Consider the following 144,179-nt stretch of genomic DNA (forward strand, 5'->3'; position numbering starts at 1 on the left):
TGAAGTATTTGGTGTGTTTTCAAAATGCAAAAGATTTTGGGCACCCTCTCACTGTCTCACACAGTGTTTGCTGTTCGCGTCGCTGGCTGTGAAGAGAGACATCTTGGCTAGAGAGGCTGACTCTGGCAGTGTTGTCTCAGGGCAGGAGCTGTTAGGTGAGAATCACATCACCCTGACTAGTTTGATACAAGCTTTTTGGGTTGGATGTGCATAAAATGCCTACTTTTAAAATGAACTGGAAGTCAGTTATGAAATCACAAAAAAGCATACAAAAGCTATTAGTAGGAGAAGAGATGCTGCCAAAACATTGTTCTCTGGTTGCTTTCCAGTACTCTTGCCGAGTTTGCATCCCTAAGATAAAATTCCAGGTGCTGCCCTAGTGGAAGGTTGTACACTACGCAACCCCAAAGGCTTGTTTCCATTATTCAAAGCACAGGCCAAGGAACATTTCTGTTGTTTTTCTCTAGGTCTTGAGTGATTTCCAGTGATGACTTGTCTATTCAGTCTGTTGCCAACTTCTCCCTTTGCTCAAAGTGCCCTTTCTGAGCACCTCAGGCAGTTTTGGCATTGTCACACCTGGGTTCCTGCAGAAGGCAATGCTATGTTCAATAGGCTTGTGCTGCTTTTGTACTAGAGCATATATAAGAAATTCTCCTGGTAAGTAAACAGGGCTTTTTGGGCAAGAGGTTCTGTCCTCAGTACTAGGTCTGATTGTTACTTCTAATTTTTGTGTCAAATCTGATTGGTTGATTAGAGCTGTTTCTGATTTGTGATTGAAAGGGTGAAATGAAAATTGGATCTTGTTGATAAAAATTATTCAAATGAACATTTGAACAAATTAATAAAGGCCAAAGAAACTAGAGAAGTAAAACCAGGCACTAATTCTTTATTTGAGCAGTGCTAAAGAAAAAATACACGTAGTGTATGTGTTTTGCATTTGCGTAGGGTTTCACATCTCAGCCTACTGTCTGGAAACTTTTAATATTATTCCACAAGTTTCTTGACAATGAACTGCAGGTAACTGTAGGATGCTTATGATCAAGCTGCTGCTGTGTTATTGTGCTGTTGTATTGTGGGAGAGCAGACTGCTTGCTACACCTGGGTTTTCTGTTCCTTCCCAGCCCTCCCACTCAAAAACTAATGCATAAAACATAGGGTGGCTTTCAAAATTATAAGCTCATCACTAGATCCTCTTTTCACTGTCCTACTCACTTCAACTTTTAAGAACAATATGAAATGTATTTTTAAAGGCTGAGGAAGCTGCAATACATAAGCACAGGTAAATGTAATTATTGATTGGTTTGAGAACTGGAGCCATTGTAAGGTAACAGATACACTGATTTATTTAAGATGAAAAGTTGTTCTTCAAGTAGAAATTGTGTTATGTACTTGGACTATTAAACACACGCTTGATTCAGAAATGCACAAAGCACCATTTGTGCCACTTAAAAGTTCATGTGGAAAAGCTGAATCATCCAAGCCATCTGAATGATGCACACTATTTGGTAGTTGTTTTCTTCAGCAGGCAGCTGGTGATCTCTCTTCCTGTATTCAGGGCTTGGGTGGGGGAGGAAAAGGAAGACAGAAAGGAGTCTCCGGGGTGGGGGGAGAAGCTATTGCTTCATGTGCGCAAACTCTATGGTTTTCCTGAGATCTCTCTAAATTTGTGGTGAGTTAAAACTGTATTAAGAGAATTGAAGAGGCAATATATATTGTGACTAGTTTATAAAGTGTTTTTATTTTAAAGTAATAATGCTTTATGAACATTTTAGGCATGCTTTGTTTATTATAAGTTATATTTCAAACAGTTCTTCAAGGGGGAACACATGGGATATGTGTTCGGGCTGGGGGGTCCTTCAGACTTGGTAGCTTCTGTGTCTCCTGCTCCCCTCTAGAAATAAGGAGGCGAACGGTGAGATTCTTTGCCTCAGTCACCAGCCAAAAAAAGGTAGCTCAATTTCTCTTGTGCTGCTCATGTTGTAAACTTAACACCCCATTTACATGTTTGCCTACTGAAGCTCAGTGGTAGCGCAGTGCTGAAAAACCTCCCAGGTCAGGAGTGGGACAGACATGTGACAGGGTTGGGGGGAGCAGTAATTTTGCAGAAAACTCCACATGTACTCCCTGCAGCTATATCCTTAGTTTTCTATATTTAGGATGTATCTGTTTTTCTGTGGATATTTTGTTTATATTGACATTGGTGAAGAAATTTTTTTCTTCTTTTTTTTTTAACGATCTATCCCTTTATCACAGTCTCTTACCTATTTAGACAGTAAGATTTTCTCTTTTTTTTAGCAAGCCTTGTCTTACCGGTAGCTTTAACTTCCTGAGTGTGCTGGGTTGGGGATTAATTGTTCCCTATTGTACTTATTAGTACAGTTGAAAGGGTCTAAAGAGCAGCAGAATGGAAAAAGCAATGCAGAGAGGCTTTGCTCAGATCTTGTTTGTCTGGCTTTTCTTTGGGTCTTTCTTTTTTCCCAAAGCTGAAGAGGTGCACAACCAGCAGTCATTCAAGTCTTCTATGAGTCTAAACCAAACTGTAAGACTCTGTCAGTGTGAGTAATGAACTGCCTAGGAACCGATGGCAAATTACTTGTATTTCTAACCAACACAGAACAGGAAAAAAAAGGACTGGGGCTCTGGTTCTCAGCAGATTCTTCAAGAGAACCTCTCATTAACTGTTCAAGGGGGGCACTTGGTGTCCTTTTGGTGGCTGTCATTTTAGGGCTGGCAGTGCCTGCAGTAACCTGAAGTACTTACCACAGCAGGTAGTATCAGCAAGGGGGCAACAGTCCCTCTTGCTTAGAAAACATTGACCTTTGAGAATATATTAAATCAAACTATGCTGCATAGTCTTAAGAAAAGATGACTGCATTGGTGTTACAAGAACAAACATTAGAGATTTATGTAAGAAATTTCTAGGCCAAGAGACATTAAGGTTAAATTACAGCACAGATCTTGAATTTGGTTGAAAAACATGATGTCAAGGAGAGTTAAACACTGGTTTAAGGTGCTGAAGGGAACTGTGGAACCTCCATTATTTAATGTCTTAAAGAACGGGTTAGGCAGCCTCTGTCAGAAGCAGCCTGAATATAATTGATCCTGCTGGGAGGGACAGACTTAATGATCTCTTGATGTCTCTACAACCTTATGAATTTGCAGAGATGTGAGTAGCCTGTATGCAATTGCATCCTGGTGGAGTTCATCAAGTGCTTTCAGGCCCTTCTGGCTAAAAGCCACCATGCATGCTTCACCATAACCCTAGTGAAATTTGGAGGTTTAAAGGACCCTGAAGCAATCAACTGAATGCATGAGAAGATGCAGTTCGGGGCCACCACACAGGAAAGAGGGACAGGGAGCAGTAACATTCATAATCAGTAGTTTTGCAGTTTTGTACTTACCTAGAGTAAAATCATCATCGAAAATTACCATTGTCATTCCTTCAGCTGAGGCACTTGCAGAACATTACAAAAACACCACTTTTAGTTTTGAAGAACTACGGGGGTTGTCCTAATTGAAAGAAAGTATTAGGGATGGTGCTACACTTCTGACAAGGGAAAGCATATTGATGGCTCTAAAATATAGTTTGGCCTTTGAAAATCAAGACAATAGACCTACAAAATTGGCTCTTTTATACTGCTTCCTGATTGAGTTTAAAGATACATCCCTGCATCCCGGCCTTTTCTAATGTAATTTTTAATTTTTAAAAAGGAAAAAATAACTTGCAGACAGGTAGGGCAGCTCTCTGCTTACGAAGTAGCTTGTTTCTGAATATAAGTTCCTTGTTATAACGAGCTGTGAAGGAAAAAATACCCATCTCCATCTTCTTTCAACTAATGGGTGGCCCATGGGATATGAACTCCCAGGGGAGACACATGGGTGGCATGATACCAAGAAATTATTTTCTCATGTAGTAGAAATCACCAGTGGCCAGAGTCTCCAGAAAACAGCACCAGATGTCCTGAATATTTTGACATTCAAGTCTGTAGAAAGCTCCAAAGAGGAGGAAGTGAAAGAAGGGTGGCAAGTCTCTTGCAAGCAATTTTAAGGATGTGGGACTTCATTTGCACGAGTGTGACAGCTCTTTTCAGCGAAAAGCGTGGTGGGAAGTGGAATAGACTTTGTCTTTACTACCACTCAAAGGACTGAGCCATCTGCTTTTCCACGTCATCAAGGAACACTGTCTGGTCTGCTGCCTTTATCTCTTCTGCGGAATATTTACTCTTTCCATAAGTAACACGTGCTTCTGCAGACCTGTCAGTATTGCCCTCACTATGATTCAGAGTGCACGTAAAGCCAGTAGTTATTTTAGGAAGCAATAGCTGAGTCCCTGCATCAGATTTCAAGGTACATTTTTGGGCAAGTTTTCAGATATGGTTTTCATATCCATTTATATGCAGTTGAAGTGCTTTGAAGATATAAAAGTGCCATGTTACAGATGATTAGTCATGCAAATAAATGGAGATATTTTAATTAGGGCAATTTCAACATGACTCGTATTGTGGAAAAGAGCCTATCTTTTAAAGAGATAATTTATTAGTGGGAACATCCTGTGATTAAGGGTGTTGTGTTTTAATTTTTTGGGGGAAATAATATACTTTGCAAAGTATCAATGCAAGAGAGTAACAGCCTGATAAGCTAAAGAGTCAATACAAATAACCTCTGTTTTTTAAAGTACTCATAAAATTAAAAATGAGATATTTGTGTCTCTTCCTGTCTGCTTAATCCACAGTAGAACTCCAAGTAAGATGGGCTTGTTTCAGTATGTACTGCCTGAAATGTGGCAGCCTTGCCCGCTGGTCAGTCTGAGACTACTTACATATCCTGTGGCGCTATAGTAGCTTTGTTCTGGGACTTGCCACCACTTTTCTGCCAGGACCCTTCCTTGCAGTAACTTTTTTGTGCGTGTGTGTGATCTGTCAGCATCCTGACTGGGAATGGCAGCAAGTGACTGGGGTTTTTGCCACAAGGCTTTCTGGTGTTATGTAGGAGGTGTGTGAAGTGCTGCTGGGTCATTCTAAATCTACTTCAGAGTCACCTTTGTATGTGTGTGCAATTACATGTAAAGTGAATAGAAATGGGGGTCAGGATCAAGGTACTGTTTTGCTCAGGAAGGCTTCTGAGAGTTAAAACTGTTAAAGCCAGACCTTTCATGTTCTTGGATATGGTTGCTCACTGCGCTGTTGCTTTCCTTGGAATAAGGATTGGGTACCTCTGTGATGAGGAATGGAGCAGAATATCAGACTACTGTTATTGATATGTGTGTGTTTATCACCTTTGACAATATATCTGGGCAATGTAAGTGATGAATATTTGATGAATTACGGGAATACATCCATGAAATGATTCCTTGTCTCTTTGTTTTTAGTGCCAGACCTTGTTTATAGTGGAGTGTGCCAAACTTAACCTCCAATTAAAAATCAGGAGAGGCAATAGTTTACCCCACGGTAAACACCACGTAGTGGCTCAGTTTACTTCTGTCAGTTAGTCACAACACCCACAGTCTTTTTAATTTATGACTAAAATGCAAAGGTGTAATGTAAGTGGATTTTCCAGTCTGGTTTCCTAGTTTCTGTGGAATTTGCCTGAGCTTTATATAAGTATAAAAGTATTTATGTGTGTGTATGCCTGTGGGTGAATGCATATACTCATGCACTGAATTCTGTTTAAACTACTCAGCCATAATATTTGAGATGGAATGGCATGACTTGTCAGCTCTGTCTTTCACCTTTGCTAAAAACCTTCCAAGGAGCTTAGACTTACAAACAATAGTCAAGGAACATGAGTCTGCTGTTGCCATATTTCCCAGTCCACACAGCCCCCTTACCTAGAAAGAGAATAAAACCAGGCTCAGGTGAAAGTTTATATGTAACTTCACACTTCATGCCTATATGAGAGGTGTATTTCTCTCTCTTTTTTTTTTTTTTTTTTTTTTTTTTTTTAAACTGATAATATATAAGAATAATTTTTCACGATCATTGAGGTTGTAATTCCTACTCAGTAAGTATCTGAAGTACCTACAAAAGCTCAATGCAAAACCTATATTTAACCATTGCTAGTCTCCTTCTAGTGTAAGGGTTACACTCCAAGTGTAGCTGGAGTGTCTGTGTCTATCGCTGCCTTTTTAAACAGAAGTCAAATTTCATTTAGAGTTGTGCTCAGACAACTGCTGTGGCTTCATGACCTTTCTAAAATGTGTTCGCTGCCTTTTAAATGGGTACTTTCACTTGAAGGAATTTACAGCAGATTTTCCTCTCAGTCCTTCACACTCGGTCTTGGCTTCATTCCAGAGTGTAGAAACTAGATTTGTAATTGCCGTATTTACAAGGTAGGGTTTCCCCTTCTTGTTTGCTTAACTTGTCAGGTTGTAGACTACCAGGCGCCACTTAACCTTCTTAAAAAATGTTTTATTTCTATTTCTTTTCTGATAAATATCTATTTATTCTCCTGAAAAAACATCATCAGAATAAATAGAAAGAGTGGGTTATTCTAAATTTAATTTGTAATATAAGAGACTGGATTTAACAGAATGGAAGAAACTAGATTAAGTTGTCCTCAATTTGATTAGAAAATATTTTGACTTAAAACTCCTGGTTTTTGTTGTTTTTGTTGTTTTTTGCTGTTGTTGTTGCTGCTTTTCCCAAAACATTACAGATTTAGATAAATTTTGGGTAAAACAGTGGTCTGAAATTCCATTCCAGGCTTTGAACAAGGCTCAAGCACAGTAAATGTTTTGGGGAATGAATCCATTATTCCCAATGGCTTTTGGCTTGAGATTGTGGGTTAATTTTTTTTGCCGTGAGTCTCTGCCTCTTGGATACCTGACTGGCTCTAGGATACACAGGACCTGCACAGGGACACTTGTTGGGAACACTCCGTGGTGTGCCCTTCGGCTTCCTCGCCATCCAAAACAGCTCCTTGTCAGTACTTTATTCTTCCCAATGATCCTATCAGCAGGTTCAGCATTCTCTTTAGAAGAGTATGGGTGAGAGGCAATGTAGTCCAGAGTGTGTTTTGGGGCCAAAAGGCTATAAGAGAGATACAGAATGCGCTGTTTATCTTGTCATTGTCTGTCTTCTCCACTGGACTCCTCCCACTGCAGGAAAGGGTGGCAGCAGCTCCAGGTCATGCTCACAGGGGGGGAGGAGGAGGAATGATGTCTCCTCTTTGCTGGGGTAAGGCTGTACCATGGATCCATGCATTTAAAATTTCTGGATGATGTTTTGCTGCTGTATTATTGTCATAGGTTAGCCCAGTTTAATTTTTAGTTATAGAGAAATGTGGAATGTATTTCTTGGTCAGGACCTGGGAATTACTTTAGAAAGGGCAGGGACCTATCAGAAGGTTAGTTGGGATATTGGCATCTGTTTTAACCACTGAGAATGTCAATTGCAACTTTGGGAAGTACCGATAGAAAACCCTGACTTTCTGCAGGCCAGCCTTTTCCTTTGGCCAGAGAGAGACAGACAGACAGACTCTTCTCCTAAAGAATTTACGAAAGGTTATTTTCAAATGGTGAAACTGACTGAAAATCATGATGTACAACAAAAAGAGATGTGAAACCACTACATTAATATAACCTTTTTTTCAAGTATCATTGTGTGAGCAGCTGGCACTTGCTGTCTGACTGCTGATGCCATTAGGCTTTTATCCATGTGACGCTGTTGTAGGAGAGCACCACAGAAATTACTCAGCTGGTTGGGCTGCTGAGGACTTGTCAGTGGTGACTAACCCTGTTGGATTTTCTAGCCCTCTCTTTCTTTTTATCTCAAATAGATTGTGAAAATATTCTGAATGGTAAAAATTGACTTGTCCATAACGGTGCAACAAACAGATCACAGCTTGGTGTACAAGTACTTTGGAAAATGTTTGCCTACATGATTTCCTATCTGGATTTTATTGTGGCATTTGACTGCTTAGCTGAGCTGTGTGGGTCTCTGCCCCCAAAGTTTTGCAGTGGGAGAAAGACATTTTATTGTTCCCTGTGGATGAATGCTGGCATTCATACAAAACACAGCCTGTCTAGTCATGCACATAAATAAAAATCCATTCAAGATAATAATGACATAAAGGGAACATACATATGTCAGACAGATCATATTCTGTAAATACAGACAATAAGCAGGTTTGTAGAATCTACATAACTTAGGTCTTGGTCCTGCAGGCAGTTATCAGCATGTGAATACATTTATGTACCACTGTTGACTTTTAGGACTGCTCAAGTTTATACCATTAATCCAAAGGCTATGGGACACACATAGTCATTTTGTTAAACTCATTTAGTTTAAAGTGATACTGTCTTCAGGCTGCGGTCATATGTGTTTTGTATTTCCTCACTGGGGGAAGACCACCCCAGAGGTGGCTGTAGCTGTTAACTGGGAACTGACAAGTTGTGAGCACAGGTCCCAGGGCTGCGGCAGTCTGCCTGCCTTCCCTTCTTGCATCTCAGCCTTAGGAAAATGAAGGTCACCATGGAGAGAGTAATATTTAACTCTCATACTCTAAAGTCTTAGAAGAGTGAATAAGAACTTTCAGAAGTGTGGGGCCATCAAGAACTAGCCATGGCTCTTCGTGTTTCCTATTTGGGGCCAATAGGATGGCTGGCTTTTTATACTGCATGTGGCTTATTGCAAGAGTCAGGTGTGAAAATTTTTATAAATGCCTTCATGTTTCACATCCTGAAGGAAACTTAGAATGGCTTGTTGAGCCTCATCTGCAAGATAAAACAACCAAATTTAAAAAAACAACAAAAAAAACCCCAAAACAAACAAAAAAAACCCAAACCAAAACAAAACAAACAAAAAAACCCTTTGGAGCTAAATCAGTGTTTAAAACAATTAAAAAAAACCCTGAATTTATTAGATTTACTTTTTTTCTGTTTAAGAAAAGAGGTTTAAAGCACATATGTGTTCAATATGGTGACAATGAGCACTGGTAGTATTTTGTAACTATGGCTTTTGATAACCTGAAAGCTTATGAGGTGTGGTCTCTTGGCAGACATTGAGCTGATGCTCATTCCCACACCATCACTATTGTTGAATTGACTGAAATGTGAAAGTCCAGAGATCTCCTTAGGGGATAGTCTCATGCTTTATCATGTGCATATGTTTATCAATCAGGTTTGATTGATTTCATACCAGTGAAAAATAATGTCTAGGTGAGTGGTAATGGAAATCTGGATACAATGAATAGCAAAAGAAGAACTTAAAGGGAAAGAATGAGAACAGCAAGCCTAATCTTCAGCTTTTCTATATATAGAAAACACCTCAAGGGTAAGCACATACTGTGTTGTATAAATACATTTAAAATGTGTTTTGTAGACACATATTTTCAATGTGTTGTCATGATCAGAAACACATGTAGACTCTTAAAAGTTATGTGAAGCATGCAGAACCCTTGCCATGCATGTAAGTAAAAGCTATGCACAGTGTATATGTGTGTAAACATTCAACTGGGGGAACAGCCACATAAGAACTACTTCAGAACCATCCCTAAGTCAGGAAGCCACAAATTATAGGTCTGAAATTTACCACACTGGCATGTCTACATAAATAAAACCAACTAGAAAGATAGGAGAGAGAAAAAATACATTTAGAAGTAGTATTAAGTTAGAGAAGAGGAAAAATGCTAAACCCTTGATTCCAGTCAGAAGGCAGAAAGATTATTACAGGCAGGAACTTGCAGACTTTAGCTAAACAACTTCCTGGTGCTGAGTATGAGTCTTGATTTTTATTTACGTATATGCATACAATCAGGGCTTTACACATAATCATTATTTTGATAGAGGCCAAGAGGGGAAACGGTTAGATTTGTTTTTTCCCTTTCCAGGTACTTTGTCATCATCTTATTCCCTTTTTATCTCTGCCAAGTCTTTGGGGTGGGATGATGTCATCTTCTTTATCTACCTAGTATCTACCATGATGAGCCCTTGATCCTGACCAAGGGTGTTGGCTGTTTCATGAATGTTGCATTGAGAAGCAGCCATAGGAAATCTGAATTTCTATTGCAGACAGCAACACTTCAGCTCGAGTAAATACAACTGATACTTGTAAAACCACTGAGGCAACTGCTAGTTTTCACAAAGCCTTATATAGGTCTCGTCATGTCAGTCCTCTTCCCGTCCTCCCAGCCTTAGCCTGTGCCAGAGCCAGCTCCCAGAGCTTCTCTCCCGTCTCTGTTGTCACACTTGCAACTTGGATTCTGCTGCGGCTGGGCTGATGGGGACTTGAAGTAGCTGCTCTGAATGATTGGCTGTTTCTCAGCCCCAGATGTTCCTGGAACTGAAGCAAGCTCGGCAGGTAAAACGCAATTCTCGGAACTGAAGAGTAAGACAAGAGGGTGTCAGTAGGTCTGAAGAAAGAAAACAAAGTCACCATTTGTGTTTGTTTGGAGTTGTCTTTTCTTTCCATCTCTCTGAAGAGACTCACTGAGCAGAAGTGTAATTGACTCTGATGTGGAGCATCCCCACACGGTAGAGGAAGTCTGGTGCTCACTTCATCTCCAGCTTGTGTCTGGGAGGCCTGTAGCACAACTGGTGAGAAGGTAGCAAGGATCACTGCTCTTCCTACTGCAGTCTTCTTGGAGCTCTGCTCACATGTCCTCTGCTTGATCAGCTTGGAAGGATGTAAGGGAAGAGGAACAGAAGGGAAAGCATTATGTAAGTTGAGAAAACTTCCTTACTATCTAGCAATGTCTGAAATTTTTAAATGGTGGGGTAAAAGGAAGAGTTTTCTTGAGATAGAATGTTATGAAACTGGAACTGAACATGCAGTTTCAGCTCCATCATCTGGCTTCTCTGCAAAAAAAGACAATATGAGGAGGTTCCTCTGTAAGTGCCTGGAAGCTGCAGGCTTTCTATAGGAGAAGGATGGGTAGGTTTAAAGAGTTAAGTTTTTTCCTCAGGCTCTGCTGTTGGACATCATAAGCAGATGTTGCACATAACCATAAGGAAAATGACTGTCAAGAATGCATTGGCAATAATGGTCTTATGTGAGGACTGGAGCACTGGTAGACCCTGGACCAGAGTTGTTTCTGTGGGAGAGAGAGTGGCTTCTGCTCCTGTTCCAAGAGCTGACTTCTGTGTCATTGTAGTCATGGCATTGCCACCAGCTTCAGCTTCATTAACTTAAAATCATCAGAGTTCGGTCAGCAATTTTGAGTCTTTGCATGTTTTTATTTCCTGTGTTGAAAAGCTAATTGCTGCTGTTAATGAGGTGGATAGATCTCAACTTGCATTTAATAACAAGTACTTGTTTTGGGTGCTGACTGGGGATGGCAATTCTCACATCTAGGGAGCAAACTTCCCTAGTGTTTCGTGGATTTACATCTACCCTTCACTACACTTCCATCTGCAGGAGAGAGCAGCCGTTGCTTTCCTTGGATGATCTGAGGAACTGAGACAGAGGTAAACCAAGATTGCTAAGCGCCACAAAGCAAATGGGGGAATGGAGAGGCCTTGAACTGTAAACCAGTGCTCTTCTGCAGCTGGACTACCTTCCTCGCTGTCAGTCTCCTAACTATTCCATTGGTGTGGATAATTCAGTAGTGCATGGCAGTGGTCACCACCCGTTACTCAGTCTCTGAAATGACCTGTGCTTGATGAGGTTTCTTTGCTTGCAGAGGATTCAGCTGAACTGTATTTAGTGAAGAACTTGAAAAAATTAAGTCTGAAAATTACCCTAAGAAAAAAATACTGTTGGATATTTCTCTGTCCAGGATGAGTGGTTCCACTTTTTTTTTTTTTTTTAGAATGCACAGTTTTCCCTACTGGAGGAGGGGGAAGGAAATGGTTTGAGCTGTAGAATGGAAAAGTTTTGTCAAGAGAAGCTTAGGTTCGTTCTGTGTTTTGTGGTGTTTTCACTGCCTGCTCCATTGTGTATGTACAGAGCACCGTGTCCTTGGGGACAAGGTGCCCAAACTGCTGTCACCTTCTGCAGCAGAAGGTTGAGCAGAGAGCTGTGGGAGGGGGAGCCTCTGATGGGTATAATCATTGAAATGAACCTGTTATCTCTTACAGATTTTGGTACAGTCAGATCTATATGTGGTATTTCTGCTAAAATATCTTCATACCTAGTTCCTAAAAGCTTTTTAGCTATGTGTAATGCTCCCTTTGAGTTTCTCCAAAAAACGAGATGTATGTAATAAGGCAGGATTGGAAAAGGACACCGAAATATTTAATTTGACTACCATTTTTTGGATTAAAAATTGGTTATAACTAGTGATTTGTTTAATACCTTGTATACCTGTAGTCTCTAACATTTTACACAAATGAATGCAGTTCCACATTACCAACTTCTACCATGCTTTGGTTAGGTGGAGTTCTTGGGGTCATGCACAGGAACTAGGTACCTTTTTAGACTCTCCTTATCTCTTCTCAGAGGATAAGACATCCCAAGGAGCATCCCACTGGATCCTGAGTCCTGCAGGCAAGCCTAGATCCCCGCTTGGCTCTGCTGGAGCAGGGCACTCCACCAGCTGTGGCATTCTGCTCTTTAAACCTGTGCTTCATCCAACCTTAATGCAGTGGCTGGACCAGGAAAAGTGCTGCTGATAGAAATCTGCTGTGATCCAACAAGTAGTTAATGGTTAAGCACTTCATGGTCTAAGAGAGCTGGGTCATACTGGTTCAGGTTTTTAATGTGGGGTTAGTCTGTAGAGAAACCTAGAGCTGAGTGTTTCTGGCAGATTGCCTTAGGGGTGGGAAAGAAAGGCTTTTGTAAATTCACTGCTGTACAAATATATGCTTAATGTGTGCATGCAACCTAGTATTTATTAAACAAGTAGGTTTTCCTAGCAGGACAGACAAGCAGATGTTTTGCATATGGCTGGGTCATGGTGCTGCTTCCCAGCAGAGCCTGACCCCTGTCCTCTCCTGCCAGGTGTCACCAGCCCCAGAGTGTGGGGCAGCACTGTCCTGCTGCCTCCTACAGCCTCCCTGACCCCTGCCTTGGCTTTGGGGTGAAACTGTTATTGTTGCTTTTGTTATTGCTGTTAAGCTTCCAACTCAGGACTTCTGAGAAAACTAACATCAGTACTTAATACGTAGGGATCTTTTCTTGATCACAGAAAACAACTTTTCTGTTATCAAGGTTGTTCAGTAGGCAGTGCTTTTTAAAAAACCCCAAAAAACAACATCCTGGATAAAATTTATATTCCATATGGCAGAGGTTAAGGGGAATGCCAAAGAAAGCATTATATATCTCATCTTTATTAAGTTAAACAAATGTAGGAACCACAGTGACTTCCAATTCAACATCAGTTTGGTAGTTAAGAAATCAAGTAAAGTAACTTTAAAAAGTGGACCTAAATGATGTGACATTGTGTGTTGAGAGAAAAATAAGAGAAACAGTTAAAAGGACAAGCTGTTTGAAATGGCATCAAGTCTCCTTAATTGTGCTATTAGTAGAAATTAAGAGTAAATACGTATACATTGCCAAGGAAGACTTAAAAAAATACCAGTAATAATATGACAAAGGCAGTATGTGCAAACAGCAAATTACAGCAATCTGTTAAAAATAAAAAGGTGTTTTTTGCAAAAATTGGGAGTCACATCCAATAGAATAAAAATGGAAAAGACTGTAAGTTCTAGTAAATATTTTATCTTTTTGGTTTGATCGCTAAAGTTGTAAAAAATGGACTGGGGAGGAAGTCACAGCAAAATCGTTTCAGATCATTAGAAACAGAAACCAGAGAAAGATTTTAATAGTGTTTGAGTTGTAGAAGAAATAGAAAAAGATGATAAGACTAAGAAACAGTATTATGTGAGCCTGTTCTAGATGTTTCTAGGGAAAATCTTTTTTTTGGTAGAGGAAATCTAAGGAGCTATCCCAAAGTGCGCTACTACAAAATGAATTTTAAAACAAGTAAGTAAACAAAGCTTGTAGATCATGAGCACCCATTAGTGTCCATGGAGAATTCTAGAGCAGTTGGGAAAAGGAAGTGCTAAAATAGACACTGTTGCATGTAGTTTATTAGCTGAATTAGTACTAGAGGAATAAGAAGAGGCAAATTAATAAACAGGTGGATTCATATGTATCAAGGGAGACATACTCATTTTGGTTTGTTTTTTTTTTTTTTTTTTGAGGTAAAGATGATTCTCTTCATAAATCCAGCATTCTTTGGCTTTACGAACCAACCTGAATTGAAGGTGCATCCAGTTGATAGGGGACACAGGTGTGTCAATTCAGATAAGGAGTGCACTTCTGAAGCAAATCTCTAGATTATCCCCACTTACCTTGCTCTAGTTCATATGGCAGACAGATCTTGCATTATACAAAATGAGCATCCTTTGAATAAAATTAACCAGATGTGCTCCAGGAGTGCCCTGCTTATCAGCCCATGAGAGTGCACTACCGATACTCATTTATTTGTGTGCATGGCAGATCCTTGGCACTGCACATTTTGCCCAGTAGATTCATTGTTGGTAGCCTACTGTGCTGCTTGCCTACGTGTGTATCACTGCAGCAGACTTGGATTTCCAGACACCTTTTGGCAGGGCTATAGCCAAAGGCTCGTGACAACCAAGGCAGGTACAGTTCTTTTGTCGGCTGACAGCTGATTTAAGTATGGGAAGCAAAGGCTGGAAACAAGGTGTGGAAAAGGGGAACTGGGATTTCAGTGCACTGGGGCTCCTCAGCTTGAAAAAGAGGATAGAGAGGTAAGGTGAGAGGTCTGTCAGTTATGACCGCCATGGAGGCACTTACAAGGTGGCAGTGAACGCTCATTTTTTCCATGGGAAAACTAGTATGCATAATTTATTAAAAAAATACAAACAACAACCCATAACCAATACCTCAAAAAACCTCAAACAAAAAAAACTTAAAAAACTGGCAGTAAATTTAAAGGAGAAAAAGTACTTTTTCACACACAGCAAAATTAAATTGTGGGAGTTAGCACAGATTTCATTTTGCTGAGTGTATAAATATGTTCAAAAAGCAAAGAGAAAAGCTTATGGAAGGACAAGATGTTGAGAAATGAAGCTCTTTATACAATGAAGCTCTGCAAATCTTCTTTCAGGATGTGCCCAGACTGTGGAATGGCAGAATTCCTCATGGAGACCTCACTTGACACTGTCTGTGCTCTTGACTCTTTTCCTGTGCTCTGTTGATTTCCACTTTACCTTTATTCTGACTCAGTTTGAGCACTAAATAAAAATCCCACTCTTATTTCCTCTCAAAGTCTGGCATATAATTAAGTAAATAAGAAAAAGTAATAATCCATGAGATCAAATTTCTTCAGCTTGTTATTGAAGATACAAATACTTCCTCTCTGCATCCCCTTGGGACACCCAGATTACTCATACTTCTTTTTATGTAGCAGTCTTGGGTTGAGCTCTCTAGAAAGAGCTGAAGATTAAATTGGCACACGCACCTTATTCTCTAACAATATTGCACTGTCTTGCAATGCCAAAGGGATCTTGCTTTAGTTCTGGAGATGCTGCTGTGAGGGCTTGCATGGGGCCTCTCATTGAGGTACACCACCTGTGACCTCACTTGCAGAGTCCTGCTGTAATTTCCAGCTTTGGAAAGTGGCTTGCACGTACAGTTTCTGTGTCAGCCACAGGAGCAGTGTTGATGTGGGTATTGGGACAAAGCTCAGCGGTAGCAAGGAGGGGCACAGCGTGCGGGGAGGGATGCTGTGCCAAGGACTAAGACAAGTGAGAACACCCAAAGGGCATTTGGTAGTTTCTGACTCTGAGAAGCACCAGGCAAGTTACAGATGTGGTTACAGATGTTGTAGCAGGCTGTAGTACAGCAAGGGAACTTCTTTTAAGTGGTGACACTGGAGTAAATGTGGAGAGGTGTAATTGTAAGGTGGAGGGGTGTCCTGGTAAGCAGAGGCTGCCTAGGCATCTATGGAGAGCTCCTCAAGCGATGTGGTGCTCTCCTAAGTTTCAAAGGTCCTTTGAACTTTGCAGCCCAGAACTGCTGCAGGCTCTTGGAAGAAACGTGTAGCAAAGTGGGACCATTGGGTACCACTGGCTTTTCTAATCACATCTTTTCTCTTGCATTCTCACTTGTTATTTTTCACTCTTTCTGTAACCACTCACCTTTGTTCCCCTCCATCTTTTCTTTTGAACAGACAGGGAATCCTTCTATAAGGGGAGCTGTTGGAACCTTTAATACAGGAGTGTGATGAGATAGTTGCAGCACTGTTAAGCCCAAAGCCTCACATAACATGACTTTTGGGTTTCAGAAGTTGTTTATAGTGGTGGAACAAATGTGTAGGTGTAGCAGTGGGGTTGGGGAGTTCCAAGCCCTTCTTGAAGTGTCAAAGGACATGTGTGGTAATGTCACTGCGTCATGCTGGCCACAGGGGTAGACGACAGTGGAAGGGCTCTTTATCTGCTTCATTACCAAATAAAATCATTAAGGTTGGAAAAGACCTCCAAGACTGTTGAATCTTGCCTTCAAACAAACAACACCATGTCAACTTGACCGTAGCACTAAGTGCCATGTCCAGTCATTTCTTGAACATTCCCAGGGGTAGCAACTCCACCACCACCCTGGGAAGCCCATTCTAATGCTTAACCACTCTTTCAGTGAAGGAATTCTTTCTGATGTCCAACCTGAACATCCCCAGTGCAGCTTGAGGGTTTTCCTCTTATTCTGTTGCTGGTTCTCTGGGAGAAGAAAACAATCTTCACCTGGCCACACCCTCCCTTCAGGGAGTTGTAGAGGTCTACCCTTAACCTCCCTTTCTCCAGGCTATACACCCCCAGCTCTCTTAGCTGGTCTTCACAAGATTTGTGCTCCAGACCCTTCCCCAGCTCTGTTGTCCTTCTCTGGACTTGCTCCAGCCCCTCAATGTTCTCCCTGTACTGAGGGGCCCAGAACTGATCACAGCACTCGAGGTGTGCCCTCACCAGTGCCGAGCGCAGGGGGACAATCCCTGCCCTGCTCCTGCTGACCACACCATTGCTGATCCAGGATGCCATCGGCCTTCTTGGCCACCTGGGCAGAGCTGCCTCATGTTCAGCTGCTGTTGCCCATCACCTCCAGGCCCTTTTCTGCCAGGCCACTTTCCAGCTGCTGTTCCCCTGCAGCCTGTGGCACTGCCTGGGATTGTTGTGACCCAAGCGCAGAACTTCAAACTTGGCCTTGTTGAATCTCATACCACTGGCCTCAGCCCATTGATCCAGCCTGTCCAGGTCCCTCTGGAGAGCCTTCCTGCCCTCCAGCAGGTCAACACTCCAACCCAGTTTGGTGTCACCTGCAAACTGACTGAGGGTGCACTTGATCCCCTCATCCAGATTATTGATAAAGGTATTAGACAGGACTGGCCCCAGCACTGAGCCCAGAGTAACACCACCCATGACGGGCCTACAGCTGGATGAACTCCATCCACCACCACCCTCTGGGCCCAGCTTTCCAGCCATCTACCCAGGGAAGAGTGCACTTGTCCAAGCCATGGGCTGGCAGTTCCTCCAGGAGAATTCTGTGGGGGAGACTATCAAAGGCTTAAGTCCAGGTGGGCTATATCCAGAGCTTTTCCCTCATTCAGCAGTTGGGTCACTTGGTCATAAAAGGACATCAGGTTGTTCAAACAGGACATGCCTTTCCTAAATGCCTTCTGGCTGGAGCTGATCCCCTGGTTGTCTTGTACTTGCTATGGTTTTTTCACTCAAGTTTATTTGCCCCATGACCTGCCTTTGCACCAAGGTCAGGCTGACAAGCTGTAGTTCCCTGGATCCTCCTTCAAACCTTTCTTGTAGGTGAGCATCACTTTTGCTGATATCCAGTCATCTGGGACCTCCCTGGTTAAACAGGACTGAGGATGAACGTCAGAGAGTGACTGGGCGAGTCCTTCCACCAGCCAGAACCCTTGGGTGAATCCTTCCTCTCCAGCCCTGTAGACTTATGTCTAGGTGGCTCAACTGGTCATTAACTACTTCCTCCTGGGTTGCAGGCTTTTTTCTTTGCTCCCTGCATCTGTCTATCAGCTGGAGGGCCGGGTTGCCCTGAGGGTAATTGGCCTTTCTCTTAAAGGCTGAGGCAAAGAGGTATTAAGTACCTCAGGCTTTTCATCGTCTTTGGTGACAGTGTTCCCCTCTGCATGCAATAAAGGATGGATATTTTCCTTGACCCTCCTTTTGTTGTTCATGTTTTCCTAAAACCCCTTTTTATCCTTTTTATTATCTTTCACAGGGGTGGCCAGACTGAGTTCTAGCTGAGCTTCCTCCTTTCCCTCTACATGAACTAACAACACCCTTGTATTCCTCCTGGGTTGCCTACCCCCTCTTCCAAAGGTCAATAACTCTCTTTTTTTTCTCTTTTTTTCCTCCAAGAGCTCTCTTTTTTTTGCCAAGGTACTTTCAGGGGTGCCAAACATTGGTCAGATCTGGTATAAAAGGAGAACAAATTGTTGCTTCTCGTGATGAGTTTGAAAATTACAGTTGACAATACCGTAGAGAATATTGTCTTCTTAATCAAGGATTGTTTGGAAGACTTTCTGGGAGCTGGTTAAGCAATCACTCTTACTACAAAGGAGAACCAGGTGGGATGTCCTCAGCCTGCATGGGAGGCTTCAGCACCTTTGCACAGAATTGCTGTCATTAGCAGTGTAGAAGTGTTGGTGGATGTGTCACAAGTTCTCAGGTTTTTATGGTTTTATTTAGTCAGGGTGCAATCTAGTCCTAACATTTTCACATTCCTCATGTATACTGTGGGCTTAACACAGAGCTGTTTTCCTTATGCTATTTGGAGCTTTCCACCACTTGAGTGTTTACCAAGGCAAAATTCCCTGTTAAGGAACATGTGAATTTAGGGAAAAAAAAAAAAAAAAAAAAAAGGGCTTGGTAAAAAAGTAGCAGTGAGTCCCAAATGAATTCCTTTAAGCCTTGTGCTTAGTGTTAACATAGGAGCCTATTCAAAATAGAGGGAGATTTTAACCTCTAGACCACGGTGACTCAAACATTTACAAAGATGTATTGCAAAATGCTTTTAGTCCCTTCTCTTGCCTTATTATTGTGACTGCTGAGCATGAAAAATGCAAATAACCTGGGGGAGTGGAGTAAGGGCAAAAATGATAGCTGGGCAGAAAGGATGACTGGAGAGAAGCCTTCACTCATCTGCTAAGTTTGTTGCTGGGCCTGGGACGAATTCTGTGGGGGAGGAAGAGAGAAAAAGAGGAAGCAGCAATTGTGAATGCTTCGCAACCTCAGCAGAAAATACTGATGAGAAATGGCAAATATGCAGCTGAGGTTGTTGCTCTTCCTGGAGAATGTGTTGGCGTTGCTGTGTGACCTCTTTTGTCCCTCCAGAGGTGTGAGAGCGCAGCAGACAGCTCAGCCCAGAGGGAATGCCTCTAGGGAAAATGAGGGAGAGAATTTGTTTGGGCAAATTCAGTTAACCCAAATGAATTTAGATGATGTGCATATACCTAATGATAGTATAATTTGAAAAGCCATTATTTGATAAATAGACATGCAAACAGCATAAAACCCAAACAACCGAAACATAGTATGACAGATTTTTCTTACCAATGTCTCAAAAATTGGCCTTCTGCATGTTACAAATTTTTGAAGAGTCTGAATTTCAGATGGGTGTATCATGGCAATATTTGAATTTAGGTGTAACTCACGTGAGCCTATACTATAACTGAATTCCATGCACTGCCAATGACATATATAAAGTAATTAAAGTTTACTGATGAATTGTTGACTTTAATAACATAAATCAATGGCTGTATTGGGTTTTTATCTATTTATTTTGCAACTGGAATGGGACATCCTTCTTTTGGGTTCTGTACAAGAAAGTAGATGGGCTAGCCTTAGTAATCTTAGAGCACAACCCTAGAACTATTTGAAAAAATAGATTTAAGATATGTGAAAATAATATGGGGTGTTTATAGAAGATTTTCAAGCACTTTAAGATTCATTTTCAAGAAATAAAATTGATTTTTCCTTCTAATTTTTGCTTTTTCTAAATGAACTTGCAATTGGAATAGAAATGGTTGAGCGAGAATGCAAAAAATGTGCATGTTGTTCATAAGTTTTCCATTTTAACCTTTCTCTTCTCAAGTAAAATGTTACGTCCAAAAACTCTTTTTTCCTGAGTAATTTTTAAAATACCAAATAGTTTGATAAAGGTCTTATATTTTTGTGTGTGTGTGTGAAAAAATATACTTTAAAAACTTTAGATGACTTGGCAGAAGAGATGAAATATATGAATTAAGGAGAAAAGGAGCGTATTTGTTGAAATTGCATAGTCAGTTCATTATCATATTCCTAACAGTCATATTTTATGGCTGGATTTTAACAGAGATTTTTACACATATGTACAAGTCACATACGTGTCAAGTCCTAAACTCATGTTTGTATTCATACATATCCTCCTTTTTGAAAATATATGTGTTCTTCTTCTGGGAAAATTTTAATATTTTCTCTACAGGTTTCTGGGTGATTTGCTGGTCAGATGAAGGTTTGGTGCTAACAAAGCATGACAGGCTTCTTGCATCACCCAGGCAGGCAGCCTCAGTCCAACCTCCAGCTCTCAACAGGCTCAGCTATGAGCTCAAACCAACTCCCTCAGGGCTTTTTCCCATCAGGGCTTGAAAACTTCCAAGGACAGAGCCTGCACAACTTCTCTGGGTGACTGGTCCCACTGTCTTCATAGAGAAGGAGGTTTTCTTTTTATTCTGTCTGTAGGTCTCCTGTTTTGGTCTCCTGTTTCACCTTCTGCTTCTTGTGTCTCAGCCTTTCGCTGTGTACCACCAGTAAGAGCCCATCTCCACAATCTTACTGATGGCCTCATAAGTGGTGGAGGACTGCTGTTGGAGGGCCCCTGAAGCTGTCCCTGCTCCAAGCTGGAAATGTCATAGTCCCTCAATTTCGCACAGAAGACCCAAACATCCAGCTCCAACCATCTCGGTGTCCCCTGCTGAGCTAGTTTCAGTTTGTCACCATCTCTCCTGTACTGGGGTGTTGTGCCCCAAACTGGATACAGCATTTAGGTGTGGTTCAAACCAAGCAGAGGGGTATAATCACGTCCCTCAATCCCCTGGCTGTGCTTCCACCTCTATAGAGCCTGCTGGCCATCTTGCAAGCCCACCACATTCCCAGCGCACTTGGAACACCCAGTTTCTGTCACTGGGTTAGTAATAAAAGTGTCCATGTCAACATTTATAATGGGAAGCTTTTGCAGGCTCTCTTGCAGATATTTTAAACATATACAGCCGCAACAAGCAGCAGTAGTGCTAACGTGACTAGAACTGCTGAGGGCTTTTTATCAAAGATGAAAGGAGAACAGTGGTGTAGAGGTTGTGCAAGAAACAACTTTGAAGCAAAGAGTGGGATTTAAGATTCTGTACAGATGCTGAAGTCCTTGTTTAGTATAGTGCTGCAATAAAACCAGTGTCTGATGCTTAACTTCGGTAACTATTTGTTTTCAAGATGTTAAAGCTATTTTCTGGACACTTAAAGGTGTTTTTTTGCTTCTGATAGCGCTGTCCTTACAAAAGCAGCTCATATGCTTTCTGCCTGTGAAGCAGTTTATCTGGGAGGCTCCAAACACTTTAGAGGAATTAATTACTAAATTTTAATAAAATTCCTCTGATGTAGTTATTTATTGTGTACCTCCTTTAGAAACGTGGAGGTAAAGCTGTGGAAGAAGTGGGTTCAAAGTCAAGTGGTAAGTCAGTGCCAGAATCGAGCCTGGAGCCTCTGAGTACTGATTCCCTGCTCAAAGGCTTTCAGTTTCAAGTTGTCCATCAGCACTTTATTTTCAAACTCTTACACTGGGATTTAGCCAAGTGGTAAAGGCAGCAGATTTCCTCCCCTTAGACTTTGGCAGTAATGCTCCCACAAGGGTGACTTGATCTGGGGTAGAGAGAAATACAAAAGTAAGGTGTATATACCACCACTCATACTTTTTCTCAACACTGGAGCATTCATAGACTGATTAAAGCTCTCTGATTCAAATTAACTTCATTAACTGAAACAAATTAAAATAGAAAAGAAAGCCCACAGAGGAAGCTGGAACATCTTTACGGCTTAGAAGGAAAAGTTTATGGTTGTGAGAGTCAGTAGCTTGCAATCATAAATGTTAAGTGCCAATAACACATGGTTTGCCTGCAACAGGTGCATTTGGTAGATATGAATCATATTGGTTGACAGAGTCTCATCTCATCCCACTTGTGGTCTCTACAGCCTGTGACAGGAATCATGCAAACAAGAGGTTTGTTGGTAAGAGATATGTTTCAGTGGCTTTCCCATGCCTTTTGGTACATTCATTGGTTATTTAGTCATCTGAGTAGGCAAAGGAAAGTTCAGACGATACCTGTCTGGTAAGAAACAAACACTCACAGAGCATTTTGAATAAAAAAATACAGTGCCTAATGGGATTTTATTGCAAATAAACTGCAAATTGGGGGACTTTTTTTTCCTTTTTCTGTGACAACAAGGAAAAAATAAAGATGCTATGTCTTAAATTTTTAACTGGACAGATGTTTTCTACTGTGCAATTCCCAACTCCAATGAAATCTGCTGTCGGAGCACAATGGAAAAGTTTGACCAGCCTGCTTTTACCAAGTGTCACTCATCTCTGTGAGCTGCCCTCATGTTCACATGTGCCCCAGTACATGTGACTCTGACTTTTCTGCTTACAACAATCTTTTGTTTCCTCACAGACAGCTTGCCACGGGAACAGGAATTGGAAATTCCTAAATATTTTTGGTTCCCCCCAGCAAATGCTCCTGTTTCCTTGTAGCCATGTTGGCAGGAAGTCCCTTCAGAAATTCTTTTTATGCTCCAGCCTTCCATAACTACCTGTGTGGAAATCTAGTGATTTCTACAGCCTGTAGAACTGCACAACAATATAAATAATTTCTTTTAACTCTCTGCATCACTTACCCTACTGCAATTTCTATTGCTGAGTTGTGCATCTACCTCAAACGTTAGTGACATTTTCTGACTCTTTGCCACTCCTGTGGCCATAAGAAGCTAGTAAAACTACGAGAATAATGTTTTTATGCTGTGAAATTTGTCGTGAATATTTTGACCTAATGTTCCTGGACACTACTTAATTTACTGATCTCTGTGCATATTGAATCACTGATCTCTGTGCATATTGACCCTGTTTCACATAGTAATATTTTCAATTCTGTACCAAAGTTCCAAACACTGTGCTTGAATCCTCTTCTTTCTCTTTATCACATTTCATTGTTTGTTCTTTCCCTTTTTGTTTTACATGACTGAGAAAGAAATGTGTTTTCCTTATATAAATCATAATCTAAGCTATTTGTGTTGAATCCCTAATCAGTCAAGCCACGCTACAAAGCATTGTTTGTACTAAAATCCATGTTTGTGTTAATATCCATCTTCCTATAAGACCTTTTTTCACCCCGGCAATTCTTGACCATTCTTTTCACTATTTTCTCTTTAGTCTCGCAAATTCTTTCTGTTGTTTGTTGGTGATGGCTATGTTTTGTAATATTCCTCACAAAACTGCCATTGATCCAAACAAAAGCATTCCTAAATCCATTATATTATTCAACATTCCCTCCCTCATCTGTCAAACTATTGTGTTCTGTTTGTGACCACAGCTGAACATTAAGCATAAACTGCCCTTGAACATGTTGTACATCTCCTTTTTTTGAGTTCATTTGCAGCAACAGAGGTATTAAGTAAATCAGTTGACTACTTTCCATTTCCAATATTATTAATGGAAATTTAGCTGCAAAGATGCATCTACTTACTCTTGTCTTACCTCATGTCTTGAAATGATACATTAGAGAGAAGACTTTACAGACATTTGTCTTAGCTATGGGTTAGAAAAGTGGAAAATTACTCTCTTAGTAAAAAAGGGAAAAAAAGAAAATGGAAAACAACATAAAATAAGTTTTTTGGTATATTTTGAAGGATATACGAGTGCTTTTCAATGCTGGTGCAAAATAACATGGGAATGTAATGCAAATATTTGTCAATGAAAATGGTCCATAATTTAAAACTAAATTGAGAGCAGAAAAGTTCAAAACAAGTGAACAATCAAACAAAAAGTGTGCAGCCACAATGGAAACTTTCCTTAGATTCAAGGGTAATGTCCCTCTTGGCTGGAAGTGGTTGAGGATGTGGTAGATCTCTCCTGCCCACACTGGCACAGGTTCTGAAGTGGATGGACTATGAATGCATTGTGCTGGCACATCCTCCTTCCACAAAAGATTCATCTTTGTAGCAAAATATCCTCTTCTGGATGTGCTGATGCATGTTGCTCTACATGAACAAAGCTTTCAAGTATCTCCCTGTAGACTGACATGACTCATCCATTTTTGGTTTCTACACTTCTACCAAGACTACTAGAGAGCCCTATAATTATAACTGGCGTTCGTGGCACCAGCAAGGCCCAAATTAATTTTTTTAATGGATGTCCTACAGGTGGCACTGTAATTTCAGTGTCATGAATAGTAAAGCATGGAGACCTCGGTATATCTCCTCTACCTGACTCTGGGCCCTGGAATTTTGCTGTGACAGAGAAAGAGATCTTTGAAAATGCAGGAGAATCCCTAAGCAGCAGTGTCTGTCCATCCTGCTTCAAGGAAACTGGTCTGTAATATTCCAGTGAGTCAAAAAGGAAAAAAGAATTTCAAAGTATGTGATGGCCTGCCTTATTTTTAGCAACGCCTATCACTTTGAAAAAGGATGAAATTTAACAGAGTGCATGCTTTGTCTTTATAGACTAATGTGATATGTGAAATAAGTAAAGAGCTGTATAAATAAAGCAATGAAAAGTTACTTGGATATTTGTGCTAGATGTTTATTCATTCTTGAAGTCCACATACTTTTAGCTAACCAAAACTGTTGAATACACAAGCCAGAAAAGTACCCAAAAATACAAGGTCCTGAATTTTCATTTCCCTTTTTCCACAAGCCTAGTGAATATGTAACTTACAGAAGCGTCTGTCTCCTATTTTTAACAGGGTTATTAATTTTGGCTTACCACTCTGAAAGTTCGCTAAAAAGGAAATGTGGTAACCAAAGATGGTTGATTTGAAACTATTAGATCCATGTGCTTGTCTGCAGATCTTGCTGTCATCACTGCTTGGATGAGGTTTCCTGGGACACACCTTGCAGATAACCCAGAAAATCCAAACCGACAGCACTCCACGTCCCGTCTTTCCTTCTGTCCCAAGGGCTCCCTGGCCTTGATGTGGCTGGCTTCAGGCTCTACCACACCTTGGGGTTCAGGAGCGAACGCTGGGGCCCCCAGGAGACTGGGACTGGAGAGGTGTTCTGAGGAATGTATTAGCAAGGGAGGCTATGCTGATGCTTGGAGAGTGCCATTTGTCACGGAGACTGTTGTATACTTTCTTCTGTCTCCTACAAGCCTCTGCTCAGGAATGTATGACAGTACATTTTTAAAACAAATTTCCATTTGGGAAACAAACAAAAAATATTAAAATTTAGCTATCTGGGAATACTTCTAATATTTTATTCACATATCCTACCCCTTTCCAGATGTCTGGGTTCTAGCATTAACACTTCTGGCAGGCAAGGCTTTTAGCACTTGCTTTGATGCCTGACTTGTGGTTTGTGTATTCATGGATTGTAAAAGAGATATGAGTTTCCTCTTGGGCAATTTCAGCATTGCAACTGATTTCTGTAAGAGTTTCCTCTCTGCTTTGCGAGGTGTGTGGAGCTGATGGGACAACTGTGGCTATTCGTCAGAGTTCCTTGCTGGTAAGGTTGTGGCTTCTTTCTTTTTGCTTAAGTGACAAATGTTAGTTATTTCTGTCTAGTCACATCTATTTCTTTTTCTTTTTAAAAGACAGTATAATTTTAGCTGATAAGAAACAATGTTCACTTGGTACGATAAAGGAAGTTCACAGGGTAAAGTAAATGCCTGTTTTTAAAGGCCTGTGTGAAAGATCTAATGTTCTCCCTTCCCCCTCTCTACTTTGGTTAAAAATGCAAATGGATCAGTAAAAAATAATGAAATAATTAGAAAAAAAAATTTGTTGAGTGAGGACAAGGGACAACATGTATATGAATTATTCTCTTCTGGACAAGTTTAATTCAGTTATATTTTAAGATCCATCAAGGGACCTAATGATACTCTATTCATGACTGTTTCACGTACATGTGATATTCATGAAGACAAATGTGTAATATGGAAATTGAAGCAATTCCCTTATTGATTTTGGGTTCCTAAAGAAAAAGCATGCAAATATAGTGTTGTGTGAAGAGAATTTAGAGTGCAATATGGGAGTACATTTTATTGTGCTGTAGTGAGCACAATAATGTACGACACTGAGCAGAATTATATCTGTTTTTAATGAAAAGGATATGTGTATTTTTGTGAAAAGAATTTTAGAGTCCATTAATTTTAATGTTTCTCTCATGCACATTAAATTGAATGAGTAAAAGCATGGCTAAAGTACTGTGTGAATGAGCTTACCCATAAAAAAGGACAGCTGGAATTAGAATCTCCTGTCCTTTGTGCTGAAACAGAAAACTCAAGCCCCTGTCTGCATCTCTGGATTCGAGTTTTCCTTGACAAAATGTGCCTCTGGAGAAAGTGGAGATTAGCATCTAGTTTAATTATTCACTTTCCTACTTTCTTTCAACAAGTTCTTTTTGAAGTGTAGGGCTCCGGAGTATTCATTTGGTTTCTTGAAAGGTTTATTGTCCCCGTGGAGGAACTGCAGTTCAGTTTGGCAGGATTTTCCCATCTGCCAGTTATGCCAATGTTCAATGATTTGCAAAAATTCCAAAAGAAGAGAGAAATTCTTTTGTGACTTCTCATGGAATGGCCTTTCTGTACCCTCCCCCGTGGTGAAACTTTCTAGATGCAAAAACCGGTGGAAAGGAGATTCCCACAGTGCCCCTCTCGGTGTTGACTCTGGTGGCAGAGCTGCACACAGTGTGACCAGGTGTGAGTCCTGTGGCATGTGGAGGCCGTGTGCCTGAGGTCAGGCATGCTGGAGCTGTCTGCTTTCAAATGCTGCATCACCTTCGCTTTGCCCAGCTGGGTGCCTCACTGCTGCCCCTTTTCCATCACAGGGTGGTGGAGGCTCTGTTTTACTCTACAAATGGCAAGAGCTATTAACACCAGGCTGCTAATGTTCATGTGAACTTTGGGTTCTAGCTGTTTGCTTCTTGCCCTGATGCATACTGGGAGACCTGATTTCTTGCAGGGCTGTCTAGTTGCCAGAACACAACATTTGCTTCTCACGTCTTTGGGTGTGTTTCCTTGTGCAGGTGCAGCAGCTGTGTGCTGCCTGCTCAGTATGGCAGGCTCTCCACCAGCCCTGTGCAGTCCCTGCAAGGTGATGGGGGAGGGCATCAAGCCTATATAGGCTGAAGGACTTTCTCATTTTTTAAGATGCTCTGTTTTGTCCTTGTTGATTCCAGATGTTTCCCCTTGTCCCAGAAATCCGTCCTTTACACCCTCCCCCATGATCTCTCTGAAGTAATAGTGACTTGATTGTGGGTTAGTGGGACAAGGTCTGCTGTGGATAAGGACAGGGCTGCAGGGCACTGTACAGACAGCAGTATTGTGCGCTCGCTTGATTAAATAGCATGGATTTGCTGCCTGCTGCTCAGCAGCTTGTCATGGGAGGTCCTAGGACATTCTCAGTGGCTGTTGGATCCTGTGGTATGAGCAGTAACCAAGGAAAGGGCTGTGATGTGCTGAATAGTTTCACTGTTTTGTGCCCTCCTTGAAGAACTCTCTTCAAGGAGTCACTCGGCCCCCTGTTAACTCAGGAGTGCTGTTTACAGGCCAGTGGAGCTAGTACTGGTTTCATGCCTGGAGAAGGTGTCCTTCCTGATGCGTCACTTAATGCTGATAAAATCATGCTGGGTGTTGCACAATCACTAGACAGGGAGATGGGCACAGAGGTAATGTTGCATGGGAAACTATGCCTATTACCCCTTTCTGCCTCTCAGTTCCTTCTTGCCTGAAGGAGAGCCGCATTTTTTTCTCTTAAGAATTTCTCTGGAAAGCAGTATATGCAGTTAAAGACACAGCTCATCAAAGTGTGTGCACTGCGTTTATGCCTTAGCGACATGGGTTTCTAAAAATATTTCCCTTTTGCAGCCTCCTCCACTCTTTAATTGCTCACTTCTCTTTCCTATCATCAAGTTAGTCTGGCTGTCCTCCAGTGTCTGTTTCTTTTGCTTTTGCTGTGGGGCATCTCTGGCATAAATCTTGTGAATAGGCTGCGTCTGTCCTCCTCCAGCTGTATCCCCTGCATCTGGCTTAGCTGAGTCATGCTTTCCCTGAGCTTATCCTTTCAATTGTCTCCATATTTTTGTGTCCTTTCTCTCCAAACAGCTCTTGTGGGTTCCTTCTGGGGGGAAGAAAAAATCAGCATGATGACATGGCCTTGACTCACCTGCTACTTCTTCAACTGCTTCCTCTGCAGATACGGCTTCCTCATCAGGGCAGAGCTCATCTTCCTTTGACTTCTCTACCTTGCTTTTCTCCAAAACCTCCTCTAGTCTTTCTCTTATCTGCCTTCATTTCATCCTGGCATTTACCTTCAATTTTGTCTGAAAATCTCTTCTTAAAACCTTCTGTCTGTGATTCTATCTGCCAATGGTTCTCCATCTGTTTTCTGAAAATGTGTAAAATGTCTTTCAGAAGGTCCTGGTATACCTCAACATGCTGTTTTATGATCTAATAAATGGTACTGTACACTGATCCATTCCGCTGCACATTTTGCCCAAGCAATTTTATTCACAAACATCCTCCTATGAAGTACAGATCTAATCCTAAACATAGAATTGCTTGGTTTTTTTTTTTTTTGGTTTTTTTTTGGGTTTTTTTTTTGTTTTTTTTTTTTTTTTTTGGTTTTGTTTTGTTTTGTTTTCCTTTCTTTTTTTTTCTTTTTTTTTTCCCCCTAAATGTAGAGTTTGGCCTGTCTCTCTGGAACGTCATGGTGCAGCCTCTAGCTGAATCCAGCCAGCATGATCAACTTCTACCTTTCCTAAGTTATACTTCCTCATTACTGACAATGATATCATATTGATAATGCTAAACACTTTCATAGTCTAAGCACTTTCTTTAGTTCTCTGCCCTCATTTCCAAGCTATTCGTTAAATTTCAACCATAAACTTTCAAATGCCTTCACCTTCCATACACAGAAATATGTTGTTATCCAAGTGTTACTATCTAACATCACTTTTACTGAAATTTCCTGTTATCTGGCCTTGACAAAAGTAATTTAATCACCTCATATCAGTTCAGAAAACTCACAGCAAGGATAGTTTTCCTAGTCTGGTTCATTGATTAATCTCCTATCTTATTTATTTATACTTCTGAGTAGCATTAAACATACTGAGCCTGAAATCTCTTTTTGAACTCCCTGGGATCCTTCGCTCCCCGGGATCCCTCTCTTAGTTTTACAAGCATTTGAATGTATACTATCTCATTATTTTTCAACGCCCTTGCTCTGGTGCTAACAGACCTTCGACATCGCCTGTCCCTAGGCTTCCTGAGACCCAAAATATGATCCTGATGGTTGTTGTCCCACTGTTATCTTGGAGTCTGTCTGATTCCTGCCTACATCCTCCTGCTGTATCTTGTCTTGAACCAGCCAAGAGCGGTTGTCTTTTCTTCTCTGTTCCTGCAGTACACATGGTCCATTGTAATGGAAGCAAGCATACTGCAATCCCTGTAGCTAAAACTTCAGAGAAGTTTCTTCAAAAGTATTTTGTGTGGTGCTGCTGTGAATCACTTTACGTATTCCCCTGCTTTGTTACATTGTGTAGCTGTTTTGTTATCCTTGTTCCTTCTTGCAAGGTCTCAAGAGATCTCATGTCCTTATTCCGTGGTGCATCCAAGTCTACCAGGCTCTTCTGTGAGCAGCTTCTGGGTACAAATACCATCAAAACACTGTACCAGCTGAGTCATATTAATTGTGCTTATTTCTCTTAATCTAAAGCAAAAAACAACTGCTAGGTAATTCCGTTTGCCTTAAAGCTCTCTCATAGTTAATGTGTCTCAGCTAATACACAGTAATTTGCTTATTGCCTGGGCTTTCTGCAACTCCCTAATAGAGTCTTTAGATGATTTGTGTGGATCTCAGAAAGGGCAAGGAGAAAGGAGATGATGTCAAATCATCAAGTTTTCTCAGAAAGCAACAATGTGAAGATGTTTTTATTTAGTAAGATGCAGCATTTCCCAAATTGGTTGTTTAACATCTCTACAGATAAGAGCAAAATAGGGAATTTTGGGAGGGAAAGAAAGAGAGCTGAAATGGAGAACCAGGAAGTATCATTATTTATTTAGTTATTTACTAGGAATTTAGTGCACAGGATTTTTTTTTTTTTTTCCTTCAGTTGTGATTTTTGTATTTTGTCTCTGCCTGGGGTCTTGTGGGTTTTGCCCAGGTGCTACCAGCACACTTAAAGCAATGCTGAGATGAAGATTAAATCTATATTCTAAATTTCCATGTAATACACACCATTGCAGGGGTATGCAAGACCCTCCAGCAGTTTTCTGTGTTCTGGATGTGCTGTCTATGCCTGGCATACATTTAATTTCCAAATGAAGTACAAATTAAATGCAAGAATACATTGTGAAGATAAAATCCTAAAAACAGTGAATCAGAACAATTTCACTTTGGTCTTGGGTTCCTAAATCCACAGAAAAGACTTGATCTTGTACTGGTTAATTGCTGAGTCCATAAGACTTTTTCCCGTTCCTCCACTTTAGTGATTTCTGATCAGATAGACTTTCAGGTGGTGGTTGTGTTCTGGCCTGTTGGTCTCCTGATGGATGCCTTGGTATAGCTTCAGAGACAGCTGCCCAGTGTGTGGAGATAGTTGCTCCTATTTTTGGGCCATATATGTCTTTATACTATGTCAGATGATACTATATTTAGGTTCTATACTACTGCCTGTGGATGTGCAAGGACCATGGCTGCTTAGTTGGAGTCCATAGCTTTCCTCTGCTGCTGCTTCCTCTTCTTTCATTTTTAAGGACATGACAAAGTAGGAACATATTGGTTGCACGTGCAAGACGTTGTGAAATGTGCTGAAAACTTGACTGACATCCAGTTTAAGCAGCTGTTCAGCATTCCAACCTCACTCTGTGGAGTTTTAGCCTTGCTTACCTTGAATTCAACATTTTCAACATTCTTTCATCCTATCCCTGTGGTCAGGTCTTCTTTTCCTGCTGAGAACTGGGCCTTAAATTCTGGAGTGGCAGACATTTAATAAAAAAAACAATGTAAGCATACTGTGAAAGTGAGTCCTCTGAAGTGGTTTGGAATAGCTTGCATTCTTTTTCATCCTCATTGATCTCAATCACAGAATGATGGTCAAAAGTCTGTCTAATTTATGAGAAGTAGGTTTCTTGTGCCAACCTTCTCACGAATTTGGATTAATTTTATATTATTACTTAATTGAATGTAAGCTATAAAACTGAAATTTAAGGACTGTACTATAATTCAAAAAATAAGTGTTTTCAATCAGAATATGCTCAACTTTAGAAATTATATTGTTATTGGTATAAATTAGAGCTCTGCTGCAATGGGAAAAGTGGGGTTGCTTTTCTTCAAGCATTTACCTCTCATTTATTACTTTTACTACCATGGGGATTCTCTTGCCAATGAGAGGAAAAAATGAAGTAACAAGTTAAAATATTTAAAGAAGCTCATAGAAATAGGAGTAACTATTGAGGCTGCAATTACTGTGAGATATACAGATGATCATACTAAGATTATATCACCTCTAAATAGGTGATCATATGAATTTTATATTGTCTTGATTATCATTTTTTATGACTCAGAAGTCAAGAATTTATTTTGATTATCTGCTTTTCCTCTATAAATCTTCAAAATATGTGTATAAGAATTAAGAAAAAAAATGGATATGCCCTATATTGAAATACAATATAAGTCCTTTTTAAATATAAAAGGACATAATGAGCTGGGAACATTTTAGAAGAAAAACAGAGAAGAGAGGAAGTCTCTTCTTAGAAGAAAAATAAGACATACAGATTAACTTTGTGTAGACTGTCGTGAGAACCATAGGATGGTGGAATGTAAGTACAAAAGTTTGGTGAAAAACAACTTATGACATAAAAGAAAATTCAGGTCAGCTGGGAAAACCTTGAAATTGTTCCTGTGAAAGAAAAAGTTCCGTTTCCAGTTCTGTGTAAGTAATTTTAATGTACGGGCTTCTCCTTTAGAAAAAAGCTCACTGCATTGCTTTCAGATTTTACTACAGTGAGGGCAACGCTAAAGAAAAGGAGTACAGAAAAGTGTTCATTTCTGTAAGATTCAGGAAAAAAATGTCTGATGCAGTCAGATCTGCATTTTCAGGAGCAGCAAATAGTTATCTCTAATGACTTATTTCTTTGTGCAGATGTTCTGGCAAAGGCTATGGTCTTTAAAAAAAACAAGAATCAGTAAATCCTGAATTCACTGAAGGCTGAAGAAAAGTACTGCAACAATCATTCGCATGCAGCCATCATATGCAACCAGTCATAGGGGTTTATATAAGTTTTATTGCAGCTCTCATGGCCAACCAGCTTGTTATGCTACCCATCTTAGACAAGACCCCTTTTTCACACTGGTAAGCGTGTGTACTCCAGCAGATGTTACATACTGTGCTCTTTTTGTGTGGTGAAGGGGCTTTTTTCTCTTGCTTGTTGCAAATGTAAGTCAAAGTATATGTGGCTGGTAGCAACTGAAGATGAGAATTAATCTGACACAAACCTACTGCTGAAACAGTTTAGAAGCAGGCAAGCTGCTTGATAATTAAACTTGATTTCAGGGCAAAATGATTCTAAGAGTATGTTCTCATCATGTCTTTGAGCTTTCATCCTAGAGGTGATTTTTTCTGCCTCTTAGCAGTCCATATCTGGTGTAACTCAGACATACTGAGAACAGCCTTTGGCTCCCAGTTACCTGCCCAGCTCACTGTCCCGCCCTATCCTAGACCTCGGAGAAATTCTGTGCTATATATTAGCACATGGATCTTAAATGGAGGAACGAGTTCTGCCTAAATTTCTCTGGAGAAGCTGTGGTGTCAGCAGTCCAGTTTTCTCCATTCTCCTGTTCCTGGGGAAATGTCTTTCGGCCACGGGAAAAAGAAGGCCACTTGCTGGTCTGCATGGCTCAGCAGATGACATTGTGAGCAGAAGCAGTTCCACCCTCCTCTGGCAAAACTTGCCAGGGCAGTTGATCCTTGCTGTGCCTCTCTCCACTGGGATTGCCCTATTGCAGAGGTGATGCTTGAGTGCAGCACATGTATTTGCTGTGCTCTGATGTGTGGGAGGAAGATAAACTCTTCACTGCTCCTGACCTTTTAATGAAGAACCAGACAGGACTCTCGAGACTTTAGTTTCTTGAGAACTTTATTAATGTGGAGTGGAATTCTTTGATGGAAGAAGCAGCAAGCCCCTCCTGATATTTCTTACCCACTTCATCCTCATAATCATCAACATAATGATTTTGCTTTATTTTTTAAAATCTGTTCTTTTGAGATTCCCCTGGAAGTGTCAATGCTGGCCTTTTGTATAGTGCTGTTGATTCAACGAATATTTCCTTAGCAGAAGAAAGAAGACTTTCATCTAAGCTTCAGAGAGTACAAACTAACAATTTTTGCTGGCCTTTTGTTCTCAAATGCAGGAGTTGAAAGCGTGGTCCTGCAATTTTTATCTTCCATTGGATGCAAAAACCTCCTGCAATGCCATGACAGCAAAGGTTATTCAGAGCTGCCTTCCAATGAGGAGGTCTCAGGCTCTTGTCAGTGCAATAATCCAAATTTGCAAGTAGAGCAGCAGTTCTGTACCTCTGTGCTAGGGTGAATCATGCTATTGTTTTCTCTTTATGTACTGGACCTTGCAGAGTTCCCTCAAAACTGTCTTTGCTAAACAACTGATCTGAAAAAATATAGGAGGGAATGATGGTCCCTCTCTCCTCATTGTATCTTTTCACAAGGGACTTACTTCAAGAGACACCCCTTAGATTGTTGTCTCAGGATGGTCTATAGGCTTTTAACCTTTTTTTCCCCCTTCCTTGCTCCTGTGTTTCATCTTCTGGGCTAGCAGAAACCTGTGCATCTTTAAAAGAAAACAGAACATCAGGGAAGTTCTTTATCCCTGGAGTGTTTCCTCATCCCTTCAGTGCACTAACTCTTCATCCAGTTTTGCAGCCAGCTTAACTTTGCCTGCTTTCGTTGCCTGCCACAGCAAAGCAAAAGGCCACCTAGGAGGCAGTAGGAATTGAAGCATTGCACTCAATGTTTCTGCAAACTCTTCCTTGGCCTTCAAGCACAGCAGCACTAGGAGTCAGTTCAACACTAGAAGGAATTTGGGGCAGACACACTTCATTAAGCATGCCATTTTTTGGTTTTTTTCTTCTCATTTTAGTCTGTGAGGTCATAGAGGCAGCTGGAGCACGTCTTCCTTTTGTTGAACCTCCTCCTTCTTTCCAGCTTCTCTCCTCCTGAAGGCAGAGAATGCTGACTCCTGCAACTGCTTGCTCAGAGCTGTCAGCACATATAACCTGCTGCCCTTGGGCTTCCCAGCTGGGCTGACAGGACCTGGCCTTGATCCAACCAGGGTGATGCCTCCAGACCCTTTCTGTCTCCAACACAGGAGCAGTGAACTTTGTTCCAGTTTTTCCTGGCCTTCTCCCAAACAGAGTCAGAAGTCAACTTTTTGAATTGCTTTCACATGAGGGGATTGAGTAATTCCAAATGCGCTTGAAAACAATGTTATAACCAATGGTGTTATAAAATATAAGTGCATTAGATACAAAAAAATGCAGTTTCTTGCCACTAAGCCTGGGAAAAGAGGCTTTTGGTCTTTTCAAAGTGTAATACTTATTCAAAAGGTTAAAGTTATTGTGGCAAAAGCTGAAGTTATATTCTGACAATTATGTCTTGTGACTATATTTCTATAGACCTGCTCTTTCTGATGCCCATTGCGAATCTGTAGTTTCATCTGCAACTGGAAACATGAAGTCATGGGGACCAAGGTGGGTGGGGCAACCTTACCCAGGATGGGACGGGTCCACAAACTTTTGTGAAAATTAGCTTAGTGTGTATTTGTCACTGCCCCGAGGCAAAGTACCACCTTAATATCCATCTTCCCTGGTGAGCCTGTATGTGAGAGAAAATCTGTAGGCCAAGAAACTCCTTGTACAAGTTAGACAGTCAATTTAGACAGCTGATTAACCAGTTAAGTACCTGACTAGAGCTGACTAATTAGTGGTTAATGGTAAGGTTCTGTCAGATTAAACGGATATCTAGTAAGCCTGTGGACAACTAAGAGTTTGCATGATCACTGTGATCATTTTTCCCGTGCATTGTTGCAAGAACCCCAGTTAGAGGTAATGTGATAATTTAGGACTATTACGTAAGGCTGTCTCCTTGCCACTGGACAGTGCTTCAAGCGCTGCTGTAAATTGGGGCAATGTTATTCCTAATGTCTGGTGAAATATGTGATTAAGTAATCATTGATTTTTTGGGGGGAAACTTTTGTAGCACTCTCACTAGTTTCATATTGCCTGTCAATTCATTACCCATTGAGGTGCAGATTCGTGCAGGCAGCCAAATGAACAGAAAACAAGCACAGGAGTTAAAGCTGTGAGAGAAATGTAAACAGAAGGCTCAGAGCTTATTTTCCACGTTGTCTACAGCCCTGTCTTGGTGCTTGGTAAAACAGAAATTTTCTTTTGGAGTAGTCTGCGTCAATGCCACCTGAACAGGAGCTTAGCTATGCACATTTTGGGTGCTTCTGTGATACAAATAGTCTGAGTCATGTTGCATATATCAAATATTTACTCAATAGCAGGAAGGCATATGTCCACTCTGGATTGTCATCTGGGAAATGCCTGGAAGGCATGTCTGGCAGGCTCATGCCATGATCATTGCAGATTGACATACTCACTCTAGCTTGTAATTGGCAAGAGACAGCATAAGGCCTTGTGGATTTTGATTTTCCCAAGAGGAATATTACTAATGAATTAAGATTGATTTTTGTAATTAGAGTCATTGGATCATCAGTGTTTTCTCGGTTTTTTTTTTTTCTTTTTTCCACCCTTTCAAATTACGTTTCATCTTTATAGAGATATTTCTATATATTTTAGGAGAGATGATGAGTAAAATAATTACCTCTATCTGTTATTGTAAGATATTTCTGGTAAGTCACCTGTCACATTTCCATGTTTGTTGCATCAGCTTATTGCTCATACCTACTTGTTTATTACTCTTCTTGAAAAAGCAAGGGTGAAGTGAGATTAATAAAAGGGTTAATTTTTTAAAAAAATTAATTTTATTTTATTTTATTTATAAAATAAATACACACCAATATTTATAGTTCAGTTGTTAAATCAAAATTTTAAAAGCCCTTGAGAACTTGATCTAGAAATCTCTTAACTGAAACTGTATTTGACATTGCATTCAATTCAGACTGAAATGAAATCAGGTGGTTCAGAAAACTGCTAGAAAAGCCAAAGAAATACAGATATAGTTTACAAACTGGTAATGTAAATCCAACCCCTTTGCTTTTATTGAGTACATCCATTGTAGTTTAGCCTCCAGAAAATGAGAGATTCAAGGTTTCTTTACTGTTTCTGAGGCCATCTGAAGTGGGAGAGGGTTTACCATGTTTAATTTTCTCTCTCTGGTTTATTCCACATTTCAATTTTAGCAAATTGAGCATCCGTTACAGCAGACTGCAATCCTGTTGCACGTCTTCCATGTGGGTACCTAAATCTGTAGGCTGAAGGGTTTTCCTCTCCTTCTGTTCCTAGAATTTATCTTGTTGCAAGTGGTAAGTTTTAGGAAGAGGGCTATAATCCCACACCCACCTTTTGGGGTGACATCCCTCTTCAAATTCAATGTCCACCTAAGTCAGGACAAGGATGCACACAGGTCTTCAGGCTGTAACATAGCACTGTGTGTGCTGTGAAATGGGCTGAGTCTTCTCCTGCTGCAGATATTCCAGCTTGGAGTTAGGACACCTTCCTGAGGATATGAACTGAAGGGGTGTCTCTTACTAACCTCTCTTACTATCCTCTCACTGACTTGCAAAGCTCCTGAGCTCAGGTGTAGCTTTTGTGGGCTGGGAAGCCCTCCTGTTGGCCAAGCTGCCAGCCCTGAGCACGCCTCTGGGCTGCTATGGTGTGACCACTACAACCTCACAGGGGGAAATATGAGGGCACTGCCCATCATGAGATCCCAGCTGCAGTCTGTGTGATGGGCTTATCGAGGGGAGGGGGCTGTGGTTCCCAGGGACAGCCCCTGAAGAGTCATGCTGGGGCATCCAGTAAGGTGCATATTTACTGGCTCTATCTGAGTGCCCACATTTATCCAGCTCCTTCTCCTAATTCACCCGACTGTTTAGAAAGGAGAGTTAGTTTTGCCAAGTGCACCTGCACAAAATTGAAAAGGAATCTCTTGTTTCGCTCTAGTGCAGAGATAAGCAGGTTATGCCCTTCTGCAATGTTAGTTTTGAAACAGTTGAGTACACTTGAATGGATATGAAAATCCTAATGCTTTTTCACAGAGTAACTAATCTCACTCGAGTTGGGCTTTCTTAGGAGCAACAAACTCAGATTAAGTGTCTAAGAATTATTTCTGCAGTGACTGTGATTTTTTACGTATCTTTCATTACACAGGGACCAATAAATTATATTCTTTAACTAGAATGGGACAGAAGTCAATGCTGCTTTTGAACACTGGGTGCTGGCTCAAAACTGCTTATTCGGTTTCTGGAAACGAAACAGATGTTTGAGTTAAAGTCACTGAGAAAGGTTAGCTGAAATCCATTTCAGCTCCTTTGGCACAAAGCACACAGGAGGAAACGTTGCCTTGCCGGTTAACTAATGCTTCTCCTCTTGCTCCTGGTACTGTGTCTGATTCAAAGCTGGGCAGTTCCTCCCCAAACCCAAGGCACACATGAAATTAAGAAAGGACAGGAAAAAGGCCACGTCACAGTACTTACTGTGATATGGTCTGTTATTCCCTTTCTTGCTTGCTCTGTATTTGAGGCTCAGTGTTAATTTAATTGTATAACTCAAGGTGTTTCCTCTGCTTGTTTGTACTAGCTATGATTTCTAAACATCCTTGAAATTATTGGCCATAACATCTCTCCACATCATGATATTACTTCAACTTGAGCTACTTATAGAAAGTGCTTCTTTCTACTTTTGAAGAGAAATGGCTGGGAGCCAGAAAAATATGGATTTGTTTGCCTTTCTATTTTTGGTTTGAAATTGCTGGAAGCCAGTAGGTGGGTTTTTATTTTCTTCTTTAAGATTTTATTTTCAAACTAAATATTATGTATGAGGAGTGGCACATATCTTAAATAACTGGTTCTAGTAACAGGAAAATGTTCTTGTTAGAAATTCTTCTGAAGTGGGGCTCTATTTCTGGAAATCCTTTCTGGCTTGCTTCAGCAGAGTTTTGTATCCTCTCCCATTTTCCTCCATGATTCTTTCGCATGCAGAGGGGTGAGTTTTGTAGGAACTTTGCTGGCACCAAAAACATTGGTTCACTGCGCCAATTAATCATCTGCCCATTCTACCAACCAAAGGAAATCACTCAGGGAGCTGACAAGTGCTTGTGTTAACCAAATGAAATCACCTAATCTGACACCTAAATGGATACCTACTAACCTGGTGTGTCTCTGGAAAATAGAACCCTACATCTGCTGTTGGACTGCACAGATTTTGATGTCCAGAAAGGAAAATTTCAATTCATTATAGAATAAGTAGTGCAGTATGAGGTCTCATCCCATACAGGAGAACCAGTTACTTAATTTTTACTCCCAGAAAATGCTGGGAATTACTTTACCAAATCAGGAATCCAAATCCTATAGATTTCTTTCAGACTAAAGACCAAAATGAACGAAAATATCCACTCCCAATTTTATTTATTTATCCTCTCTCTTGCATTTCCTCTTAAAACCCCAAAAACCTCCAATCCCACCCAACTCCAAAACCTATCACAACCAAGTAAAAAGCAACCCTCTGGCCACATCCATGAGCTTTGTTCTGTTTATCTCATAAAAATAAGCTTGGATAGTTTTGAGTCAATGTTACTTACTGCTTGTTGATTTCTAAATCAATAAAATCAGTTCACATAACATAGGATTGTCTTTGGAAAAAAAAAATAAATTCTTTAGAGCCTGCAAGAAGTTGGAGGGTAGAGTTAGAAGGACAAAATGTAAGTATTTTTTTACTCTACTGCCAAGACTTATTCTATATGAAAATATAATACAGAGCTTAAGTACACAATTTTTTCTCTTTTCACAGCTTTTCCATTGAGCTTTGAAACCATTCATGGAAGCTGATGGCAATATTCTTGTAAGTATAATTGTAGTTATGTCAGAGTTACTGATCATCTGAAGAGGTCATATGTTACATCCTTGTCACAAAGACCACAAACAGCATAAAAGAATAGCACATGTGAACAGCTTCAGTATCTTTCTTATAGACCAGACCAAGTAGAGAGGTTGCCTCGGTTCTGCTAAAAGGATAAAACGAAATCTACTGCATGTGCCTGATGCTAGGGGTGCCCTCACTTTCAAGTCCTACCCCTCAATGGATGAGACAGCTGAAACCTATGATACATGAGCTTAGCAAAGGATTTTCTTAGCCACACAGTCTAATCCTTGGGAAGCTTAAAGAAAACACAGCTCTGTAGAATATAACTGTTGATCATAGCTGCCTTTGGTGCCTTCATGCATTGTGAGTAGAAATTTGAGGCATGAATCCTGTTTTTTCAGTATTTCAGCCCAATACCCCTGCTTTTCCATGCAGACTTTTTTTCCTTTCCCTTGAAATAACCTCATATACCTATTTCATCCCATTTTTATTCCTGTGGAGTTTGCAGGCTGCCCCTGACACAGGACTCCTGGAGCCTTTCATCCAGCTCCCTCTGATTAGGAGGAGTCAAAAGTCCTTTAACTGGTGTTTGGGAGGGACCTACCCTGAGACCAGCCAACAGAGCCACCAGTTTGTGCAGCAGAGTATGAAGAAGGAGTGAAATAAGGGGGCCTGTGTTGAAACTGTGGGGCTGTAGGAGTCTTAGACACAGTGGTAAGAGGGCAGTTTCCCCAGAAGGTGCAGAAACAGCTGTCCCTGCTAGGACAGAGGCTTCCACACAGAGTGGCTGCAGCCCTTTGAGTCACAGACTTCAGGGGGTGTCAGGGACCTCTTCTTGAGGCCAAGGACAATGTCTCTCAGCCCTGCAGGCCATCTTGAAGGAGATGTGCTGGCATGTGGAGGAGGTTCTGGAGGAAGTGTGAAAACTGTGCAGCATCAGAGAAAGTGGAAGGGAGAGAGAGATAGGGTCGTTGAGGCACAACAGCGTGAAGAGCATCAGTCCCCAGCTGCAATGGAGAAGCAGACAGTGTCTATGCTTGCTATCAAAGTAAGCAGAACCTCCGGAGAATTGGAAGGATGGAAGTTGATGACCTCTTGCATCAAGAGGAAGCTCCCGCCTCATCTCGGAACAGGTTGACTGTCCTCATAATTGAAGAGGAGCCAGATGTGTCCCCTGGTAGAGGAAGTGTTTCACTTAACTGTAAACCATGCAGGTCTACTGGGAAGAAATGGTGAGAGCCTGCTCTGGGTACTCCCTGCTGTGAGGGACAAAGGACACTCCTTTAGGCCTGATCACAAGTTCTTTCTTGACAGATATTTGCTGCCTGGGAGGGTCCAGGACCCAGGATGTTGTGCAGACTGCCAAAGCCTGTCCAGCCCTCTGACTTCCATCCCGTTGTCATTCCATCTGAGTGCAAATGATGCTTCTAGGGGTAACCAGTCCACACTGAGGGCCATGGAGCTGGAAAAGAGCTTTTCAGAGAGGGACCTGGGAATCTTAGTGGACACCATGGGCCAGCAATGTGCCCATGTTGCAAAGAAGGTAAATGCTATCTTTGGCTACATTAGACAGCAGGTCAAGGGAGGTCATAAATCATTCAGTGCTGCTGAGGCCACCCCTGGAATGACTTCTCAGTATAAGAGACATATGATATACTGAAGGGGCCAATGAAGGGCCAGAAGAATAATTAAGGGACTGTAGCATCTAAGACATTAGGAAAGACTAGTTGAACTGGGATTGTTTAGCTTGGACAACAGGCTCAGGGGAGCTCTTACCCATGTGCATAAATATCTGAAGGGAGGATGCAAAGAAGAGGACATGGTTTAGTGGCCAACATGAGGGTAGTGCTAAGTTGATGGTTGGACTTGGTGACTTTAAAGGCCTTTTCCAACTTTAAGGATTCTATGATTCTTAGGCATGACTTAGGATGACTGGGCACTGTCACAGGTTACCCAGAGAGAGTGGGGTGTCTCCATGCTTGGTGAAATGCAAAAACCATCTGGAAATAGTCCTGGAAAACCAGGTGCAGGTGGGGAGTGGACCTCGATGACTTCTTGAAGTCCCTTCAGTCTTAACCATACTGTGATTCTGTAGAAAAATAGAACATCTAAACTGACAGAACTTCTGCTGAAGTTGTCACTTCTCTCACATGATTTTGCTTATCACTGCAGCCTGCCTGGCACAAAAGAGGCTATGAACAACGTGCAGTTGAACAGGTTCCTTTGCAACTCAGTCATGGTGTGTTTGCCAAGTGGAGGAGTAATAGATAGCAAGTTTGAAGTCTGTGTTGTTCTGCAGGCTCGCCATTCCATCCTGTTCAGTCCTTCGCAAACCAAGGCCTACCAAAATAATTAAAATTATAACTCTCAGTTACCAGTCATGCACAAAAGTGTATGTTTTGCCGTTATCCCAGAGCTTTATTAGAGCTACTGCTCTCAGATTTCCCTTGGTAAGAAGAAATAGAAATACATCTGTTGTTCTTGGTTTGTATTTCAGTTGATAATGAAATAAATCACTTCCCATTAGGAAACTGAAAATTATAAAAAAACATCCACCATTGTTAAAAGCAAAATCCTGGCATTTGGTTTAGTTTCAGATTGTTTTAGTGTCTATATCTGCTAGTTACAGTACATTCACATCTGAAACTGCTGTTATATCCCAGGTTTTATTGGTAACAACACTGCCTTCGACAGTTTCCTCTTTGTTCTGCACTGGTAAGAATCACTAGAAGAGTGAAACTTGAAAGTATCTCTTAATCAATGTTTTCCCAGGTCCACTGACAAAACCCGCTTTTTTATAAGAATTTTCAGAGAAGGAAACTTTAATTTACTTCTTGAAAAAAGGTTTGCCCCTGGAGACTTGCTAATGTGTTGTATTCTCACGGAAAATTGAATACAAACTGTGCTGGTGAGGCATTTTATGAATTTTGTGGTAGATTAATTTAAATATAGGTTTTCTATTGGTTTGAGATGAAAACAGTTTTACTGAGAACAGCTTGTTTATTTCATAAAGTATCTATCTGACTCCAAACACTGTGCTTTGGAGAAAGAGATTGTTTTTATTTGTTTATAGACCAACAAAATTTGAGAAGGCAATTTTGTGAATCATGCCACATTTTATTGTTGCAGTTGGGGATAAGAGCTTTCTCTTGTGTGGAGCAGAACACATATTTTTTAATAGGATAAAGCTGGGTTTCTGAACAGCACTAAAACACAAACAGAAGTTGCAGAACTCCAGACTTAGTGCTAATTTGTTGAAAATTTACCTCAATTTTCAGGAACACTAGGAAAAATAATGAGAAATGCACCTTAATTAAAAAAAAAAAAAAAAAAAATCATTCAACACTTATTTTGTTAGAGATTTACCGCTGATTTTATCCAGGCAAACTAATTACAGTTCTGGCTGGAGAAACTGCTCCTACTTCCACCGTTAATTTCCCAACTCCTCCCACAATATATGAAGAAAAGAGGTTTGGTTCATCACCCCTATCAACTTGCAGCAGGATGCCATTGCTGCCACAGAATAATGCACATAAATTTGTAAATTCTTTTAGCTTGCCCAAGCTCTTACTAGGTGATCCGTTTTTGCCTCAGTCTGATATAAAGTGAGCCCCAATGGATGACTTGCACAACATGGGTATTAGTTCTTTCTTGACAGATGAGCAATAGACCATGTTATTTCTCTTTCGGTCATCAACAAGCTTAGTGGAAAGATTGCTTCCTCCTCAGCTGTGTAGGGAGAACCACATCCTGTCTCAGTATCACTCTTCTTTTTGTATGACTTTATACTAGTTACAGATGAAATGACCCCAGTATAATGCCATGGCAAATGTGTTTTGCTTTACTACATAGTTTTTGGGCCAGGAGACCTGATTAATATTTGTTTTTCTTAATATCATTTTTGATAGCTCAGAAGGAAAGTAATTAGTTTGTGTGACCCATTGATTCTCTGAGGCCATATATTATTTCCAGTGTGCTAAATAGGGTGCTGAGTTTCTTTGGAACGAAGACATGAAGGGTGGCCTATAAAAGATAGGGAAATAGCAGTCTCTAATAGAGCTGATGTGTTTTCTTATTGCTTTTCTTTGTGTGTTGTCATGGAGAATAGTCTGAGAGAGAGAGGCAGTGGTAGAATTAAACAAAAAAAAGGGAAAAAGGAAAAGAGAATACTCAGTGAATAAGTAGGAGTCTGGGATTATTCATGCCTGGCAAAGCCTCCCACAAGAGTGTTGCTCAGGTCACGTCAAATAGGCACCAGATAAGCACAGGGCTGCGATACATGGCTCTGTGCTCTGTGGTACATGCTGCAGAGATCCCCTCTTCAGAAAGTTGTAGCTCTTGTAAATGCTGACGGCAGTGGTCTCTTCTATCATTGTTTGCAGACAGTCTAGCTTTACTCATCTTTAACTTGCCTATGAGAAGAGCCAAATAAATTTTTCAAGAGTGATGTGAAATGGGGTTTTGTTTTCCTGGGAAGCTGTCTGGCGATGCGGAGGGGCTACATTAGGGATGTTCATAGCGTAGCTCTGCAGCGGATCAGGTAGCTACCGGCTTTGCATAGCAACGTTGTGGCCAGCATATTAAATCATATGTCACTTTACCCAGCATTTGTCATCCGGAGGCTTCAAACCCTTCCTAAAAATAGAAAAATTGCATGCTTTATTTCCCACACTAGAGAAGGAAAGGTTGAGGTAAACAGAAGTCAAGTATGTTGTCCATAACCACACAACCAACCAGCCTGTCTGGGGAGAATTTACTCCAAAAGCCATAGCTTCCATTTTCAATAACCTCTTTTTTTGTTCTGTGGTCTTCTCTTTTAGTTTCATTTTCTATATGTTTATGCAGGATTAACTATGTAGACTGCAAATGCATAAATTATTTCAATTGTGTTATTTTCGCAATGACTAAAATTTCCATATATTTTGTGTAATTTTTTTTTCTTAAGAAATATTATGAAACTATTTCTTAGGGAAAAAATACATGTTCTGCATGAAATAAAATGCAAAGGTGAAGATCAAGTTTTTTTTCTTTTTCAGGATTTCTTAGAATGAGCTAAATGACCCTCAGTCATCTGGCATGTATTTTAATCTCCCCATGTTTGTAATTTGTCCTTGTGGGACCTAGTGAAGCTTTAAAATGCTGGAGTCTTTACTTCTATTTTTTAACTTCAAAACACAAAATACAATTCAGGCAAACACAGCGAAGTAGAAGCTGCCTGTGGATGTGAGACAGGAAGCAGTAGTAGATAGACACATGTGTAATAGGGTTGTGCTTGCTCTTGCTCAACTAGATATACATCAATTTTAATTAGCACGTTTTTTGCTTCAGCTGGTAACATCCCCTCAGCAGTGAGTGGGTTATGTGTTTCCATCCTGCATATACCACCAGCATCACCACCACGTCCTTCTCTAGCTTCCCCCTCCCCTTTCTACACAAATGTTGCAACACAATCTGAAATTTCCTCTTTTCTTTCCTTCCTGCATTTCTTACAGGTTCCTTTGCGTCAGAAGGCAAAAAAGAAAAGTCAAGGTAATGAGAGATTGTTTTTTCTTTTCTCTCCTGGATTTCTCTTCTGTTATTTTCTTAGTATGTCTTATTCTTGGGAGGGTGAGGATTTTGTACTGCTACTCATCTGGTGAAAAGCTGCTTTTTAACTCCACTGATTCTTACACTGATTCTGAGAAAAATGACAACGGGCTGTTCCTTTGGACTAAATCCTTGTGGTATGTTAATTGAATTAAAGCTGGAAATCAGTGAGGAATCAGCTGCCTGCACAAACATACACACTAGTGGTTTTCATGTACTTGGCATAATAGTTTTCTCTAGCTGACTTAAATAGATGTATTCTTTTCAGTGCAGCTGTGTGAAGAAAAATATATGCATGCTTCTCTTAAAAGGGTCAAGGGCTGTATTTTTAATTTACAAAAACTCGTGTATTGTTATCTTACCATTAATTAGCATCTGCATTACCTATAGCTTACTGTTTTATTTCTGAACATCAGCAATCCTTTCAAATGAATGTGTGTTACTGTCACAGCCATTATAAAACTGAATGACTTCTAAGTATATTTTAAGATATGCTTGGATGACTTGCTAAGATTCCTAATTAAGGATGATGTCCTTAATTAGCAGCAACATCTTTCCTGGTAATGCAGATTTAAGCAAGCACAACACTGTATTTTTAATGGCACAGGGTTCTTTATAATGAGCCGACGGAGGATATCGTGCAAAGAGCTGGGGCAAGCCGATTGCCAAGGATGGCTCTACAAAAAGAAGGAAAAAGGAGCTTTCATTGGCAACAAATGGAAGAAGTTCTGGTGTGTGCTAAAGGAGTCCTCGCTGTATTGGTACAGCAGTCAGCTGGTGAGTACAGCAAACAGCCAGCTCTGGGTGCCAGACAAACAGCATCTGCTGGGACTGAGGGAACGGAAGCTGGGGTCACAATTTAGGTTCACCTTGGAGGAGTACAATCAATTGGGTTTATTTCTCAGCCCTGACACTTCTTGTGATCTGTGAAGTGTCTATATGAATTTGAAATATGCAGAAAACTAAGTGTTTTCTAGTTCAGCAGGCACTTGTGCAATGCTAACTTGCTGTCTGTGCAGTTCTGTAAAGAGCTGTTCTTTAAAGGCTCTGGTGGTATTTGAATTTGAGAATGTTTTCTTGGGTATAGGCAATTTGCAAACACTTGTTGTCAAGACTCAAAACAGGAATGCTTCTTCACTTATTAATTTAGTTTTCAGAAATGTCTCTCCTGTCTCTCTTTTCAGCCCCTTCCACACTGAGATTATTCTGTTTGTGCACTTGTGCACTTTGTTACTTTTTCTTTTTTACTTCTATTTCTTTCCAATTTATTTATTTTCATTTCTTAATGTTTTTAAATTTTTTGTCCTCCTTTCCTTTGTTGTTGTTGTAGTTGTTGTTTTTTCCTTTTCAAGTGCAGAGGGCAGCTGGCTTTACTCTGGGCTTATTTGATTGGGTAGAGAGGGTGTCTTGCCCATCCTAGGAAGATTCAGATATATATTTCCTTCATTTTGCTGCCTGGCACTGCTACCTCTAAAAAGCTCTTATCACATTCAAATGATGGAGTGACAGAGCTAAGAATTAGCGTGCAAAGAGAATTAGGGAATGCCAGCAAAAACCTAGGTTGAAACTCAGCAACTTCAGTGTCAAATTGTGGATGGACATGAGGTTCCCCAAATGCAAAGTAGCTGCTCTGGAAATCAGCATGTTGCAGGCACAGCTAAGGATAAAAGATTAAAGGAACCCTTATTAATTCTTAGAGCAATTAAAAAAAAATCAAAGGGAATCTGGATGATTTCCACTTGTTTATTTCCACTGCAGTAATCCCCATCAAAAATTTTGCTAACTGTTTCAGGAAAAAAAAAAGTTGAATCCATTAAAAACATCCTCATACCTCAGACAAAGCTTTACTGATGTAGACTATTACACATTCTCCCTTCCTTTGTGGGTATAGTGTTAGTGGTGGTTTTTTTGTTTGTTTGTTGGTTTTGTTTTTTTTTTTTTTTTGCTTGTGTGTGTGAGAGAGAGATATTTTTTTTGTTGTTTCCTTTTTTAAAATCCAAATAAAATCTTTGATGGGTACTTCAAGATGATATTAACTATTTCTTTTTAGGGTAAAGGAAAGCAACCCATCTGGTCTTGGGCTGTTGTTTTTCATGATGTTGTGGTAGTCTGATATGGAATCCTTTCAAAATTATGTCAAATACATGCATATTGGGGAGAAAAGAAATCGAAAAACTGGGAAAAAAGTTTTTAAAATGTACTTTTTTTCCTAGTGCTTACAATATCTCTGCTTGAAAGACAGGGCAAGGCAGTAATACTAATAAGCAGCATTAATACCTTGCAAAACCTTATTAATATTGGCTTTTATAAATATATGTTTGCATTTGTACTTCTGAAGTTTTAAGAAAGGTGAGCTGGCTGGCTGGCTGATACATCTTTTTAGACACAGAAAATATCAGAAAGGAATGATCCTGAGGAGTAATCAACATAGGAACAAATGAAAAAGGCAAGACTAGGAAAAGTTTGCCTCTGGGAAGAGAAGAGTGATGGGGGAGAGGTGCAAATTCCTTCACTTCCTTCAGTTGTTCTGGCCTGGTTAAATTCGACTCCTGAGATCAGGAGAAACCATGATCATGCTGATTCCAGTGCTCCTAGACAGCACTCATCCTTTTAGTCCATGCCTACTTCCTGGCTGTCACTGACTGCCCCCAAATGAGCAAGGCTGAAAAATAAATGTCAGCCTCATTCCAATTCATTTCATTTCCTCTGAAGAGCTCATATGGCTTCGAAATACTGTTGTCTTGTGTCAGCCCCGAGTTCTCACCTATCACACTTGTGCTGTAAGCATGTTAGCTGGTAGTACCTCTTTGCTTTCAACTCTGCCAACTCTCACACACCATTTTATGTTAAAAACCTCAAGGTTTCTCTTGGCAGTTTAAAGTGCAGCCTCTCTGTAACTATAGATTCAATCAGCATTTGCAGAATATCCGTAAGTGAGGGTTTTGGAAAGGAGAGGAGGTGTTCTTTGTTAAGGCCGACTTTCTTAAAATCCTGTGACCAGAGGCATGCTCAGAGTTGTATATGAGATCAATTAGACCCAGATATTCTCACTTCTAGATTGATGAAGGAGAAATAGCAGACACACATTTGCTTGCTTGACAAGTCTCTGGCCTGGCGTTAGGACTGCCTGCACTTCCACTGTCTTCAGTAAAGTTAATCCTTGGTCCCAAGGGCATGAGCAAGGTGACAGTCTGCAGTTCTGTTGAAACAGGAGTCCTGCTTCTCACGTGTCTGACGCTTCCCGTGCCCAGCCCTTTTACGGAGGCTGATGCCAAAGGTGGTGATGAAAGAGCGGGGCTGACGTCAAAGGGACTGGGGCACTCTGGTTGCCTGTACCTCTGCTTGACCAGTTTGGTTTTCTGGTGAGAAATGAGCATGGTTTGTTTGTGGCTGTGTGAAAACCAGACACTGGCAACTGTAGCATAGCAACAGGGCGCTGGACCTTTTTTCTGATGGAGATGGAGAAAATAGAGAGTGGGTGGAATTTGTATGGGAACATGTGTTATCCTGGATTTGGGTAGATAACCTCATCTGAATATCATCTTCTTGGTCAAGTTTGCCTTCATGTGCCTCTGAAGCTCTGAATGTTTCTATCGCTCTGGTTTAATTTTTCTTCAAACCTCTCTGGTTTTGGGTCTCTCATGAGAGGCAGATTTGGGTACATGATATAGGACACTTGTGACATTTGCAGCTGATATTTCCTTCAATTTAGCATAAAATATTTTGTGAAGGCCACAGCTCAAAAGAGTAAGAATAATAAACGTGTCAGCAATAGCAGATCAGACACCCCGAGAGTCAAGCTTCTCCTTTACTGAAAGAAAGCTAGAGAACACAGGCAAATCTGAATAAATATTCAGTGAGCTAGCTGAGGTCAGGGCCCAGTGGTCTCAGCAGGCTTGGGTAGGCTGCCCTGGAACCTCTTCCCACACAACCTTCTTCTTCCTATAAAATGTGAGGCAAGTAAACCTCTCTTTGCAGCATGGAAGCACTCCCAGTCTGGGGAGGGGAAGCTGTTTGAACTAGGAGGAAGCACAGAAAGGCTGGTTTTGCAATGAAAACACAGGAAATGTTGTAAAATATGTCTGGCAGTCAGACTTTCTGGTTGCATTCAAGAACCAGACTCCTTGGACAATGGCTCTTCATTAGTGTTGGTTTCTATTTTTTTGCTTAGTACTGCTCTCTGTAGACAGCTGCCTTGAAGACAAGTGTTTAAATAGTACAGTTTGTGATCCTGCCTGACCCTTTAGCTGTTTCAATTCTCATACTGAAACCCCAGAGGGAATTAGTGCTCCTACATAGGAAGAGGGGTGGTAGGGGAGGATTGTCACATGTAATCCCAGGCTCCTGGCTCTTTGTGCTTGTTTCGACTATGTTGGATAATGTTGGCTGGAATGGGACAAAGGACTAAATGCCTCTGTCTGGTGGGTCTTTGGGGTAGCTTGACTGGTTTTCCAAATAGAGTTGAAATAGATTTTTGCAGAATGTGTTAACGGTGGTTGTCATGGGGATTCAGCTGAAAAGAAATATACATATAAAATAAAAGAGTTGCAGGCTGTGATCTACTGTCACTATTTATCTTTGTACTTTTTTTCCTCATTCACTGCATTTAAATTGGTCATCACTCCAACAGCTTTTCTGGAAGCTGTATAATTACAGTCTTTTAAAAGAAAAACCTTTCACCTTTGAATTATAATAGCTGCTTACGTGGATGAGAAAAAGTCATTGATGTCAACTGATAGAGCTGAGAGGCTTGGGGACTTATGGCCCAGCATCTTACACAAATTATTCACAGTTCTATAGGATGCCTCATTGATGCACTTGGCAGAGAGAAAAAAAGACCCAAATTCTGAACTGCTCCTCCAGCATCCATAGAGTCTTCTGGGGGCAGTGCTGAAACACTGATGAGTCCATGAGGATTTACCCAACTTGCAGATTGGAGCTGTTACACAAACCCAAGATATTTCATTTCCTAGCACTATTCTTTAAAACCTTCCTGCAACATTACACTCACTTTAAACGACTTACTAAATCTCCTAAACCCACAACATCTAGATAACATATTGAGGCAAGCTCAAAAGGACATTAGCCTCTTTCACTGAATTCATGCACTGTGTTTCATAAATAATTTCTTTATTTTTGAGTGCTGTCATACTTTTAAGCTTTAAAGCTTTTTCTGTGAAAAATGGCTATTTTTTTGCCACAATAATTTGCAGAGACTGTTATTATTAATGAAATTATTTTTCTGCAACTTGGAATAGCAAAAGCACAGATTTATGTTAGGCTAACCTCTATAAAACCCGCAAGAGATAACAGCTTATTCTTTTAAACATCCTGATTAAGTAGAAAACAGGTCAAAGTTATTTTTATCTGAGTTTTTTAGGGCTATATTACAGCTTCACATCAAAATCTGAAGGAATTTTGAATGAAATGTGAGTTAAATAATAGCATGCTAAAGTCATGTTAGAGGTAACATTTTGGAAGAAAGAAAGCACTTGGGATTTCTATAAGCTTTGAATGTTTAAAATGTAATTTTTATCCCAAGAATGACTGAAAAGATGACTTCCACATGTCCTGTTCCTAGGATTTATTTGGAATTCTGTTTGCTGACTGAAATAACACTCTTAAAATTTTAAGTGACTTCTTTTCCTTTTTTCCTTTCTTTTTTCCTGATAATTATGAAGCTATATACCCATCAAACCTCTATTTTCTGTTACATAGTTGGCACATTTTAGATGTATAAAAATAGCTTATTTCACCCATACATAAAATGAAACATGATTTTTTCTTTAACAAACATGAAAACACAGACAGAATTAGTATAAAATATGAATGCATTGAGAGAGAATGTGTATGTGAGAACATAATCTTTTACCAACTGGAAGAGGCCAAATACTGCATAGGAAGTTGGGGGTTTCCCTGTTGTACAACTTTTAAAATTAAAGTGCTGAAATCAAAGCCTACAGACCTATATTCATTAGTAATTTAGAGGGAGCTCCCCTAATTTAGATAGGGGAATCTATCTAAATTACTAATGGATTAAGTCAGTAGTTCAAGCCGGAATTCTGTTTCTGGGTGGGTGGGAGTACTCCAGGTGAGTGTCTTCACACTGGCTTACAGAGTGCTGGTAAGTCACCAGTCCAATACAAAATGCAAACACTCAAATACTTTTATAAAGTGACAGTAGAGACAGTGGCATTTCATGTACCTATCTAATGGCATTTCATGGACTTAATCCCCTCAGAAGTGCTTTTGCAGCACCGTAAATTGTTTATAGGGTGCAGTTTAGACCAGTGGTTACTGCACTGATAGACAGAACTGGTTGAGCTGTAATTGCATTCGGAGCATGGAAGAAAGGCCAAACCTGTCCCAGATCCGAGTCACCCACTCACCCCCCTGATGGCTTACCCAGCTCAGGCCACGGATTTATTGCTGCATGGGTACCGGGGCAGCAAGATACTTCACCCAGGGTCTCATGGATAACTTGTTCTTAAACTGGGAGTATTGAGTGATACTGCAGAGAAGCAACTTGCATTGTATGCATTGCTCATCCAGCAATGTGTGCAATACTGATTGTTGTACCTCATAGACAGCTTTTTTGAGATTGGTCTCTGATATTCTCAGGCTGGTCTGGGAACTACACAGGAAATTCGGTGTTCCAGATCCAGTAAGTAATCATATTTTTGGAACAGAAATGCTGGATAAAACAATCTCTACCTTAACTACAGTGCAGCCCAAGAATAGTCCTTTTTCATTACTCACCAGTATTTATTTGCTCATCCCTATATAATTAATATACTATGGATCTGGGATGGTAATGCTAGGTTTAGCTAGTTGCTATTTTATCTCAAGGACTTTAGTCTCATGAAATTCCAACCTATGGAAGGGAAACAAAAGCTCCCCAAGCTAGTCACTAAACAAGTTTTACAGATACAAATACAATCAGAGGGTGCTAAAAGCCCACAGTAGTAAATAAGCACTTTTTCATACAAGTATTACAAAAGGAAAGGTTTTCAGCCTAGATGTAAATTTTTTTTTTCTCCTATACTGAAAGAAAATAAGAAAAACCCTTTTCACTGATGCTGTGTGTCTGTGTGTGTGTGTGTGTCTTGGAGCAGCAAAACCTTTTACTGGTGATGATGTAAAATATAAACTTCTCCCATGAATGTTTAATACATGTAAATGACAGGAAAGATGGTTAGGCCATGATTCATTGTATACCAAAGAACAGATATGCAGATGTGAGGGGAAGCCACCCATTGAAGAATCCATTCTATATCCATATTTCAGTTCCTGGAGATTCATACTTCCAAGCATTAAAGCTCAAAGACTCATCTTGATCAATGTTTTTTATAGTCTCGTCATATTCATGCATAATGAGACTTGAGATACTGTCAGTCATCTTCATTTATCCTCTGCCTTTGTAACTGTTGTGTGTATTTTACCTGCTTTAACTCAGTGCACATTTTCAGAATTTTAATGTGTCTATGAGCAATGGCTGGGAGCAGCAAAAATATAATTCAGGAATAAGCACTCTGTATTTTGGAAAGCACTTTTCTTCCTGACAGTATGTCCTACAGACTTTTGTCTACATTATATATTGCTCATCTGGGGAGGACTCCTAATCTTACTGCAGATGACCATCTCTGTAGATAGATGTAGTAAGGAAGATGTTTCTGCTTCAGATGTTTCAGTTTCAGACAGCACAAACAGGGATTTGAGGTTTGTCTGCTTTGCTGGAGCAGTGCTCTGACTCAGAGTCCTGCTGACTGAGAACAGAGATGTCAATGCTCAGGAAACCTCTTTGCATGCAGAAAGGGCAGGCTGGATGTAAACAGGGTACTGTAAATGTAAATATCTGCCTGGATTTTTCTACCTCTTGTACCATACCTGCAAATTTCTGGGGGGAGTGACAGGTGGGTGACCAAAGCCCTCTGAGGCAGGTTTGCAGTGTTGAACCACAGAACTCAGATGTGTGGGATGATCCCCTCGCACCTTGTGCAATGGGAGCAGCCTGCATTGCCTCTGCCTTGCTTGTTTATAGGTAACTGCAAAATGCTCCATGCTGCAATTCCTCAGGGACACCCTCCTCCATTTCTACTTGGAATCATCTTGGGGCACTTTTGATTTGTATTTTTATCTATACATAAGTCATTTTATGAGCTGCTGTTACATGTCTAAGATGCACACATGCTGTATGATGGCATAAACCCACCTTTGAGATTGTAGGTACCATCCAGACCGGAACAGATGATATAACCCTTGTTCATCCTTATTAGTCAGCACAGTCTATGCTTACACTCTGCCACTTGCACCCACAGGAGTGGTGGCTTTCCAGCAACCCAGATTTGCACAAATATAGCTGGTATAGAAATATTTCATCAGGCATTAATGTGTCCCCATGGTGATGAGCATATATTTTCACAGTATAAAAAGCTGTCAAAAACAAGCACTTGCATGTTAAATAATATTCAGCATTAGAGTCTACTCGCTTACCAGGTTGATGTGGTGATATTTCAATTTTTTTCTTTTATGGAAGGCTGAAAAAGCAGAAGGATTCATAAGACTTCCAGACTTCAGTGTGGATCGTGCAACTGAATGCAAAAAAAAGCAGTAAGTTTGTCTCTTTTTCCCAGTTTTGCATGATTTTTACAATGCTGCAAGCAATGAATCTCAGTAGTCTTTGGCAGTGAAGCTGTGGGGAGTTCTTTTGTGTTGTATAAATAATGAGATATTAATTGAGCTACTGAAAGAAAACCATATTGCAAAAATATTTTTGAAAAACCTCTGCCAGATGTGCTTTGCTAAAACCACAAACAAAAAACCTCCAAACCCAGATGAGTATGCTGAATGCTTTTTCTTCTCCTTTTTTTTCATTCACTGATTATGAGTAGACTGTAGTTCTCAGATACCCCCTCTTAGTTGAGGAGGTCAGCAGTGGTGCAAATAATGCTGCATCCTTCCAAGCCTGGACTATTCTTTAGGCTGCAGTGGTGCAACTGAGCTTGGGCTGTACTTGAAGCCTTTGGTAATGCAGGGAATAAATACTTTCTTTAGCAGGGTGCACATTTAAAAATACTCCCTGCAAGCCCCATATGCAACACTGACTTCCAGCTGTTTCTGGACACACTTCAAAGCTTTGGAGGGGTGTTGCTGTTGTTCAAAGTTGTAAAGGGCAGCATGGTTTGAATTGGGTCTCTCAAGAGAAACCCTTCGTTCTTCTGATGGAGAAGTCAGAAGAAGAGTCAGTCACTGTTCACCCACTGTGTGCTGCTTGTGCTTTTGCTGTGTCACATGTCCCTGTCCTCAGCCATCATTTTCCATGCTTGGGGGTCTTAGCCTGATTGACCACAGAAGATGTTCCATGTCTTGAATCACTACTGGAGCTTTCTTCCAAGATTTTTAAATTTTGCTTTACATCTCAGAGCAGGAGGAAGCAGAACAGTATTTGAGGCATGGGAATGCAACAGAATTATGTAATGAAATAATGGAAGACTTTGTTTTATTCTTTATTCCATCCTTTTTAGTTTCTGTAGTTTATACTCTCTGAATAATGTATGGCCTAGGAAATGAGCTAAAAATAGACTAGAGTTTTAAAGAAAGAGCTGGTTTGATGGACAAACTAATCCGGATTAATACAGTGGAGCGAATAAATATTTTAAATAATTCATTCAGCTATTATTTTTTTCTTTCTTATGGAAACTAGTTTTCTTCATATCTCTTCTTTTTTTCTTTTCCTAAAGTGCTATTAAGATCAGCCACCCACAGATCAAGACATTTTACTTTGCGGCAGAAAATGTTCTGGAAATGAACACGTAAGTAGGAGCGACTGGTCATGTTTCATCCTGTCTCATGCATGAGAACACCCTTTGAAAGTTCATTCTTTCACTGTCAAGCCGTCGTTGACGAAATTATTTGGGGAATTACCGAGTCTAATTTTTCTGGTCACTAAATGGAAGAAAACTACTGGCCTTTTTTCACTAATTATGATTGAAATTAGAATTGCACAATTAGCCCAGTTTTGATACTAATCTTCCCAATATTTGCTGGTATAAATCCCTGTTAGAGCGGTGCTAAGATTTGATAGCAAGTACAGCACCTGGGAAGAAGTGAGGGAGAAAGGAAAGAAGGGGAAAGGTCCCAGAAGTGATCTAGGACTAGAAAATAATAGCTTCTGATTTCAGCGTATCATATCAGCTAACAAGGAGGGTTAGAGGGATAGAAAGGTCTGTTTCTTAAATGCAAATTAGCATTAACTTCAGCATCAAACTATGTTGTAGTTGAATGATCCTCACGACAGGTCAGAAATTTTCTTCCCACAAATGTCCAGAAGATTAACAATTAAATAGTTCTCAGTGGAAGAAATAAAAATGAATATGAATGCTGACATTTTAGAAACCAGTGAGCTATCAGAAAGACATTATTTACTACTGATCCAATTGTGGCTGATTTAGACATATCTCATATCTTTGCCATTTTACTTCAGATTGCAATTTGTTGTCTAAGATATTGCATTAAATGGCCAAATACTGTATCCAAAGCAGTACAATTTAGATGAGAGGAGACCTCCTACAACAGTCATGTCAGGATTTTAATCATGGCTCTACTGGTGATCTTTGTGCGATTTTTCACAGGGCAATGACTACTCATTCCCTCTATAAATGGAAGACCTCATACATATTTACCACAACAGAAAAAGAGAGAGGTTGAGGGAATGTGTGTAACCTTCTGAAAGATCTATAAATACAGAAATGTACAATATTACAGTAGTGGACGTACACAGATATGTATTAGTAAATCTGTACTCTACAGATGCCTGTAGATATAGATGGAAAGAATCTGTTGCCCTTTGCAAGCTGGAGCACCATGGAGCATTCTAGTGGGGAGATAACCATCCGTTTCAGTGTTCCTGCATTTCCCACCAGAACTCTGAATGGAGTGACAAGTTCCTGAGACAGACAGGATGAGGTTGGCTGAGAATCAGGGACAGCTGGACAGGAGTATTTCAGCAGAGAGGGTAACCCTGGTTAAGAAAGAAGAGATGAAAGGGGGTATGGAGAAGGAAAATTAGAGCTGATGGAGGACATTAGTAAGTGCTAACAGCCAGTTTGGAGCCCAGCTGGAAATTCTCATGTGAAAAATGTTTAGTCTCCTGTGAGTGAGTGATTAAAATCTATGCAGGTGTCTTAGCTCTTATGCCCCCAGAATGATTTTGTTCAAACTCCACATCTTGAGTAAATTTCATTTTGGCTTAAAGCTAGGTAGCCTAGTGTTAGAGCAGCCTGCACTATGCTGTACTAACTCCCCACTGTTGCAACTGATGATGTTTTCCTTGGCACAGTATAAAATACATGCATTTAATACATAAAGTACGCACATACTCACGCATATGTCGAAACAGACTAAAAGACATGTGTTCTCTTGGCTCCAGTCCTGCAAATACTCATGTGAATGGTTCCACTGAGCTCACTGGAGCATTTGTGTGTGTCGAGTTCCTGGTGTGCATAAACGCTTGATGGATTATGACCTTTTGTAACTCTTCATGCGTATATCGATGCATGCATATACCTGTACATATATATATATATATATATACACACATATATACATATATACATATATACATATATACATATATACATATATACATATATATATATATATATATATATATATATATATAGTAAATCAACAGTGGATTTATTAACACAGTCATTTGTTTCACTAATTTATCAGGTATTTGCTATTGTCATGCACACATGAAAAGTAAAGGCATGCTGACTAGCTGCATGCATTTAGCTGGCCAGCTGTACATAGTTATTGGTGACCTGTCTGCCCTCATCATTAACGAAGTCCTAGAATTTTTAGCAAATCTTTTCCTTGTTAAGGTGGATTTTCATATTAAAAAAATCATTGTGTTAGGAATAGCTGTCAGAAAAAAGTCCACCCTTGGACCACTCTTATAGAAATGACACTTTGAATTCTCTGAATTGTTTGTGGCTCTATTGCTCACGCTGCAGTCTGAGTATAGTTACTTTGATACTGATCTTACTAGCAAATTCTCTATTGCTTAAGTAGAACCAAAATCAAACAAAATGATTTTTTTTTCAGTAATGAATTCCCACCCTTCATACTTTCTCCATATATGCCTTGAGTTGAGCTTTTTCTGTTGTTAGTTACTTAATATGTGTATAGATCTGAATGATCTACAAGCAAATATAATATACAAAAAAGTATAACTAGGGAATGTTTCTAGCACTGGAAAAATACAGCCACCTAGGAAGATAAGTGAAAAACACCCTGGTTAATAGCTTAAAACAACACAGGAAGTGAGACTTACTAAAGCCAAAAGTTGAAAAATGTGTTATGTTATGATCAGAAATTTGGTTTCAAGTGGTGCACACTGTGCTGCGATAGTTCTGGCCAGGGCAGCTGACATAATCTTCTATGGCTCCCATGCCTTTTTCTTCACCTCAGGTGAAAGATGACACCTCAACAGCTGGACTAATTCACGGACATGGTGTTACAGCACAAAGACTTTTTCTTTAGCTTACACAAATGTGACTCCTGGGTCATCAGTAGTACCTTTTTTTTCCGTATCAGGGAAAGATGTCCCAGGCAACTAATCCTGTTCACTACAGGGAATATTAATATAGAGGTAACTTTCTAGAATATGATCTATGAAACAGACACTGACATTTAGTCTTCAGGCGAATGAAAACAGATGTGGTGATGTAGAACACAACTGAAAGAAGCAAAACTCAGTGTGAAGAGCATGTGAGCATCCCTGACTCTGTTCCCTCTGTTTCAAACACAGGTGGCTAAGTAAGCTGGGAATGGCTGTAGACCCTCTGGCACCAAACAGAAAGAATGAGGAAGGTATGCTCCTAACAGGTTTCAGTGTGTAACTACATTGTGTGTTTCACAGTTTTAGCTTGGCCAGATTTCTGTCAGCTATTTTCTTTCTATTGAACTGTCATCTTGGGTCTGTCTACCATCTGAGCTCAGAGAAACCACATTGTCACAGTGCAGAGTAATCACAGGAAAAGAAAAAATGGTGAGAAACACTGTGAGTGAGAGACACTAGGTGATTTTGTGAGAGGTGTGTAACTTCTGTCAGTTTGCTGACTTGCCAAGCCTACCAAGCGTGAAGAGAAACAGCTGTGCTGCTCTGGGTTTTGAGCTGGTGAGTTATATTACAGGAGTTGTGCTGCAACATGGCAGCTTGCAGGCCTGGGAACACCCTGTGCTCTGCAGACCCATCCCTACTGTGTCCTCCAGCCCTGGGGTTTCAACAACTGCAAGGTTCGGGGATGAGGAGGTGGTGCCCCTATTCTGGAGCCTAAAATTTGTTTTCAAGCCAAGCCTGAGTTCATTATGGAATGAGAAACTTAAAAAGTTCTAAAAATTTATTTATTGTCTTAATTTGTACACTGACCAAGTATAACTCTTTGGTGGGAGAATACCAACGCTGAAATCACAAATCTGGGCAGAGGAGCTGGTGTAGAATGAGATGTGCTCTGGCTAATAAGTTACCAAAGGAGGAACAGACTCTAACCTGAGGAATATGTGTCATCACCTGGGCTTTTAAGTCTTCATTTTTAGAGTACTGGTACCCAGTGCCCTTTTTAGAACTGCTGAGCTGGTGAAGGAGCTGTCATCATGAGATAGAAACTGGTATTTGCAGAAGTATGAACACTTAGGTGATGCAGCCGGTTTTGTCAAAGCAATGAAGTGTTCCTTTCTGCATTCCTTCTGCCTTATCACAAAATTCAAGATTGCTGTTTATGTCCAGGCTTGGGACATATAATTACATTATTGATTAATTTGATCTGGTTCCATTTATGCTCTACCATTAAAAGCAGCTTTGGGTTGGTAAACACAGATAATACTGATTCCTGGAGAATTCAGCAAGTCTCATCAGTTTCTTTGTTTTCTGTTCACAATTGTTTCTCATCAGGAAACTTGTTAATTTGCACAAAATCTAATTCCTTCTGCCTGTATCCCATTTGAAGCCAACTTTATCAAAACTCTTTAGGATAAAGGGCTATATTGAATATTAGGTTATCTTAGCAAGAACGGCAAGATACTTGTGCTCAGGGAGGAAGTATGCAATTATTTTGTCCATCTTTTTATGAAGGAAGGAGCTCGATGGAAAATGGGAATGCCAAAATTTCATACATTAAACCAATTTTTTTAAACCTCAACAAATGTGATACTGCTTGAATCGAGAATTATAAAGCAATAAAAAATGAGTCATTCTGCCAATCTTAATCTAAAAAAAGAAGTCCAAAAGAGATAAATAATCCACTCAATAACCTCTGCAACAGATTATCTAATAACTTTGCAGTAGCATAACATAGCCAATATTTCTTCAGTTTTAAAGATAGTCACCCATTTCCCCCCTCAGGAAAAGACCTTCTGATTCTGGTGTCAAACACCTCCTTGTCTTTTCATGCATGTTTTGTCACAGGTGATCCAGCAGCTGCCTTCAGCGTGGGTGCAGCATCCACTGGTACCTGGGTGGACATGTCATTACAGAAACGTTGCTATGTTTCATAAAAACAGTCACTACCCACAGTCGTTTCTGTTCCTGCTGACTAGTTCTTCCTCTTTGTATCACACATCATAATTCTTCAGAAGTCTGGGCTCTTTTCATGGCATTTCTCGTGTACTCAGGTACCTTCTGTGCATTTTAACATCCCCCATGACACCATTTGACTGTTTAGAGTATCAGAAACAGCGGTTGATTCTTTTTTGTTTCTTCCATGCGCCTAAAAGGGGAGCTGTAGAAAGCATAAGCTTTTTACTGAGATACTCAAAAAGGCAATAACAGAGTCTTAAAATTTGATATAGGCCTTCATGCAGCCAGTTTTAGTTCTTTATGCTTAGATGTGCCACCAAATACTTCCAGTAAACAGAATAGCATCTAAGCTACTCAAAACCCTGCCGTTCTGCAAAGAGTAGAGGGAGAAAAAATTATGAACCTCTTTAAGTTTCTCTTTGTTAACATGTTAGAAAATTCTCTCTCACACACAAAATTCTTCTCTCTTATAACTTTATTCCCCTCACTCTGTGCTTATTAACACCCACCCTCCCCCCACAATGACATGCAGAAAAATAAAGTGTGTTAATTAAATGAGTTAATTTCAGATGAAATAATCTCAGGTGACTGTCCAGAGACCATGCTAACACATGGTGGTTCCATTCCAGTGGTGTGAGCCCCTGAAGTCCAGCTCTGCTGAGGAATTAAAGCTGGACTTAAGCAACCCCTGCTCTCTGGGGCAGAGCTGGACAGAGACTCTTGGACAGCAGAGGCTGCTGAGCACATGTGGCCGGCAAAGGGCAGTGCTGGATACCACGGACACCACATGGGCAGCCTCTGTTCTGTGACCCTTTGCACTCAAGTTGTCCTCATCAAGCTCCAACTTTGCCTCTGCAAACTCTCCCATCCCCAGCTCAGTGTGGTGGGGCTGTCACTCTGCACATGTGGTGCAGGGCAAGATGCAAGCTCCTGTAAAGGTTGCATTTGTGTTGGGAAATTTAGCAAGAGTGATCTTTGTGGCCTTCCAGTGCACAAAGAGGTGGGGCAAACATTTTTAGCAGGGTATACTGGAAAAGGGGTGATGGTTTTACACTAAGAAAGGGCCAGTTTAGACGAGATATAAAGACCTAATGTTTTACAGTGAGGTTGGCAAACTCTGAAACAGGTGGTCTAGAGAGGTGGCAGAAGCTCCATCCCTGGAAACATTCAAGGTCAAGCAGCTTGGTCTAGCTGAAGTTGCACATTGCAGAGAAGTTGGACTATATGGCCTTTTACGGTCCCTCAAAGACTAAAGTATTCTATGATTCTATGATCTTGTCCACTGCTTACTATTGCCAGGTCCTGGGCATAGGAACCGGCAACATTCTGCCTCCCTTTATCTGTGTCTAATTTTATCAATGATTATCACTTCATTTAATCCAAATTTGTGGAAAATATTTTTCCCTGCTGCACAGATAGTTGAAAGAAATTACAGCATGACTGCTTCTGCCACATGTCAAGACATATTGAGGCTCCTATGAGTTTGATTTCATTAAAAAAAAAAAAAAAAAAAAAAAAGGGGAGACAAGTAGGGTAGTCCTGAAGTACAGTGTTTACTTCTGGTATTACCTCTTCATATGTACTGTCATGCTGTATGGTGTGCCTATATAAGATACCATGTGTGACAAAAGGCTCTCACAAGGCTGCTCTACAGTTTCCAAAGCACGATATGAATAATCTGTTTACTCCAAAATTGCAGCCAAACCCCCAATGCCTGCTGCCAGCTCCAGGAAAACTTACTAATTAAGGGGATTAAGGGATTTCCCCTGCTACTTGCAACAGTTCTCCAGCATTGCCTCAATTGGATCAGGAGACACTGGTTAAAGTGTAGTCCTGAGTCCAGAACAACCTATTTGGTGATCTTTGGTTGCCACATTGCTGCAAAGAATAATGTGTCAGTCTAACTCTTTATTTTTGCTCATTTTCCATGTCTACCTCAGAATGCTACAGTGAAAGTGAACACGACGATCCAGAAATAACAGACACGCCACCTCCACCCTACAGAGTCCAGACACCACCTCCTCCTTCAGTAAGTGTTCCAGTTATTATCTTGCTTCTTGTTGCAAGCAGGTTGAAACATAACTCTCCTGAGGTGGTGGACCGCTAGGAATAACCTAAAACATTGGCTGGAAATGACCACGTTGTGCTCCTGTGAAACCTTCATGCACAGACTGCCCGCCCTGTTGGGAGGCACAGTTGGCACATTCTGCACTACGGGGAGATTTGCACTGTAAAAGATCAGCTCCTTCCCTTTTATCTTGCTGGAGAAAGGAAGGTGTTGTTCTACCTCATACACGAACCGTGCCTTTCCTTAACAAGATTTTTAACACACTGCTATAAACTGTTTTTTTCATACTATTCTCTCTTTTTTTTAAAAAATCCATCCTGAAAGCTCTCTCTTTTTGTGACCTTGGTAGCATATCTAACAGCTTTGTATTTATTTATTTTAGTGAGCTGTTTTTAAGATTGCTGGATTTGAAGCTGCTTTTGTGTCAGTGAACAGAAGTGAAGGGAAAGAGGCCTCTTTGTACAGAGATAAAAATCTGCTTTTTTTCCTCTACCTCTGAAAAACAGACTATGAAAAAAGAAAATAGGCATTCTTCCAAAATTTATGTAGTATATTGCCCCAGAATATTCCTTCCTGTCTCACTTCATTTCATAAATTAAAATAAGCACTATGAACCCCCATGAGTCTAATCAAATTGGCTTGCCTAATTATTATCTACTTCTTGCCCTAATTATCTTGTTTCTGTATCATTGTTTTTCCCAGTGATCTCATTGTTCTCATGTGATTTAAATGGATTTTTTTTAAAAAATTAATTTTTAAAATTTTTCCTTTTTTGAATAAAGAAAGAAAAGTCGTTAATTTGCTATGAGGTAGCTTCACTAGTAGGTTCGGGGTGGGTTTTTTTCTTCTCTTTGCAGTCTTTAAAAGAAAAGTTTCATTTGTAGTAGAAGTCAGGGAGAGCTGTTGCAAGAAGCAGAGGTAACCCCTTAATCTCTGTCACCAGTAAGTTTTCTTGGAGCTAGCAACAGGCATGGGGGATTTGGTTGCAATTTTGGAGTAAAGAGATTGTTCATATCATGCTTTGGAAATTATTGAGTTGCCTTGTGAGAGTTTTTTGTCACCACATTTTTAATTTTTAGAATTTTTCTATTGAAATAGAAAGTCAAATTTACTTAATTCTGTGTTTAGAAATGAGTGATCTGGTTTGGGCTGGTAATGAGGAATCCTGATTCAAGCCTTTCCCTTCACTACCTGGAAGTTAACACTGAGAGGTGTGCAGTAAATCTGAAATATACAGATGAGCCAGAAAAGCTTGTGCAATCACAGGCATTAATAAAGGAGATGTCATGGACAGGGTTGCCTGTCTGGCATCTCTAATTAGCTCACATAAAGTTAGGAGTGCATATCACACAGCCACCCATTTGCCCCCCTCATTTTCAGTCAGATAAATCAGTCTTCACTTCCTCTCCTGAAACGTGTAGCGTTTATCACTAGAACAATCCGCCTGGCACCCGGGGGTGTGAGGCATTCACTGCTGTAGAACGTGATTCTTTAGTGCCTGTATCAACTGGAAGTTAAATGTGACTAAAAAAAAAAAAAGAGAGGAGAGGAGAGGAGAGGAGAGGAGAGGAGAGGAGAGGAGAGGAGAGGAGAGGGGAGGAGAGGAGAGGAGAGGAGAGGAGAGGAGAGGAGAGGAGAGGAGAGGAGAGGAGAGGAGAGGAGAGGAGAGGAGAGGAGAGGAGAGGAGGAGAGGAGAGGAGAGGAGAGGAGAGGAGAGGAGAGGAGAGATGCCTCCTGCAGTTATTCAGGGCTGTGGGTCAGTTAATGAAGTGTCTTGAATTTTATACTCCAGTGTGTTGCCTTTAGGAGGCTGTAGATGTGTTTTCCATCTGCTCACCTCTGAGTGAATGCCTGTGTTTTTCCAGATGATGAGTTTTAAACAGGTGCTGTTTTTAGCTTTCTGTTTTCCTAGTTTCCTGCTGCTTGTTGGACTGTTGCTGCAGAGGCAATCTCCGGTTGTCTCCTTCCCATATGCTCCTCTTGAGTGCTGGCCTCCACGTTTTAGCAGGGAACACATGGGCGGCAGGCAGTGGTGCAGATGCTGAGGGATCCTGCTTTCTCAAGCTTTCCCTCATAGGGTACCTTCTCTTCAGCCTTTACCTTCGTCAGCTGATTTCCCTTCTTATTCCTTAAAATCCCTTCCCTTGTGGACAAAGGCTATTGCCTTCTGAGCAAAGGCATCATCTTCTCACCCCAGAACTGGCCGCTGGAATAAACTTCATTTGCTGTGGATCTGCCCCATGCTCAGCTTGCTTACATAGTGAGTAGGAACAGCTCTGTTTGACTGCAAGTCAGATTCTTCTTTTAAGTAATGTATTTAATATCCATTTTGCTTCTGGACAAGTGTTGAAACAAGAAAACCACTGGAAGGATTGGGAAAGTGCAGCTTCTACTAAAAACTCAATTCTAGGTTTGGAACCTGTGGTTATCTCAGGGAGGGTTGGTTAACCATGGCTCTCTACCTATTTATTTGTTGCAGAGTTCTTGAACCAAGCTGTGAAGTCTCAAAAATGTGGTGGATTTGGGTTCATATTCTGTGGGTGCAGCACTTGGCATACTTAAATTTTGTCAAATTGTTACTGGAAGTGACACTTACCCTGTCAACTCAGCTCAGTGTCAAGAATGCCACGGGCATGGACTGGAGTTAATTTCTTCTTATTTTACGCAGAAAGTCCTTCAAACTTCTTGTCATCAAACCAAAAACTATTAGTCTGGAAAGTAATAGAAACCCAGATGCAGGCTCTGTTACATTTTAGAGCAGCAAACACTTTGCTGTACATCTAGAACAACGTTTGTACTTGCTGTTCTATTCTCTGCTGACTCAAACCATTTTGAAATTTGCAGAAGAAAAAAGTAGTGACCATGAAGTTCCATGTGTATGCATGGGTTTGGGTATTGTGGAGTAAAAAAAAGCAAGTGAGGAACAAGTAAATTATAACATCTGTAGGATAAAAGTTAAACTGACCACCTGCATTAATTTGTCCACATGTGAATGGATATACAGTTAAAAAAGTCAGCAGATATGTTGAGACAATAGATTGCCGCAGTGGCCAAAAAAGCAGTTGAAGAGTTTCATGGTCATAATTTTTGTCTAAAAAAATATCTAGAGACTCATTAATTTCCAGTAAGATCCTTATGGTGTGCTTTTTAAAACATCCCCAAATGGATATTTATCATCATATGGATGATTGCAAAATTTCCAAAGGAGTCACTCAAATAATTTAGGTAAACATTTGTCATTCCAAAGAAAAAGCAAAACACAACACATATGCGGAGAAAAAGAAACACCTTCTGGCAGTCATATTCTCACTCATATTTTTAAATTAACACACAATGAAAATGAAAACAAAAATATATACCCCTCAGTGAGGCACAGTCTCCATTGCGCTAACACTTTTTTTTTTTTTTCTGTAAGGACAAATGCCAGAAAAATAGAGGTGAGATCTGATATCTTCCCTTTTCAGCTTTGAACAACTGAAATTAGACCATCTACAACATGTGGGCAAGAGCTGTTACTGTTGGGTGATTCTGCTTGACTTTAGAAATTCTTCAACAATTTGTCTTTGTGATAGGAGCTCTTAGATGAAATGTTTCATACCACCTGTGTTCCCAAGGGCATTTTTAGCACTCGTGGTTTACTACAGCATCTCCTTGTCCTTTGCTTGAGAATGCGTATGTGAAGGTTTCTATTTTAGAAACAAAAGCACATCTGAAACACGGTGCTGTACGGTCGTGGTGTCCCTCGTGCGCTTGGAGGCGCTGGCCCATGGGCTAGCTCAGAACCTTCACCGCGGCTCACGCGCTCTGGGTCGGGGTTGCTAGCCGCACCAGCTCCCTCCTCCCCGTGGGTACCTCCCCGTGGGTACTTGGTTCCCCACACCCAGCGTAGGACTCGATCTTGCTGCAACCACGGCGACGGATAGAAGAGCGACTCTCCGAGCAGGGCTTTTTTATGGGGGAGACCCAACGGGAGCTCCGCACCAGACTGCTGCTGCTCAGGAGAGCCCCGAACAAGGGCTGTGCATGACTTTTTAAACAGGGGAGGACCAAGGGGTGGTAACAGTACAACAACCAATCCGGAAAACAGGGTGGAACCGGGGATGTAACCATGTAACGGGGAACCAGCCGCCATGGGGAGAAGGGAATTTCCCAGGCACCAGCCTATCACTCGACGCCCTCCCTGGAGCTTTCCAGAATCCAGGGAAGGGCCCCGGAATGATAGACTGAGGGGGAGAGAGGGAGAGGATTGACAACAGCAGGTGAGGGGTAGGGTGATGGACAGATAACCGAACATTACACAACAAACATGAGGGGAAAAAACCAACGAGGAGAATGGGGGGTACATGGAACAAACCATTACAGAAACTTCTTATGAAAAACTGTAAATTGATTACATAAAACAGTGTAAACCAAATAAATCAACTTCCGCACCACCACACTGTACTTTTCATACGGAATAGAGATGTCTGGGTCCTGCAATGTTTGGCACAGTCTTACAGGAATCATGAAAGATCCAGAGAATATGTCTTATGAGGAATGGCTGAGAGAGCTGGGTTTGTTCAGTCTTAAGAAGAGGGGGCTCGGAGGAGACCTCATTGCCCTCTACAATTCCCTAAAAGGGGGTTGTAGCCAGGTGGGGGCTGTGCCTAAAGTGACAGGAGTGGAGGAAGTGGCCTTAAGTTGAGACAGGGCAGAGTCAGATTAGATATATGACAATTTTTTTTCACCATTAGGTTGGTGAAATCAGGGATTGGAATAGGTTGCACAGAGAGGTGGTGAAGTCACTATCCCGGGAAGCATTCAAGAGAGATCCAAATCCAGTGCTGGATGATGTGGTTTAGGGGTTGCAGTGGTAGTGCTGGTGGATGTCTGGACTGGATGAACTTGAGAGTCTCTTCCAACCTTAACAATTCAATAATTCTACGAATGGCTTTGAAAATTTACAAAAGTGAATAAGCTGCTATAAAAAAATAGTGCTCACAGTCTGATATAGGTCCTCCTTATCCTCTGAATTAACTTCTTGTTATGTGATGCAGCTGTATTAGAAGCACAGGAAGGCTTTGCTGTGTTTAATATAAGAAGGAAGTAGTATACATTACAGTATACAACATTGAATTGTGGAGTTTAAAAATCATAATTAAAAAATTGTTACTCTTGGTTTGGTTTATTTGAATAAAAGTTATTTCTGGTTTACTGGGTTATAAATAGGCCTTCCAGGCTAGTCCATTTACTGTGTTTTCAGCTTTACCAGGTTTCCCTAGCAACACCTTCTTAGTAAGTTTCAATATTTTCAGTCTAGTTATCATCTGTTTTAATCCTCACACAGATCTATTCTGCATAAATATTGAGGACAGAAACTTGCCAGAATCATGGTCCGTCAAGTCTGGTATTCTGATGCTGGCATTGGCCAGTTAGGGGATGATACACAGGAGTAAATTTCTGCAGTAGCAGGATATCTGGCTTTCATGTCATGATGATCTTACCACAATTCTGATAGTTTCTGCTAAGCATTCTTGCCCTGGTGAGCGATTATCCCTTGAAGGGACTAGGAAAAATACTACTTTACTGTACTTCAGTGCTTGGGACCCCTTTTGTCCATCTCTGGTTATTGTATTGGTGGAACTGTTGAGTGCTTCATGTTCAATGACTAATTTGGAGTTTTCCCTCTTCACTCTCGATTAGGCCAATAAAGTGAAGACAAAGTAAAGAAAGAAAGTGAGTGTGAGACCTACCATAGAAGGCTACATTCAGCATAATATTTCTCCTTGATCTTTGTTTCTAGGCATTGTCAGGTTTATATCTCTTTTCCCTTTGGCTTCTTTGGATGAATAAGTAACCAGATTACATCAATTTCTGGTCATTTAGCATTTCAGCTGCATATCAATATATCATGTAGAACCTAGAAACAGGAGTAATTTGTAAATAATTTTTCTCTTTTCTTCCTCTCCTCCTGGCTTTTGTTTCTGGAAAGCAGGATCAGCAGAAGTCATCATTCACCTCAACTCTGTCAAGTGAAGCATCTTGTTCTCTCTCCTCTCCTGAAAGCACTTTCAACTCCCAAGAGTCATCATCTTCCTTGACATCCAAAGTGGTTTATTCGGAGAGGCAGTCCTGGCTTGATCTGGTTACCAGCTCTGCCACAGAAGAAGGTGATCAGCCTATAACATTCTGTGTACAGATTCATTCTGATGAGCCTCCAGAAGTGGTCTGTGGAGATGCAGCAGAGAGCCAGGAAGTTCAGCTTTCTGAACCCAATGGTGGATCCCAAACCTCTTACTTAAGAGCAGATACACATTGTCTAGCTGTGCCAGATACAGCAGGACAGCGATCACTAGCCAAAGGTGAGCTGATGGGAGAGGAGATTTTTGCTGCAGAGCCATACAATATAAGAGTTACGCGTTTTCTTAACTTCCTTTCCCCTTCCTTCCTCTATATTCTTCACTGAAGAATTTTCCAGTGGCACATAATTTATAACATTTAATTTATTGTACATTAAAACTTACTGCGCTGAGTATCTAGTTAGTACCTTTACAACTTTTCTCAAATTGTATCTATATTTTAGATCATAACCTCTGTATATAAATTTAGCATAGACATGATTTTTTTAACAGTCTTTATTTCAATGCAGGTATCTTTTATTACTTAGGATTGAATCAAAATCTTATCAGTGCTTCACAGAATGGACACCGTAACAAAACTGTAATATGTAGGGAACGGTGTACATGGGGTTAAGTCAGTCCAATTTTACAAATATGTGCTGTTACATTTACTCAAAGTACATACTCCCTATTTGCTTCATTAAGCTTCATTGTAATCAAGAGAAAACAACTGAAATCCTGAATCAGAAAGTCTATTAAGACTGGATTTTGTTTAAGCAAATAGGTATCTGCACAGTATCCTCCTACTGAAATGTACTGCTAATTGAAAAAGGTGGCATTGTTCCAGAATTTGGTCATTGTTACCATTCATAGGTCTCCTGTGTAGTGAGGAAATATCTCCTGCCTTTTGAGCAAAGCTTCTTTCTGCATTAAAAGCAGTTGAAGCCCAAGAGTTGTTCCTGGTGTACAATTATTGTGCATAGAGGGGTAATACATAAGAACAACAACATTCCTGTGCTGCAGCACTTCCCATGATTCTAAGTCCTTGTAACAATTTGAATTGAGTATTTGTTGCTGAAAGAGAAGGGTTGTCTCAGCACAATGCGAAAGAAAGGTGCATCTAAGAGGTTAGGCTGAAAGTAATGCAGTGATGGAAAGAAACAGTGCTGGAGTTGTTGGGAACCCAGGGTATTTCTCTGTAGGTGAACTTGACACTGGAAGATGATACTATGAGGCACATTAGCTACCGTGTCAGTCCCCCTGTAGTTTACAAATATCGACACTTAGAAAACTGGCGCCCCTTTATGTCGTCGTACCTTTTCTGATTTTACACAAAAATAGAGACATTAAGAAAAGTACAGTTTTCATCAAAACTGCAAATTAACTCAGTGTTTTATGCTTACCTACCTTACCCATTTTGTAGGCTTTTCTGCTAGAAAATTCTGCAGCAATTAAGATCAGAAAGAATTAAAATCCAGAGTAAGCATACGTGCTGTTTCTGTGTACTGGAAAAGTGTGCTGTGCTTTGAATTACCATGGAATCTGAGTCCCCTAATTCTGGCTTTGCACGTTTGTGCCAGCTGGGGCTGGCAGAAATGGAGTCCCTAATGAAAATATCACAAAGACATATTAAACATATTGTTTTCTGTAATTTTAACTTCTGGGTTAAATTTGATAAAGTAATGTCTTTGGAAAATAGTACTAGGAACATTCATCTGGATTGTTGGAATATAGGTCATAAATGGCATAGTGGTTTATAGATCCTGTTGACAAAGATTCAGTGGTTGCTCTTCAGAAATCTAAACTTTTGCTTAGAATGTATTCCTCTGGTATTGTCAGAAATCCTGCAATAATTCATAGGTTACTACTTTCCATTGTAATGTAAGGGTGACAAATACTTTAATGGATGTCATAGAATTAACATGACACATTCATAATCACTTAAAGAATAGTTTGATAGGCTCAATCATACTAACCAATAAAATGGGATTAAAATGTAAATCAAGTCATATTTTGGTATACTCCTGCAGTGGACAAAATGGTTTAATTTTGAAAAGATTATTCTTCTGTTTCTCACTGCTTAGTTGACGGGCAACCATGATAGCAGAGCACAGAACAGTTCCATCCTAACCACAGGTAATCGTTGACAGAATTACAGAAATAGATAATTTCACCAAGATAGTCGCTATGGAAACTGTATAACCTCACTAGTTCTTGTCTGCATCACGACCCATTACTGACTAAGTAAAACGTACGCCATCCACAGGTTTGTCTTTCCTTTGTCAGTCTGCATATATGGGCTGGGTGTGGAGAGAGCTGCTGTGTGGGGCCCTCCTCTGCAGTGGTCACTGAAAACATTAAGGAAATATTTTCCAAGGAAATTAGGCTACTTCAATTAAGCTGCCCAAAGGATGAGGTGGGAAAAGAAGGATAAATGTAAAATAACAATTCAGTTCCAAATGGAAGTTTTCAAAAAGGATGCAATTCTGGTTCTGTGACTTATCCCCCAAGAATTTCCCTCTCCAGCTAGTTGATAAGCATGTGTACAAATACTGTGGGATGAATTCAAGTTGTTGGGTAAAATCTAGCTGCAAATTCTCCTGATTTGCAGTAACTGGTAAGAGCACCCTTGTTATCTGATGCAAAACAAGAAGGCACACCTCAGTGCAGTTGGTATTACTTGCTTTACAGTGCTTCTGAATAGTGCATTTCTGACACGTTTCAGAGTCATGAGACTGCATCCAGGAGACAAGTCTGTGTCAACATTTTGTCAACATTTGCCCTGAAAGCACATGTTCCCTGTGTGTAAAGATGGTCCTGCTATCATCAGAACAGCTATGTTCTTTGACAGGCTTTGATCCCAGTCCCCCACAGAATCTAGGGGTGTGTCCGTGCTCTCTCTGTCTCTTGGTGAGGATAAAAAACCCACCTGTTGCACTGTTTTCTGGACAAATTCTTCAAAGTAAACCCACAAATTTACATTTTGGTTGTAGCTGATAAAGGCCTAGAGTTGAGGTGAAAATTTTCTAGAACCGAAGAGCACTTTTGCTGGATGAAAATGGAGATCAGTGTGAGAAAAGTTGGTAGCTAGAAGGAAGAAAGAGGAGCTGTGGTTTTGTGGCAAAAGCTTACCATGAAGAAACCTTAGTGATGAGTTAAACAATGAAAGAAACATTTTTCAGAAATAAACGGATGAATCTCCATAAGAAAAGCTACCAATTCAGCTAAATGGTGATGGATTATTTTTTCAACAGAAATTATTTAATGAACTCTGCTAAGCAACTGTGAGTATCTGGTGCAAGGAGCCATATATCATAGCATATGATATTTTTAATAATCTTTCCAACCACTCTTAGTGGCGTTATGAACAATGTCAGCATTAATTCTCTGCACCAGTTACTGGGGAGATGTTATATACCAGAGAGTGATACAAAGAAGGGGAGTTTATCAGTTTTTTACTCTTTTGAAGGGAGACCAACATTATGCGTCCATTTACTTTTTGGGAATATTTAAGACTTTGGTGATGCAGCTTGCTACATGCACAGTGACAAAAGATTCTAAACTGCCTGTGACGCAAAGAAACTGAAGGGTAAACAAGAAACAGCTGAGAATACAGAGTTCTGACTATGTGCGCTGTATCCAGAAGCTGGCCTTGCCCCCTCCAGGATGGCTAGACATTCTGTCCAGCCAAACTCCATCCTTTGTATTTCTTCTGGCGACCACTGGAAGAAAAGATATCTGACTCTGACACACCACCATTATGATCAAAAACCATAACAGCTAAAGGAAGACGCAGGAACTGAGAGGTTATATAAGAAAATAGGAATGTATGGTTCTATTTAGGGATCTACTGCTATAGCAGTAAGATCCTTCTTCCTTGCATTTTCTGAGTGTTTCATGATCATATGAAGTCAATGCATCTTGGCAAGACATTCTTGTTTTACCACTTCTGGTTTATTTTACCTTAGTTCACAGTAGCTGATGCATCTATTGTGTGCTGACATTTTCAAACCTGGACAGATTTTTCAAGCCTGAACAGGAAAAAATCCTCTTGGATTTTATCTGGGTTGGTTTTGTGGGAAGGAGTTGGTTAAATAGGAGTTGGATCCTTTCAAATACTTCTGCTCTCACTATTGACATCCTCTCTGGAGCCTGCATGTGCCAGTAATATCCAGAACAGATCCTCTGGTGTACTCTGGCCCCTTTGTTCCCTCGACAGAAGTTATAGCAAATAGCTAAATCATGGCTGAGACTAGCCGAGAAATGCGCCGATGGTGAAAACAACTGTGTAGAGAAACAACTTGAATAGTTATTTTGTTTCTTGTCAAAAAAGCTTTAGAAGTCACAGTGAAAACTATGGTGCTATGGTTTTCTGAAAAAGAGACACTTCTTTGTGTTGTTTCCAGTCCAGTCAGCTTATTAAAATTCTGCTCCTCACTGCTGAGTCCACTATACTGTCAGACAACAACATCTAATTGTTTGTGGTAATATAGTGTTCCTATTATTTTTTTCCAATATTTCCTCCCTTAGTTCTACATTTGCCAGTGAGGAGTTTGACTGAGTTATGCTCAGCTAATTGAATTTTTTTCCTGTATTTATTGCTCCATAATTATGTGGGAAATGTGATTTCCATGAGGTGACTTTCCCGTCAAAAAGACTACTACCACTATGGAGAAGGGTTGTGGGGGGCGGGATAGGTAGGTAAGTGCAAAAATCATTTAAGACTTTTTTTCCCTCTGCTTTTTCCAGCCTTGGGTATATGTGTTCTCTCCCACTGGCATCAAAAATTTTAGCAGAATCAGAAACAGAGGTGCTGGCAAAGCTACAAGAATGTCACAAGAGTAGCAAGAACAGGAGGAGGAAGCATTTTTTTTTCCCTGGAATTAATACAAAACTGAGGGTCTGTGAGATCTCAGTTACAGAGTGGGAGAACAAATATTTACATTACAGATAAATTTAGTCAGATATATTATGTTGGAGGTGATTTTCAATGCAAAATGCTCTTTCTGCCAAACATTTCCAATTTCTATATCTTTACCACTAGGAAACAATCAACTTTATTTTTCACAGCTGCTTTTTGAAAGTCCTGGATAATTTCACTTACGTAAACCTAAAGAGCATTAAAGCTGAGATTTCAGACAGGTTCCTGTACTGATGCTTCAAGATGGGGAATCTCAATATCTTAATGTCTCCAGCTTGTGGCAAGTTGGCTGACAGGAGAGCGGAAGCTGAAAATTGAGGAGGTGAAGAATAGGCATGTTGAACCTCTGGGAGATTGTTCTTGTCTGTGACACCTCCTGTTAGAGGGAAATTCCAGATAAATGGCATCAAGCCTCAGAACTGTGTTTTAGTTCCCCTAAATCAGAGTTTTTCAGTTTTTTCACTACCTCTCCCCCTTTCAGATTTACAGCATCAATCTAGTGTATTCAGTGGCAGCATCAAGCCTGCAAAATGTAGTTTTTTTCTTTCTGAACTTGGCACAGGGGTACTCAGGACAATGAAGGTAAAATTCCAGATAGGTAACAGATAGTCTGGCCTCAGTTTATAGAGGTTTATTGGCAGACATATCCTTTGTCAACAGCAGGAGTGTTCTACACAAATGCACAATATTAGGTTAATATTTTATTTTTTTAATTGTAGTTGAAATTCATCAAAGTTAGAGACAAAATGCCATGTAACTCATACCTGCCTCTACACAACCTGTAAGTTCCACTCACCCTTGTTTTCCAGTAGTTTGCTGAAATTCCATTTAGTTGCTTTACTGCCACTTCTTTATCTACCTGATATGAAGAGTCTGACACATTCCTTTCTCTTTGAAATTACCTGACCTTGATTAATTCCTTGGAGTATGAGAATGGTGGAAGAATAAGAAGTAGGAGTTTCAGGTAGCAGTCTTGGAAGTCTGCAGGAGCTGAGTACACTTTGCTGGGCAAGTGTATGATTCAGCAGCCTTCTCTTGGGCTTTTCTGACTTTGACTCCATCTTTTTCTGTGCTGAGTGTTACTGTGCTCCTTACAGTTTCCCACAAGTGCACAGAAGATATCAGAATATTTAGTGAGGAAGAAGAGTGCTCAGTGGGGGAGTTTTCTCAAGCTTGCTGCTTTGTAACCATTTTAGGACACTGAGGAAGGTCATGAGTTAGTCTCAAAATGTGTCTGGAGCAGGGACCTTGAGTCCCCTGTGGGTTGACTTTATCTAAAAGTTGCTGAACAGGATTGAAAAGCCTTTTTTTTCTTCTTCTTACACAGTCTTTCTTATATAGCTGATAAAAATCAATTAATCTCTCAAAGCATTACTGTGCACAGTCCTGGTAGGTGATGTCTACGGCAGAGTTGAGCCAGAAGCTGTGCAGAAGATGTGCAGAAGCTGGCTAATGAAACAAACAGCTGCTTCATCCCAAGAAAGTAGGCAGGAAACTAGTTATTACGAGCCTCATGGCCTCATGGCCAACAGTTTTCAGGAAATACTACTGTCGTGTATTATACCTTACACTTCCATTTTTTTTCCTGTTTCCTGCAGCTTGTTAAATATACAACAGTTCTCTTTTTCCTCCCCCAGCAATGTACCAATGTTGGAAGCTATATTTAGTTTTTGTCAAGTTACTGTAGGCTTTTTATAATCACACAGTAGTGAAGAATAGGCCAGAAACAAAGTGAAGGCAAATATTTGCAGCATATCATAAACCTTTCTCGTAACCTAAATATTTAGAAAGAAGGGAGATGGAGGGGGATGCTGTACTTTATAAAACATGGAAAAGATAAGAAACAGCCTCCTTAGTGTGCTGACATACTGCAGAATTCTTTTTGCAGTAGCATGAGTGACCAGAAAGACTTGTTCCTTTTGTTCAGAAGGTATTTGCTGACTGCAGATGATTTAGAAAAGTAAATGTTTATCTTTAAAAGAAAAAGTGCCCAGCCAGTTCAATGGGAATAGGAAGGACTGCAGTTGAGAACCAACGCCACTACTGACAGTGATAAAAAACTAAGTATCCAAAGTGGATCTTGAGGGATTCATTAGCACCCTGAAAACAGCAATAGCTGTAACATTTTCCTTTAGAGATCACTGAAGCTGTGTGGACTGAAGGACAAGAAGCAAGTTGTGCAGTCTGTTGCTAAAAATGGCCTTCTGCTAAAACGCCCCTACATATGCCTGGCACATTTTTAGTTTCCGCCTCTTCATTTTTTTAGTTTGTTTTATTCCGAGAAATGCCTTTGCTTCAATTTTCATCTTACTTTATGTTATTCTCAGCTGTTTACTCACTTTTCCTTTCATGTACTCTCTGTCTTGGAAGATGGAACTGCATCTTGGGAGCCATCAGAGTAATTAAGGTGGAGATAATCAAGGATTTGTTGTGGGGCATTACAAGCAAATTTTCTGCTGCAATCTGTGAAACTCAGGGGCAAGACATTAGATACCCTAACTTTCTTGCTTTAATCTGTTCTCTAGGCCTCTGAAATGTTTATATGTTTCTTTTAATTACTTTTTTTTTTTTTTTTAAACTCGTTTTCAGTAATTACCAAAACCTGGTGATGAATCAGCACAGCAAAGAGAATTTGCCGTGTGAGTTTCCAGGTAGAACCATAATTCACTGTGTAGCATGCAGGGAGGGGAGAATAGGTGTAGATGCTATCAGAGTTGTTTCATTCAAACATAGAACTACTGACAGTTGTTCAAAGTCTGTGATATATTCAGAGCATTAAAGCAGCACTCTATTAGTGGAGATACAGGCTCACATCTGTTTGGATCATTACCTGATTCTTAACATGTGAGTTTGGAAGTATGTCTTTCTCATAGACATCATTACCCTAGAAATTACCCTAATTGCCCTTCATTTTAACTCTAATACCATTATTTTTTGAGTTGGTTTGAGAGCCTTCCTGGTGGCTGAACATAAATTTTCTGTTATCTGCTGTCACATTCACATTCTCATACCTGATTTATTCTTTTCTTTGCAGACCAGGAAAAATGTGATGATGATGATGAGATGGAGCGACTTTATAAGTCACTGGAGCAAGCAAGCCTGTCTCCCATTGGTGATCGTCGACTGTCAACTAAGAAGGAGCTTAGGAAGTCGTTTATCAAGCGTAGCAAAAACCCCTCCATTAATGAGAAACTCCACAAAATTCGAATGCTGAACAGTACATTAAAGGTGAGTCTGCAGATCTTGCCAAAGGAAAGCTTGAGAGAAAAAAAACCTTTCCCTGGAAAAGAAGCACTATAGAACTCAACCAAATTCTAATTACATATTTACTGAAAGCCCCAGAGAATTTTGTTAAGTTTTTGAATTCTTTTTTTCTGCTTCATTGTGAATACTGATCTGTGTTATGGTGTTCAGTTTGAACTGGAAACAGAGGCAATAGCTCAGGAGGGACTCTTCTTGCAGAACTTCCAGCCCATTTGGAAAATTTAATGAAGAAAACTCTTAGTTAACTGGAAAACTTGCAAGCACAGCTAAATGCAATAAACAGGGGAGCCTTAAAAAAAGGAAGAGCAGACAAAGTACATTGATGATAAAGGACATGAAAATGACCCTGAGCCAAAAAAAGTTTTCCTTATGTGATTATCAGAGAATGTACAGGATGTGCCAAAGCTATTGTAAAGACCTCCTGTAATGAAAATATTTTTAATAACAAAAGCATCCTGCTTTTATGTTGGAAATATATCACGAACTGGAGGGGTACAGAGGTTCAGGAGATGTTCTATGAAAGGGCCAGTAAATCTGTCTGGAATATGGGAATTTATGAAGTGGTTTACTTGCCAGCATCAAGTTTCACAGGCTTTCAAATCCTGCTTCTGAATGGTACTGAGAGAAGCAAAAAGCTTAACCATAGCATTTATATCTTAAGGAGAAGAAAGAATAAATGCAAACTTGGGGCTTCACTTACTTCTTTTTGTATGCATTAAAAGCAGGAATTGAGTATATTATTTCAAATGGATATATTTGGCTTCAGGCACTGTACACTGGAGAAATGCATGTAAAGTGGTTGGACTTGATGATCTTAGAGGTCTTTTCCAACCTTAGCAGTTCTATGATTCTAAAAACTTAGCCCGTCAGCAGAATCATTGGTTTGATTACTATTTGCTTGGGTTTGGCACCTCAGCCTAAGCTGGAATTCCTGAAAAGTACAATTGTAAAGGGAATTGGGAAGAGAGGCATTCCTCTTGGCTCCATATGAGACCTGGTGAAGTCTCTCCTTAGTATCAAGGAGTTTTCAGTGATGAGGCAGTGACTACAGAAGTATTCATTTGCATCAGCAATAAAGTGAGCCCCCCACACAGCAGAAAGTTAATTTAAAAGGTATGCCTATTTTATAGGACAGGAAGCTACATACAGAAACATTCTGCAAGGCTATCCTTGCAGCCTAGGAGCCTCACTAATCTAAGAACCAGGCAGGGCAAAATGGAGTTGTATTTTGTGGGACAGTCATTTTCATTAGTATGAAGTTGAATGGAAGCCTTAATGTCAGACATGAGCAAGGAGCATTGATTTAGAATGGGAGTATCATATAAAATGTGATTTACTTAGGTTTATCTAACACTGGTATTTAATATGGAAAAATAATTTTTGGAGTGTTCATAACATATAAAATGTGTTGATCTCTTTGGTTCTATTTGTTAGGGGTTTTTTTCTTTCTTCAAAGTAAGAAACTGGAGTATTGACAAAAAAAAAAAGCACAGGCATTTTTTCATAGACACAAACAGAGCTCTGTACCCAGCAGTATTTAAGTTAGCCTGTCTGAAAATCAAGTGCCTGCAGCGGGAAAGTGCCATATTCTTTACATCAGTGGAATTACGTGCTTTTAAAGTCAATTTTCTTAATGTATAATATAAGACATAAGGTAATTGGAAATGATCTACTAGAAATTTAAAAATCAGGAATTTTTTGCTTCTGATCCATATGTACTCTGCTTTAATTAAAACCTTATTAGCCTGAGAAGTGATTTATGCAAGTCTCAATGCAATTTTAATTTTAGACTTTTGACTCCACATATTTAACAACAGATTAATGTTGCTGCCACAATATATCATTAACAAAGCATGTTTTGAAGACTTTAGAAAAGAGGGAAACTATGTGCAAATGCATCACAGTCTTAGTGAATATGGGAAATAGCTTTAGTGCTACAGGAGAAATTCCATGGCATGACTTTTTGTTGCCAAGTTTGTCCAATAGAAATACTCTTCTCCCTTCCATCTCCCTATCTCCTCTCTTCTCTTAAGCTGACTCCATACATCCCTGCATCAATCCAGAAGTCCTTAAAAGGGCTGGCACTGGGTCTTGGGGGAAGAACATGTGTAAAATACTGTTGAACGAGCTTTTTGGGTTTAAAAAGCAGCTGAGGGATCATCACAGAGATTGGAGTAGTTGAAGGTTCATTAGAGCAGTAGTGGGATATGGATATATAAACAGCTGATTGCTGCTATCAGAAGGTGAAATGAATGTGCAAGAGTACTTTCAAGGCATTTTCAAGGCAGCCACCAGCACAGGCTGTCCTTGGGTGTGATGAATGTGTGGCAAGAGGAGAAGATGGTTAGAACTATTCCATCACTTTCACAAACAGGCTGGAGGGAGGAAGCCCAGCAAAAGCAGTCAAGTCTTGATGGTGCAGCATGGTGCCTCCAGTAAGAAATTATAGCTGCTAATAGGGGCTTCTCTATCCTGTGGTCCATTGCACAGATAGGCAATATGGGCTGGAAAAGCAAAGTGGTTTGTTATGCCACAACATGTGAAGACATCAAAGAACATCAGTGTGGAAGGAGGATGTAATGAAGACAGAGCCAAGCTATTTCAGTGGGACACAGTGACAGGAACAGAAGTGATGGGTTCAAACTGAAACACAGAAGATTTCCCCTGGATATCAAGAAACACTTTTTTTACTGTGCAGGTGACCAAGCGCAGGTTGTCCAGGGAAGCCGTTGAGTCTCTATCCTTGGAGTTATTCAAGAGTCATCTGCACACAGTCCTAGGCAGCCTGCAAGTAGATGGCTCTATTGGAGGAAGGGTTTTGGACCAAATGACTTCCAAAGGTCCCTTCCAAGCTTAACTGTTCTGTAGTCCTGTGGCATGCAGAATCTCCGTGTCCCTGCATTGGTCACTGCTCACATCTTACAAGTGAACCAGGGTGCCTGGTTCAATACGTGGCTGAGCTGCTCTTGCCTTAAGGTAGATACCAGATTTATCAGCAGAAGCTGGTGCAAGATGGCAAATCACAGGTACTGCAGCCACTCTTCTGCCAGTGCACATATCCAAAATTATGTTCAGTCCAACTCCCAGAGAAGAGACATTTATTACATGGAATAAGTGGTTTTTTGAGGAAGTTAGAACTGCTGTGAAATACAGAAATAAATGCTGTTGTGTCTAGTTTCATGCAAGTACTGTCTTGTTGAGGGACAGCATAACAATGTATAATTTTCACATGAATCTTCTCTCATCAAGTTTTGTTAAGAAGCCTGTAAAAATCTAGATTAAATCATAATTTATCTTTAACTGGGAAGGATTTTTGCTGTAGACGTAACTTTGGTGACCTATGCTCTAAAAATGTGAGCAAGCTGCCAGGAGAATGGGTAATTGGCGATGTCCTTGTGACATGAATCTAGTGTTCCCAGAGTGTTTTTGTTAGGGACAATTGTCTCAGCATTTTCTGTGCAAATAACAACTTGTTCTCTTCCTAGTGTAAGGAACATGACCTGGCCACAATTAACCAGTTGCTAGAGGACCCAAAGTTGACAGCGGTGAAGTACAGAGAGTGGAGGAGCACAAACATCATGCTGGTCCAAGATATTTATCAGCAGCAGGAAGTCCAGGACATGTCCATAGAGAATAGTGAGGAGCAAGAGATGACTCCACAGCCAATCACTGAAAGTGCTATTTGATTAATGGCACATGGCAAGATCTTTCTCCGCAGGTCTTCGCATACAAGCAATTTAAGCTGCTGTATCTTGAGATTTGTGTTTTGCAAGTGTGCTTCAAAAGGAAAGCAACCTGTTCTCTAAAGTTTTGAATGTTCTTGCAGAACTCATTTAATATCAAAAGATCCCGAAAAAGCACACCTGAACGTGGCCTGCCTACATACAACTTAATATTTAAGAAAGCAGCAAAGAAATGTTTTTCAGTTTTTGGCGAAGAAAATTTTAAATGTCCAGCTCCCGAAGGACACAGAACTATGTAATATGTACTGTATAAATATGACAATCTTGGGATTGTTTTAACCATACAATTTACCTTCAAATGAAGTTAAAATGATACCAACAGGATGTTGTCTACTCTACCTTTTTACCCTCTAAGATAATCCGATGCATACGTTTTTCATCTCTGTACCCATTTACTTTCACCACTCTACCAGTTTAAACTGAGACAAATGGAAGAGTAATGATGCTTGAGTTGATACCACAGACAGCTGCCAGGCACCCAGTTCAGGCTCTGCCTGATGTTTTATGAGTTTCAAATTTATTTATGGTCCAGACCAAGAAGGTACTGTCTTTCTACATGAAGAAGAGGTCTCTCAGTTTTTGCTAACATGTAATTTACTCTTCAGAGAGACAAGTTTCAACTTTTCTTACGGACTTGGCTGAATTCCTTGGAAGATTATGTTCTGTCTTATTTTTGACGATTGGAAGTATATAAGGTACAAGTTCATCCCAGAGTCCAACTCTAGGAAGGTGATCATATTCACAAGCCAGAAGCTAAAAAACTATACTCCTAATGTGAACCGGGAAGCGTAAAACAAAGTTGCAAATATTTTTGTAAATTTATGTAATTTTATGGCTTTTATGAGTGTGACTATGTACTGTATAGATGTTTTATTTATATATTTATATATGCTGAATTTCCTAATATAAATAGGCACATGTGGACCAAGCCCACCCAGCTGCGAGTTCTTACAGATTGACTTGAAATGCCTCTTTATTTTTTGTTCCATCACAGATCACAGTAATGACTCTACAGCTGAGACTACCCTGAGACATCTGCTGTGACTCTTTCTTCTGCTTTTCTAGGTCTGAGTTTTAGATGAAGATTTTAGGGCCTGAAAAGCTTTTCTAAAAAGTTTCAAGATTTCCCTTTGGGGGAAAAAAAAAAAAAAAAAAAAAAAAAAAGAGATTTTGCTGCAGGATCATGATTTTTTGGCTTCGTTGTCCTCAGTACAAAGTTTTAGGCTTTTGCCTTCCCCTCTTCTGCAGTATAAGGAATTTTTCAGAGTGCCAGGTTTTGAAAAGCAAGAATTAGTCCACCATTTCCAAATTAATGCCACTATAGGAACTGCGACAATCTGCACTTCTGTTGCTATTTCATAAAGAAATTCTTTGTCATTAGTTTTCAATACAGTTTATCTTTTAAAGCAAAATACACTATAGGGATGCAGCCATATTCATCTGTCTTTATATATTTTATGTTTTACCATAGCTTGATTGAGAAAACAAATGATAAGGCTATTAGTAGGAATATGTGAAATCTTTTCCACATGCGTAGTGATTGGTTTGACTGTTGATATTGTGTTTTTAATACTCAGCACCTTTTCTTTTAAAATAGAGTGAAGGAAATAGATGAAAAATTACTAGATGGGGAAGCAGACACAAATCATTGGATGGTTAAAAAGCTATTCTTTTCAGGAAATCATCGTATGAGCGGTGATTTAATCACTTCACTAATTCTAACTAGTAGTTAAGGAAGCTTAATACCTGGTGCAATTTGGATTGGAGTAATTGCATCTTAAAAATGGAGCCCGTTTTTAGGTGGTTCTTTTTTTTTTTTTAAAGAATTCTTCCACCATTCCCATTGAAATGCTTTCAATTACTGCTGAGAGCACCCTGAAAATCAGGAGTGTAGAGATTAATCTGCTTGGTCCATTTCATTTTTAACAACCTGGTGCTAAGTAATTGATAAATATTGGAGGTCAAATTGCATGTACATTTTCTATCACACATGCGGGTTTCTCACAAAAGAAAATGCCTAAACACCACTTTCCTTCAAAAGAATCTTCAATTGGATGTTGAAAAGAAGCACATGCTTAAGTGGCCTGTTGAGCTGGGCCGGACAAGTCAGTGCCTTGCAGTTCTGAGCAAAGTCCGAGTCAACTCCATTTGCTGAAGCAGATTTGCAGCATACGAAGAAAAACCTATGTGGCCTGTACGTGCTGTGTTGGCTCTTTTCACATTGCACTTTTATAACCATATACAAAACAGCTTTCTCAAATCTAGAGACAAAGAGATGCCTTTGGACTGCCCAAACTCTACTATTGGTTCTGACAGATTACATAGCCTAAAATTGCTTTAAAATTACTCTCTTTCAAATGGTCAGTAGATACTTATTGTTGAACTACTGAGGTTTTGGAGACCTGCTGAGAATGGGCTCTTATCACTGCTTATCAAAGAACAGAAAATTCTTGAATGGCGTTACTTAATTTCAGTTATAATTTTAACAAATTTCTTTGTTCAGGAAAACAAATGTATGGGTTTTATGCAAGTACTGTGTGGGAAGTTTAACTCCACTCAGTTACTATTTCGACTCAAAATAATGGAAAGCGTGGAAAATACAAAGTGAAAATTACAGTGAAACAGGATTAATTTTCTGGCATTGCTAATTACTGTGACAGTTTTCGCCTGGGTTTATCACAAGGGGCTGCCCAGCAGCGTGAAAGCCATAATTGGAAACAGTATTACGCACAAGCTGACAGCTACAGCGGGAAGCCACCTCAACAGGAGAAATTTGGACACGTCTGTGCTCTGCTCAGTGATGCTTGGAGTAACTGGTATTTCTTGGTCTGGATTTGGAAGACCTGCACTATTGACTCATAGCGTAGGGAGCTGTGCATCCCTAGTGTGTGAATGTCAAGAAGTCTTTAACCATCTGCCTCAAGGGACATGTTTTATATACTTTTTGGGAGAAGTATGTGTGTGGATATGTGCGCATGCACAATTTTTCCTCTGGCAGTAAAGCCAGTTGGCGCAGCAAGTCCAGCAATGGAAATTTTGGAATTTCTGGTAAAAATACCTAATTTTAACTGCTTCTGCAGCTTTTCTGGAAATCAAATATCTCTATTCTGGTGGCGTACATCTCATGAGATACCAGAATGAGGTGGGATCACATTTCCTTTCCTATGATGGAAGAGATTTCATGTGGGGATTGTGAATCATTTCTACATCTGGCTCTGATGATTCAATCAATACTAGAGTTTCACCTTGTCATGGTTTTAAGTGCAGCTGGAGATGAAACACCATGCAGTTGCTTGCTCATGCCCCCTCTCTTTTCCTTCCCCATCCCTGTGTAATGGGCAGAAGAATTGAAGTAAAACTTGTATGCTGAAACAAGAATGGTTTTATAATTTAAAATAAAGTAAAATACAACAATAATGGTAAATAATAATGATAATAAAGAGGAAAGAAACCAAGCAAGTGATGTACAACACAATTTCTCACCACCCACTGACCTGCCAGACCCCTCTTCCCAAACCCAGATCAGGCCCCCCCTTTCAGACAGCTCCCTCTGGTTTATATACCCGGCATGATGTTCTGTGGTGGGGAATATCCCTTTGGTCAGTTTGAGTCACCTGTCCTAGCTATGCCCTCTGCCAGTTTGGTTTTTTGTGTATTTCCTCACTGGCAGAGCACAGACAAGGAAAAATATCCTTGATTTAAGAAAAACACAGTTTAGCAAAAAATCAAAACATCAGGGTGTTATCAATACCATTCTCATTCTGAATCCAAAACACAGCACTGCAACAGTTACTGAAGAAGAAATTAACTCTACCCTACCTGATACCGGGAATAAACAGGAATAAATAATGTACTACTTCTCTTGTTTTGCAAATAATTTGAATTTTGGAGGAAACCATCATATTGAAAGAAAAGGTTGGTTTGGGACAGTCAGGGAGGGAGGGGGAGAAAAAACATGGCATTTGACTTAAAACTCAGTGGAAATTCAGAATTTAAAATTATTTTTAACTTGGAAAAATTACGGGTGTGTTACATCTGTTGTGTGAGCCTGTAAACTTACATGTCTATTACAGATATAATAAGAAAACCTGTATTTTAAAACTTTTCAAGTAGCAAAGAAGCCCATGTATGCATATTTTTATGAGGGGACCTCCATGTACTGTGACTGGGGTTTGGGCTTTGAGCTTTTTTTTTACTCTTTTGCTTGTTTAGTCACACAAAACTAACCAATTGTAACCAACTGTAACCAAGTGAGGGCCCGAGTTTACTTCATTTCTACGAGGTATGTCTTTCTGCTAACAGGAAGTCAAAGTGGTTTTCTTATAGTAGTAGAGCCAAAGTGGAATTTCCTGTTTTGTGTGGGGCATTTCAAAGCAGCGGACATTTTAAGATGTCAGTGAGCATTTCCTTGATGCTTGAAGGTTTCTCCCACTTTGGTTTGCTTCAAGTTGCAACATTATTGCATTTTTTAAAAAGTGCCTTCATTCTGAACTGAAGCAAAATTTGAGGTGAAAAAAGGAAAATGGAACATAAAAAGCTCAGAGCTAAAATCATGCTGAAATTCACATCTCTGCACAGGGTAGTAGGAGCTGAGCTTGCCAAAAGTTAAGCATTTCAACACTGAAAAAAAATTTTAAGGTGTTGAAAAGACTGTTCAATACTACATTCCTTGAAATTTGCTACAGGAGAAGTTCCAAGACCCGTCTGCTCTGGAAAAATGAATATTTTCCTAATTTATTTCCTCTTGATAAAAATCCAAAGGGTGTGGTTTATAAGATGGCAGCAAGTTAATGATGAAATATGCATGTAATTCATTGATAGCTCAACAGCCCTGATGTATGATCTGGAAACGGTTGACTTTAGATGACTCAGCCTGTAACACAGAAAATCCATTTCTTTGGGAAAGGACTGTAGCTAGCAGTGTTTGAAACCTATACAGCCCATCTGGTCCACACATTTTGAAGATGTAGGTGAATGGCCTTTCTTTAGGAGAAATAGTTTGTGTCATCATACCATAGCTTAGGAGCCACTCCCTGTGTGCTAGATGCCTTAGGACAAATTTTTCTGACTCTTGAAGTTTCTTATGGCAGTTTCTTCTCCCAACTAAAATTAAAAAGAAGATATTAAAACACATCTCCTACTCCCACATGAAGGAAAACTAGCACTAGTTAGCAGAGATTAATGTAAGTCACCTATTTATGAGTGCTTAGGAAAATAAAATAACTTACCTGGTGAAAAGCCATTCAAGCATACAAATAGCAGTGCTCCTGTGCCAAGCTTTCAGTGCTGAGGAGTGGCCCAAAGGAAGAATGGCTGTGTCTATCCCAGTGTGCTCTGTGTAGAGAGGAAAAGTCATGCACAGAGGAATATTTGCCAGGCAGTGTCAGGGCCTGCAGCACCACGAAAGTACATGGAATCCAAATCTGGTATTTTATCTGCTCAGTCTTTTTATATTTTTTTTTCCTTCTTCACTGCTTTAAAACTCACAGCACAATGTTGGCACTCAGCGCTGCCTTTTTACTGCTTGTTGCCTACACGTGTGAATTGATTTTCATGGAATGATACACACATCTTGCAGAACGAGAGCCTTATGTTTGCACTTGTCAATTAAACACTGAAATGAGAGAATATTTTCCTCAGCCTTTTTTTTTTCTTTTTTATCTTCACAGCAGATTTTTCAGTTTACTGCTATCAAATAATTTTTTGCTGGTTCTTTAAGCAAGCAATTTTCCTGTGGGACTAACATTATTATTAAGCTGTATAATCTGGAGCCAGGAAGATTCAATGAACGATTTGACTGAGGACTCTACTAGTTTGCAATGTGATATTTGAAGCTGCTTTTAAATTAGTTAACTCTATTTAATCAGTTATTGTAGGCACCCTTTAGGAAGATTAGTCTCTTCTGACAGGTACGGAATATTACTTTTTTTTTTTTTTTTTTTTTTTTTAAAAAAAAAAGCTCACAGAGCAGCCTGTTTCAATTAAAAGAAGATTTTTGTCAGAAGCGTTTCAGTTTAGCTGGATAGGCCAGCCAGGTAGCAGTACGGAGAAGGTGTGCTTCCTTGAAAATGAGCTTGTCCTAAGGGCTCAGCTGAAAAAGGAACGTCCCGGTCTCTGTCACCTCTCTTCCCCCAACCTCCTATTTGCTCCCACTGCTTGCCTTGGGCTAATCAGCTCATCATTTGGCACCTCTGTCAGCTCAGTCAAGTCAGACAGCAGTGAACAGACAGCAAGCTGGAAACTCATCTACAGTGATGATAACTGAAATTATGGAGAGGTTCAGTGCCTGACAGAGTCTTGAGAAGGGATGCAGCTGGATTCCATAGGCAGAAGCAGAAGGAAGAAGAGCTGCCTAAGTGGGAGGGAAGAGGGGGACTTTTTCCTTTCAGAAGTAGAGCATTAGCTTGGCTCAGATTCCCACAAAGTTATACCTTTGCTTCCACCAAGCAATGATTTCTCTTTTCCCCCCTGCTAGACAGGGAGTCGTGAAGACAATCTGAGGAAACAGTTTTCATGTGATCTCAGCCTGTGCTCTTGCTTTCAGTGCCTAATGCATGGCCAAACATTTGGTTTCTGGGCCTGAAAACAAAACTGTACAAAAAAGCATTCAATTACATCTTTCTTTAGGATTCTTCCTGGCATGCTTGCTGTTGGAATGCTGACAGGAAAGGCAGTGGGGCACCATATGTCTACCCTTATGCCTGCTGTAGCACCTCACCTCACTGGCTTGGGTTGCTTCTTGTGTGGCTCTTGCTTTTGCTTTACACCCTCTTGTGGTGGTACAAAACATAAGCTGTTCCAAAGTTTTATAAAGGTATCAATGAGTTGCTCATTATGATTTGGAAATTTGTCTTTTGTCTGCTTAAAAAAACCTGTTGGGCTTTATTTGGCTGGCTTCCTATGAGCCTAGGATGAGCATGATCACTGGCAACACAGACGGCAAAGGCTTCATCCCTGGCATCTGACCCTATTTCATCACTGCTTATTTTGGAATGGCTCAGTCATCATTCTTCTTATTAGTGTGGCTTTTTCTTGTTGCTGGAAGAAAGTGTCTACTGTCAGTGAGAAAGTTTCTGTATTATCTTCCAGTTCTCCAGAAATACCCTCATTGTCACTGGGGATTGTTCCAAATTGTCTAACAGAAGCCTTGGCAGTACATGGGACACAGTGTACAGTGACAAACTGCTCTGCTGTTTTGATGGGAAAACTGTATCTTTCCCCTTTCCACTTCCTGGCAAAGTGCTTTCAGTCTTGGGCAGACAAACGAGTTCTTGTACTGCTGATGGGAAAACACAGCCTCTGCAAACCGGTCTCAGCACGTTCCTGAAGGAGAAAAGTGATCCCTCAGCACAGCCTGCTGGCTCCTGGCAGCACGACAAGCAAGGGGGGAAATCACAGCTTTGCATGGAAGAGAGGAAACAACAAAAAAAAAGAAGGTTTGCTGCAGGATCATTTTTGGCTTCATTATCCTCCGTACAAGGTTTTGGGGTTTTGCCTTCCCCTCTTCTGCATGTGTACAAGTTTGTGAGGGTCTCAGCCCACATTTGAGGAAGTTTTGCAGAGAGGTGACAACATTTACTGCGGGAAAATTGAGATGCTGTCTGGGACGCTGACTCTCTCCAGACCTGATACAGAAGCAGTAAAATGAAACCTAGGTCAGTCTGGAGATAAAGATGCTCTGTGAGGAAGAGCAAGTGAACACCTGAGCAGCGAAGGCAGACACAAAGTAAAAACTGCTGGTAAATTAGGGGGTGTGAGAAAGGGGCAATTATTGTCTGACAAAAAATGGATGGCATGAGATTAATGGAACACCCCAATTGGCAATTCAATGGATGGGAGTGATTTTAGTATCTGGTTATTTAGTATCCATGTATCTCATCCAGCCATTTGTTAAAGCTGTTTTGCAGAGCACCCTGAAAGTTGAGGGTTCAGATGTCAGAGACTGTTTTGTGGAAAATGCACTTAAGGACCATGGTGTGTTTCTGTGCATTGTGAAATGTTCTGTGCATGCCTGGTGAAACCCCAAAGCCACTATCATGCTGTGACACGAGAACATAGCTGAAAAGACAGAGGTATTTCCAGCATCCTCAGCCCTTGCAGTGGCAGCCATGTCCTGGTAGCTGACAGGCCTCACTGTGCTCTTTCAGTCCTGTTGCTGAAGCAGAGTCTTTGTTTCTAAGGTGCATTTTCCTAAATCTTATTTTTTACAGAAAGCAAATTCAGTTCACCTTGGCTATAAATTAAGTTCATACGTTACAGCAGCTATGAAGATGACTCTGATAGTGGCGTCATTTGCTGTGAAATTTGGAAATTTTGCTCTACAAATGTCAGGAGGAGCTCCAAACCAGATTTTATACTGTTGTAAAACACACATATCACCTTTCCAGAGAGATGTGATATTTCATCATGAGCAAAATTTGTTTTCTGTGAAACAATTTATTTTGTTCAACTTGCTGCTGATGGCATGAGGCAATTCAGGTGGCTGTGTTGTTTCTGAAATGTGTTTTCTAACATGAGAAAAAGAATGACTTATGGTGCTGGTATAATTTGGAAGAAGCAGATGAGAGCCTCAGGACTGAGGCAGCAAACAAAGCTCAGAACTTTGGAGACAGTGACACAAATCACATCTTCAAAAGAAGATGTGGGAATTTCACTCATTAAAGAGAGAAAGGAAGCCTATCCCATAAGGACTCAGAGAAATGATGAAGGCAGAGTTTGCATGACAGTGTTATTCTTTCAAAAAATCAGTGTGTGAAGTAGCACTTGGGAATAAAGTTCAGATTCCTGAAGGTATGGACTGGTTTAGGAGCACGGCTGCTCTGGAGGATTGTAGGGTGACCTGGCTGGGCCACAGCCCAGGCAGAGCAGGACAGCACACCAGCTGGCATCTGGAGCTAGCTTAATGACACAAGGCAAGAGGATCCCATGGAGAGAAAAAACAGGATGAAAACCAGCCTTAGTTCCCAAGTTCCATTTGTTTCATAGACACCACCAGGCAAGGTAAGTAGAGCATCCAGACATAAGTAAACCGTGTCTCGGTGTCAAGACAGGATGGAAAGGTGACACGAGGGAAACTGCAGTAGGTTCAGTTCCCAAAGATGTATTTGTATATAAGAGGCGGCTGCAATAGGTCAGCACCCTGGGCCTGACCTTTGGAGTATGGCCTGAACCATGATGCCACTTTTGGCAATGTTTACAATTAATTTTATCCAGCCTTCAGTCTTCCAGTGATTTTGTTGCTTTGGAATATATGAAATTCTACTCTGTGGGTTTGCACCTTGCCTGATATACTACCTACTGACTGGATAGGAAACAGTGATAAATTCTCTTTATAGTTCCAGGGAAGCTACAGAGATATTGCACAACTGCCTAGAAAGACATAGCTATTTCTGCAATCTTATACCACCTGCAGCCTTCCAGGGTTTCACAGTAAAGTGCCTTTGGATGAGGATCTTCTCAACAATTTTGTGCTTCTACTTTGTCAAAATTTACAATAAAGATCAGAAAATTAACTATACACAAACCTGTATTCAATTCTTAATGTAGCATCCAATTAATTCCACTGCACAAAATCCACCTCTGGCATTAGCTGAAGAAGGAGATACAGTTTTTTCTTTGATTCAATGAAAGTTTTGGAATAATTTGTAGCTGCAGTATCAGGCTAAATTCCTAAGTGCTACATTAGTGACGAATGTAAAAGTAGTACAGATCAAGATGAAAGAGAGACATTTATTCTGTATTGCTCCAATTAATCCTTTCTAATCCAGCAGCCTTTTCTGGAATACACACAAATTTGCACATACCCACAGAATCACAGTTGAAGGTGCTGATATTAGTTGCAACAAAATACCTTGAGCTTGAAGAAAGCCTGTGCACTATTGAACACTCACAATACTTCTTTTCTTCATAAGATTTTTTATATAATATTTTATTTCACTGTTCTTCTCATCATAAACTTTAAAAAAAAAGTACTTCTAACACTCTTATTGACATCTCTGCTAAAAGCCCAGCTGCAGCCATCAAATGCAATATTAGAAACTATGCATTTAGAAAGAATCATTTCTACAGAAGAAGAGGACAAGAAAGAGGATTGCTGCTGTGTTGGAGAAGAAGCAGTAGCTCCACTGAACTTATACCAGACAGAAGGTAAAACAGCAACTACAAAGCAGAGGCAGTAATGTTAAAGGGAAAGGGGTGGAGGTGTGGAAAAAGGAAACATTAGTAAGACAGCCTGTGGACATCACCACGTATGTGACACTAAAAATTTGACCTAAGTTTTACTCTGTTATAATACTGACTTCACTGAATTTTCCTGCATAATATATTTACTTATTCTGTTTGCTTTCTTCTTCTCACTCAATTCCAGACTGTGTTTTATTATTGATGTATGTTAGTTTAGGGCCTTGGAAGAGATTTGCTCAAGTTTTGCCATCATCACTTAAAATCTACTGCATCTAGTGACCTATATTATTGCTTTTAAACCAAAACAGTGAGGATTTCTTTAGATGGTGTTTTGCTCATCTCTCACAGGCAAATTCACCAATCCAGATTTGAAGGCCAAACCCATATGCTACAACATTCTGTTCAGACTTTCTACACAAGCATTCTGCTAGTCTTTTACCAAGTCCAAGTGATCCCAACACATGATGTTTTGCTTGAAGTGTGGAGGGAAGGTATTCATAAGTTGAAATCCCATTATACCTTTATGATACTTCTGTCTAAAATGTCTCTAGTACATATGTATAAAGGGGAGCCACCTGAATTGGCCATTGCTTCACTTCCTACTGGTTGCAATTCCCTTTCTGACTGTTTAAAGGCCCCCTGCTATTAAAGGGACTAAAACTTCCAGTTGGTGAAGGGTCTGGACCACAGGTCTCAGGAGAAGTGGCTGAGGGAGCTTGTGAGTGCTTAGCCTGGAGAAAAGGAAGCTCATGGGAGACCTTATCGCTCTCTCTGACTGCCTGAAAGGAGGTTGTAGCTAGGTGGGGGTTGGTCTCCTCTCCCTGGTAACAAAGGGTGGGATGAGAGGAAATGGCCTCAAGATGCACTAGAAGAGGTTTAGATTGGATATTAGGAAAACTTGCTTCATGCTAGGGCTTGCCAAGCATTGGAACAGGCTGCCCAGGGAAGTGGTTGAATTCTGATCCCTGGAGGTATTTAAAAGATGTTAACCTAGCACTCCCAAGCCCACCACTAAACCACCTTGGGGACGTGGTTCAGTGGTGGGCTTGGGAGTGCTGGGTTAATGGTTGGACTTGATCTTAGAGCTCTTTTCCCACCAAAGTGATTCAATGATTCTGTGATTCTACTTCAGCTCAACCAATAGGCAGAAGTACAGGTAGTGTGTACAGTTGCAAGCATCTCTGTAATTCCACTGCTACTTCTACTTTCACCCAGTGAACATGGAGTTTCTCTGCCACATCTAGTGCATGGTTTTCTTGGGAGAGAAGAAAAGCTTTCTTCATATTATCCCAAATTCAACTTCCAAATTACAGAAATGATGATGGCAGTATAAAAGGCAACATAAGTGCTCTATCAAATTCTTAAAAAAATTAATCTTCTGTTGCTCTGCATTGAATTGCATTAAGCCAGCGACTATCAGCACAGAGGGAGGTTATAATTATTAGCAACACCAATGGGAAGCCTCCTGTTCAGAGTTAATCCGGTGATGAAATTCATATTCTCCATTACCAAGAATTAATGGCAATGTATGAAATTTTGATCCATCATAACTGGATGCTATGATATGGTTTGATCATCTGTTGAAAATAAAAGTCTCAAACATTGTATAATAACTTTTGTGTTAGTCAGTGTTATGATGCTACTATGCTCTGTTTTTATCTAATTGCATTATGATACATGGAAGCAATCTTGATTTGTAAATCTTTCAGAGCAAGAAGTTTTGTCTGCCTTCATCATCAGACCCCTTATCACATTTGGATCAACTAGTTTGTATTTCTTCCTCTGACTCAATGTACAGGACTCTTGAGAAGAATGAGTTCTTCTGATGCTGCCTACTGACAGCATTACAAGGGAAAAATAAAATAGATATTTACAGAAAGAGACTGACAGTAAATTGATGTGCAGAAACATGATGCATCACTTCCATGTGAACAGTGTATGCCTGGAGCCTGCCTGTTCCCTGTTCTTTTGTCTTTTCTCCTCTGGAACATAAGATACAAGGAAATATCCCAGTGAAGAAATACAAAAAAAGGCAATTAAATTTGAACAGCCTGTATCATCTCTGCACTATACAGTAAACCAAGCAAGCATTTAATACAATAGGTTGGAAAATGTACATTCGCAGAGTTGGTAAGAAGTGAGAGAGAATTCAGATGATCCTGAACTAAATGGCATCTTATTCACAAATATATTGATTCTTTGAAAAATTCAAAAGAAAATAATTTGTTCTCGGAAATCTAGGGGGGGGGGCGGTGGGGAGGGGGAAAGAAGAAGGGTATGACCCTGTGTCAGGTAAAAAGTTCAGCCAAAAAATATATATAAAAGTCCAAGTACTTTTGCCTTCACTTTATTTAACAAAATGTAGTACATGGAATCACTAATCAAGAGAAAATTTTCAAAAGATCAGGAGAAACACCAGCTTGTCAAATTAGGAACTGGATACCAGTAGAAAATAAAGTGCTGATCTTATCATCTGGTTTGGAGATTTCAATACTGGCAATTCCCAGATGATACTCCTAGATGATTTTCCAAGCAGTTAACAGTCCCGACATAAAAGTTATCACTTTGATCCTACACATTGTAGAAAATGTTTGATGGAAAGTGAAGACTGAAATAATGTCTTTCAGTTTATTTGTACAAAGAGGCTTTCAAGAGAACATGATCGTAAAAACACAATTCTGAGAAAACCAAGTAACACAGAAGTAGGTCACTTAAAAAAAAAAAATAAATTGAATGGTCTTCGGAAAATCAGAGCAAAACTGGGTTTTGGTGGGTTTTTTGTTTTTGTTTTTGTTTTTGTTTTGTTTTGTTTTGGGGGAATTGTAAATTTGGCAAAACACTGACGTTATACAGAAAACTGCTTTGATCAAAAAGACCCCAACACACCAAAATTTGCGAAAAATAATTATGAAGGACAGGGACACCCCCTAGAGGACTGTGTCTGCAGGCAACACACACTGGGGCAGGGATCCACAGGAGGCCACCAAAGTAGTGGTTTTACTACTGCAGTTGGCGCATAGTTGATTTCTAGAGTTTTCCCCAATTACCTGAATCGTTATGGTTAATTAGCAAGAATTAGCTGAGACTCTTTTGTCCATGACACAATCTAATATAAGTGACCTACTTTTTTACTAATTTGGAGATACGGAAGGTCATGATGTAGATTTCTAAGATTTCTTCCCAATATTCAAAATGAGAGTCAGATGCCTGTAGCACAGGTAAGCCTACTCATGCTAACTTGACTTTATTAACAATAAAGCCAAAAAGATGGGGAATTCAGCTGTTGAGCACTCCCTTCCCTTTGTTAGCTGAGTGAACTGGCACAAGTCAGCTCAAATCCAACTCAGCTGCGTATTTCTTCTGCTGAACCATCTGCACTTACAGTCAGCTACATTCCAGCTTCAAGACAGGCAAGCTCACACAAAGAGACTTGGGTTCATGGAGTCTATCTCTCTGGTGGAAAATTTCAACTCCAGGATGGAGCACCCTGTGTCAAGGGGACATTTAAGTAGAAAATCTCTTCAGTTTTCCTTTTCCCTTTATATAGAACCTCCTTCATGTAATTAGGGAATTGTCTGATGTAATTGCCAAGACATTCTCCACCATATTTGAAAAGTCATGGCAGTCAGGTTTAATCCCAGGGAAAAGGGAAACATTGCACCTGTCCTTAAAATGGGTAGAAAGGAGGCTGCTGGGAACCAATATACTAGCCTCACCTCTATGTCTGGGAACATCATGGAACTCCTAGGAATTATAACAATGCACATATAATGAGACAGGGAGGTGATTCAGGACTGCCTGTATGGCTTCAACAAGGGCAAATCCTGCCTGATCAACCTTGTGGCCTTCTACGATGGAGCGACTACGTCAGTGGGTTAGAGAAGGGTCTGGGTGTCTGGACGTAGGTAATTTGACATGGTCTCCTGAGGCGGCTCTCTCTCTCCCCTCGGAGCCCGTGCTCCGTTTTAGGCTCGGCAAGCTTGAGAGAGAGAGCCCACACCAGAAGGAATCTTCCTTCCAGGGTCCTAAAAACTACCCAGAGGCTGCAAATGTTTTCGTTTAGGGAGAGCAGGCGTCCGTCGATGGCAAAAGGAAAGAGTCTACTCTTTGTCTGGGGGGGATCACAGCTTTATTCTGGGGTCCTGCCCCTGCAGAGTCCAGAGCCCAGTCCATCCCCGTCCTGGTCCTGGAGCAAGAGAGCTCCCCACCCCACCCCCTTCCCAGGGCTTTTACTCAGGGGGACGGGGCTAGAGGCAGGGACAAGCCACTACCCAATCAGGGAAAAGGTGGGAGTGGGACAGAGTTGGGTTACATTCCAGTGTGGGAGGATGGGCGGGGACGAGCAGGGACAAACCTCGTGATACATTTTCCAGGGGAACAGGATGGTACAGAAGAAATCATTACAAAACCCAATATAAAAATGAAATACAATATAAACCAAATTAATGCACTACAACAGTCTCCCACTATATCCTTCTCTCTAAACTGGGGGCATATGGCATTGATGGGTGGACTGTTCAATAGACGAGAAACTGCTTGGACAGCCACTCCCAAAGGGTACTGGTCCAAGGCTCAGCATCCACATGGGCATCGGTGACAAATGGTCTCCCTCAGGGGTCTGTTTGGAATCAATGCAATTTATGTTTTCACCACACAGACAATGGGGTTGTGCGCAAATCCACAAGAAACAGACATTTTTATTAAAGGTTTACAATGCAGATACAGAAGTTGTGTAATAATATGCTACTTACTGCAAAGCACTACCAATGAACACTCAAGCCTCATGGAAATAAACCCCACATTTTTCTTACTTTTTGCTAGTGCTCTGCTAATAAAATTTACTTCCTCATATCCTTAAACCATCAAGGCTACAACATTATTAATGCTAAACGTATTTACAGTCAGGTTTCTCAATTGTTGGACTGTAGAAACACAAAATGCCCTTAAAAATATTTGGCTGTCTGCTAGCAAGTCACAGCATTTTGCCTGTGTGCTTCATGCAAAGTAAGGAAATAATGGCTTCAATTAATTATGAAAATTTTGTGAAACCTGAACTTTTGACTACTCACAAAACTATGATCTTAAGTTTACTTACACACGTTTTTGGTCTATCAGTTAAGATTTTCCAAATACTCATTCAATATTTTAAAATATTTTGATTGTTGTATGTGGGCATGCCAGACTACTTTCAATCCATCAGGTAGTAATGATGTCATTGGATGTTAATCCATTTAAATCTAGTGTATTCTATGTTGATTTTTTAATTTAAATAATACTGCTGTGTGATGCAAAATCCAACTTCTTCCAACTGCCTGTGTTATACTGTTTAAAAATGAGATGCAAACCTCTTAGAGTAGTGATGGTTCTGGTTTTAACTTTAATGATGACTATGAGGTGATACAGCTACACTAATACAAAATTAAACATAGATCCATATGAACACACAGTGGAATTTTCAACAGAAAGAGAAACAAATTAAGGCACTTCTGTTATACCTAGCTTCATATTCTGCTGATATATAGGCTACATATTTAGCTGCAACACAGTGATGAAACTCAAATAACCCTTTAATTTACAACTTGCAAGGATTTGGTCTTCAATCTTTATTATGCAGTCTATGGCAGAAACAAACAATTTCACATTATAACCTTATTGTAACACAGACTTTAGCAATGAAAATAAGAAATACATTTCGGCTGCAGAGAAAAAAAGACAACCCCCCACCCCGTTCCATATAGTAGCATTTCAGAATACACCTAAATTCATCAAAGCACATTTTCCCCCAGTTAACTACTGATGATTTATTTACAAAGCAAGTAAGAAACAACGTCCAGAAAATACCATTGCACCACAATTATCTACATGGATATTTCTAATTTTCATACTAGAAAACAGCTAAGAATGCATTTGCTGCAGCACAATGTTTCTTCCTGAAATATTAACGTATTTTAGCAGCTAATACAAAATGCAGATGCAGACTGTACTACGTTAATTAGAAAAACAAACATTCTATGGGTTTGGTTAAGAAAAAATAGATGTCTAGCAAATTGTTTTTTAAAATTTATTTTTTAAAAAAAAAGGTCTAATACATTAACTGCTCCAAGTACTTCACGAGGGGCTGTCATTTACTTACAAATTGAAAATGCTGCTGACAAAGCAGCTAAAATTTGAGAAACTACTTGAAAGAGAAGAAATCATCAGCCTGTGCAAGCTCTGACAGGCTTATAGCTACATTTTTGTTCACAAAGAAATTTATGTTAATATATGCTGTTTTGGGGACCATTTGACAATCAATAACAATGTATAGTAGTTTCATTTACTCACCTCTTTTAGTAAAAGTGATAGCTCATTGTTTTGATTTTAAAGTATTTTTTTAATATATGTGAAATGGAAGCAGAAGATGAAGCTTGGAGTGGGTTTTCGATTCTTTTTGGTCTTTTTTTTTTTTTTTTTTTTTTACATTAAGGGATCACTGAGAAAGACATCTTCCTTTAAAACTGCAGAACATGCAACCCTCACAAGAGAAGACCTCTTGAACTACAAATGCGTTTTTCTACATGACCTCATGAGACTTCAGCACGCAAATAACCTGCACAGAAAACACCTCTACAAATAAATTTTAAGAGTAAATAGAGTGTACCCAACAGTATTACAACTTCACATTCCATGATTTTCTATCCTCAAAAGCTCACCTTATTTTCCAAACTATAGTTGTCTAGCTTCGAATTTGTGTTTCCAATCTGTTTCAACACCACTGTAACTTACCAAGAGCATGTCAGGTTGACTACAAGCACAGCAGCTTTGTTTTAGACTAATGTATGTGCTCCTGGTAAACAGGACTGCTTTGAACACTGGAGCCTGGAAGGCCCCATATCTTCTGGCTCTGCTCGCTGTTACATTTCATGCTTCTGTTATGTGCAATGCAGATGTGCTGCAGAAGCAATTTTTGACAGACTGGAAAAGCAGGCACTTCCCTCTGTGGTATTTTTTTTGAGGGAAAGCATATCCTACACGTTGCCACTAGCACACTGTGGCAGTGGCAACTGCTGTGAGAACCATGCAGCAGCAGACCCTGCAGTGGGGTCACGGCAGTGGAGTAGTTTCAGCTTCTTGAAGTTCCAACTGAAAGGAAAGAAATTGCAAATACAATGAACAATTGCTTGATATCTCCCCACCCACAAGTTTGTGCATGTGTTTTTTTTTTAGGAGGAATTTATTTCTCATTCGCAGCTACTGCCCTGATGTATAAAGCTAAGCACATAGCCCAGAGCAAGGCAAGACTACACTTTTGCTGTGAAGCAACAGAGGAAATGATCACAAAGAAACATTAGTAGGTCTGAAATTTGAATTAGAATATACTTCATATCAAGCCAGTTGTTCTCTTTCTAGGGTGGAACTCTCTATGAATTTCACAAGCATGGAAAAATTCTACTCCCTTTCTGTATTCTTTCTGTAGCAGTTACAGGGGAATTAGCATTTTAGTTAGAATGTGTTTTAGAATACATTCTGTGCTCACATCAGAACAGCGTCTAACTTTGGGATTTTCAGTTATAGCCTAGTTTCAATCCTATGTGAGGTGGATTTACATCAGCAAGAAAACCCAACAGCCTCTCAGCCCTGTGTGCCCACAGTCTCCACACTGAGTCCTACTTGCATGCAGGCACGGTAGCACTGCAGATGTTTTCATCAAGAAAACCTGCTTACTGCATGGCACGTCCTGAAAGGCTGCAACCCCTTTTTGCCCTGCAAATTTTGTACCAGAACCTGTTGAGAGCTGGGTGGGAGACTCTGCAAATAAAGAATTTATAGAATGGAAAGCAGAGACACAGATGAAGCCTGGAGATTCACAAAGAGCTCATGTCAGTGCATACCAGCTACAAAAGAAAGCCCAGTTTTAAGGATCTATTGAACTCGGACAAGTATTTCATAGATGTCTTGCCAGACATGGGCTTTTAAAGCAGCCAGTACTTGAAAATTATTATGAAATAGAGTATAATTCACAAAGGACGCATATTAATTTCTAAAAATACACAGGAAGGCCATTCTCTGTTAATACAGGTAGATGTGAATCTGCCAAGAAGCTGCCTAATTTTTTTCATGTTTCTGCAACAGGAATCACCAGCATTCCCTATACTTGTTCATATACTTGTATATGAGTGGGTCATATAGCAGAAGGAAAATTAGCAATTAAGAAAACACTTTCTTCATTTAGTTAATCAAAAAGTTAAATTAGCTTTCAAATTTTCCTTGTTTTAATTTAAAAACCTTTTCTTGAATCCAATATCCTTTTTATTTCTACCAGCGGCTGCCAATCCAAGCAGTAAAGGCAAAGATTTCAGGGCTGAGGTTTTTGTTATTGAACATATCTGAGGCCTCATTTTCATCATATGGGGAGAATTTACAGTTTCCATTAGGGCATTTAGACATTTCAGCACTTGACAAGAAAGCATCAGAAGCTAAAATTGAAAGGAAGAGTTACACATAGGATGACTAAATAGTCCTGAGGATGTGCCATACATAATTTGCTTAGTTGCTTGGATACATTCAGGTAAGGCTGCTATAAATGCAGCTATAAAAATGGGCCACAAAGAAACGAGTCCACTAAAACAAAATTCTCAGATTTCTATAACTATTAGTAATCCAGTTCCCTAATTATTTGGGATTTTTTGTTAGTAGCCCATAGGAAGTAGCAAAAACAGTTTTCAGGGGAAAATAGCTATCAACTGATTTTACATTAAAAAAATTAAACCTTCTTATAATGTCAGAGATAAATTGATGCGGTGAGTCTCTGAACCTCTGAAGCAAAAGTTATTTCCATATACTAGCCAAGATTTTGATATGAATCAGTTAATGTCAACATCAAAACCCCTTATCCATTTGCAAAAGCTTCTATTGGGTCCTTCATTGCCAATACTTGCTCACAGGGAAAAGTTCAGAGAAAGTAGTTTCACTTTTCAAGCATTTTTTCCCCCCCAGGATTACATCACTCCTTCTCCATGCAAATGCACTTATAAGATTGCAGAAACCCTCTTGAAAACTACAAGCACTTAATCTAGACCTTTTTGGTAATGCCAAGGAGCCACAGCATGGGCCAAAGACCAGTCTATTAACTCAGAATAATATGAAGATGTTTCCTGTTGGTGCTTTTGAACTGATAGAAGACATTGTAGCTCCTTCCAACAACTTAAATTCTTAAAAGTGTTAATTCTAAATGCTTTTAAATACTTTAAGAGTGTTAGGCCTTACGTGATCAAGCCTTGCAGTTCTCATTAACTTTAGCAGGAGAAAAGAATCCTTACTTGGCAAAAAAGCAACTTGAACATCTGTTTCTTAGAAAATTATAGCAAGTGTGCCAAGTACTACACAGCCTTGCAATTAGAATTCATACCAAATGCTCTCCAAGGCCTTGTCTATACAAGAGAGAACTTGTCAGTACACTTCAATCAACAGATACACAAGCTAGACTTTCTTTTACAAAAAGCACTTACCTGTCAAAAGAATACCTTGTCTACGGAATTTACAAGATGTCCCCATCTGAACAAATATTGGTTTATCTGGGGGTTTATTTTCTTTTTTTCTTTTCAGAGAGCTGAAGCTGCATTCACTCTAGAGGTTTTTGTGTTTAAAATAATAATATAAAAATACTAGGTATTACACTTGTAGATACTATTCCAGAGAACCTTTTTAGTGTAATTAGTTCAACAATCTTGTCTCATTCTGATAAAAGCAGACATCAAAAAATATCTCTTACAGAAATGCTTGCTGGAGAAAAAAAGATAAATTAATATTAACCTTTGAAAATGGCTTGCCGTGAATGTACTCTATAGACATCATAGAGAGTGAGAAAGACTGCACCAAATAGCTGCTGAGCTGAACTCCAGGGAGAAGGTCCAGGTCAGCATTCAGGGAGCACATGTGGCAGAAATAACCCAACGGCAGCATCAGCAGCTGCCAAAGCAAGGACTGCAGGGATGGTGGTGAGGGCAATGGAGTTGGCCACTCCAGTCTTTCAAACACCCAAACATGCAAAGAGCTATCTACCCACCTATGAGCTACCAAGTGCTGTCTTCTTCTCCCTGCCTCTGGGGAAAATTGATGGTTAGTTGCCAGGAAGAGCTACCAAAGTAATCAAAGAATTTCACACAGCTCTGCATACACCTTTTTTGTTCCATCCAGTTTGGCTCTCTGCTTCAGTTTCTATCCTTACTGTCTCACTTGGACCTCATTCCTCATGCTTCTCTTTCTCCTCAGCATTCCTCTTCTCACCTCCTTTTCCCTTCAGTGTCCTTCACTTCCCTTCTCTTTACATATGCTTTATTTTTTCATAAATAATTTATTTCCTCACTATTCCCTGCAGGAAAAAAAACAACAAACAATCTAAAAACAAACCCTAACCAACAAAGAACCCAACTATAGGACTAGCTTCCTCCTTATGTCCACTCTCAAGATCACTTCACTTGCTTGCTCCATCCCTGCCCCAGCAGACTCTCTCTTCGTGGTGTAGGCTGAAACATCTCCCTGGGAAACATCACCTATTCTGTGCTTGCTCAGTGCTCAGGGAAATAGATTGCATTTCACTCAGCTTCCAAGCAGTATCAAACTAATATTTTCTATGGGTAGAAGTTTAGAAGGCTACAGCTCTCCTAGAAGTAATATAAAGATGTATAACTAAATGCAGAAAATGGGTGCGTACACACTACACTCCAAAAAGGCTGGAATTGTACTATACAGAAATACAATCTGGTTGTCAGACACATGCACAAAATTAACTCCACTCAGGATTACAGATGCATTATTAACAGATGAATGTAGTAATTTGCTACACCTAGTAAATACCATACATATATACATACATACATACACACACATATATATATGTGTGTGTGCCTATGCCAAGTTTGGCAGTTCTGCTTCACCACCAGACTGAGCAGGTGTCAATTTCACAGGCCACAGTTTGGCTTGTATGAATCAGACATTGGTGAACAATACCAATTGTCGATGCTTAATAAAGCTTCTCGCTTTAGCCCTTCTCCATTTAGACTTCCCTCCTCTTTTCTGGTGCAATTACTGTTTAGTCTCCTTGGAGATGAAAATATTCTTATTTGGGCTCTCTGGCAGCAGCTGAGTGTCAAGCAGATAGCTGCTTTCACGAGAAGCCACTGAGTTCTGCACCTCGAGGAGGCAGCCAGCTTGTGGCTGAAGTGGCAGCAGTGAGAAACTGTCGCATGAGCAACCTCAGTATATTGCCGAAAGGTGATATGGCAAGGTATGAACCAGGCTTATGCCTTTCGTTCTTATTTTTAGGGAATTACAGAGACAACTCAAACTTCTAGTGCTTGCAATGTTCTTGACTTACTTTCATGAATGTTAAGTTCTGCTTTCATGTTTTGCTGAGAGATGGAGCTTGGAAATTCTCAAGACTAAGCACAGGACCATGGATATTGAACATGGACAAAAGAGCTTCTTTGCAAAAACTATGCAAAAATAGGCTGAAAAGAAACAAACCCCAAAACAACTCTTGTTATCTGATGTGCCATAGAATCCCTACTTCTTAAAGGCTTTTTCCATATGGAAAAGGTATTTTCTTGGTATACCTGAAATGGCAAAATGGCACATTAGTATTTAACAGGTGTGTATATAGTTTTGTGTGTGTATATATATATGTATATGTATGTATACACACACATAAATATACACACATATCTCACCCCACCTTATTCACCACATAATTATCTGACACAAGAACTGCATGTAGACAAGTCTTGGTCTATCTCTTGCATGACTTTCAGGACAAACGAGGTCAGATAGGCCTTCTTTGTTCATCAATAGAAAATGAACAAGCAGAGTTTTTTTATCTTTTTATTCACTGCTGCAATGGGAGAAAAAGAGAGATCTGTATTCTGTCCCACTCCTGACTCCATCAGCAGACAGGGAATGTGAACAGGGAAATCTGTGATTGATTTTCAACCTGTTGCAAACATCCTGCAAGGGAAACACTGTTTTATGTGCTTTGTACATGTATGCACGCTGGACCCAGTCACTCAAGGTACCCTCTAGAACCTTTGACTATTGAGCATCAAGCAGGGCAGAGAACTAGCACTATGCAGGACTGGGGGTCTCTGTGTATGCATACACCAATTTTAAATACAACCTTGAAAGTGTTCAGACCTTCCAACAGCTACAAATCAGTGTAAGTGGTAACTTCAGAACACATGTCATCTCCAAGCGGGTGGCCTGGATCCAGAGATGACATCTCCACTGCTAGTCATACCTGATGGTTAGTCCTATCCACAGTGTTGGCAGTGGAAGCATGGTCACGAGTGTTTTGTCGGACTCGGGTGGAGTTTTGCTGCTCAATGGTTGAGGAGGTGGGGATGCAGAACTCTCTGAAACACCTTTTGAAATTCTCATCTAGAAATGCATAAAGGACTGGATTAAGGCAGCTATTTGTGTACCCTAGAGCAATACAGAAGTGCCAGGAGACAGTCTGGAAAGTAGTTTCTGGGATGTTGACCAGGGCTTTAATGATAACATAAATGTGGATGGGAGTCCAGCAGACAATAAACACTGCCACCACTACAAGAACCATCCTTGTGATTCTCCGCAGGTTCCTATCCTTCTCTTTGGAGCCGGATAACATGCGAACACTCTTCAGGCGTAAAATCATCAGCCCGTAACACACGGTAATGATCAGGACTGGCATGATGAAGGCAAAGATGAACACGCAGATTTTCAGGAGGTTCTCCCAGTACCAAGCAGGATGGGAGAATGTAAGTGTGCAGTCAATTGAGCCTGAGGAAAAAGAAAACAGCAGAGAAGAACATGCAGGTCAGTTTTTCGTTTGCTTTTCTTTAAGCTTTTAATTAATTAAATATCATAGGCAAAAATATGAAGACTTTACACCTAAGTAAACATGTAAAATGAAGCAATCTGTGACCTGTCATTGGTAGGATCGAGTGCTGCAAAACATGCATGAAGCATGAGTTAAGAAAACAAAACCGAATTAATATGTTCTCTTTCAGATATTATGGCCTGGAATTTAATGTATACTAAACAAGGAAAAGAGCTGAGTTGTCGTAAGTGTTTAAACTCTGACTCATTTTCACTTTCAGTATAAAGCATGGTGAAGAGAAAGATTGCTAAGACACCATATATGCTGACAGTTTGGGCATTTCACGGCAACAGGGAAGAGGATGACACGACACTTGGTAACTATGCACTATGGAGGGTCTGGATTTATGCTGACATCCCGTCACTGCGCCTTTATGGAAGATCTTAGAGCACCAATGGTCCAGAATGTGCTCTCTGCTCTGTATCGTGTTCTGCTGGACAGGGTGGGACATATCTATGACTGCCAGCTTCCCAGTGGGAGTATCCTGGGTAAAGCACAGGCTCCTGTGCTGTAGGGCAGTGCAGAACAGCCCCACAGCAGAAGGCAGGGAGGCACAGATGCTTTTCCAAACACTATGGTAAACTGAGTGGTACAGCAAGACTTGTGGCCCCACAGAAGGAGCTGGAGCTGCTTTTCGTAAGGGACAGATCACATGCACTCCTTGTCCAGTCAACTGCAGCCAGATGCAAAATTGTTGAAGGGACTCATTTGCACTGCTTTATGCAGGTTGGAGGCCAAAAATTAATTCAATGCCTCTACACTACAGTGAAACAACGAAGAAAGGAGTTTAAATGTTGAGTACTCAATTTAGGAATGAAAGCCAGACTTACCATGCCTGTATTTAGTAGTTGCCATGAACATAACTGGCAGGCCAATAGCAGAGGAAAGAATCCAGTTGCAGACATTGACAATTTTGGCATTTCGGGGGGTGCGGAAATCAAGGGCCTTAACGGGGTGGCAAACAGCCACGTAGCGATCCACGCTCATGGTGCAGAGTGTGAAGATACTGGTGAACATATTGTAGTAGTCTATGGATATTACAATCTTACAAAGGATGGTGCCGAATGGCCAGGTCCCCATCAAGTAATTCACACTCTGGAATGGCAGAGTACTTGTTGCTAGGGCATCTGCCAATGCAAGATTGAAAATATAGATGTTGGTGGCAGTCTTCATTTTTGTGTACCTAGGGAAAAAAAAAAAAAAAAAATTGGCAGAGCATGTGAATGACCACAACTGACACTGTTAAATAAAACTGAATTCAGTGCATCATCTACAAGAAGCTTCTGTAAAATAATGTGGTAGATACTGTCAAAAGATCACTTTTTCTGCTTTTAACCGAATGACCACACTATGATTCACCTACATGTTGGTAGTTCAGTGAGACATCAGTTAAAGCATGTAAGGAAGAAAAGATAAATTTAACTTGTGCAGAAGGAAAAGATACACATAGAAGAAACAATATTATAGATGCTAAAAATTGAGAAGCTGAAAATTTTATGTTTACAGATCAGACACAGTACTACATGGATAGATTTTCTGTACCTGCTGATGTTGTGCCAAATATCATAACTATGTTCTGTAGAAATAGAGAATTCATTTGTAGGTTGTGAAGTAGTAATGATGTCATTCCAAATGAGCAGCACTTGAGACCCACTTTTTATCTGGATGCTGTACTTTTGCAGTGGTACAAAAAATGTTTCAATTTAAGTAATGATCCTGGCCATGCTGCCCTGACTGCTGCTGAGGTTGCTGGGCTCTGTGTCTGCTTGGATTTTGGAGGGTCAGATGCCTTGCTCTTTTGATGCAACTTCCTTCCATTTCTGCAAAACTAATAAGCAGAGCGTTTGATCAAACATTTTACAATTTATTTAGTTCTTTTCAAGAGGAATAGGTCATTTTAAAAGACCTGTCAGGGAACCTGCTAGGGAAGACAAAACATAAAATACACACTTTCGTGGTTTTTATCTCTCTGAGTTAGATCTCTTCAGAACATGAATCAGTTGCAAAAAATCCCAATGAAGGCACTGGAATTTTTCTTTGGTAGGGTGTGCAGAAATACAGACTTTTTGTTGAATGGACCTAGAAATCTTTTATGTTGAACATTTGAGATCAATGGTACTGGATCTGTTCTCTCATTTTTAGCACTGTGTATGAGAAGACACTAACAATCCTAATTTCACTTTAGGGTGGTTCTTAGAAACAGATTTTCAAGTAGATCCAAACTCTATCTTGACTGCTGCCTTGAAAAAGTATGATCTGAATATGATACTTCTAAGTTGTAAATAAACTCCATATTCTGAAATCCTGTAAAAACTTTTCTTACTCTATTCATATAACAAGTTCATAACTAACATAAGAGGAGGTAGATGCTGCAAGCATCTACAACCCTCTCTTCTGGAAATTGGAAAAAATGTACATGATTGCAGTGTGAGAGACATACACAATAAAAGCTACAGCTCTAAAAAGTATTTGGAGGAGAAAATAATTGTCGGGCAATTTGCTGGAGAATCTTCCAGATGAGAATGAAAGCAGCAGCATTTATATTTTGCTTTTACTATTATCCAGTACTAAGCCCTGTGGTTTATCAAAATGAGTATCTCTCCAAAAGGCTCGGATATCCAGGAGTAGCTGAAAGTGTGTCCAGAGCCAGCCTGAAGGTTTGACTGTGTTGTGAGCAGACATATCCAGCTTGCTCCCTCCTGATCTGCCCAGGCAGGGACAGCGACAGAGGGGTGGTTACAGAGGTCATGAGGATTCTGTCTGAGGACAGAAGGTCTGAGGAGCCCTCACCCAGGCTGCTGATCCCTGCTCAGACCTTAGATGATTGCCTGCCTTCTTTACAGCTGGACAAGAAAGCACATGTGGGAATGCTGCTCAGTGCTGCTGCCATCACACGTGGGACAATGCTTTGTTATCAGTAATTAAAGCCATTATGATTTAAAAGGAATGCTTGACACCACAAAAAAGCCCAAACCATCAACCAATATGTAAATGACTTCCAGGTTAGCATGACAGAGGATGGACAGAAAAACGCTCAGAACAAATAGAACAGAATAAACAGAATAAAGTTTCTTCACTGGGCATGGGTCTTATCCCACTTAAATGCTACATATTTTTCAGTTTTGCTATCTAATTTTTATTGTCAGCTTAAGTTTAAAAGTTCTTGGACTTACTTTGTTTAACGGCCTCTGTAGACCATTAGTGAAGGGTTTGACTTGATGTACTCTGTAATCTTTGTACTTCTAATCATGCTGGTCTTACAATGAATAGAGGCAGAGCTCTTACAGTGATGGAGATTATTTACCTCCACAACTGCCTAATCAACAAAAGGCTATTGAAATTTACAATATTCTTTTCAGTGAATTCGATGGGATTTGGGTGTTTCTCTATACAGAATACTTAAAGATTTTCTAAGAGGCTTATTTCTGCAAGATACATTTTGTAAAACATGTATTTTTCCAAGTAAGTAGATTAACAGTGTCCCAGGACTATTTTTTAGCATGAATAAATAAACACCAAAGCAATTGATTAAATGTAATTTTAACAGCATGAAAATAACAGTCGATCAAAATGGAGCTTTTCAAATTCTTGATCTTAGCTGTTATTATATGTTTGCTAAGGTATCAGTCTACCTACTTGAAATAGCAGAACAAACATTTCCATTATTCAGACACAGATGTATATGTGATGTGATTTCTACAGTTGAGAGGGACTTAGTAATACCAAAATTTATAATGCAATACCAAAATTTATAAATGCAATCTTTTAAGATACTGCTTTCACACCTTCATTCAAACTCACTAGAGAATCTAAAAATTAACAGATGTGTAGAGAAAAAAACTTAATTACAAACTCATGAAAATCTGAATACTGGTATTTAGATTACATTGAAATTTCAGCACCTAAAACATGAAGTGTATTAAATTTTGCATGTCAATGAGCAAGGTTGCAAGTGAAGACCCAAGTTGTCTTTGGGCGGCCTTACTTTTATTTTACAACTCTGCAATGAAAAGAGTGATGACTGTGATGATTCAGGGGCTTTTTGTGAATATTTAGTGCAATACTGCTATGGTATATACCCAAATTAATTATGCTCATTATAATACTGGCACCTACCAGTATACCCCTTCTAACTCCTCAGTGCAGGTAAAATATATGTTTATATTTTATATAACTGTTCTTTTGCTGGTGATAGCAGATGATAAATCAGGTTTACAACAGTAAGGCTATGTTTGTCAAACTTTTTAGGGAAAGCTTAGCCTTGTCTTTATCTTCAATCCTACAAAGCTTTAAAGTAGACTTCAAGTTTGAAGACCTGAACTATACAGTCACTCAATTGAGATTTGCTTGGAATAAGAAAAAGCAATGGAGAAAAGAATGAGAATTCAGCTCAGATAGTCACCAAGTTCCTAGCATTCAAGGATTATAAGAAAGTCTTGAAATGGACCCTTCAACTGTCTGCCCACTTGTAAACCAAATAAAGCTTTCACCAGATTAACCTCAGAGAGACTCCAGCTCCCAAGTGTAACAACACCTTGGACAGGAGCCCGGAGCACCTTCCTTTCCACTTCTCATGCAACAGGAGAGATATGAGCATGTTTGTGACTCTCTGCAAAGACACCTGCCCTGTTTCTGGCCTGTCCACTCCAAAAGTTTAGTTACCACCTTCAAATATTTTTAAGAGTCTCTTCTTTTAAGCTTCTTAAAATGTAATGAAATCTTTAGTTTGCATCATACTTTATTTAAACCTCACAGAGTTTGTATACTGCTACTGTAGTCCATACCACATATTATTATTATTAATGATAACAATAATAATGATGATTATGATGATGCAGCTCCCAGTAATACATAACATTACAAATTAGTTTGAAAAATGTCCTCTCTGAATAAGAGCAATGAGGAAGAAAGCAGAAACAGTCTTTTGCACTTCGGAAATGGGCTGGTCGATGACGAGACTGGTAATAATTACTTTCAGCAACACAAAGGCATGCAAGGTTTTGCCTACGGAATGCTGTTTTGGAGACAAAGACTACTCAAAGATCTGTGTTTAAGTTCAGTGCAAAATACATGAAAAACTGGACAAAATCACTGGAGATTCACTGCAGAAAGTAGTCACTCTCAAAATGGTTTGGCTGCTGAAAGAAAGAACAGCCAACAGTTAGGTCTTGCATACAAGACAACCTGACACAACTCTTCTTGATGCTGGAGATTAGGCTGCCGTTTCAAATTCATGTTCTTCTTGCATAAATGACTTGTTAACCAAATGAAGAATCATAATGTGAATACATTAGGTTAGTTGAGATTGCCTTGCGTGGGAAGATTAAAAACATGTGAAGTATGCCTAGTAGAATCAATTTAAATTAATCTTTTCCCCCCATGATTGTTTTGGTGCACCTTGTATATGCAACTCAAAAACAGCAGGAAAAGGGGATTTTTTGTCATATTTTAATGAGGTATCAGGTACTTTCAATTTTTCTTGAGCCCTTAAAGCTTTGAACAGTCACGACATATTCAAGGTGGTCTGTAAAAACCCTCAAAAGTTTTTCTGCCTGCCAATCCAGTTCTAATATTTGATACTGAAATGAAGTCTCTCAAGCCACATTCTGGAAAGTACCTTTGAGCTAAAAGGTCTCAAATGATGGACTTTACTGATGTTCATCTATTTTATTATCACTTTCTTTTCTTCCCATGGTAATGGGTCTCTACAGAGTGAAAGTCCCGTACTATATTTGAGCCACTGTTGTGACGTGTGCTGTGGCAAGCTGTAACCTATTAAAAGTTTTGAAGTCATATATATTCTGGATAGGTCTAACCTTCCTGTCTGCAAGCACATGATTCAATCAGCTTGAAAACTTAAGTCTTTGATTTTTCTGTTAATGGGTACTTCAGAATGCTTATTCTTTAAGCCATTAAATTTCATCTCTGGCTATAAGCACCATAAATTTGTGCACAACCCTGATAGGTTATTAGGCAGCAAGGGCACCCAGATTGCAGGTGCCATCTTTTGGTTAACAACCTCTGCATCCTTTCAATGTATGTTCTACTGAAGAGATCTTAAACAAGGCTGTAATTTAAACATAGTAAGCCCTGAGTGAAACCAAACCAACAACAAATTGAAAAACTAAACAAAAACTTGAGCAGGTACAACAGCAGGGCTGAAAGCATTCACACTTGGTGGCAATGAAATTGTGCAATTTGTATCACATTCACTTACTTCCTGCACCCATCTCGAGTTTGGGGGTAAAAGCTGAATTGGGGAAGTGAGGATGCTTTTACTGCCTTTAAGAGAGACAGAAGCAGTTGCTGTTCCCTCCTGTTAAAGCCTTGCATCCTGAATCCCAGCACAGTGCTACCCAGTCACTGACCAGTTGTGACCTGTCATGGTGGTTTAATGAGAGATGAAAAATATTAGGAATCACTTTTAGGTGTCAAGGTATGACATACTGAGGGAGTGCAGTAGATTTAAAATCAAAGAGTTTCGTTATTTGGCATACTCAGTCATACTTCACATACATTGTTCTGGAGCAGGTTTCTTTCCTTTCTTCAAATAGACAAGGGGACATCTTCTGAAGGAGTCTGAGTGTATATGTGCTCAGTGTGGACCTCAGCACAGGACAGGGAGCTGCTGGACTGTCGTTGCTTCAGTTACTACCTCTTTTCTCCCTAAGAAATTGCTTTCCTACTGCTTTGTCACTTTATTCTCCTCCACAGTACAAATGAGATTTGGCGAGAAGGTCCCCAAAGTCTACTTCCCTCGGGTTACCTTGTCAGCATCTTTGACTTCCTCTCCACCGCCAGGGCAGTGCCAAGGCATGTACAGATCCAGCAGTATTTGCCTACAGGATGCAGGAGAAGCAAGCAGAGCACATCACCTCCTGGGAAGCAGCACCAGCTCAGGACCATTTTTCTTGTACTCAGAGCCCATCAGGAATCTATCTCATACCTCAGCTTGGGAGACGGTGAGCTAAACAAAAGCCTTTTAGGCAGAGTCACCTTTCAACTTCAGTGCCAGTCTTTTGGGATATGACGTGGCACCAAGAGAGTTGTGAGGGCACCTGACTCATCCTGTGTTCCTGTGCTGGACTTTGGACTAAAAATGACTTGCTGCTGTCTTTGTGGCTCTTCCTGATTTTATTTTTTTGCTACTGAAAGGCATCATATAGAAGATCACTTTCTGCTATTTAGTTAGAGCCAGTGAGTTTAGTCCCTACCTGGAGAAAATAAAACAAGCTTTTTTTCTTCCAGGAAAAATAGCTGTTTTCAGGACAAAGGCTGGTCCTTTCCCTTGATGTCTGACTGAGAGAATTAACAAGCTAAAAGATTACTTCTTGAACACACAAACTTCACAGTAGTCATAACAGGTAATTATTTTACGATTTCTTATTATTTTTATGCTTTTTAAAGTTAAATAATTGTGAAAAATATCCTGGCAGAAATCCATACAAAATAAAACTGATGTGATGCATTCTTTTTTTCCAAAAAGGAGTGGAGAACAGGTATAGGTGTATCACTTGCCACCAAAACAGTTAAGATGTTGCCATGTCTTTTAACTCCTAATTTCCTCTCCTTTTCCCAGACATCATAAAAAGACACTTAATGATAAAAAAACCAAATGACAGTAATAAGTATGCTCCAGTGCCCAGTCATCTGCTGATACACTTTCTTCCCTTGCAGCCTAGTTGAACAGGGGAAAAATTACCTGCCAATTATTTCAGAACTTAATCTGGCCTGTTTGTCAAACCACTTTTATTTGAGTCTCTGTTTGCCTGGTGCTGAAGCATATACAGGTCTCCAATAAAGGTCGCTGCTTTCACGGTTATTGTGTAACATATCTCTCTGAAATAAATCAATGGTGCTAAAAAGGCTAACTTCAATATATTGCCATTATCCAGCAGCAGGTGCTTATTGTTGAAGGTTTTGCTTTGCTAGTAAAACATATAAAGGAAAACTGTCAGTATATTCAATCTGACTTTTTTTCCCCCTCTGCCTTCACGGAAGTGTTACTGAGAGTAAAACTGCTGACTACACCTCTGAAAATTGTCGTGACATTTTTCTAGAGAGGACAAGTTTTCAGCTACTTTGTCTGGTTTCCTGTACCCTCCTCCTGATCTGCAGTCTGATCACCTGAGATAAGGACTGTACATGAAATATGCCTGGTAGGCAGGGAAGCCTTTGAAGACAGTTTTAAAGCTAGTAGATGTGAGATCTCTAAAGGTGTGGTAGGGAACAGCAGGGAATCAATCCCCCAGGTCAGAGGGTAGCAGGGAGAAGGGCATGGGGCTGGAGGCCAGGCCATACACAGACTGCAGACACCAAAGTTACACTCGGTGCTTACTGGAGATTGGGATCTTCTGGTGAAGCTGTTGAGTGTGATCTGGAAAGGAGTGACAGAGGTGAGACAAAGGAACAAGAAAGAGAATAAATGCAGAGGAAGGCTCACCTGTGATGTGGGGAGAAGGGAAAAGCAGGCAATGGTGGAAGCTGGCAGGTCAGGAAGAAGGAGCACAGTTATGTTTTATATGAGAAGACCAAAACAAAAGTACTGGAAATCATCGGTCTCTACATGACAAGGATGAGATTGTGTCTGAAACTGCAGCTCTGAGGGAGTTACTAAGACCACAATCTTATGAGAGTGACTTGGGTAATTGGCTCCTTAGATGATTTTTTTTATAGGGGCAGCACATCCCAGGGCTGAAGATTAGCACGGTGACAACTGCTGCTCCCTGTTCCTCCTTAAAAAAGAGACTTCACTCAGTTGGAACAGCTCCACACAACATGACAAGGAGGAGATGCTCCATTTTACACAAACATTTTTGTTCTGAAGTTTGATTCCTGATCTGAGATACAAGATCTTATAGCTGATAATTGAACACTTCTCAGTAAGAAGGTGGAAAAAAAATCTATTTCATGTCCTTCACAGTTATTTGATTAGCTATGGTGTGTCATCCCTACCTTTTTTCATCACATAAATTCAAAGGGAAATATAAATAAAATTTAGAAGTGTTTAACATTAAATGGATGAATGAGAATGCTTCTCACAGCTCAGCTAAACTGTGGAACTCCTTGATAGTGAACATCATTAAAAGACCACTTCCAAAAGGGACTAAGGGTCTTTGAAAGATAATTATAATATTCCCGCTTTCAATACAATAAACCCAAACTTCCTGATATAAACCAAAGAAGACATAGATGGTTATAAAACGAGCTTTCTTTGAGATCAGCTTACAATTCAGAAAATAGTTGATTTTTGATTTTTTAAAAATATAATTACAAGAGTGGATTTGTATTTTGAAGAGACTTATCAAGCATTGAAACGTTGTTTTCACTTGGAATCATCATGCAAATAAATAATTTTTTGAAAATGTCTGTTAATGAAGATCTCTACAACCACCATCCTAGAATATCTAAGCTTAAAAATAACCAAATTAGAATCAGTAAAAATGCTTCAAATATTTGTTCTGAAGCACCTTTGTTTAGAAGCATCTTTGTGACCTTCTTCTTCCAATCTTATTTTTGATCCTCATTTTTTTGGGGGAGTGTGCATGTTAGAAATGTCCACAAAAAGTTACTGAATAAAATGCTGATGCAAACTGCAGCTCAGAAAGTCTCTCAGCAGTCTAAAAGTCTATTAGAAGGATACTTGCAGAGTGTTGCCCCTATTTTTTCCCACTCTAAACACAAGCTGCTGGCTATGGCTGGGAAAGAGGCTAGTTAGACACCTTATGATTCTGAGACACTTGGACTTGCATCATGTTATGTATGAGACTTTTGTAAATATGTCACCTTTTGATCTAGAAAAGTTACAAAAGATTATCCACGGCGTTCAGCAAAAGTTATGCTTGACAGTTTGGGAAAACATTGTAAATTAAAATGAAACAAAGTAGTACTTAGGATTATGTTAGCTAGATAGCTCATTAGTCCTTAGTTTGCTTGTAATAATGTAATATAAGCAATATGAGCATAAAGTATTTTCTACCCTTACTGAAACCTTGAAAAGTTGGTAACTTTTGATTATTTTTTATAAAGAAATTTTTAAAAAAAAATCAGGAAGTGCTTAACACAAGTTTTTCATGGGAGCCATTACCATAACGTCCAGTGGGGTCAAAGAGCTTTTTACAGGCAAATTGAGTGAGAAGGGTTATTTTCTGCCCAGAACTGCCTGGTGGTAGGCACTAGCGGAGCCAGAGGGTCTGTGCACTCCTGCAAAAAGGACAGCATGTCAGGCCCAGGGGCTGGAGATGAGTCGGGCTGCAGAGCTCTCACTCATCCCTCAGGTGCCTCTGCTTCCTCAGTGAGATGGGTGTTACACCCAGGTTTCAGCCTCACGTATTTTTGGCCAAATTTTCAGACTGTCTGTAAAAACATAATATTAGTATTAATAATAGCAATAAAAGAATATAAAGGTATACATTCCATTTTATCTGTCTGCTTCCCTTCATCTTGGGGGAGGGAGGGGAGCTGCTTGCTAGTTAAACATTTACCCACTAGCAAAGGTTGGTAAACTCTGTCACAAACGGTATGCAAACAGGGACACCTGCCTTTCTGTAAGGCAGGATGCTGAGGGTCACCCCCTTGTCATGCTGCTGATTTAATCCAGCTCCTCTGCTGCTCCTGCCCAACGGTGCTCCCTCAGTTCTGTCCCCAGGTCTTCTCTGGCTGCTGCTGTGAGCTGTATTAATTCATAACTGACATGACTGGATAAGGCTGCTGAGGCGTTCAGCTCTTAGCCACGGGGGTGCAACCTTCGCAGTCAGAGGGGCAGGCAGGACACACACTCACACAAGCAGCGCTGTGCAAATGCAGAGAAGTTCATGAGGCTGTGGACAGGAAAAGATAAACAGGAATTTCATGCACTTCTCGGTTTCTAAGCTCCCTGATCTGTGCTGCTACAAAAGATGCTGAAGGTCACCTTACATACTGCATCCATAACACCACATCACCTTGCAAAGAACCTATTTTTTAGAAACATTTGTTTCTAAAAAATACTTCACCCACTTTAAAGCTTGTGATAACTTTCAGATATTTTTTCTCTAAAAAGACTCCACACTTTCGTGCAAATGTGTGAGAATATTTATTCCTTTGGTGATCAATTATTTCTACAATTGAAATTTCAACTTTAAGTCTATTCTACTTAATAAAAGTTTTTCTGAATTATGAGTGAGCTCAGCTGAACTAACCAGAGTTTTCAGTGCTGCACAGTCTTTGCAGATTACATGATGCTTCAATCACAGCTTCTTTTTTCCAAAACACTATTAAGAGGCTGTTTTGAGATACATGGAAGGATTTATCTTAATTTCACAGAGGACTTCTTCAGCTTCTTTCCCTGTTTGCCTTTTTTTTTTTTTTTTTTCTTTTTTCTTTTTCTTTTTTTTCTGTAAAGCAGTGTAAAATCATTTACTCAATGAAACAAGACATTTCCTTCCTCTACAAAGGATGGCAAAGGACCGGAGACACCTTTGTTTACGATATGTGAAAAATTTATAGCGAAACAATTGAGGAATCACTCTGAACTTGAGTGACTTCTGCGGCTGTTTGGGGAATTACAGTTCTCCCAGAGCATTTGGATTGTGGAGGACTGGGGCCTCTGTGAACTATTCCTCTCTTCCAGACTTGCAATGCTTAAGATTTTCATCTAGGATCAATTGCAGCTTTCTAGTATTGCCTTTATCACAAGGCACATTCTTATTTCCACTCCAATTGTGAGACTAATATTCCACCGACTCGATGAGAAAGCTGGAAACGCCTTTGGATTACTGTGAAAATTAATTCAATGCCACATGGTACTAATTGTACACTGTCTTGTTGTACTCTGCAGCAGCTAGAAGTAGCATTTGCTGTTGGTATAGCCACAATAACATTGTGCTCACATTAGTATTTCGCACTTACACAAAGCACATGAGGAAAACAGATAATAAAAATTTTCTACAGATTTTCCAGATTACAAGAAATTCACGGCTGGCAGTAAAACCAATGAAACTACTACTGCTGTCACTTGAAGGCCTTTTTGGTACTTGAGAAAGGAAACAGCTCAGTGTTAGTAACATGAGGTTAAGCCTCACACATTACATATAAAACAGGTAAATATTAATTCAAGGATGAAAGCATTCAGCTAAACAGGAACCATCTGGAAGAATGAGGAGGGTAGATGTGAATGCATTAATTATAATTTAATGTGTATAAATTGGAAATCCATGGACCTACTTTGCACAGAGTCTTCTTTCACACTGATAATCACAATACATTTCTATCTCCTCCTTGGACATACCTGCTTTCTGACCTCTGTTTGTCCCAGCAGGGACAGCAAGGTGGCATTTGTGGAGTGATAGTGATAGTGATAATTCCCTGCCAGGCCACCACTTGCATAGCTCTGGTTCCAAACCCCTGGATTTGCCTCATGTGGAAAAATTTTAAGAGTAATAATGCTTATAAGAATTTTTATAAGAATAATTTTAAAATGATTTCCAAAGAAACCAAGCATGAGATGTGAGCATGCAGCTCAATCTGAAGTCACTGCTTTCACTGGGGGCTGGCCCCTGAAAAGTGAACAGGACAGTTTCAAATACCTGGAGCACCTACCTCCCAACTCTTATTATTTTCAAGACAAACTAGGTACCAATATTACTTTAAAATCTTATTTTTTAGTAGCCTCAATTCCTCTCACAATTAATTTGAAGTTCAATTTTTGTTTGAGTGGGCATGATGGGAAAGGCAGACAAAGAAGGGTAATTTTATATGATGACAAATCAAATCCAGAGAAACTGGCCTCTTAAGTTTATTTGGATGCAAGGAGGCATGAATGTGAGCAGCCAGGATCACCATTTCATAGGTTCATATTCTATGATTTGAAACACTCTCAAGCGAGGATAGCTTGCAAAAGGAATTAAATCACTAAGTTCCCTATTGCTGACCAGAAAACACTACACCTACAGAGAAGCACAGAGAGGGGATGTATTTTTATGCTGCTAAAGCCTCAGATCCTATGCAGCCATTAGCATGTAAATTCCTTGTCATCCCAACTGTTACACAGCTGTGTGGTATTAACTGGGAAGGAATTCTGTCATACCAAAAGCTGCTCTTGCAGAGGAGATGTGGGGTTTGCCATGAAATTCCTGATGGTTTTGGACAAGCCATTTAATTTGTGTTTTCCTCTGTAAAATGAAAATATATTTTTGCTTTCTCCTATTGCTTCTGGCTTTTGTTTTTAAGCTGTCATCTCAGGGAAAGATGCCTTCTTCAGATAGAAATCTAAATACAAGTGCCTCATTCGATTTGGCTTTGTGATGCAAGCATAATTCAATTAATTACCGTAAGAAATATGTACCTAGTAAGGGTTATGCCCAGGATATTAAATACATAATTCCAGGCAGGGACAACCTGTGGCATATTTCTCTGCTGACAGCTCTCCTGTCTCTGTTACACTCTGCATCTGCTTTTCCTCCCAGAGGAATGCATTCAACAGTGCTGTGGTTATTGCAGTCATGCCCCCACTCAGAAGCCTTTCTGCAGATGTATCTTCACACGGACAGCCCGAGTATCAGACTGACCAAAACCACAAGACAGAAGAGAATCTCCCCAGCTCCGTGCACGCAGCCACTAAAGTATAGTTAAACCCACAAGGCTTCTGAACTGCTCCAGGCTGAACCACTGATGGATACTGTGTTCCCATTAGGTCTACCAGATGCACGGGCGTTGCAGTGACACCCCTAACACGCGCTCAAGGACTCATCCTCCATCCCGCTGCAACACTCCAACACCCGTGACCGCGACCCCCACCCCCGGCTTTCTACGGCTGGCACTGCTTGCGCTGCACCCACGCACCACAAAGCCACCCACTGCCGCTGGATGGCCAGCGATGCCAAGAGACAGCCCCGGCTCCTGCGGCCCCGACTCCTCGGGGAACGCAGAGCTCAAAGTGAGAAGGGACGCGCCAGACGGGGGGGGAAATTGCAAGTGCTGGGGCTGCCTCGATAGGAACGGAGAGTGCCCTTGAGCCATCCCCATCTCCCCCCACCCCTTAAAAGCGCCCGCTGAGCTCTCCGGGGCTCAGTGGACGCTCGGTTTGGAAACGACGAGCAGCCACGAAAGGAGATGAGCTCAGCCGGCCCCGTCCTGCCGCGCCCCGCCGTCCCGTGGCTCCCGGGAGGTGGCAGTGTTCCCCCGCGGAATCCACACGCCCGGCTCCGCTCCGCTCCGCTGCCAGGCCGGCAGGGGAGCCTCTTTCATCTCCCGCTCACTCCTTTTCCGCTCATTTACGGGCAATCGATTTATCGCGCGTGATCTGATCTGTAACAGCCCCACTGGGGGCTTTTTCTCATGCGGGCGAGAAAGCTGCGAAGTGCTGCAGCACAGCCGGAACGCCGGAATTACGGAAAGCCGTCGCGATCACGGCATACGTATTTATAGACGTGCATACCCATGTATGTCTATACACATACCTAAATGTATTTCAATATACACATACAAATCTAGACATGAGGCAGAGGATGTCCAAACACGACCACAGAGAAGCGTTTAGCCGCGGTGCCGTTTACATTTTGTTCGTGCATTTGGGAGAGGTGGGTGGAAAGACAGGTGGATACGTGCCGGCTATCCCCTGTATCCGTACAGGCTAACAGGCAGTGGTTATAGTCCTTAAATCCTCGTTCCTTAGGGGCAGGTGCGGGATTCAGGCCCCGTTGGCCAGAGCCGCTCGCAGAGGCGCTGCACCTCGGAGGGTCCTGAGAATATCCTCGGACGCGCAGCGGTTTCTGACGGACCGGCCGCCCGCCACGGCCCCACCGCAAGTTTCTCTCCCCCCATCACCCGCTCCGGCTCTTTATCAAAAGCCTTCACCCCTTTCCCGCGGGGGCCGGCACCCGTCCGCACCCCGCAGCGCGCCCCTCTGCGCGCCGCCCGGCGGAGGGGGACCGCAGCATCCCCGCCGGGACAGCGTCCCGCATCCCGGCTCCCGGCGACGGGGTTCCGCCCCGACGGCAGCGGCCGTGGGCTGCGGGGCGGGGCAGGGCGGCACTCACCTGACGATGACATACATGACCAAGAAGTTGCCGAAGAGCCCCACGACGCAGACCACGGAGTAGAGGGCCATGATCGCGATGGCGGTGACCACGGAGGGGCCGCCGCCCGCGGGGGCGCAGGGCCCGCCGCCCGCGCTGCCATTGCCGCCGCCGCCGCAGGGTTCGGAGCGGTTCCAGCCCGGCGCCGCCGAGGCGTTGCCCCAGGCCGGGCAGGGCGGCCCGGGCGGGCGGCAGGCGGAGGCGTTGGCGGCGAACGGGACTTCCAGGGCGCCGGCGAGGAGCGGCGCGGACCCATTGCCCAGCAGGTAGGCGACGGCCATGGCGCGCGGCGGCGTCAGCGCGGCCGCCCGCTCCGCTCCCCGCGCCCGAGGGACGCGGTGCCGGCGCGGTGTCGGGGAGGCGACGGCGCCCGCCCGCCCCGACGGCGCGCCCCGCCGCTGGGCGCGGGCACATGTGTGCGGCGGGCGGGGCGGGCCGGGAGGAGGGGCCGTGTCCGCAGGCGCGGCGGGAGCCGCCTCCCCGCGCCCCGGCCCGCCGCCGCTCCTCCCAGGCCGGCGGGACGCGGCGGCGGCGGCCGCCCCCAGCGGCGAGCTCCCCGCGGCGGCCAGCGGGCGGCGCGCCGGCCGTGCTCCCTTCTCTGCGGGTGGCACCTGGAGGCGAAGCGCCTAAAGTGTTCCCTTCCCCAGCGCCACGGGCATCGGTGGCAAACACCGGAGAGAGAGAACCGGGGGAGACTGGCTCGGCGAGATAAAGGCCGGTGCAAAGAGGGGATCGGTGCGCGACTGATAATCGTAGTGAGTCAAGGGTCTTGGCAAAACGATGTCCTCAGTGATTAAAGGGAAAACAAAGCCCTGTAATAAAATGTGATGAACTTTACGGCAACACTTTGGGAGGAGTGGTTGTGAACAGAATTGTCCTTTGGAAACGTCTCGGATCTCATGGATCCTTGGGATTTTCAGAGGACCTTCTGTTCAGAGCTCCAGGCATGTTCTCCCCTAGATGTTGGCGTGATTGTTACCGGATGTGATCACACAGATAGGAACGACATCAAAACCGTTCTCTTGAACCGTACACCCGTTACTGGGTGCTTATTTTGCACACTGCTTGTTTGCATCAGCACCTTTTTGTGATCAGTTGTTCCAAATGAGTACAAAGGTGCAGGACTGCCTGATGGCTGATTATTAGGACTTAGCTCATTTACTGTCTCACTAATGAAATCAGAAGAGTTCCCTGGTAAGGCAGAAAAAAAATCTCCTGGTGAACAGGAAGGCGACAGAGTAGCAGTGATTGCTCCCGCTGCCTCATCATGGATGCACACTTACCCTGCTCACCCTGTGCAGAGCACCTCCCGCTATTTCAAGAGTCGTAATGACAAAAGTGGAGAAGAAAGAAGTTGCAACCTAAGAGAAAGATGCAGAATCCTGGGCATTTTAATCTAAGAAATGCAGAATCCTGAGTATTTTAACCTATGTGCTTGAGCCACAAGCAATGGGAACCAGTGCTGCTCAGGGCAGGTAACAGCAGCGTGGGAATTCACCACACACTCTTTCGATGTATATCTGATAATTTGTGGGGAGGAAGAAGAGGGAATGGGAAAGGGTGTCACTGGACTTTGAGATGGATATAGATCTGGAGAATTTGAATTCCTTTTTTCATTCTAAGGTGAAATGGAAGGAGAAGAGCGCGTAAGCTATTAATGCGCACTTTCAGTAGATAGCATGTATTGCTTCATGGCCAGAGAGAGTATTTTCAGCATCCTTCATTGGTGGGAGAGAGCCACTTAGCGTTGCATTTAGGAAGAGCTTTAGAATAGGAGTTATTTATATAAATATATATAGGAAAAAGCTGTGGACAAGGGGAAATGAAAGGAAGAACTCAGAGATTTTGCATGGTCAAAGACACTGCCTCTTTATCCCCTTCTGAAGTATAGCATATATAGTCATACACAGAGCTGGAAGAACAAGGCTTTAAAACTGAGCCTTTCTCAGAGACTTTCATCTCTGGGTATGTGCAGAATGTGGGAGCCTCTCTCTGTGCTTGCCCTTTGTTGCACCAAAGCCATCAGAAGAGTTTAATATAAGCCTGTACACAATTTGTATTTAGCCCTTTGAATACGACTGTGCCTGGCTGTGGAAGGGATGGGGAAGGTGGGGCACAAAAATCAAAGCTGCCAGGAGATCCACTCCATATCTTGTGTTGTAGCCAGATTTTTATCATCCTCACTATCAGAAGGCCCTTTTGTGCATTAAAAATGGCTTAAAAATTACATTAAATGTCTTAAAAACCCCTTCCCTTAAAAACAGATACCCAGGTAATTGGAGTGCTATATACAAGTCTTTACGACTGCTTACAGAAAAGTGATTACACACACAAAAAATTATTATGCCCAAATAAATCAACCTTTTGGCAGGTGCAGATGAAAACTTAGGATGCAGAGAGGGCTGGCAAAAAGCCCTGGGAGTTTAAGACAGGCCTCATTAAGCAAAATTTCAAGTTAGGGGAGTGATAGTTGAATGCACCTCTTTGCAAAGTTATTACAAGTCTTATTTTGCAAGGACATAGGCAATGTGAAATAAATCTTTAGAATAATGCTTTCAGACGGTAAAGGTCATTTTGGGTGTAATAATGTGTGAGACCCTTTCTCCAAATAATTTCAGATAATATAGGACTATGTAGCCAAGATTCTGGTGAAAGGTTGTTTGTGAAGTTGAAGACTAGTAAATCCTTCCTATTGGTAGTAGTTTAGCTTTTTTCTTCTTCACAGAAAAGAAGCAGTCTCAGTCTTTTGCATTATTTCTGTATTCACAGATCACCTGTGTCTCCTTCCTAGATTGTGACAGTGATTCTGCAGATAAGGGCAATCTGCACAGTGGCAAATACTTCATCCATTAGTTGAAAATAAGTACTTTGAGTTTCATCATCTCTGAGTTCTCCTGCCCTTGTAAAAAATAAAATGTCTCTTCAATGTTTAATAAATGTAGCTGTAAGTGATAGCTTTTGTGTTTGCATAACAAGTCTGAAGGGTGTCAGTTGGACCACATTGATGGTTGGACTAGATGATCTTTAGGGTCTCTTCCAACCTTGACAATTCTGTGGTTCTGTGATATAGTCTTCAATATCCTTATCTGGCAAGGCTACAAAGCAGATTAATGATGTTTTGTTAAGGACTGTTTTAACTGTCCTTGATAGTTGACTATATTCTCAACTATTCTTGACAAACTGATAGTTTTACTTTTGCTGAGTTGGAGCTACATATTGAATGGGAAGAGTAAAAGGTGCTCCAAAAACCTACCACTATAGTTAATGACATGAGTCTAGAGGAAGTTACTGTGTGATATAACTAAATACTACAGTAAGGGGAACAGTTTGGTTCATACACTCTTACATTTTCTAATTCTTAGGTATTTCAACTATGCAAGTTCAATTTTTGGTTGTTAGCATTCCAAATCCAGTAGCTTAACAGAGAGGAGGTTGCTGCAGCTCTGTGCCCTCAGGTCCAGCTAATAGATTTGGCTTGTATTCCCGTTAGTCGAGCCTGCAAACACCTTTATAGAACCCACACATAAGCATATACATACAGCTGGCCCCACAGACCAGCACAGACATAAACTCAGCACTAAGAGAAACACAAACTGCACTGACAGCCTCACCCTGTTCCCTTCTGTCTGTTCAGGGTGAAAATCTGCTAGTGGGAATATATATATGTACATGTACACCATATGCTCTGCTCGGTGAGCATCTGGATCAGACTCTCAGTCTGCCCAGTAGCTGCTCCCTGCATCCCAACTGTTTGCATATGGACAAAGGAGCCCTGAGGCTGCAGCCCCATCAGGCTGTGGATAGGGACTCACCTTCAGACACCCAACATACACATGTGGGGACACACTAAGGCCCCCTAGGAACCATCCTCAGACTTAGTGTACCCCGTAGTTGGCCTGTATCCCTCCCTTTTCCTGCCTGTGCCTCCTCCCTTAAACACCACGTAACACATTTTAGTGCAATCCCGATACTCTTCTCCTTCATCCCATATTGTGTCCCATATCCCTAGGCAGTGACACCCCACTGTCTGGGAGGTGCTCCAGGCAACTGCTTCCCTATGGTGTTGGTCATTGTGCTTGGCCCATAGGGCTGAGGCTCCCCTGTGACAGCCTGGGGACAGTCTAGGGAGAGATCTCATTTCTCTGACGGCATTATCAGTGTTCTCCCACCTGCCCTTGCATCCTGGTGCTCCTTCCTGTGTGAGAAGATGGGTCTCTTTTGGGATGGTCGTTCCTCTGGTGGCTCCTGGAATAGCCAGGACAAGGAATTTATTTAGGTTCCCCTACCTGCTGCTGTCTCTGTATCTCTCCCTGCATGTGTGCAGATACAGATCACTCAACTTAGGAGTCTTGTCTGGCAATCTCACTGCTAAGTACTGATTTCTCTAATATGCCAGAAAGGCAGCATTAGGCATACATAAAGGATGCACCTGTTGGAGAAATACTGTCCACAGAGACTGACTACTCTGCCCACTCACAGATGGTAATGTAGGGAAAAATATTTATGTGGCCATAAAATTGGCTTTTGCTGAAGGGAGGAGATTCAGATAGATGATTTAAATACAGTTATATACTTCTAGGAAATCTTCACAATGCACTAGTAAAATATTTATTATGGGCCTCACAGGTTCCACAAAGCATTTAGAAATAAATGGAAAACTCTGAGCCATCATAAATTGCCCTGTGACAAATATAACTTCTTACTACAATGTAATGCGACTTTGGTAGCACTAAAAGTAGAGCATTATGTGACACTAAGTAATTGCCACTTATTATGTGATTAATGAAATTAAATAAAACAGTGTGGCAGAATAAAGAGCTCCCTAATAGTTTAATATCTTTCTTATATTGTGGTTCTCTGAACTGCCCCCAGCACTGGAGGTGAGGCCGCCCCAGCTCAGAGCAGAGCAGGACAATCCCCTCCCTTGCCCGGCTGGCCATGCTGTGCCCGATGCACCCCAGGACAGGGTTGGCCATGCTGTGCACGATGCACCCCAGGACAGGGTTGGCCATGCTGTGCACGATGCACCCCAGGACAGGGTTGGCCATGCTGTGCCCAATGTACCCCAGGACAGGGCTGGCCATGCTGTGCACGATGCACCCCAGGACAGGGTTGGCCATGCTGTGCCCGATGCACCCCAGGACAGGGCTGGCCATGCTGTGCACGATGCACCCCAGGACAGGGTTGGCCATGCTGTGCCCGATGCACCCCAGGACAGGGTTGGCCCTCTTGGACGCCAGGGCACTGATGACTCGTGTTCAACTTGCCATTTTTCTGCAGCACTGCTCTCCAGCCTCTCATTCCCTAGTCTGTACACACAACTGGGGTTGCCCTGTTCCAGGTGCAGAATCTGGCACTTGCCAGATACAGTTGGTGATCTCCCAATCCCCTAATTTGTCGAGGTCTCTCTGCAGGGCCTCCCTGCCTCCAAGGGAGTTGACAGCTTCTCCCAGTTCAGTGTCATTGGCAAACATAGCATTCCTTGGAGTTCTGCATCCAGGTTGTTTATGGAGATGTTGAAGGGCACAGGGGCTAGGATGGAGCCCTGCAGAACCCCACTAGTGACCGGACCTGATGTAACCCCCTTCACTATAACCCCTTCTGCCTGACCCGTGGGCCAGTTGTTCACCCATCATGCATGGATGTATGCTGGATATTTTGTCCAGAAGGATACTGTGAGAGACAGTACCAAAAGCTTTGCTGAAGTCCAAAAGGGCTGCATCTACTGGCTTTCCTAGACCAGCTGGGTAAGTTACTCTTTGAGGTCAGGTTCGACTGAAGCAGGACTTCCCCTCATGAAGCCATGCTGGCTGCGACTAATGACTGCAATGAATTGCTAGCTGTTGTCTAAAATTAGTCTCTTTCAGCTTTATTTTTGAAGACAGGACTAATTTTCCAGGACAGCTGGGAGAAGGATCAAGTGGAAGATGCTATTCATTGTTACCTGAGTCGCTGAGAAGGGCAGGATGTCACAGCTTTGTCCCTGCCATTTCATGTTGTCTAGTATAGTGGGTCACATCCTTGGCAGGCAGATTGATGGACGTCATTCACAAGTGCCTAAATCTGCTTGTTTCTTGCACAAAGCAAGAGGAACCAATAAACTCCCTGTTCTCTGCTTGAAAGCTGGACCACCTGGTCAGCTGAGGACACAGTGGTCAATGCTGTGGTAGTTAAGTTGGTGTTTTAGCATTCTATGTATGTGTGAGTCGTGTCTCTAAAACAGCATTTTTGAATTCAAATAAGTCCTAAAGATAGTATTTTAAATTTAAATCCTAATCAAGGAGTTACAATCTCTTTTTCTTAGGATCACTGAAAAAAAATTAACATTTTCCTGAGTTTTGTGAGAAGCTGTTACATGTGTTTTTCAGATAATTATTGATTTTTAAACTCTTCAATGATAATTTGCATTCAGAATACTTCTAATATAAGAAGTCAGTGGTAATACCAAATTATTTTATGTATTTGTTAACACACACAAGCATTTTATTTTGATAATGACAGAGACATGCTTGATGTTAATGTAAAGTGTTAAAATAAACTTACTTGAAGAAGCTTCTGCCATTCAGAAAACCTAAAAAAATAACAGTGTTTCAGACTATTCCACTGGGTAACTGTGCATGAAGTTGGCAGAAGATTTCAAAGGGCTAATAAAAATTATATTAGATATACTGTAAATTACAACGAAGACAAGCAGAGAAGAGATGAATTTCTTAGCTCAGCTTATGAACCTTAAATCCTAGACAAATATTTTCTAAGAAATGTGGTGTTTCTTGGCAATGAATAAATGTTATATTCTTGGAAGTTTTTTTTCTATAATTTTCTTCTTTTTCTTTCAGGCTAAGTTGAATAAAATATATTAAGTGGAAGTAAAGACAGAAAGCTATTAATGTGCCCTTCAAATATCCTGTTTTCCCCCTCATGAAAGCACAAGCCAGAGCTGAGGCACCACTGAAATGAGGCAAAATAAAAATTCAGCACACCTCCTCACAGCCTTTATCTCTCTGTTCTTCCACATGCAGAGGAAGCCCACTTTACCACCATCTCTGCGGTAATTTGTGGTGAGATAATTTTAGAGGCTCATATAAATCATGAAAGCAGTGTCCTCACAAACAGTGCTTGCAAAGGCACCGGGAACACACCCAACTGAGAGCAATTACCTACAGGCGTGCCATGGGTTTTGTTTTTTCAAACCTTTCCACAGTAAGTGATACTGCAAAGTGAATTAATCTCTCTTTTGTCTTCCCAGTAAGTATCAATTAGTGTTAAATAAGGTCCTCTGTCTTCCAGCTCATAATTGTTGCTTCTTGCTTGATTTGTCTCCTCTGACAATTGATACTCAAAATGCTCTTGAAGTCATTCGTGCTGTGTGCAGCGTGCCTTGCTTCTTTCAGAGTGGAAGGCTGCCTGTCTTTGTAAGACAGCACTACACTTTAAATCTTGCACATAACAGATGTAAGACATGAGTAGGGCTAGAGGCTAGGCAAAGACAAACCACAGGAAAGGAAAAGGCATGATGGAAAACTTAAATTCCATAAAGAGTCTGATGTTAAACTGGCTTCTCATAACAGCAGGTGCGGTCCTAGAAATCCCTGCAAATAGTGTGGAAGCTGAACCTCGTTTTGTGTTATTGAGTAGTAGAAACAATCACCTTAAGATGCAACACGAGTTCTTCAAGTTCAAGTCATCAGTTTTGCCACAAAAGGCCAGTTTGACCAAAAGGTTTAGATATTTGATAACAGAATCACAACTCCTTTCCAAAATGTAAAGTTCCAGACTTCTGCTTAGCTGCCATGTGTCACTAGATGCTAAATATTTTGTATTTACAGTGTTCACTGGAATAGGCATTGGTATTAAAGTTCACCTCAGGAAGAAAAGCTTCTTAATTGCTGAACTGGGAATTATCACTGTCCCTTTACTCTGGCTAAGTAAATGGTTAATTACCCACAATTAAATGGAGCAGCTTCCAAAAAGAGAGATCTTTCACGTCCTCTTTTCTCCCACTCTTCCCTCAACTATAGTCTGCTGTTTAAGCACTCTGCTAAAAATTGTACTTAGGTCCTTTTGATGTCATCAGAGTTGAGAACTCAGGCATTCCATCTTCTCTGCAGGGTGTCTTGTTCTTGAGGTGCATATTAGGACATATGAGAGAGAAGGCATAGGAGCAGCAGCAGCAGTGATTGATGAAGTGACATGGAGATGGTCACCCAGCAGTGGAAGGAGTTGTGGCTGTGATTTTGAATTGTGGGAGGCATCTTCCTCAGGTACTGGGTAAGGGAACTTATGCCCACAGGATAAATTCTGATTTTGGTGCTCAAATTCACTTTGACACTTGCAAGTGCCTGCTTTAAAGAAACCTTGGGGTTTGAACTCAACCCACACAGTGCTCTATAGATGACTGCTGTGAGATAATGACACTGTCTAAACAGAGTATCTTAAGCAGAATGCTGGTGTATTCACAGCTTAGATTTATGACAGAAAGCAGAGTATTACTCTTTCTCAGGCTGTTTACTTGCATTCGTCCTTGTCATACCTTTGACAAATGTTTGAGTTTGCATCTTAGAAGTATTGCATCTCTATAAAACACAGAAGAAAGGCACTTACACTTCTCCACTTATTTTTTCCTAAGTGTCCTAGTTTTAGCTGGGATAGAATTAATTTTCTCCTTAGTAGCTGGCACAGTCTTGTTTTGGATTTAGTACAAGGATACTGTTGAAAACACACTGACATTTTGTTTGTTGCTACCCTAAATCAGAGACTTCTCAGTGTCTCATGCTCAGACAGTGAAGGGATGCACAAGAAGCAGGGAGGGAGCACGGCCAGGAGAGCTGACCTAAATGGTCTAAATGGACATTCCATAAAATTGAACATCATTTTCTATGAATGAACTGGGAGGAGTTGGTTGGGAGGGGATAATCACTGCTTGGAGGTGGGCTGAGCATTGATGAGTGAGTGGTGAGCATTTGTATAGTTCATCACTTCATTTTCCTGTGTTGTGTTCCTCTTTCTCCTTTATTATTATTATTGTTGTTGTTGTTGTTGTTGCTATTTTTCAGTTTGCTTCAATTATTGAACAGTTCTTATCTTGACCCAAAAATTTATACTTTTTTCCAATTATCCTCTCCATTCCAGCAGGGGTAGGGAGTGAGTGACTGGTTCTGTGGTCCCTAGTATCCAGCTGGGGTTAAACCATGACACTCAGAAAGCAGAACTGTCTTGGGATGGTGATTTTTTCACTTGTGGCTTGCCAGTTCATGGGCTGAGAAAAGGGTGAACTGTTGTAGCCTTGTTCCCACAGTAATCCATTTTGAACAATGAACCTGGTGAATGGAGACATTGAAGGAGGGCAAAGAGATTTCCTGGTTAATTTTTCTTGGAGAAGTATATCTGCTCAGCTTCTTTCTTTGAGGCAAGTACAAGAGACAACATATGAACAGGTAATAATCTTTCTTGGTGCCACATGGCATAGGATTTCTCTGAAACATGGTGATGTGTTATTGAATTCCGAGTGCAGTATTTGTATTGTGGATATGTGCAGGCATGCAGAGGCTCTGCTCAGTGAGTTATTAAGACTCTTTATCAAATGTATAACAGAATCAGCAAGCTACACAAATTAGATGTCTGAGTCATAGTTTTCACATTTGCATAGGAGGGATAATAGTACTACTAATGACAGGATGAAAGGTCACAAGTATGTCCTGTATCTATTTATGTATTTTTAAGTAACATAAAATGTAAAATTTGAAATAAGTTTTTATTTCTGATTTTTATGATTTCTGTTCTCTCATCCTTCCTTTCCTATTTTCTTTTTCATTGCAAGCAGTCTGCAGTTACTAAAAAGAGAGCATAGGAGATGATTCATTTCCAAATAACCACAATAGGAGAAAGAAATCAACTTGAAGTGAAGCTTTCACACTTATCCGTATAATAAGCGCTTCCAGTTTCTCATCAATTAGTGATTGCACAAACTAATTTGCAGTAGCATATGACATATAGGAAAATGACCTTTAATTTGTCACTAAGATTCCGAATGATAACAGCCACTGGCAAGAGAAAGGTATCTTTTTGGGGTACAATGACATTTGAAGTGATGGAAAAAATAGTCCTTGCAACCCCACCCCATTAGATGTGGGAATTATTGTTTATTGGAATTTCTATAATTTCAAACTAGTTTAGAATATCTTTTCTATTTTTGATTTCTCCCTTCTATGAAACATCTGTAGTCTATTAGGTTAGGACCTCTTGTAACCTCTGATGTGTGACTTTGCCTGCAAGAAAAAACAGAGTGAAGACGCATGTGCATTTTTTGCCTGAGGTAAATGGAACCACATATGGGGAATGCAGTGGAAAATTGTGTGATGGATGATTCTAAACATAGATATTGTAGTTGCATAGCTCTCTTTTAATGTTTTATATATATATGAGTTACAGTCCACATCTCAATGTCCAAGTGGAAAGAAGTGACACATGGCATTCCTCAGGGGCTGGTGTTGAAACCAGCGCTTTTTAAAGTCTTTGTCAACAACATGGACAGTGGGATCCAATGCAGTCTCGGCAAGTTTGCCAATGGCATGGAACTATGTGGTGTGGTCATCAGGCTGGAGGGAAGGGATGGCATTGGGAGAAACCTTGACAGGTTTGAGAGGTGAGTCTGTGCAATCTTCATGAAGTTTGACAAGGTGAAGTGTAAGGTCCTGCACCTGGGTTGGGGCAGTCCCAAGCAAAATACAGCCTGGGTATAGAAGGGATCAAGACTAGCCCTGGGCACAAAGACTTGGGGTGGTCTGTGAGCAAAAAACATGCACTTGCAGCCCAGAAAGCCAACCACGTCCTGCACTGCTTCTTAAGCAGCATGGCCAGCAGGGTGAGGGAGGTGATTCCCTCTACTCTGCTCTTGTGAGAGAGTGCCCACCTGGAGTGCTCCATCCAGCTATGGGGCCCCCAACACAAGAAAGACCTTGGCCTATTGGAATAGAGTCCAGAGCAGGACCATGAAGATGATAGGAGAGCTGGAGTATCTCTCCTATAAAAAAAGGCTGAGAGGATTGAGGTTGTTCAACCTAGAGAAAAGAAGGTTCTGAGGAGACCTCATAACAACCTTCAAGTACCTAAAGGAGACCTATAAGAGAGATGGAAAGGGACTTTGCACAAGAGCATGTTGTGATAGGACAAGGGGCAATGGCCTTTAGCTGGAGGAGAGTTGGTTTAGGCTGTATAGTAGGGAGAAGTTCTTTACCATAAGGGTGGTGAGGCACTGGAACAGGTTGTGCAGACAAGTTGTGGGTGCCCCATTCCTGCAAGCATTCAAGGCCAGGCTGGATGGAGCTTTGGGTAAACTGAAAGGTCTAGTGAAAGTCATTCCTGCCCATGGTGAGGGGGTTGGGACTAGATGATCTTTGAGGTGCCTTCCAATCCTAACCATTCTGTGATTCTGTGATTCTATGATTCCAAAGCCTTGGCCTCACAGAATTGGCCTGTCTGGCACCACACTTCATGCTGCATCCATATCATGACCCATACTGGGAGGCTGTACAGTAGCCATAGTTCATGGTATAGCTGCTGTACAGGGATAGCAAATGATGCAGGAAGTGGAGGAGAGAAGCAACAGATGTTGCTTTTTGGCGGAATATACTGCAGCAGTACTTCAAAAAGAGCTTGGGGCACTTGTATTACTAAATAGTCAGCTGTGCTAATAGAGAATAGTAAATTCCTGACTTGTATTTTCATTAATGTTTCAGTGAATCTGAAGCAAAGGGAAGTTTTAGCCTTCTGGAATAAACTGCGACTGAATTCCCTTTGCTTTATTTCAAAGTAATATCCTGACATTTCTCACTTCCGGCTGAAGTGTTTATATACTGTCAGATAATTTCTTGGTTCTCTCTTGGAAGCTAGTACAGTTTACTGAGGAGCTGAAGCCTTCATTACATCTTTTATGTGTCTCAAAAGGGTATTACGAAGTTCAATTAACATTTGAGAAGTGTTCTGCAATCCTCAGATGACATGTACAGTGAAAGCATACAAAATGGTTATTATCCATTAAATGCATGATTTTTGCAGTGTATCTATCTTTCATCAAGTTACTCCTAAGCAGAAGTGTTCTCTTCTTGGTTAGAAGACCACTTGAACCTGTGCAGCAGAACAGGCCAAATATAGCATTAGGAGGTGTGAGATTTTGCTTCTCACTGAAATTGCTTACAGCTGAAGGGAGAGTGACAAATCATTGTTCAAGACTTCATTTATATAAAAATCTTATCAATTCTCAGTCCCACATCTTGTAAAGGCCTATGAAGTCATTGTGAAAATAAGCACAAAGGAAAGGAAGTCTAGGAGGCAGGAACCATCATCCTGCTATTGTGAGTGTTTCACCTGCCAGGCAGTGATTGCCTTTGCAGTCCTCGCACCACTTCTAAGGTCGAGCAAGCAGAGTAATTAGAACATGAATTCAGAGTTCAGATTGTCCTTGTAAGTTTGTGCCTTGATATGGCAGACTGTGGGAGTATGGGTTGCCAAAACCCTGACATTTCATTAGTACTGGAATGAATCATTTGTGCAGCAGAAAGGCTGAAGTCAGTCTGCCCTCTTTGAATGAATATAGGATTTTTATATTCAAGCATTGTGAAACTGGTTTCAGAGCACCCCATGATTCATATGCTTTCCAACAGCACACTTGGTCAGTCAGGAAGCCCTTCAGATGAGGCTCCCTAAATGCAAGTGCTCGGGAGAGCACTGGACCATCAAATGCTGAGTAGGTTTGGGGGACAGGCACAAAATAAAATGTAGGCAAATGCATAGGGTCTTTTAGCTGTAATACAGAAGATGCAATTGCAGAGAGAATCTGTCTCTAATAAATAGCTCACCAAGCCAGTGGGTTTATTTTTTCCCTTCCAGGTCCTTCTAGGAAAACTTCCCTTTGTTCCTGAGTCTCATAAGAGTGCAGCAACTTCCAGTATCACTTTTCTTAGGGCACTTGGTGTTATTCCAGCCCGTCCATAATGAAATTCCCTTTCTGTCAGGAACTGAATAAAGAGTTCCAGTTCTGTAGGATATACTGGAGGGATGGAGAACAGAGCTACAATGGGGAGAAGTGGTGGAAGAGTGGGAAGTGCATTGAAACGTGCAAGAGGCATTTCTCTGTCCTGAGGAAGCTTCTGTCTTTCTGTTTCCTGTGTCCATGCTGGACCTCAAAATCCCTAACATAGGTTCTGTTAAGTGCCCAAATGAAATTAATCTAGTCTTCAATTTCATGAATTTCCAGGGGATAATTTGACCATGAGAACATGTAATGACCTATACCCTGGGATAAGTAGAATTTTTTTTGTTGACTAAAGCCATGGAGTTTATCCATCCATTTATCTGTATCTATTTATTTCCTTTTATGGCATTTGTAATGGTTTTAATTTTGAAAACCAGGCAGAAACACCAATTAATGTAGTGGTTTCACATTCACTAAACTCTGGTCTTAGCACTAACTTTTTTTGTGGGAGAGAGACTAGGAGAAAAGCAAAGCAGACTCAACCTTAAAAATGATCAAATAGTTTTATTAGCACACACTAAAAGAATGGAAAAAGAAAGTTGGGAAAAAAACACTAAAACAAAACAGAATGAAACTCCAAAAACACTCTTCCCTCCTCTTACAAACTGTTCACTTTCCTACAAAACAACATAAAGAGACAAAACTGGTAATTTTCAGTCAGTTTCACTATCTGACAATAGTCTTTCATCAATTTTTTAGAAGAAGAGTATCTCTTAGAGTCATGGATCCCACTGACAACTTAGAACAGTTCTCTTGTGGGTTTTTTAACTGTCACAAAAACAACCACCTGGAGAAACCTGCTTTTGTGACCCTCCCATTAACAGGTTCCCAAGCTGATTATAGGTCATGGGTCTTAGACTTCTGCATATTGGGGTGTCACCTTTTAAACATGAATAACTCTAAAGGCAAAGAATTCTTCATCTCAAGGTACAGAGATATCTTCTCATTCTTCACTGGCGCAGAGGGCTTCTCATCTTTATCTCTGTTCAAGCATCTTACAGGATTAATATCGCTTAGTCCATCACAAATCTAAACAATCATCTCCCCAAATATATATCTTTCCCACGATTTAAAGGAATAATCTAAATATAGAGTTTATTTCTATGGCTCAAATAAGAATCGAACAACTAACTCTTTAACCCTCTGTCCCAACAGTCTTTTCACTCTCACTCTACTGACTTCATGCTGTTTCTTCTTTATGTTCACTCTGTCTTTTTCTTTTCTCAGAGAAGGGCCAGGCTCTGGAAGATTCATGTTGCCAGGAAAGGGTTAAATCTGCCCAGAGTCTCTTCTCTCCCGCGGTAGCTCGTGGTATTAGATGTGAGGGAGGAAGAACTGACGCAGAAACATCAGAGATCGGAGCACCCGGGCAGTCCGGAATCACAAAAAAACCCCAGGCAAGATCATAAATGCCTTTTCAGCCCTCAGTGTAAATCAGGGCGGCCTCTGCCTAAATGGTGCCCATAGCTCTTATCAGGGGCCTGGCAGAGATCTCTCCCTGGTCCAGGGAAGTTTGGAGAAAACAGCTTTGTAAAGCAGCAACCTCTCCTTCCCCCCCTTCTCCCAGGAGCCGATGGAATCCGGCCAGGCCTCAGGCCAGCTTGCCCCCAAAAAGGGGGGAGCAGCAGGCCCAGCTCGATGTTACCTGTCTCTCTCTGGACAAAGGAAAAAAGGAAAAAGCTGACCTGCAGGAAATGAAGGGGTTTAATATGGTACTTCCCAAAGTCGTAGCCAACGATTTTCAGTGGTCAAAACTGATGCCAATACTCCAACTAACCCTCTGATGGGTCCCTGTCCTTTCTAAAGCAGTTCCCAGGTCCTGACCTGGAAAAATCATTCTACATTCCTCTATGACTAAAAAACTAAACTGTACTAACCCATAACAGTATTGTAACAATCTTTTTTCTCTATTGGATGTAAGTTGAGGTGGGTTGCTTCCAGAATACAGTACAGGCACAAAGGTATGGAATCCTGAACTGGGGCTGTGCACATTCCCTGTCTGGTGCCTTGTCAGACTGCTCCTTGTTTGTGGGTCTGTCAGCATGGATTCAGATCCCAAACCATGCATTGGACCCTCCCTGCATTGAGGGTCCACAAAAGCACCTGCCTGTTCTGACCGGGGCACTTCAGAGGTGCCAGGGATGATTTCTCACTTGTTACACGTGTTACTTGTTACTTGTAAATTTTCCTCACTACTTTTTTGTGGTGTTGTATAAGCAACACTAGCAAATAAACCAATGTATATCAACGACCATATCTGTCATCAGGTATTAGTGGATGATGTGTCTTCTCATCATAAATATCTTTCTATTTTTAATTTGATTGAACTTTTCTTTGGTAGTATAGAAAAATGGGACATGCAACAAAATGCAACAAAAAAATGTGAGCTTCATGAAACGCTAGAGTCTTTAATTTTTATAGGAGTGAAGGGCTAATCTTGTCCCAATGTGTTATTAAAATACCCAAATATCTTCTATTTAAAGTGTTTGCTCTTTCCATCTAATAGATATTTCTGTGTCAGAGGTAATGAGAAATGATTACCAGATGTTTCCAGTCATCTTGGGAAAGAGATTTGTGCCCTGAAGGCTGGAAGCCCTTTTCTCAAAACAGGCTCATTTGTAATCCCAGAACAGTGTTTAAGGATGTACAGGTATGGGTATTATCAATGTTCTCTTTAATAAATATATATTTAAATATCTTTAATAAAAAGATGGATCTATATTTCTATTTTGGCCTTAACTCCTACCTCCTATGAAGACCACCAAACTTTGAGACTTATTTCTAGCATTAAGAGTAGAAGAAATGAGAAAGAAAGGAGGGGAAAAGAAAAAACAGCCTACATGTGGAGAGACATATTATGCTACAGCATGTGTCTTCCTTCCTATGGTACTCCAACTAGAAGAAAAGATTAACCCTCTTTCCTTCCCCAGAAGTATCTCTCTAGAAGCATGCTGTAAATGTAGTCAAGTCAGAAGTCTATATTCCAGATTGAAACTTTGGGGGCACAAAAAAATAAGTGACCCAACCTGATATAACTAATTTATGTGTCAAACAGCTCCACAAATGGAGAGCATACACTGCCTTCTCTGCCTTCTCAGTCTGGCCATAACACTGCTTTAATTTAGAATACATCCTCCTTTTGTCTAAACAAGATTTGGATGTAGTTTAGAAGTCCAGCAGCTAAAGAGCAATTCACTTAATTGCTTAATAGTGAAAATATCAATAATTTACTTTTAGTTGTATCTTTTCCTGTCTCCTTCAAAAGTTCATTGTTCCAGCCTAGATTTCTCAAGCCCACACAGGATCACTGTCTGAGACACACAAAGTAGAAATTCATTCTCTCAAAGAAGCTTAGAGTTTTAAAAAATTACTTTAATTTCTGCTGTGTATGAAACCTGACATGTTAAAATTTGCCAAGAAAGAATATCCAGAAAAATAATTTCACATGGAGCAAAGTTTTACTTTCAAAATGCTATTTTTTTTCATGTATGATTTATTTTTGTCTCATCTGCTCTAATTGAAATTTTAAAATGAAAATTAGTTTCCAGCACAGTCACGGTGCTCTGTGAAATGTTTTAGCAATTCCAGAATCTCCAGTTCAGATGCCAAGACCTTTTGTCTCTTTCTGTCCTTCCCTACCATAAGACTCACTGAGTTCTCTGCATGAAATGATCTAACTCAGCGCCATTGTACTGGGACTTACTGTCATTTCTCCCATTATATACAAAGGGTTGGAGTTACATTAATCAACAAAATTAAGTAAATATTCAAGTTCTGACCTTCTCCAGTGCAGGTCCTAGGGCATATCTTGTCCTCTGGCTTTTAGACATTCTCTGTCTTCCAAAGTAGCAGTTTATTTAAGTGTACATTAACAGCTAAAAAAACTAAAACAAGATAAACAAACAAACAAACAAAAAACCCCAAAGCTTTGCAAAATGTGGGCCATTGTATTTGAATTAGAGGGCTCAGTCTTGACATGGGCTTTCTCAGTGGCCAATTCAGACAGGGTGAAGTTCAGTTCCTTGAACATAAGACAGGGTGAAGTTCAGTTCCTTGAACATAGACATCCATTGCCACTAAAGATATCCTTTAAGGCATTCATCTGGTCTCCTATTGAGTCTTCAGAAGGTCTTGTGTCATTGCCACCACGTGGTGTCCTTAGACAGTACAAGAATCCTGTCCTTAAGATTTATTTAAAGTGAATCACTGCAGCAGTTTCACTGAACTCAGTATTAAGCAGATGCTGAAGTTAAGATACCACCTAGTGACATATTTCTGCAGAACTCAGACCACTGCAGGGCTGTGTTTACTTGGAAAAGCCAGAATACTATTTATGATTCACAGAACCACATATTGAGTAAGAATATAAAGACGTCAGCCTAAATCCTGGTTTGGTAGCCCATAGCAGGGGCTGTCTGTAACACAACAGTAGCAGGACCAGCATGTAGTAGTGCTTCCTCAGATTTTCTTCTTGTTTCCCTAAGTTTTCACTTAGGGACTTCCCAAGGCAGGGAGGATATCCTTGCATTTGCTAAAACATGTCTTATCCCCTTCCCCTACACCTTCCCCTACCCCTTCCCCTTTCCCTTCCCTTTCATGGAAGAGTTTTTGTTATGAATACCATAATAATCCATGAGGAACTGTCAGTGAGCCTTTCCTGGCATCTATTTGTAATCTTGGTTTTTTCACAGACAAGTATAGTATGTTAATGCTATTTTCTACTGTCTGAGAACCACCTACACCTATCTTTATCCTCACACATTCATCAGAAATCCACTGTCAGCTGTAAATAACAACAGAATTGAATTGTAGGCATTTTTTATTTAGCCCTGTCTTGTCTGAAAGACATTAACACCCATCTGTACTTAATGTAATATTTTCAAATGTCGGTGTCTCTTCCTCTGCCTATGCATCATGACTGCCAGTAGGCAATGCAGTTAAGGATAGAGTTCAATCATTTCCAAAGATATGGCACTGTAATATTAGGTGTGCAGATATTTTCTACAACAATTCATATTCCTTGTATGATTGTCTGCTCTTTTTGGCCACTGTTTGCCATCCTCTTCATATGCACTCAACAGTGACTTGCTGGTCTCTAATTTGTTTTCTGAATAATGAGTTTCCTGACTGCTGACATGCAAACAAGCACCCACATTATCTAGTTTGCCTCAGCCTACACAACACATACATCTAAAACTATCTCTGTGAATAGTTTCTTTGGAGGAACTACTTTTTTCCTTTTCATAATTTCTGCAGTAAGGGAAACAGTTATGTTGGTTTGCTAAAGATGCAGCTACTCTTTGCTCAGCATTGTCCTTTATCATGTCAAAGCTGAGTGAATTTGCTCAGCATGTCCTCATCTGCAGTTGCATTAGGAGAGCTCCTGGGAAAAGGCATGAAAAGCCAGAGAGACTTGGAGTTGTAGAAATATTTTTGTCAAAGAAAGCTGTGCAAAACCAGAAGATCAAGCTGTCCTTTTCTGTTTTCTTTTTTTTTGAAGAACTAAAACTTCTTTTTCCTTTTTCCTTTCTCCTTTCTCCTTTCTCCTTTCTCCTTTTTCCTTTGTCTCTATCCCACAGGTTAAGAAAAACTGGGTTTGAACTGCTGGTCTTACCTAGTTTGGTTTCTCCTCAAGAAGAGAGTGCTGTTTACTGCATGAGCAAAAACCCAGTGATGGATTAATTTTCAGTGTTATTGGAACTTCTCTCTGGATTGGAAGAAAAAAAATCGAATCTGCGGGCATGTTTTGTGAATGTTAAGCAAGCTGTGACCCCAGTTTATGAATTCCTGATTTGCAATTCAGCCACAGAGGTATTCATGCAGTCACCTCCTATTTAAATTACATGATTTAGGTTAATTAAATCAGGACTAGATCTATAAACACCCAAGACACGCAGTTCTTTATGTAGCTGTATTCTTTATGCATTTAAACCCAACTCTTCTAGCAAGCCTGTGGCAGTTACTGTCAGATAATATAGGAAATAATACACGATAACCACTGGGGACAGAATAAGATGTAAGTAGCACTGCAGCATTTATGAGTAACTGTTTCAAGTGGTTTGTGTCAGCATAGCTCTAGTTAAGTTGAAGATCAGATGACTGGAAAACTGACACAAGAAAAAGAGGTGAGCTAGGGATTTCTGCTGGCAAGGAAGATACTGGAATTAACTTGACTGCAAAGGATACAGTCTACTTATATTTTGTCTTATTTTGCTAAAATGGTATCCAATTGCCTATTGTACATTGAGATGATTTTATATTAGTGAATAAGATAATAAAAGCATACCCTTTGTGAAGGCAGTGCTCCTTTGGCACTGAATTCATATTCACTGAGTTTTCCTGAAACTTTCAAACTTTTTCTAATCTCTGGAAAATTTTTCACAGAGTGATACAATATCTGAAGGTGGAAGGGACCCACAAGGATCACCAAACTCCAGCTCCTGGCCTGCACAGGACTATCCAAGAGTCACATCATGAGAAGGAAAAGAAAAAGAAGGCAGAATTTTGCTGCTAACATTTCAGTCCTTACAAAGACTTCAGACCAAGGGTTTTTTGATGGACCTGGATGGACCTGCTTCCTGAGGAAGTAATGGCCACATGGGACAAAATCTGAGAAGATTTCAGTTCAACTGAATATGGTGACACCTGCAATCTTCTCACAGGTACATGACAGAAAAACGCTCTTAGCATGTCCCCATCCCTTACATAATTTAAACAATGAACTAGCAATATATGTCACATGTCTCACAGTGTTTAAACAAACATAATAAATGAATCAATATTTTTCTTATGTGCAAATAATTCCCTTGGTGATCAAAAAGCTCTCTGCAGACTAACTGTATGTGGGTATCGACCACTAACAGATCATTTGAGAGCTAGTTAGGCTTTCTGTGGGTATAATTTTTTGCCATGTTTTGGCAAAATAATTGTAAAAGGAGAGTGAAGTGCTAAATCCTAGGTAGGTGCAAAGAAACCAGAAGTTTGTGATAAGCACAATGTTGTAAATTCAACACTTACAGTTTGTTTAATATACCATAAATTGAAGAGCAAAAAAAGGCCATCTTATGCTTGGTTTCTGTAAAACATCTGCACAGTTTTTTTGATGGTTGTGAAATATTGAAAATGGGAAAAGGAGACTTCCACACTGCTATAGCTAGCTGTTGTCCATGACTAAGAGATAATACAGTATGGAGGTAAATGTGTTATAGAAGTTCTAGGTTATGGCAGCGCCTGAGAAAGGAATGTGGTCATCTGATTTAAGACTTCGTGTTGGACTTTGGCACTGACTATAAGTTCATTTCAGCTATTCCCACTGACAGCTGCCTGAGATTACTAAATAAAACAATTTGTATCCAATTGCCATCTGTAAGCTGCTAGCAGCTTCTCTCTCATCTGAGGCACTGTATCTGACAGTGTGGCACTCCTATTTTACTGTAAAACAAAGGAATCCATATGAGATTTCATTGAAGGTGCTCCTCCACCTGTCTAGATTGAGGAGTTTGATCTTGTGATCAATTTCAGAGCATGATGCCCAGGTGGCAGGTGACACTGCAGGGACCATTGCTTTCTTTCCAAGTAGGTGCCCCCTTGCTAAGCAAGAGCTCCGTGGTTACAACACATATGCAGTGTTCTGCCTCTTCTGACATCACTTTCCATTTCCCTCTGAAAAAAAGATCAGTATTTCCTCCTCCAAAGATTGTACCTTTCTTGTTGTTGTTACAGTTGTGGCATTGTTCATAGGAATTCAGAGTAGCTGTGAAAAAAGGTGTAAAAAAAAGGGTCTGGTCTTTAGCTACATGTTTTGGCTGTTTACTTGGGAGATAAATAGCATGGGACTCCTGTTTAAACAATGTCAAGCAGTCTTTGACTAGACCCCACAAATAATCTGTAAACCAGGGTGGGAACTTGAGTCTCCTCACTTTAATCTGAATGCTCAAACTACCAAACTGTGAAACCACACTTGCTAATGTTCTATCTTGGCTGCCAATTCATCATTAATATTCTTTTCCCAGAGGTTACACTCACTGAGCAATTTGTAAACAACAGAAAATCAGATTAAAAGGCAAAAGCTGCCTTCCAGAGTAATAACAACAAACAATAAAAAAGACCCAGACTTGCCAATACTATCTAGATAAGATCACTTTCAAAGTGAGAATTTCCACTATACAATGAGTTTTTTTATTGAGGTGTTCTGAGAGGAACATAATTACTACCCAAGTAACTATAGACAAACTGATACCTGTGATACATCAAAGGGAATCAAAACTTCAGCCTTGCTGAAATGACATATTATTACATGCAGTATTGTACTGTAGCCTATGGAAAAAAAAAAATGGTTACTTTAGATTAACTATATGTTAACTAAAGAAAATATGTTAATACTGTTGGAATGATGAAGTGCTTTCTCTTAATTTTTGGTCTAAACACCTCACCAAGGTCTATATTTATGGCCCTGTGCCAACATAAGGTGAGCAATAGTTGCTGGCCATTGAAAGCCAAAGGTAAATAGACTGATTAGGATCTATAAAGTGTGAGAGATAAATACACAGGGAAATAAATTTACATCACAGAATTTTAAGGCTGGAAGGAGCCTTGGGAACATAGTTCTTCCCCAGTCCTAAGACAGAACTAAATATGCAAATGTTTGTATATTCCCTCAATACTGGGTGGAAGTTTCCACTCCAAACAACTGGGTTCTGGAAACATTTTCTGAGAGCAGTAAAGCGATTGAAATGCTATATAGTGTCAGGACTGGAGCCTGATCTAACTTGACCAGGTATGTGAAAGGGATCTGTGGTGTGACAGCTGGTACTAGGAGGAGACTGGAGCTGATCTCTGGAAAAAAGTCTGTATCTGCTCTATATTCTTAGAAGGAGCTGGGTATTCTGCCAGGAATAATATTTCATTTTATTCTGGTTCATCCAGGCCAAAACTCTAGCTAACTTAGCTGCTCCTGCCCTTTGACAGGAATACAGGGAGGAAACAGAGAGAGAAACACAGACTAGAAGAGAGACAGGGAGGGGATGGAGCCTTTGTCTAAGGCAGACAAGCTTCTTGTGTGGGGGATTGAATAAAAACATAAGTGTGAATCCAACTTTCTCAGTCTTCAAAAACTCTGTCCTACTCCCTCACCAACAGCCAGTCTGACCTTCCAGCAGCCTGACATGGGCAAAGGAGGTATCCAGCTTTAGGGAAGTCCTTACATTACTTCTGCTGAGCCATTGCTTCCTGCTTGTAAGCAATCACCATCAGAGTTGGAAGAGTGTCCCCACGTAGCTGACCCAGCTGTCCTGATGGCTTGGAACCACCAGAAAGCCCCCCATGCCTTTTTCTTTTCTCCATGGGCTGTACCAAGTCCTGATGGCATATGACTGCCTCTTGAGTGCTGCCAAAACGATGTTAGATTGAATCTTCAAGAAATTATGCCCCTGCTTTTCTCCCCTTCTTCCTTGGAAACATGACTTTCAAAATGGGAGGAAAACCTGCATGACTCTGTTAGGGCTGAAGTCTGGGGCTTTTAGCAGATGTCTAATCATACTAGATGCCAGTTCTTGTTCAACTTAAACTGCAATCCAGATTTCCTGATATGCCACATCTCCAAATTAGATACTGTCTTACATTTCTCAGGGGTAAAATAAAGATGTTTTCAGAATAAAACTGTCAAAGAATGTTAGCTTTATTAGCGGTAACAAAAATGAAAAGCAAGCTGTCTTGAGCGTATGTAAGACAAAATTTGGTGAATGCAGACAAAAGGACAGTTTTTATGCAGTGACAGCCCTAGATCAAGAAACTGAAACAGATAAATGACAAACATACAGAAAACATCAGGTTCCTTGGCATTAAGAAAACATTAATTTTATCTTGCATAAACAAGCAGAACTGAAGAAAGTAAAATATTAAAGAAAGACTGGTAAATGCTGAAAATCATGTAATATAATGTATTTTGTGTAGATTTACTTTCTAGTATTCAATTTCTCTTTACAAAGTCGTACCTCAGTTTGTATCAAATTCTATCACCAAGTAAGAGTACTTGGAATAGGTTCATGCTCTTTTGATTTGTACACAGGCAAAAACTTAATTGAAGTAGAGCTCAGGTTGGAAACATAGCTAAACAGTTTTAGTTGTAATAGGCTATTGTAATTACCTCATATGAAACCAGAAATAAAAGAAATTGAGAGAATATATTATTAGATAAGTGAAATTATAAGGTATTAAAAAAGTGTTTGGGTGAGCTAGGAATTTTAATATTCCCTCTTAGAAACTTTCCAAATTCTCACCTGGTTTAAAGGCTGCAGTCCTGTTAACTAAGTACTTCAGAGATTGCCTTCAATTTTTCCTCATTCATCACTGAATTACCTTCTTTGGAAGAAATCTTCACTTTTCTCTTAGTGACATTGTGCAAAACCTACAAGACTGCATTCCGGTAGTTTTAATGCTTGTTGATCTGAATTTATTTACACTGTACTGATTTTTAAATCTCACACTGTTTTATCTCCCACTCCTTGATGGTCTTGCTGTAAGAGAAGGCAAGAAATGTTGATAGCGATCTGGGAAAGATGATGGGAAAATGCAAGGTTTGTAGCTCCAACTAATTTTGTGAACTCATTCTCCCAGTTTGCAGAGAAGGGTTTTAGCTCTGTATTCAGAGCAGAAAGGATAAGAACTGTCAGTTATGATGGAAAGCAGAAGTGTGTTTATACCCTGTGGTGGGGTGCCAGAGGAAAGAACTGCATCATGTTTGCTTTAAACAAGCTTGCTTGGGTGCAAGAGTGCAAGGGAGCAGTACAGGACAATTAGTGTGCTATTTTCTTATAACCTTTGGCCTGGGAGGACAGTCTTGGCTCCTGGCAGTGACCTTACCAGTAGCATTCCCACAGCAGCATCTGAAGTTGGCTGAGAACCCAGAGGGGCTTTCACATTATTGTCTCGCAGTGGGAAGATAGCTGGTACCCATTGAAAATAATTTACATGGCAGAAAGGAATGCTGAGAGACATGCTGCTGTTTTTCTTTTGAGTTTCCTGTGGAGATGATGCTTAGAAACTTAATGTAAGCCTTTCAGAGTGTTATTTTCTGTCAATGCTTCTTCTTACCCTCAGTACGTCTCATTTTGTTGTAATCCCAAAGCCCACTGAAGTCCCTTGCAGGATTCCACTGGCCTGTGTAGTTTTGGGACCATATTCCAGCATATAATTTGTCTTCAACTGCACTAGAAATTGTCAAAGATGAGCATAAATTATGCCATGTCTCAAGCTGAGTCACTTTTCATTCAAATAAAGTGTTTTGAAAATGGATAAATGACAGCATTAAAAAAAAAAAAGAATCTGGATGCATCTGACATTCTCAATTAATTTAGCACGGCTAATGGCAATTCTGACAGTGCTGTGCTTTTTGTCTTGCGCCCTCATGAGCTGGTTGGGTCAGTGGCAGTGCCTCATTCTAGCTTTTGAGCAGTAGGATTAAGCCAAATGTGTATTCTAATACTTAACTCTTTGCAATAATTTGTTCATTGTGAGCCACAAAGCTTGTAGTGTTGGATCCCCAGCTGTCACAGCTCAGCATCTTCAGGTAATATTGGTTAAAAAGGACAGTCTTATGACAACTGTGAAGATAATAGCTATGAGAAATCAACTAATGTTGTTGTCAGTGAACCAGTAAGATCACTATTGCTAGCTACAAGTCACAGACCCAACACTAATTTTGGAACGTGAGGAACAATACTTTTAGGGTTAAAAATGCTTCAAACAGGTATATGGGTAAGAGGCTGATCTGGTTTTGATTCATTGACCTCTCAGAAAAAAGGACTGAAAAACACTTGAACTTTCAGTGTGGCACTCGAAAATATGCTCAGTGAAAGGGCGGATATATCGAAGTGAGGGCAGGCAATGGTTGCTGAGAGATAAACTCATTGTTTCTGAAGGTCCTGACAAGGCCTCTGAGGATGTGACTCTGGTGAGATTCTAGCTGCATGGGGTTTTACACTGTGGAAAGGAGGGGACCGGCCAAATGATGAAAAGCAGTAACAGATCTATTTTTTACAATGTAGTTCTATAAATATTCTTCATTTTGGCTGTAGAAAACTGTCTGTGCTTAAGGTGGCTGTCTGGAAAATTGAGTATTTTAAAGAAAATTGTTGTCACATGATCAAGGACAGCTGTCAAAACCACTTGGCAAAAAAACAGCACCAAGTAATTAATGCCAGAGATATTTATGTGTTATTGCTAAAGAGAAAAAAAAGTCATGCTGAGTATATTTGAGAGTCTAGCACAAGTTGCCACACAAGTTTTGCGAGGCAGAAGGGATGGAATGTAAAGAGCTTATAAACTGGGCTTTGAACTTGTATTTCAAGGACATTGAGATGCTTGAGTGCGTCCAGAGGAGGGCAGTGAGGCTGGTGAGGGGCTTGGAGCACAAACCCTGTGAGGAACGACTGAGGGAGCTGGGGTTGTTTAGCCTGGAGAAAAGGAGACTCAGTGGTGACCTTATCACTCTCTACAACTTCTTGAACAGTGGCTGTAGTCAGGTGAGGATTGGTCTCTTTCTCCAGGCAGCAACTGACAGAACAAGAGGACACAGTCTTAAGCTGCACCAAGGGAAATATAGGTTGGATATTAGAAAAAGGTTTTTTACAGAAAGGGTGACAAAGTACTGGAATTTTCTGCCCAGAGAGGTGGTGGAGTCACCATTCCTGGATGTGTTTAAAAAAAAGACTGGATGTGGCACTCGGTGCCATGGTCTCATTGAGGTGTTAGGGCATGGGTTGGACTCAATGATCTTGAAGGTCTCTTCCAACCTAATGATTCCGTGATTCTGTGGTTCTGTGGTTTTGTGGTTCCGTGATTCCCTGTCATTAAGAACAGAATAAATGTGCCTTTCATTTTCGGTCAATCAGGTCCACTCTAAAACAAAGCTCTTTTAAAGAATTTTATGAGTTTCTGGGTCTTATTTCTAGCATGGAAAATCACCTCCATTGCCCTCAGACTTCACCGTCTCAAGGGCTGTACTTGTTGAGATTTACTCTCACACATTTTTTCCTAGAAAGCCACCTAAGAAATGAGGCAAAGAAGAAACTACAGATCAGGATTTCTTTTATTGCTTTATCTACAACTTTCTGTGTGCTGAATCAGAATCTCTCCCGAGATTCTGTTTGTGTATGATTTTTCTGTAACCTACTACCTTCTTCCTTCTTCTGGCTTTGCCCTCTAGCTTCAGAAATATCGGAATTGAGCCTGAGGTGTCTAGTCAGGCTCATGGTAATGACTGATCAGTAGGATGAGCTGCAAGTCTCCTGAAAGGAGCAGCTGGGTGAGCCAGTCAAGAGTTTTTTAGTGGTAGGAGTGTGATGTCAGTGTTTAGACCCATTTCAAGGTGATGCCAGCAGCTTCCAGGGTGTTCTGCACATGGAGCAGCAAGGTGAGAAGGGACATTCTATTTCTCCCTTTGCCATTTAGCTCCCTGTCTCTTTTGTTTTG

At 40.6% G+C, this 144,179-nt stretch overlaps 2 protein-coding genes across 3 annotated transcripts; one reads left to right on the forward strand and one right to left on the reverse strand.

The window, feature by feature from the left end:
- Window positions 1-1,612: 1,612 nt before the first annotated feature.
- On the forward strand, window positions 1,613-81,307 carry IPCEF1 (interaction protein for cytohesin exchange factors 1). The gene is made up of 11 exons (XM_040057611.2): window positions 1,613-1,669; window positions 39,217-39,267; window positions 44,781-44,817; window positions 45,482-45,651; window positions 53,411-53,484; window positions 54,615-54,686; window positions 57,689-57,750; window positions 61,396-61,484; window positions 67,498-67,864; window positions 75,577-75,770; window positions 79,292-81,307. Exons 2-11 carry the CDS (start codon window positions 39,244-39,246, stop codon window positions 79,490-79,492), a joined length of 1,290 nt encoding a protein of 429 aa, XP_039913545.1. The 5' UTR covers window positions 1,613-1,669; window positions 39,217-39,243; the 3' UTR covers window positions 79,493-81,307.
- Window positions 81,308-94,446: 13,139 nt separating this feature from the next.
- OPRM1 (opioid receptor mu 1) lies at window positions 94,447-118,004 on the reverse strand. 2 transcript variants are annotated; one of them, XM_040059143.2, is made up of 4 exons: window positions 117,641-118,004; window positions 103,454-103,806; window positions 102,003-102,523; window positions 94,447-96,853 (listed from the first exon to the last, which is right to left on the reverse strand). In XM_040059143.2, the coding sequence occupies exons 1-4, from the start codon at window positions 117,958-117,960 to the stop codon at window positions 96,815-96,817; spliced, it is 1,233 nt and encodes a 410-aa protein (XP_039915077.1). In that variant the 5' UTR covers window positions 117,961-118,004; the 3' UTR covers window positions 94,447-96,814. The 2 variants fall into 2 exon arrangements, with proteins under 2 accessions (XP_039915077.1, XP_039915078.1); XM_040059144.2 differs by lacking the exon at window positions 117,641-118,004 and adding an exon at window positions 104,166-104,327.
- Between the last annotated feature and the right edge of the window lie 26,175 nt (window positions 118,005-144,179).

Source organism: Hirundo rustica, chromosome 3, assembly GCF_015227805.2.
Source record: "Hirundo rustica isolate bHirRus1 chromosome 3, bHirRus1.pri.v3, whole genome shotgun sequence".
Lineage (NCBI taxonomy): Eukaryota > Metazoa > Chordata > Aves > Passeriformes > Hirundinidae > Hirundo > Hirundo rustica.

Bases quoted from the DNA above. Each gene is read 5' to 3' on its own strand.
- IPCEF1 (XM_040057611.2), top strand. From the start codon at position 39,244: ATGGAAGCTGATGGCAATATTCTT. The intron at 44,818-45,481 runs GTAATGAGAGAT...TTAATGGCACAG, and splicing joins GGCAAAAAAGAAAAGTCAAG to GGTTCTTTATAATGAGCCGA. The intron at 45,652-53,410 runs GTGAGTACAGCA...CTTTTATGGAAG, and splicing joins ATTGGTACAGCAGTCAGCTG to GCTGAAAAAGCAGAAGGATT.
- OPRM1 (XM_040059143.2), bottom strand. From the start codon at position 117,960: ATGGCCGTCGCCTACCTGCTGGGCAATGGGTCCGCGCCGCTCCTCGCC. The intron at 103,807-117,640 runs GTGAGTGCCGCC...TTTTTTCCCTAG, and splicing joins GTCATGTATGTCATCGTCAG to GTACACAAAAATGAAGACTG. The intron at 102,524-103,453 runs GTAAGTCTGGCT...CTTTTTCCTCAG, and splicing joins AACTACTAAATACAGGCATG to GCTCAATTGACTGCACACTT.